This window comes from Sorex araneus, chromosome 11, assembly GCF_027595985.1.
Source record: "Sorex araneus isolate mSorAra2 chromosome 11, mSorAra2.pri, whole genome shotgun sequence".
NCBI classification, from domain to species: Eukaryota; Metazoa; Chordata; class Mammalia; order Eulipotyphla; family Soricidae; genus Sorex; species Sorex araneus.
Genome location: NC_073312.1, coordinates 5,692,307 through 5,830,804, shown reverse-complemented (window position 1 = coordinate 5,830,804; position 138,498 = coordinate 5,692,307). Strand labels below are relative to the sequence as shown.

Sequence of the window (138,498 nt, the reverse complement as noted above, 5' to 3'; positions counted from 1 at the left end):
GAGGCCAGAGCGGGTGCCCTGCTCCTGGCCACAGTGCTCATTTCGCTTCCTCTCCTGTCACTTCCCCACAGGGACACAGTTACCCTTGGCACTCGGTCTGGTTGTAAGGGTCCTCTCTGTGCTAGCCCAGGACGGCAGACCCTGACACAAGGCCCAGGCTCTGCAGAGGCTGACCCCAACTTTCAGAGCCCAGAGGGCCGGTGGGGCCGCCAGGGCTGTGGGGGTCTCTGGGGGGAACTCGCAGGCCACAGGGGGTTTTCAGAGCAGAATTCAGAGGGACGAGTGGGCAGCCACATTCAAGAGAGGGGCCGAGTCAGGAGGGCCAGGGCTGGACTCAGAGGAAGTGGGACCCCGGGACAGCAGGGCAGCGTAAGGAAGCAGGGGCGTCAGACCCCCAGGACAGCGGGGCAGTGTGAGGTAGCGGGGGCCCCAGGCCCGGGGTGGCAGGGCGGCGGGCATGTCGCCAGGGCTGTGCACTGTGTCTGCAGGTCTGGCGCTGCGGCTGGTGAACGGAGGCCGCCGGTGCCAGGGCCGCGTGGAGGTCCTGTACCAAGGCTTCTGGGGCACCGTGTGCGACGACAGCTGGGACATCAACGACGCCAACGTGGTGTGCAGGCAGCTGGGCTGCGGCCGGGCGCTGTCGGCGCCCGGCGGGGCCCACTTTGGCCGGGGCTCGGGGAACATTCTCTTGGGCGACGTGGACTGCCAGGGAGGGGAGGCCCAGCTGTCCAGCTGCCCCCACGGCGGGTGGTACAACCACGACTGCGGCCACAAGGAAGACGCCGGAGTCGTGTGCTCAGGTAGCGCAGGCGCCGGCCTTGGGGCCAGCGGCGCGCGGTGCATGACGCATGCGAGGACGGGGCTACGGGCACGGCTCACCACGCATGCGCTCCACGCTTGGCAGGGGGCTTGGCAGCCCCCCACGTGGCTGGCACGCCCCGGGCAGGGCACGGAGGGTCCACGCGGGCGGGTGGCTGCTGGCTGCCTGGGGGGAAGGTGCGTGGGGTGGGGGGGTCACAGTCTCATTGCCCCAGGCTTGCACTTTGTGGCCCCTCAGCGCCCCCGAAGCCCCCTCAGGGGCGCCCTCTCGGCCTGTAAGGGCCACAGCGGAGACCTGCGGACTCCAGGGTCTTCCAAGCTGGGGTCTCCAGCCAACTCAAAATCAGCAGTAAAGGGCCCGGACCCGTAGCACAGAGAGGGCGTCTCGGGAGGGCGCTTGCCTGGCACTCGACCACCCGGGTTCGATCCCCAGCATCCCATAGGGTCCCCCGAGCACCACCAGGAGTAATTTCTGAGTGCAGAGCCAGGAGTGACCCCTGAGCATCGCTGGGCATGGTGCCCAGAAGCAAAAACGCCAACCAACAAAAGACGTTTCCCATCTCTGAGACAAAGACCATCTTGGCTCCGCCCACAAGTCCCAGGACCCTCTGACTCGGTATCCCCCAAGGGGGAGGTTCTCGGTCCATGGCCCATCTTCAGGGCAGCGGGGGGCAGCTCCAAAGCCCAAGCACTGGGGGTGACCAGGAGAAACAGCTTCTGCCCTTGCCCAGTCCCCAAGAGCCCCTCGCCCCCCAAACTGGCACTTGGCAGCGGGCTTGTGGCCCCATTCTTCGGGAAGCCCTTTGGGAAAGCCTCGGGGGCCAGCTCAGCGCTGACAAGGGGTATCTCAGGGCGCGTTTGAGGCTTCACAAGAGGCCAGTGGGGCCGGAAGTCCCCTCCGGGGAGTGAGCCAAGGCTGCCGCACCCCACGGTGATTTGGGGGCCTGGAGCCGACACGGGGAAGGAGAAAAGAGTGTGTGTGGGGGATCAGCACTGCAGGGGGTCCGGCAAAGCGGCAGACCACGCCCTGACTCACAAGCAAGGCCCGGTCAGGCCCTTTCCTTGGACCCCGAGCCCAGGGAATGGGGGTGGGTGCTGCCTCGTGGTGAGGCCACGTGTGACCTCCGTCCTCTCCCCTCGAGATGGGTGTTGGGTGTGAACGGTCAGGGTTCACAGCGGAAGGTGACGCTGTTCCGCAGGGCCGTAGCTCTGCTGACGCAGGGGAGGTGTGGGCGGTACCAGGCGCTCAGCACCCGCAGTGGAGGCCGCTGGGGGACTCTGGAGCGAGGCCGGGACGGCGTCCCTCCCCGGAGCCCTTTCTGAGCCTGGAGAGGGACGGGTCCGAGTGTCCCAAGCTCCTTGTGTGTGCTCCTGCCTGGTTCCGGGGCCCACCCCTGGGCCACCATGTCCCACCCCGGCTCCCGGTCAGCTTCCGGGTTCGCAGAAGCCTCTGGGGACCACCCTGCCTGGGTTCCCTCGACAGAGACAGGCCTTGGTCCTTCCCTGCGGGGTCCAAGAACAATGGTTGAAAGAGGCGAAAGTTCTGGGTCCAGAAGTGGCAGGACGAGAGGCCGTGGCCACTATGAAGTCTGAGTCCAGCAAAGAGGAAGGACAAGTCCGCAGTCCCCAGGGCACCGTGGCCCCGCCTGTGCCCGAGGGACACGGCCCAGGAGGGGGCGGCCAGGGGCTTCCCAGGCCTGATGGGGGGACGCAGCCCCCCTCCGCCTCAGAGGGGCCGGGTCTGGCTCTCAGGCCTGGGAACCCTCCGCCCGCCCCCCGGCGCTGACAGACACCCCGTTTCCTCCTTTACTGCAGGCACAACCCAAACCTACGCAATGACCACAGGTGAGTCTCGGCCTCGCCCCACCCGTCCTGGGCAGCGGGAGGAGCAGCTGGTCCTGGGGAGACTCACGGGGACCCAACCTGGGGGGCCGCAGCATGGCCCCGGGGCTGACCACTCGCCCTGCCCGCCTGTAGCCTTCCCACATGGCTCAGAACGACGCCCGCCACTGAGGGTCCCGGAGTGACCCATGTGTCCCCATATTCTGCCCACAACGAGAGTGCTAAAGGGCCCCGGGCTCTGGCCTTCTCCCACCCGGGGAGAGCTCAGGGCCCGGCGTGAGGGTCCAGGGAGGACAGGGACAAACCTGAGCCCGATGACAAGGACAGTTCCCCGGGAGGCCCTAACCGTGTCCCCTTCTCCCCAGGCTGGTGGCAAACATCAACTCCCTCGGGTAAATGTCCTGCTGCCTGCCTGACCCTCGGCCCCTGTGTCCCCCCACACTGTCGTGTCCTCTGCAGAGGATGACCCACCCCAAAGTCCCTGGGCTCTCGGCTCTGCCTCTACACACACGGTTCCCCCTGCTCTCCAGCCTCACCCCTGCATACCATACTCACCCTGCAATGGAGCCTCACCCCTGCACAACAGCCTCTTCCCCTTGATACCCAGCTCTGCCTTGCACATCAAACTCACCAGTGGACACCTGCCTCACCCCTGCATTCCAGCTTACCCCTGCTAACCGCCTTACCCCTGTTCTCTTGACGAGGTTCAGGTTTGCGGCAGTATCCGGTGGGCCCCCCAAAAGCCGTTGATGTATGAACACTTAGGTTCATCCAGAATTCGGTCATTTATGGCTGGAGCAGGAGCACGGCGGGCTGAGCCTCGCTTGCACGAGCTCACCCGGTCCAGTCCCAGCATCAGTTCGGTTCCCGAGCACCAGGGGCGGGATTCCTTGAGCACAGATCAAGGGCCTGAGGCACAGTAACGGAGGCCGTGCTCACGGCAGCAGACAGCAGGGCTGGGGTGTGACGGGGGGGGGTCGGGGACCCCAGAGCTCCCACCGCTTCCTCTTGGGTCTCACCTCACCTCCTCTTGTTCTATCCAGACAGGTTACCACTGGGGGTCCCAGTGCGATTGTGGGGGTCTTCGGGTCTGGCCTAGTTTGGGGCACGGGGCGCCTTATGTCACCGGCCCCAAGAGGGCAGACGCGCCCCGTCCTTCCCCAGCGAGGAGGCGCCTGTAGGCAGGACGAGGGGACCCAGGAGGCCTCGGTCTCACCAGCATCCCGTAGGGACGGACTCAGGGTCAGCACTGAGGCGGGGCTGGGGGCTTCTCTGCCCTGTGTCCTCTCCCCCGCGCTGACCCTGGGCCACCTCCCGAGGGCGTCCCGAGAGCCGGGGCCTGCAAGGGCCTGTGTGACTCGAGGGCCGTCACGGACAGACTTTGAGAATGTGCCCAGCGCCCGCCGGGTTCCGATTCCTCTCAGCTCTCGTGCTCGGCTCCCGGCGCCCCCCAGCTGCAGAGGGGCCGGGTGGGACTCTCGGGGTCTGGCCCCCGGCCCCCCGGCCCCCCGGCGCTGACAGACACCCTGTTTCCTTCTCTACTGCAGAGACATCCACCACTGCTGAAACAACCACAGGTGAGTCTCGGCCTGGCCCCACCCACCCTGGGCAGCGGGAGGAGCAGCCGGTCCTGGGGAGACTCCCGGGGACCCCGACCTGGGGGGCCGCAGCATGGCCCCGGGGCCGTCTGCTCCCCCGCCCACCTGCAGCCCCTGCATGTGTCTCACACGAGGCCCCGACACTGAGGGGCTCGGAGTGACCCATGTGTCCACAGTCTCCGCCCTCCACTGAGGGTCCCGGGATCTGGGCTTGTCCTGTCTGAGAGAGCTCAGGGCCCGGCGTGAGGGTCCAGGGAGGACAGGGACAAACCTGAGCCTGGTGACCATGGACAGTTCCCTGGGAGACCCTAACAGTGTCCCCTTCTCCCCAGACTGGTGGCAAACATCAACTCCCTCGGGTAAATGTCCTGCGGCCTGCCTGACCCTCGGCCCCTGTGTCCCCCCACACTGTCATGTCCCCTGCAGAGGATGACCCACACCAAAGCCCCTGGGCTCCCCACTCTGCCCCTGCACACGCACTTGCCCCTGCTCTCCAGCCTCACCCCTGCACACCAACCTCACCCTGTAGGTCGCCTCACCCCTGCATAGTAGCATCACCTGATACCCAGCTCTGCCCTGCACAGCAAACTCACCACCGCACACCCACCTCACCCCTGCATGCCAGCCTCATCCCTGCTCACTGGCTGCACCCAGTTCTCTGGCTTGGTTCAGACTCAGGACCGTACCCTTGGTCCTCTAAGGCCGGGATGTAATGGACATTTAGGTCCATGCGTGCAGGAACAGGGGTGGGGGGACTTGCCTTGAATGCAATGACCACTCTCAAGGTTCAATCCCCGGCTTCAACACAGTTCCAGAGAAACACAGTGACTCCCGAGCACACACAGAGCCAGGCGTTGCCCTGAGCATCTCTAGCTGTGCCCCGCCCGCCTCCCCCACAAAAGTCTCTAAGCCCCCCTGCATGTGAGAGACTCACCCTGAGTTCCAGTTCCTTCTAGCTCTTGTCAAGCCCCAGAGAGCTTCCTGGTCCTTGGAGGGGCAAAAGCCAACACTGGGGTCCTGCGTGTCTGTCCCCTCCGTGCACTAAGGAAATCCTTCCCCTTTTGTGTGTTTTAGCTCCAACAAGCACTGCTGAGACCCCCTCCACTCCCTCGAGTGAGTCCAGCACTGTCCCTCCTTTTCAAGAGGGGCATCTCCCCTGGGGACCATTTCCCCAGGAGCTCGGTACTGTGGGGGGCAGCTGCAATGTCCCCAGGCCACAGCCTCACGGGGCGGGTCCGCAGAGTGTATGTGAGAATAAGGCAGAGACTCGAGCCCGGGTTCCGGAGGATCCATCCAGAACCACGGGCTGCAAGTGTGGGTGCGAGGGACCCAACCCACCGGCCCTCTGAGCTCCAGGCCCTGAGAGTGCCCCGTGCACAGATAGTGGCAGGACGTCCTGACGCGTGTCCCTCTCTCTCCAGCCACGGGGACGGAGACATCTGTAAGCACTGCAGGTGAGTTTCCTGTTTCCTACCCACCCGCTGCCAGGGGTCCCAGCCCAGCTCTGGCTGAGACTCTGCATCCGGGTGAGGTCCCCGTGCCCCCGTCCTGCTGGGAGGGGTCCCATTCTCAGGAAAGGGGGCTCTGTCCCCTCTGGAGAGAGTGACCGCCTCCCCACCCCACAGGCACCGACTCGGGGCTGGCGCTGCGGCTGGTGAACGGAGGGAACCGCTGCCAGGGCCGCGTGGAGGTCCTGTACCAAGGGTCCTGGGGCAGCGTGTGTGACGACAGCTGGGACACCCTGGACGCCAACGTGGTGTGCAGGCAGCTGGGCTGCGGCTGGGCGCTGTCGGCCCCCGGGAGCGCGCGCTTCGGCCAGAGCTCGGGCCCCATCCTGCTGGACGACGTGAGCTGCACCGGGCACGAGTCCTACCTGTGGTCCTGCCGCCACGGGGGCTGGAAGTCGCACAACTGCAACCACGGGGAGGACGCCGGCGTCATCTGCTCAGGTGGGCCCGGCTGACCACGGGGCCTCTCCTGGGCATGGTCCCTTGTCCCTACACCTCTGTCCCCCTCTCTGACTGGGCGTGTGCAGAGGCCGTGCTCACACGGGAGGGTCGCCTGACTCATGGAGTCTGCGGGCCCCTGAAATAAGGGGTTCAGGGGACAACACTGAGAGACTCTCACAGCCTCCCCACATACTCGGGGAGACACAAGCGCAAATTCCTGTCAGCTCTCAGCCTCCACACGCGAATCCCTCAGTCCCGGGGCTCAGGGGGCAGGACTGGGGTCTGTCGGGCTGGGGCCTGTCCCGACACCCCACACTGACAGGAATCCCCTCTCCTGTCTCCTGCAGATGCCCAGGGCAGCACCGTCACCCCAGGTGAGTCTCGGCCTTGGCCCGACCCGTCCTGGGCAGCGGGAGGAGCAGCTGGTCCTGGGGAGACTCACGGGGACCCCGACCTGGGGGGCCGCAGCATTGACCCGGGGCTGTCGCTCCCCCCGCCCGCCTGCAGTCCCTGCACGTGTCTCAGAACGAGGCCCCAAGGCTGAGGGCCCCGAGTGACCAGTGTGTCCTCGAATTCTGTCCAAAACTCAGGGTGAGGACGTGCCCGGGTCTCGGGGCCTGTGTAGCTCAGGGGAGCTCCGGGCCCGGCGTGAGGGTCCAGGGAGGACAGGGACTAACCTGGCCATGATGACCGTGGACAGTTCCCCGGGAGGCCCTAACAGTGCCCCTTCTCCCAGGCTGGTGGCAAACATCAACTCCCTCGGGTAAATGTCCTGCTGCCTGCCTGACCCTCGGCCCCTGTGTCCCCCCCACACACACCTGTCATGTCCTCTGCAGAGGATGAGCCACACCAAAGCCCCTGGGCTCCCGGCTCTGCCCCTGCACACACGGTTCCCCCTGCTCTCCAGCCTCACCCCTGCATACCAACCTCACCCTGCAATGTCGCCTCCCCCCTGCTCTCCAGCCTCACCCCTGCAATGTAGCCTCCCCCCTGCACTCCAGCCTCTCCCCTGATGCCCAGCTCTACCCTGCACGTCCACCTCACCACTGGACACCTGCCTCACCCCTGCATTCCAGCCTATCCCTGCTAGTTGCCTGACTCCTCTTCTCCTGACTAGGTCAGGCCTGCCGCATTGTCCTGTGGCCCCCCAAAAGCCGAGGGTGTGGGACATTTAGGCTCATCCAGAAATTCACTAATCTGTGGCTTGAGCAGGAGCACAGCGGGCTGAGCCTTGCTTGGACCAGCTCTCCCGGTTCAATCCCGGCATCTATCCAGTTCCAGAGCACCAGGAAAGGGGTTCCTGAGCACAGAGCCAGGAGTCACCTGAGCATCTCTCGGTGTAGCCTCCTGTCCCCTCCCCAAAATATCTCAGCCCGGTTCTCTGGAGAGGATTCACCCCGAATTCCACTTGCTTTTACCTCTTGTCAACACCCCAGAACCTTGCAAACGCCTAGCGGGGGCAGAGCTAATCCTGCAGGTCCTGCGTGTCCGTCCCTCATGGTCTGCAGTGTGGGTGCGAGGCCCTGGCCCACCCGCCCTCTGAGCTTCAGGCCCTGGGAGTGCCCTGTGCACAGATAGTGGACAGGACGTCCTGACGAGTGTCCCTCTCTCTCCAGCCTGGTGGCCTGAGAACTCTACAGGCATTACACGTGAGTTTCCTGTTTCCTACCCACCCGCTGCCAGGGGTCCCTGCCCAGCTCTGGCTGAGACTCTGCATCTGGGGTGAGGCCTCGTGCCCCCGTCCTGCTGAGAGGGGTCCCATTCTCGGGAAAGGGGGCTCTGTCCCCTACGGGATGGGACCCCTTGGCCAGGACTATGGTGGCCATGCAGGGACCCCGTGTCCCCGGTGAGCAAGCAGGGCCCCCGGGTGCTGGGTGTTGGCATGAGCCCAGGTGGAGCTTCAGGTAGGGCTGGATCCAGGCCCCTGCCTGTCCCTCCTGCCCTCTGACGTCCCTTCTCGCGGGTCAGCTTCTTCCTCCTCCTGCTCTGCACGTGGCTGCCGGCGTGTCCCCACCCCACGTCCTCTCCTTGCTCATGGGGACAGACCCGATTGTCTCAGCGTCTCCTTCTGAGCAGCCCTGGGAGGACACACTCGCCCAGTCCCACCTTGGCGGCTGAGACCATCTCCCTGTGTTCCGGGGAGCAGTCGGGGGGGGGGGTGCAGGGCCACGTTGACCTTCCCTGCCTTAGGGGGTGGTCACTGGGCCGTCACTCTCATTCGGGAGTGTCCACTCAGGAGCTTCCAGTTCCCTCAGCCCATCCCTCACTGGGCCCTCTTGGGGTCCCAGCGCCCCCTCACTGCGGCCCCACCTACCCCCGGATCCTGCAGTCACTCAGTCCCAAACAGAATTCAGATCCCCAGAGCTCTCCTGCCTGACCCCCGACAGTTACTGTCCATCCAGGGTCTCTGTCTCTGGGCTCTCCCTTCTCCTACGTCCCAACCAGGCCCATCTGTCCTCGGGATTCCACAGCAGCATGGCGTGTTGTGGGAGTGACTTTTTAAGGCATTCCTCTGATGGAACAGATCATTCATCATTGTGTGTGTGAGTGTGTGTGCGTGGGGGTGTGTATATGTGTGAGTGTGTATGAGTGCATGAATGTGTGAGCGTGTATGTGAGTGTGTGGATGTGTGTGATTGTGTGTGAGTGCATGAATGTGTGAGCGTGTCTGTGAGTGTGTGTGTGAGTGTATGCATGTTGTGTGTGTGTGTGTGTGTGTGCGCGCGCGTGTGCTCGGGCACACAATCACCTGCTGACCCCGCTGTTCTGCCGGGGGCTCGGGGATTGGTGCCTCACCAGATCACTCCGCAGCTGTCCTTGACCGAACCCTGGTTCATTCTGGTGCAGAGCCCTGGGTGCGAGTCCTGGGCATTTCGGGGGCAGATCCTGGTAGCAGAGCCAGCCCCGATGCACAAGAGTTCCAGAACATTCCTGGGGATGGGGGACGGCGGCAGGCGACAGTCCAGGTTTCACATTCACCCATTGTGAAAGGAGCAGCACACAGTGTTCAGGGCAGCACTGGGGCTGGGCTTGCCCTGCAATGACCAGCACCTGGTTCCATTACGGAGTGACACAGTTCCACAGCCGCTCCAGGAGGGACTCCGAGCACAGAGCCGGGGTCACCCCGAGTATCTCTAGGTGTGTCCCACTTGCCTCTTCCACGAAAATCTCAAGCCTACATTCACTCAAGAAGACACAACGCAAGTTCCACTTCCTTCCCACTCTTGTCAACGCCCAGAAAGCCCCCCAACTCCTGCAGGGCCAGAAGGCGAATTCTGGGGGTCCTGCGTGTCCGGCCCCTAAAGCACTAAGGCAAACTTCCCCCTTTTACCTCTTTTTAGATCTAACATCCGCTGCTCCCACGGAGTCCACTCCCACAGGTGAGTCCAGCCCGACTCCTGTGCAGCCGGAGGGGCAGTTTCTCTGGGGGCCATTTCTCCGGGACCCCGGGAGTGTCCCCAGGCCACAGCCTCGCCAGGTGTGTCCACAGCACGCATGTGAGAATAAGGCCTGGGACCCGAGCCCGGGTTCCAGACGACCCATCCCCGACCCCACGGCTGCAGTGTGGTGCGAGGTCCCGGCCCCACCTGCCCTCTGAGCTGCCCAGTGCCCTGCGCACAGATAGTGGCAGGACGTCCTGACTCGTGTCCCTCTCTCTCCAGCCACGGGGACGGAGACATCTGTAAGCACTACAGGTGAGTTTCCTGTTTCCTACCCCTCCCGCTGCCAGGGGTCCCAGCCCAGCTCTGGCTGAGACTCTGCATCTGGGGTGAGGCCTCCGTGTCCCCGTCCTGCTGAGAGGGGTCCCATTCTCAGGAAAGGGGGCTCTGTCCGCTCCGGAGAGAGTGACCCCCCCCCACACACACACACAGGCACCGACTCGGGGCTGGCGCTGCGGCTGGTGAACGGAGGGAACCGCTGCCAGGGCCGCGTGGAGGTCCTGTACCAAGGCTCCTGGGGCAGCGTGTGTGACGACAGCTGGGACACCCTGGACGCCAACGTGGTGTGCAGGCAGCTGGGCTGCGGCTGGGCGCTGTCGGCCCCCGGGAGCGCGCGCTTCGGCCAGAGCTCGGGCCCCATCCTGCTGGACGACGTGAGCTGCACCGGGCACGAGTCCTACCTGTGGTCCTGCCGCCACGGGGGCTGGAAGTCGCACAACTGCAACCACGGGGAGGACGCCGGCGTCATCTGCTCAGGTGTGCAGGCTGCCCTCGGGGCCTCTCCTGGGCGCGGTCCCTTGTCCCTGCACCTCTGTCCCCCTCTCTGACTGGCGGGTGCAGGGGGGGCAGGACTGGAGTCTCTCGGGCTGGGGCCTGTCCCGACACCCCACACTGACAGGAATCCCCTCTCCTGTCTCCTGCAGATGCCCAGGGCAGCACCGTCACCCCAGGTGAGTCTCGGCCTGGCCCCCACCCGTCCTGGGCAGCGGGAGGAACAGCTGGTCCTGGGGAGACTCAAGGGGACCCCGACCTGGGGGGCCGCAGCATGGTCCCAGGGCCGTCCGCTCCCCCTGCCCACTGTAGCTCCTGCACAAGGCACAGAAAGAGGTCCCGACACTGAGGGGCTCGGAGTGACCTGTGTGTCCCCAGCCTCCGCCCTCCGCTGAGGGTGCTGAGGGCCCCAGGCTCTGGGCCTGTCCCGCCCAGAGACGCTCAGGGCCCAGGCGTGAGGGTCCAGAGAGGACAGGGACTAACCTGCAGCACGATGGCGTGGACAGTTCCCCGGGAGACCCTAACAGTGTCCCCTCCTCTCCAGGTTGGTGGGAAACATCAACTCCAACCACCACGGGTAAGTGTCCTGCTCCGGCCTGTCCCTCAGGCCCTGTGTCCTCTCCCCACCTCTCAGGGCCTCTGCAGAGGAGGAGCCCTCAGCAAATCCCCTTGGGCTCCCAGCTTGCATCTGCATGCACACTTCCCCCCTGCTCACCACCCTCACCCCTGCACACCACCCTCACCCTGCATGTCGCCTCACCCCTCTCCCCTGAAACCCAGCTCTGCCCTGCACAGCAAACTCACCACCGCACACCCGCCTCACCCCTGCACGCCAGCCTCATCCCTGCTCACTGGCTGCACCCCTGTTCTCTGGCTTGGACAGGCTCAGGACCATGCCCTGATCCCCTAGGCCGGCATGTAATGGACATTTAGGTCCATGCAACAATTCACTCATTTGCAAATGGAGCGTGCAGGGCGGGGAACAGGGGTGGGGGGACTTGCCTTGAATGTAGTGACCACTCGCAAGGTTCAATCCCCGGCTTCAACACAGTTCCAGAGAAACACAGTGACTCCTGAGCACACACAGAGCCAGGCGTTGCCCTGAGCATCTCTAGCTGTGCCCGCCCGCCTCCCCCACAAAAGTCTCTAAGCCCCCCTGCATGTGAGAGACTCACCCTGAGTTCCAGTTCCTTCTAGCTCTTGTCAAGCCCCAGAGAGCTTCCCGGTCCCTGGAGGGGCAAAGGCCAACACTGGGGTCCTGCGTGTCTGTCCCCTGAGTGTACTAAGGAAATCCTTCCCCTTTTGTGTGTTTTAGCTCCAACAAGCACTGCTGAGACCCCCTCCACTCCCTCAAGTGAGTCCAGCACTGTCCCTCGTTCTCAAGAAGAGGGGCGTTTTCCCCTGGGGACCATTTCCCCAGGAGCTCGGTACTGTGGGGGGCAGCTGCAACGTCCCCAGGCCACAGCCTCACGGGGCGGGTCCGCAGAGTGTATGTGAGAATAAGGCAGAGACACAAGCCCGGGTTCCGGAGGATCCATCCAGAACCACGGGCTGCAAGTGTGGGTGCGAGGGACCCAACCCACCGGCCCTCTGAGCTCCAGGGCCTGAGAGTGCCCCGTGCACAGATAGTGGCAGGACGTCCTGACGCGTGTCCCTCTCTCTCCAGCCCCGTGGCCAGAGACATCTTTAAGCACTGCAGGTGAGTTTCCTGTTTCCTACCCACCTGCTGCCAGGGGTCCCTGCCCAGCTCTGGCTGAGACTCTGCATCTGGGGTGAGGCCTCCGTGCCCCCGTCCTGCTGAGAGGGAAGCTGGGTCCCAACAGCACCCAGATCCCCGGAGCTCTCCTGTCTTGCTCAGGACAGCCACATGGTCCAACCTGCGGTTTCTGTTCATCCAGGAACTGTCCAATATCCAGGGTCTCTATTTCTGGGCTCTCCCGCCTCCTGCGTCCCAATCCAGGACACCTGTCCTCGGGAGTTCCACAGAGGTGTGGCGTGTTGTGCAAGTGACTCTTGGGGGTATTCCTCTGAAGGAACAGATCGTTCATCGTTGTGTGTGTGCGTGTGAGTGTATGTCTGAGTGTGCATGTGAGTGTGTGTCTGTGTAAGTGTGAGTGTGAGTTTGTGTGAGTTTGTATGAGTTTGTGTGTGTGTGCGTGTGAGTGAGTTTGTGTGTGTCGGTGTGTGTCAGTGTGTGTCAATGTGTGCATGTTGTGTGTATATGTGTGCATGTGTGTGCTCGGGCACACAATCACCTGCTGACCCCGCTGTTTTGCTGGGGGCTCCGGGGATTGGTGCCTCACCAGATCACTCTGCAGTTGACCTTGACCCAACCCTGGTTCATTCTGGTGCAGGGCCCTGGGTGCGAGTCCTGGGCATTTCGGGGACAGATCCCGGTAGCCAGGCCCCATGCACAAGAGTTCCAGAACATTCCTGGGGATAGGGGACGGCAGCAGGCGACAGACCAGTCCCATAGGGAGCAGGACCCAACCCACAGAGACCCCTTGGTCCTGGGGGTTGTGGGTGTCGGAGAGAGTGACCGCCCTCCCCCAACACTCACAGGCACCGACTCGGGGCTGGCGCTGCGGCTGGTGAACGGAGGGAACCGCTGCCAGGGCCGCGTGGAGGTCCTGTACCAAGGGTCCTGGGGCAGCGTGTGTGACGACAGCTGGGACACCCTGGACGCCAACGTGGTGTGCAGGCAGCTGGGCTGCGGCTGGGCGCTGTCGGCCCCCGGGAGCGCACGCTTCGGCCAGAGCTCGGGCCCCATCCTGCTGGACGACGTGAGCTGCACCGGGCACGAGTCCTACCTGTGGTCCTGCCGCCACAGGGGCTGGGGGTCGCACAACTGCAAACACGGGGAGGACGCCGGCGTCATCTGCTCAGGTGTGCCGGCTGCCCTCGGGGCCTCTCCTGGGCATGGTCCCTTGTCCCTGCACCTCTGTCCCCCTCTCTGACTGGCGGGTGCGGGGGGGCAAGACTGGGGTCTGTCGGGCTGGGGCCTGTCCCGACACCCCACACTGACAGGAATCCCCTCTCCTGTCTCCTGCAGATGCCCAGGGCAGCACCGTCACCCCAAGTAAGTCTTGGCCTTGGCCCGACCCGTCCTGGAGGGGTAATTGGTCCTGGGGAGACCCACGGGGACCCTGACCTGGGGGGCCGCAGCATAGCCCTGGGGCTGTCCGCTCCCCCCACCACCTGCAGCCCCTGCACGTTTCTCAGAATGAGGCCCCGACACTGAGGGGCCCAGAGTGACTCGTGTGTCGCCATATTCTGCCCGCAGTGAGGGCGCTGAAGGGCCCCGAGCTCTGTGTCTGGCCTGTCCGAGAGCTCAGGTCCCGGCGTGAGGGTCCAGGGAGGACAGGGACTAACCTGGCCATGATGACTGTGGACAGTTCCCCGGGAGGCCCTAACAGTGCCCCTTCTCCCCAGGCTGGTGGCAAACATCAACTCCCTCGGGTAAATGTCCTGCTGCCTGCCTGACCCTTGGCCCCTATGTCCACTCCCACACACACCTGTCGTGTCCTCTGCAGAGGATGAGCCACACCAAAGCCCCTGGGCTCCCGGCTCTGCCCCTACACATGCACTTCCCCCTGCTCTCCAGCCTCACCCCTGCATACCATACTCACCCTGCAATGTCACCTCCCCCCTGCTCTCCAGCCTCACCCCTGCACACCAACCTCACCTGCAATGTCACCTCCCCCCTGCACTCCAGCCTCACCCCTGCATTCCATACTCACCCCTGCAATGTCGCTTCCCCCCTGCACACCAGCCTCTCCCCTGATGCCCAGCTCTACCCTGCACGTCCACCTCACCACTGGACACCTGCCTCACCCCTGCATTCCAGCCTATCCCTGCTAGTTGCCTGACTCCTCTTCTCCTGACTAGGTCAGGCCTGCCGCATTGTCCTGTGGCCCCCCAAAAGCCGAGGGTGTGGGACATTCAGGTTCATCCAGAAATTCACTAATCTGTGGCTGGAGCAGGAGCACAGCGGGCTGAGCCTTGCTTGGACCAGCCCACCCGGCTCAATCCTGGCATCTATCCAGTTCCAGAGCACCAGGAAAGGGGTTCCTGAGCACAGACCCAGGAGTCACCTGAGCATCTAGGTGTAGCCTCCTGTCTCCTCCCCAAAATACCTCAGCCCGGTTCTCTGGAGAGGATTCACCCCGAATTCCACTTGCTTTTACCTCTTGTCAACACCCAGAACCTTGCAAACGCCTAGCGGGGGCAGAGCTAGTCCTGCAGGTCCTGCGTGTCCGTCCCTCGATGCGTTAGACCCTCCCCCTCTTTTGTATTTTTTAGCTGGAACAGCCTCTACTCCACCCTACTTCCCTAGCTCAGGTGAGTCCAGCCCCGTCCCCCGCAACACAGCACTGGGAGGGACGGTCCTCCTGGTGATCATTTCCTCGGGGCCCCGGGAGTGTGGGGGGCAGCTGCCGTGTCCCAGGACACAGCCGCACCAGTGCATCGCGGTGCGTATGTGAGAATAAGGCCTGAGACTCGAGCCCGGGTTCCAGACGAGCCATCCCTGACCCACGGGCTGCGAGTGTGGGTGCGAGGCCCCGGCCCCGCCCGCCCTCTGAGCTCCAGGCCCTGAGAGTGCCCCGTGCACAGATAGTGGCAGGACGTCCTGACGCGTGTCCCTCTCTCTCCAGCCCCGGCGACACAGAGAACTACGTACATGACACGTGAGTTTCCTGTTTCCTACCCACCCGCTGCCAGGGGTCCCAGCCCAGCTCTGGCTGAGACTCTGCATCTGGGGTGAGGCCTCCGTGCCCCCGTCCTGCTGAGAGGGGTCCCATTCTCAGGAATGGGGGCTCTGTCCCCTACGGGACGGGACCCCTTGGCCAGGACTGTGGTGGCCATGCAGGGACCCCGTGTCCCCTGTGAGCAAGCAGGGCCCCCGGGTGCTGGGTGTTGGCATGAGCCCAGGTGGAGCTTCAGGTAGGGCTGGATCCAGGCTCCTGCCTGTCCCTCCTGCCCTCTGATGTCCCTTCTCGCGGGTCGGCTTCTTCCTCCTCCTGCTCTGCACGTGGCTGCCGGCGTGTCCCCACCCCATGTCCTCTCCTTGCTCGTGGGGACAGACCCGGTCGTCTCAGCGTCTCCTTCTGAGCAGCCCTGGGAGGACACACTATGCCCAGTCCCTTGGTGGCTGAGACCATCTCCCTGTGTTCCGGGGAGCAGTCGGGGGGGGGGGTTGCAGGGCTCATGTTGACCTTCCCCTGCCTTAGGAGGTGGTCGCTGGGCCATCACCCTCATTCAGGAGTGTCCACTCAGAATTCCCGGTTCCCTCAGCCCGTCCCTCACTGGGGCCTCTGGGGTCCCAGCGCCCCCTCACTGCAGCCCCACCTACCCCCGGATACTGAAGTCACTCAGTCCCAAAGAGCATCCAGATCCCTGGGCACATAGTGGCAGGACGTCCTGACGCGTGTCCCTCTCTCTCCAGCCCTGTGGACGGAGACAAGTACAGGCACTACAGGTGAGTTTCCTGTTTCCTACCCACCCGCTGCCAGGGGTCCCAGCCCAGCTCTGGCTGAGACTCTGCATCTGGGGTGAGGCCCCCGTCCTGCTGGGAGGGGTCCGTCCCATTACAGGAAAGGGGGCTCTGTCCGCTCCGGAGAGAGTGACCGCCCCCCCACCCTCGACAGGCACCGACTCGGGGCTGGCACTGCGGCTGGTGAACGGAGGGAACCGCTGCCAGGGCCGCGTGGAGGTCCTGTACCAAGGGTCCTGGGGCAGCGTGTGTGACGACGGCTGGGACACCCTGGACGCCAACGTGGTGTGCAGGCAGCTGGGCTGCGGCTGGGCGCTGTCAGCCCCCGGGAGCGCACGCTTCGGCCAGAGCTCGGGCCCCATCCTGCTGGACGACGTGAGCTGCACCGGGCACGAGTCCTACCTGTGGTCCTGCCGCCACAGGGGCTGGGGGTCGCACAACTGCAACCACGGGGAGGACGCCGGCGTCATCTGCTCAGGTGTGCCCGGCTGCCCTCGGGGCTTCTCCTGGGCGCGGTCCCTTCTCCCTGCACCTCTGTCCCCCTCTCTGACTGGCGGGTGCGGGGGGGCAGGACTGGGGTCTGTCGGGCTGGGGCCTGTCCCGACACCCCACACTGACAGGAATCCCCTCTCCTGTCTCCTGCAGATGCCCAGGGCAGCACCGTCACCCCAGGTGAGTCTCGGCCTGGCCCCCACCTGTCCTGGGCAGCGGGAGGAGCAGCTGGTCCTGGGGAGACTCACGGGGACCCCGAACTGGGGGCTGCAGCATTGACCCGGGGCTGTCCGCTCCCCCCGCCCGCCTGCAGCCCTGCACGTGTCTCAGAACGAGGCCCCAAGGCTGAGGGCCCCGAGTGACCAGTGTGTCCTCGAATTCTGTCCAAAACTGAGGGTGAGGACGTGCCCGGGTCTCGGGGCCCGTCTAGCTCAGGGGAGCTCTGGGCCCGAGTGAGGGCCCAGGGAGGACAGGGACTAACCTGGCCCTGATGACCGTGGACAGTTTGTGGGAGACCCTAACAGTGCCCCCTTCTCCCCAGATTGGTGGCAAACATCAAGTGCCAGATTATAGTACTGCTGCCTGCTTGACCCTCGGCCCCTGTGTCCCCCCGACACACACCTGTCGTGTCCTCTGCAGAGGATGAGCCACCCCAAAGCCCCTGGGCTCCCGGCTCTGCCCCTGCACACACAGTTCCTCCTGCACTCCAGCCTCACCCCTGCACACCAAACTTGCCCTGCAATGTCGCCCCACCCCTGCACACCTGCCTCTCCCCTGATGCCCGGCTCTACCCTGCACAGCTGCCTCACCCCTGCGTTCCAGCCTTATCCCTGCTAACTCCCTTACTCCAGTTCTCTTGGTGGGGTTCAGGTTCACGGCATTATCCTGTGGCCCCCCCAGAAGCCGAGGATGTTGGACATTTCGGCTCATCCAGAAATTCAGTACTTTGTGGCTGGAGCAAGAGCACAGCGGGCTGAGCCTTGCTTGCACGAGCTCACCCCATTCAGGCCCGGCATCAATACGTTCCAGGGCACCACGGGAGGGATTCCTGAGCACAGAGCCAGGAGTCATGCTGAGAATCTCTACGTGTAGCCTCCTGCCTCCTCCCCGAAACATCTTAGCCCTGTTCATTGGGGAGGATTCACCCGTGCTCCCATTCTTTTTAGCTCCTGTCAACACCCAAAAAACCTCCCAATGCCTAGAGGGGGCCAAAAGCTAATTCTTGGGGTCCTGTGTGTCTGCCCCTAAATGCACTAAGGAACCCCCCCTCCCCGCTTTGTATCCTTTAGGTACGACAGCCACTACTAGCTCCTACTCTACGCCTCTAGGTGAGTCCAGAGCCGTCCCCTCCAATGGGCAGCAGGAGGGGCTGCAAAAATTCACTCATTATTGCAAGGAGCAATGCAAGGGCGGGGGTGGGCAGGAGTAGTGTTGGGGGTTGGACTCGCCTCGCATTTAATGACCGCTCGCCCCGTTCGATCCCCGGCACCAAGACGGAGCCAGGGGTCGCCCTGAGCATCTCTAGCCGTCTCTAAGCCCCCCTGCATGTGAGAGACTCACCCTGAGTCCCAGTTCCTTCTAGCTCCTGTCAACCCCCAGAGAGCTTCCCGGTCCCTGGCGGGGGCAAAAGCCAACAGGGGGGTCCTGCGTGTCTGTCCCCTCAGTGCACCAAGGACAAACTGCCCTGTGTTTTCCTTTCCAGACACGACATCCTCATCCTCTCGCACAACAGACTTGGCTTTCACAAGTGAGTCCAGGCATGACCCCCCGTCACCCCCCTCGCCCCTGAGCAGGGGGAGGGACAGTTTCCCAGGGACCCCGGGGCTGGGGGGGGTGGGCAGCTGCAGTGTCCCCAGGCCACAGCCTCACCAGGAGCGTCCACGGCGTGTATGTGAGAATAAGGCCAAGACACGAGCCCCGGTTCCCAGAGGATCCATCCAGGACCCCACGGGTGCCAGTGTGGGTGGGAGGTCCCGGCCCCACCCGCCCCCTGAACTCCAGGCCCTGCCCAGTGCCCCGAGTGGGCAGGACGTCCTGACACGTGTCCCTCTCTCTCCAGCCTGGTGGCCTGAGAACTCTACAGTCACTACAGGTGAGTTTCCTGTTTCCTACCCACCGCTGCCAGGGGTCCCTGCCCAGCTCTGGCTGAGACTCTGCATCTGGGGTGAGGCCTCCGTGCCCCCGTCCTGCTGAGAGGGGTCCCATTCTCAGGAAAGGGGGCTCTGTCCCCTACGGGATGGGACCCCTTGGCCAGGACTGTGGTGGCCATGCAGGGACCCCGTGTCCCCTGTGAGCAAGCAGGGCCCCCGGATGCTGGGTGTTGGCATGAGCCCAGGTGGAGCTTCAGGTAGGGCTGGATCCAGGCCCCTGCCTGTCCCTCCTGCCCTCAACGTCCCTTCTCGCGGGTCGGCTTCTTCCTCTTCCTACTCTGCACGTGGCTGCCGGTGTGTCCCCACCCCACGTCCTCTCCTTGCTCGTGGGGACAGACCCGATTGTCTCAGAGTCTCCTTCTGAGCAGCCCTGGGAGGACACACTCGCCCAGTCCCCCCGTGGCGGGCTGAGACCGTCTCCCTGTGTTCCGGGGAGCAGTGGAAGGGAGTGTGCAGGGCCACGTTGACCTTCCCCTGCCCTGGGGGGAGGCCGCTGGGCCGTCACCCTCATGGGGACTGTGCGCCTTTGCTTGTCTCTCAGCCTCCTGCTCCCATCCAGCCAGAGCAGGGCTGCACCTGGCAGGGGGCATGGCGGTCTCCAGGGTGCCAGCCCTGGTTCCCCAGGCCCAGTGCTCACCGCCTGGGGCCGCCCCTTCCGGCAGAGCCCAGGTCCTCACTCTGAGGGTCCCGCCATCCTCAGGGCCGGGCCCTCGGGAGTGTCCACTCAGGAGCTTCCGGTTCCCTCCGCCCATGCCTCTGGGGGGCCTCTGGGGTCCCAGCACCCCCTCACTGCGGCCCCAGCCCACGCCCGGATCCCGCGTTCGCTGAGTCCCGAGGCGCAGGGCAGCTCCCCGGGGCTCTCCTGCCTGACCCGGACAGTTTCTGTCCACCCAGGAGCTGCACAAAGACCCAGGGGCTGTCTCTGGGCTCTCCCTTCTCCCTCGTCCCGCCCCCGCCCGTCTGTCCCCGGGAGTGCCACGGCCGCCTGGTGTGCCGTGAGAGTGACACAGGCGAGGACAGAGCCAGCGGGTCCCGCGGTGCCCGGGCTCTGGCCAGGCTTCCCGGGGTCCTCGCCGGGGCCCCGTGTTGTCGGGGGCAGTGCTGGGGGCAGGGTCTCTGGAGGGAGGTTCTGCGAGGGGAGCTGCTCCCCCTGGCTGCCCCACAGCCCTCCTGGTCAGCAGAGCAGTGACCACACGGCTTTGTTGGTTCCTGGGAGGCTTCACCTTCGGGTCCACTCCTGCCTGGAAGGTTCTAGGCCCGGGTGGAGGGGGGGGAATAGAGGCAGATCTACTGGGTGTGGCCGGGGACCCCCAGGACAGGGCGGGAGGGGAGTGGTGATGCGGGGGAGGGGGGTGCTCACCCAGAGGCCGCCCCTCTCTCCCGCCCTAGGCCCCTCGCACTGCGGCGGCCTCTTGACCTCTGCCAGCGGGAACTTCTCCAGCCCCAACTACCCTGGCTTCTACCCCAACAACGCCGAGTGTGTGTGGGAGATCCAAGTGAGCCCCAACTCTCGGGTCAACCTGGGCTTCAGCAGCCTGCGGTGAGTCGCCCGGGGCCTGGGCTCGAGGCTCTCACGACCCCCACGGGAGCAGCGTCCGGCGGGAATGAGGGGTGGGGTGGGGGGTGGAAGACGGACACCCGGGGCCACCCCAGGGTGCTGGGCTGTTTCCTAACCCCGCTCCCACACACACACACTCACACACAGGTTGGAGGTGAACGTAAACTGCACCCTGGACTACGTGGAGGTCTACGACGGCTGGGTGGGCAGCGGCCGGCTGCTGGGCCGGGTCTGCGACGCCACCCCGCGGGTCTTCACGTCCTCCGCCAACAGCCTCACTGTCCGCTTCCGGAGCGACCACAGTTTCCAGAACACAGGCTTCACGGCCTGGTACAACTCCTACCCGCGAGGTGAGTGTCCTCGGGCCCGGCCCCCCTGCCCCCCGGGGCTCTGCACGGCCGACTGTGGCCGCCGTGTCCCCACCTCACGGCTGCCCTGCTCAGCCACGGCCCTGCGCCCCGACCTTGACCCCCGCTTCCGGGAAGACCCCATCACTCCGCCCCGCCCAGCCTGAACCCAGGGCCCCGACGCTCTTGCTGCTTGCTCTGTGGGGGTCTCGGGCCTTGGGGTGGGCGCTGGGACCCACCCTCCTTCGCCCCTTGCCTTTCAGACGCCCGCCTGCGGCTGGTGAATTCCAACTCCTCCCACAGCCAGTGCGAGGGCCGCGTGGAGGTCTACCAGGGGGGCAGCTGGGGCACCGTGTGTGACGATGGCTGGAGCATGCAGGACGCCCAGGTGGTGTGCCGGCAGCTGGGCTGCGGCCAAGCCCTCTCGGCGCCCGGAAACGCCTACTACGGCTCGGGCTCGGGGCCCATCACGCTGGACAACGTGGAGTGCGGGGGCACCGAGTCCACCCTCTGGCAGTGCCGGCACAACGGCTGGTTCTCCCACAACTGTGGCCACCACGAGGACGCGGGCGTGCGGTGCTCAGGTGCGTGGGGCCAAGGCTGCGGGGGGCTGGGGTGGGGCGGGGCGGGGGGCAGGTGTATCGAGGCTCCATCCGGGGCCCGGCGGGGACTGTCTGCGAGGCCCTGGGCCAGGGTGCCCCGTGCCAGAACTCCCGGCCGTCCCACCTGCCTGTGACCCTGGCGAGGGCTGGCTCCCGAAGCTTCCTTCCCTTGCTGGCCGGGGGGGAGAGGGGGCTGCCCAGTCCCAGGGGCCTCGGGGGAGACGCAGGATAGTCAGGCCAGGAGGGGGTGCACCACGTGGGTAGGACTTCAGGAGCCCCAAGTGCGACTCAGGGCAGAGAATTGCCCCCCCCCAGGGGCCTCCTGTGCACAGCAGTGACCCCGTGAAGCAGGTGCGTGCCCCGGGGGGCTAGACTGAGCCCTGGCCCGTGGCCCCTCCGAGCCCTCCCTCCAGCCGCCCCCCAACCCCGCAGGCTCAGCTGTTTCCTGCTTCCTTTTCAGGCCACCTAACGACCACACCCGACTACGACCCGGTAACAACCACATCTGGTGAGTTCCCCGGCCCCTCGCACAGGCCTGCCTTCCCGCCCTGTCCCCATGCCCACGGCCGTCCCTGCCGCTGAGGTCCCCCTGGAGGAGGCGGGTTCCTCGAGGCCCCGGCAGGCGCGCACGGCCTCTCTGTCCCTCAGTGGCCTGGTCAGTCTCTGCGGGGACAGTGGCCTCACCCCCGGACCCTCCGCCCTGCACATTCTCCCGCGCGTGCCTGCGTCTTCCCGAGCTCCCTCTCGGGGGTCACCAGATGCGCCAGCTGGCGCCTGGCACGGGTCCCCGTGTCCCTGGAGTTTGGTCCCAGGACCCCCCAGCCCTGTCCTTCCCGCGAGTCCTTGGGGCTCCCCTCCCGTGTCTCAGGGCTGTGTCCCAGGCCCCGAGTCTCCGTCCCTCCTGTCAGCCTCCACGGGGCCGGCCCGAAGGTGCCAGGGGGTCTCCTGCGGGGGGGGGGGGTCTCGGCCACACTCTCCCTCCTCCTGGAACATCGATTTCGACCTTGGCCCTGCTGCACCCCCGTGACTTGTCCCTCCGCCCCGGTGTGAGATTCCTCCTTGTCCCTTCTGGGAGCACCCCAGGAGCCAGGCCCGGGCCCCAGTGGCTGCCCCCGAGGTGACAGGGAGCAAGAGCCCCCCACCCCCTCGTGCCGGATGCTGGAGGCCCCGGGCCCATCGCTGCCTTTTCTCTCCTCCGCAGCCCCCGTGAGCAATACCACCGCAGACTTCAACGGTAAGTCCCGACCGAGTCAGGGAGAGACCCCCGAGCTACGCGCCCCCAGGATGGGGGGGGCAGCGGGGGTGGGGGAGGGGGAGGGGTCCTCTCCGTTGTCGTGCAGTCTCCGGGGTGCCGCCGTGTGCTGGGGTGTCCTCAGTGATGCCGTTTGCCCCCCCACAGGCAGCCGTCCCTGTGGCGGCCTCTTGACCCAGTCCTCCGGGCAATTCTCCAGCCCCTCGTACCCCAACAACTACCCGAACCACGCCAACTGCGTGTGGGACATCGAGGTCGCCAACAACGACCTCGTCACCGTCGTCTTCAGTGACGTCCAGTGAGTGCGGGGCCTGTGGGGGGTGCCCAGACGCCCTGTGCCCAGGACTCGCTGTTTATTGCTGTTTGGGGGCCACGCCCCGCCATGCCCAGGGCGCACCCCTGGCCCTGCTCTCGGCCGCCTCCCCGAGGGGCTGGGCTCCTGGGGGTGGAGCTCGGGTCTGCTGTGTGCCAGGCAAATGCCCGGCCGTGCGCTGTTGCTCTGGCCCGTCTCTGCAGCCTTTTTCGGGGGTGGGGGGATGCCAGGGCCTCCCTCGCGCCCAGCCTGAGCTCTGCCCTGAGCTGCTCCCCGGGGGGTCCCGGCACCTTCTGGACGTGGGGTCAGCCCGGTGGAGCTGGCTTTGTCTGCCTTGGTGGGTTTTATGGTTTTGGGATTTTCGGTCTTGGGGCCACACCGGCGATGCCCGGCAGTTACTCCTGGCTCTGCACTCAGGAATTGCTTCTGGCGGTGCTCAGGGGGCCAGATGGGGTGCCGGGGATCGAACCAGGGTGCAAGGCGAGCGCCCTCCCCGCTGTGCTCTCCCCGCCCCTTAGAGAGGGAGAGGGAAGCCCCGCGGGGCCGAGAGCTCCCGGCGGTGAGGCCGGGCAGGCAGGACAGCGCCCCTTGCCTGGTGCAGTAACAACGCCGCCGTCAGATTCCCTGGCGCGAGCGGCCGGACGCCCAGAGCACCGTCTCCCTCTGCAGGCTCGAGAGCAACTGCAACTTCGACTACGTGGAGCTGTACGACGGCCCCTACCACAGCTCGCCCCTGCTGGCCCGCGTCTGCAGCGGGGACAAGGGCTCCTACACGTCCTCGTCCAACTTCATGTCTGTGCGCTTCGTGAGTGACGGCAGCGTCTCCCGCAGGGGCTTCCTGGCCACCTACTACTCCAGCCCCTCCAACAAGAGCACGGGTGCGTGGGCACACCCCGGGGTGCGGGCAGGGCCGTCCGGGTACAAGCCAAGAGCCACGGACCTAGGCCTCAGGCTGGGCAGCTACTGAGTGGCCGTGTGGGGGGTGAGGACAGGATCTGGGGTGGCCACCGGGCTTGAACCCAGTGGCCTCCTGCACCAGGACCAGGGCCTGAGGCCTGGCCACTCCTGGAGGACAGGCGGGGCGGTCACCAGCTCCCCCCCAGGGGCCGGGGGGCAGGGCAGGGCTCTCGGGGTTTAAGGCCTCATCTGCTCCAGGACATTATCTCAGTCCCCCCCACCCCGTCCCCTCCCACCCCGATTCCCCCCCCGGGAGGGACCCGAGTCCCGGGGGAAGAGCCAGGGCCCCGGGGCTGTGCCCGGCGACTGAGGGCCCGCCGTGTCCCGCAGAGCTGCTCTGCCGGCCGGACCACATGCAGGCCTCCGTGAGCAGGAAGCTCCTGGCGTCCGTGCGCTACGGCCCCTCGGACCTGGCCATCCCCGGCTGGGCCCACAACTCCCAGTGTCAGTCCCGGGTCACGCCGACCCACGTGGTCTTCACGATCCCCTACACGGGCTGCGGCACCACCAAGGAGGTAAGGGCCCTCGTCCTTCACGCCGTGCACTCTCCCCGCCCCCACCCTGCCACTCACTCGCCCTCTCTGGGGCGCACCCCTGCGCCTGCTCAGGGTGCAGGGTGGCCAGGGGCTGGCTGGGCTCTGATCCGAGAGGCGGGGCCGTGCTGGGGTGGGCCCTGGGGCCTTCCTTCCTTCCCGGGGGGCTGCTCCTGCCCTCCCGCCGGCTCCTGGATGCAGCCTGTCCTGCAGCCCCGGCGCCTCCGGAACCCGGCTCGGGTTCGGGTGTGAACAGGGGCCGTGTCCGACGCCCTACAGGTGGACAATGACACCATCACCTACACCAACTTCCTGAGAGCCACGGTCTCCAGGGGCGTCATCACCCGGAAGAAGGACCTGCACATCCACCTGCAGTGCAAGATGCTGCAGGACACGTGGGTGGACAACATCATGTTCGTCACCAACGACACCGTCGAGGTCCAGGAAGTGCAGTACCGAAACTTCGACGTGAACATCTCCTTCTACACCTCCGCGTCCTTCTCGAGGCCCGTCACCAGCAGCCCCTACTACGTGGACCTGGACCAGGCCTTGTTCGTGCAGGCGGAGATCCTCCACAACGACTCCGCGCTGGCCCTGTTCGTGGACACCTGCGTGGCCTCGCCTGACGCCCACGACTTCACCTCCGTCTCTTACGATCTGGTCCGGAACGGGTAAGGGGCGTCTGGCCGGGTGACAGCGGGCGAGCCGGGGGGTCTGGGCTCCCTCCGGCAGGCACCCCGCAGGTCGCTGGGCGTGGGGGCCTGGAGCCCGGGGATGGATTCCCGAGCCAGCCCAGGGTGGCCGAGGGGGGCAGGAAAGGTGCCTCTGTTTGACCATCAAGGCTGAGTTGCCACCTGCAGCGGCAGAGCGTGAACAGGGCTCACCTGGGGGGGGGGCAGGGCGAGGTGCCATCGCTGCCCAATGCCCACTTCCAGGGAGGGGGAGGGCCGGAGACATGAGCCGTGTGTTCATGGCCACGGTCTTCAAGGAAGGCCACGCGAGGCTCTTGGCCACCTCCCATGGGACGGGACCCCCTGACACGGTCCAGCCCCGCCGTGTGGCCGTTACTGCCGCTCAGCTCCCTGAGGGGTCCTGAGGCCTGGATGGACTCTAACTTGGGCCCTCGCAGCCGCCGCTCGCCCTGGTCTGGAGGGGGCATGTGGAGGGGCTTCGAGGCGGAGGGTGGGGCCGGATTCCCGGCCTCCCCGGGCTGCTCGGAGCAGCCTCGCGCTCAGGCCTCTGCGAGCCGTGTCCCCCCGAGCGCTGGTGTGGAGCTTCGTCTCCTCCCTCGGAGACTCCCAGACCCTCATAGCACAGAGGGTCCATCCACAGAAGCCCCCCAGCCCCGGGGAAGGGGGAGAAACTCTCCCCAGATCCTCATCCGACGGTGAATCCCCCAGACCATGGTAGAGACGGTGGCGTCGACACCTCAGCTTCCTGCCTGTGTGAGACGGTCACGGGCCGCTCTCCCACGGGGACGGGGAACATGTCCTGGCCGTCCCACTGTGCACGGCCACCCCAGATCCCTGCCCGGTGCCTGTCAGGACCACCAGGGCTTTCTGGAGCACCGAGGCCCAGGCCCAGCCATGCAGCTTTGAAACGTGTGGAACTTGGTCTCTGTCTGTAAAGAGACAGCGAGGGCACAGCTCTGGCAGGTGTCCCCATTGGTTTTCTGGGGCGTGTAGCTCCTTCCCCACCTGCCCTCTGCCCCGGGAGCCTCCAGAGAGCCAGGCTGAGGGGAGCCAGGCTGAGGGGAGCCAGGCTGAGGGGAGCCAGGCTGAGGGGAGCCAGGCTGAGGGGAGCCAGGCTGAGGGGAAGAACCCCAAGGCCAGCCAGTGCGGGTCAGACCACAGTCCTGCAGAGCAGCCGCGTGTCCCCTGCCCCGGGCGCTGACGCCTGGGAAGGGATAGGCGGGCTCCCCCGGGCCCGGGCTGGTGGCTCTGGCACCTCCCTGTGGCCCTGGGTTCCCGGGTGAGAGCGCGGCCGGGTCGCCTCCGCAGGTGCTGGAAGGACGAGACCTACAGGACGCTGGCCCAGCCGGCGCCCCGCATCGCCCGCTTCCAGTTCAGCTCCTTCCACTTCCTGAAGCGCTTCCCGTCCGTGTTCCTGCGCTGCAAGATGGTGGTGTGCAGGGCCAACGACTACTCCTCGCGCTGCTACCGGGGCTGCGTGGTGCGCTCCAAGCGCGACCTGAGCCCCGAGCTGGAGAAGGTGGACGTCGTCCTGGGGCCCATCCAGCTGCAGCCCCCCCACGCCGGGACCAGCAGCCCGGGTAGGTGGCAGCATCCCCCCCACTCGGCCGAGCTCCGCCCGCTGATGCCGTTGCCAGCTCTGCGCTGGGCTCTCCCCCCACCCTGCCTCAGTTTCCCTGACTGAACGCCCCCTTTTGTCTCCCCAGGTTCCTCCTAACCCCCCCCAACCCTCGCAGGGCCCATGCACAAGAGCGGCACCCAGGGGACCTCCCACGGCGCTGCCATCTCCGTGGGGGCCTCCCTGGTCATGGTCCCGAGGCCTCCCTCAGCCTGGGCAGGGGCAGCCGCATCCCCAGCGGCCACCTCAGGCCACCAGGACGTGACCCGGGGGGAGCACCCAGGGCTCCGGCTGAGGTGAGGGAGGCGGAAAGGGGCCCCGACACCCCCCACCCGCTCGGTGCCCTTGTCCCTGGCACGGATGTGGGTGTGGACAAGGGTTTGGGGAGGGGGACGGAGCCCCCCAGAAGCACAGGCTGGAGAGCAGTGGCAGTAGCTGAGCTGGGCCTCACAGCCGCTGGGGTCCCTGTCCCTGCTGACCGCTCAGTGTCCGTCCTCGCCCCGCCTACTCTGAAAAATAAAGAACTATTTTCACAGCACAGTCGGCTTGTTCTGTTTCTGGGGCTCCAGATGCCAGTTCCCCTCCAGCCAGGCGCACAAGCGGGGGCGGGGGGACACGAGGAAAGGGAAGGCCTGGGGCTCTTCTAGAACTTTCCAGAGGCAACACATGCTCCTGGGACCCTGACATGTTTTCGCTCAGCCTGCAGACAGGTGGAAAAGGGAACCCCCTCCCTCTCTAAGAATTTCCCCCAAGAACATCTTTTAGCAGGTCACCAGGTTGCCACCAATTTCTCCTGAGCAGCAACATTTGTGGGCGGCCTGCGAGGGGCTCGGACCAGTGTATTGGTCTGGAAAGATGGTGTGGCCCAATGGTCAGCTTTCATGTGGGAAACAGAATTTCTGTCCTCAGAGTCTGCCCTGCCCACGGTTCTCTGTCCCTTGGCTCCATTCCCGAGAGCATATGTCAGTGGGGGGTGGTCCGAGCAGAGCGGGGCTTTGTCTGGCGCCTGTGGGTCCCTGAGGCAGGAGCCCCCTCTCCAGGCTGGCTCCCGCTCCCACTCCCAGCCCGAGTCTCCCCCCAGGAAGAAAGTTGCGTGGTTTTGAGATGCAGCTTCTAACCCCTCTGACTCCGCGCTTCTCATAGGCTGGTGAGCCAGCCTCTCCTTACTTCTCCGAGAATGAGTGGCACCACGTACTCCATACAGGACCCTCCCCCGCCATGGGACGCTGAGAAGAATCCTTTGCTCCTATTGGTCCATTGTAAGGCACAGGAATAACTTCTCGGTCCTTTGAGCATCCTAGTCCAGCAGCCGCGTTACCGGCAGCTCAGAGGACCCTAGAGTAGTGATGGCCAAAGTCCCACCTCCGCTCAGCCCCTGCCCGCCCTGAGTCGCTGCACCCTAGCCCAGGCAGCAGCTTCCGCGTGCAGTTGCCCCGGCAGATGGCAGACCCCCTTGGCCCTGGAACTCCTGAAATTTCCAGGGGGAGATTCTGGGGGATTGGGTGCCGGGCAGCAGGGCTGCACCGGTACCCACCAGCAGGGGGCGCGCAGGAGCACATGTTGGAGCAGGGTGGACCCAGCTCTCAGGAGGCGGTGGCTGGACCAGTCCTTCAAGGACGTCCTTTATCCTTCCCAGCACCTGTGCCATCTGCCTGGCCTGCACTGGGTCCCACCAGCCGTGCCCCCTCTCCAGCTTGCTGTTGCTTCTCTGAGCGGAGGCACGACTGGGAGGTCACACACCTCAGTGGTGATGCTCCACACAGCTGGTTGGGAGACACCAGCGATCAGACACTTGGTCATGGCTCTGGGGATGCCAGATGGCAGCAGACACACACACACACACACACACACACACACACACACACACACACACACACACACACACACACACACCAGGCAGCAAGTACAGGAGGAAGAACAGAGGGCTAGGGCATTTCACCAACCAATCAGCAGAGACTGGGGCATTTTATCAGCCAATCAGCAGAGGCCGGGACATTCTACCACCCAATCAGCAGTGGCTGAGGCATTCTACGAGCCAATCAGCAGGAGCTAGGGCATTCTATCAGCCAATCAGCAAGAGCTAGGGCATTCTACCAGCCAATCAGCAGGAGCTAGGGCATTCTACCAGCCAATCAGCAGGCACCTTACAGGGTAAAGTCCTGAGTTTCCTATTCTATTTATGCCTGTTGCCCTCTACATCTAGAAGACCCCAAATTGTTTTATTCTATACTTCCCTTGGCACCTGCTTGCATATATTTCTCATCTACTCAACTCCTTCTTGGATGTACATTCGTAACCCTTTATATTCAAAGACCGAAAACATTTTTCCCAGCGGACTGTCCCAACTCAGGGGGACGATTTCACGTGGCCAGTGGCAGGATCCAACTCCAGACTATCCCACAGGACCAGGGCGCCCCAGGGAGCCCCCCTGGCCCTGCCGTCTTGCTCTGGAACTTGCTCTCTAGCTTCCGGATGTCCCGTGGGTCTGTCCAGCAGACCGTGGCAGGGGCGAGGAGGCAGAAAGTGATAAACTGAAAAAGCCCCTGAAAAAGTCTGACCAGACTGGCCCGAGGCACTGCCTCGGGAGGCTGTGGGCCAAGCCAGAGTAACTATGTTGCTGCTCCTCCCGCGGTGGGGCCCGGGGAGGGGCAGGGGGCCGCGTCCTGTCTGTCCACTCAGCTCCGGAGGGGCAGAGAGACCTGCAGGCCCAGCTCAGGGAGGGCGGGCAGTGCCGAGGCCTTCGGGTTGTCTTTTCTCTCTCCCCTTTTCTTTCCCTCCCCTCTCCTGCCCTCACTCCTCCACTTCCCCTCCTCCCCCCTTCCTTCCCCTCCACCCCCCTTCCTTCCCCTCCACTCCCCTTCCTTCCCCTCCTCCCCCCTTCCTTCCCCTCCTCCCCCCTTCCTTCCCCTTCTCTTCCCTCCCTCCCCTTCCCTTTTTTGGAATTTGGAGCCACATCCAGCAGTGCTCAGGGCTTGCTCCTGGTTCTGTGCTCCTTCCTGGCAGGGCTCGGGAACTGTGTGGGGTTCCCATGGTTCCCATGGAAAAGGGAGACACCCATTTCCATGGGAACCATGGAGAGGGTGGAAACGGGTGTCTCCCAGCCAGAGACCTAAGTCCCAAGTGGGGGCATCGTCGGAACCCTGATTCCTGACAGATCCTGGGAGAGCACTAAGAAATGAGAAAATGAAGCTATTGGGGTCGGCCAGGATCCAGCTGGACCCCCTCCAACACGGAAGACTGGGTCTGTGCAGAGCCACGCCCAGCCTCCGCACGCCTTGCACACGTGGGCCACTCAGCCCAGCCTGCTGGCGCGTGACCGTGTGCACAGATGCGTGTGTCTGAACACATGACATATATCAGGTTGTGTATGTGCGTGTGTGTGTGCATGTGTGGGTTTGTGTGAGTGCGGACAGCACCTGTGTGGAGTGCAGGTGTGTAACGTGCAGACACGCCCTCCCCGCTCTGACCCCACCCTGAGATGCTGGTGGTTCCGGCTGCACTGGCCGCCTGAGCAGTGGACTCGGACATCTACCCCCCCACACCCCGGAGAGGAAGCCCTGGGCCCGCAGCCCCGCCTGCCTGAACTGGCCTCGTAGCCTGCTGTGTGCTCTGGCCACGGACACAGTGACCTGGGCGGAGGGGGAGAGGGAGGCCGGCGAGGGAGGCCGGCGAGGGAGAGGGAGGCCGGGTGAGGTGAGGGAGGCCGGGTGAGGTGAGGGAGGCCAGCAAGGGAGAGGCCGGGGGAGGGAGATGGAGGGTGAGGGAGAGGGAGGTCGGCGAGGGAGGAAGGCTGGCGAGGGAGAGGGCGGCTGGCGAGGGAGAGGGCGGCTGGCGAGGGAGAGGGAGGCCGGGTGAGGGACAGGGAGGCTGGGCAAGGGAGAGGGAGGCCGGGTGAGGTGAGGGAGGCCGGGCAAGGGAGAAGGAGGCAGGGGGAGGGGGAGGGAGGCCGGGGGAGGGAGATGGAGGCCAGCAAGGGAGAGGGAGGCCAGTGAGGGAGGCCGGGCAAGGGAGGAGGAGGCAGGGGGAGGGGGAGGGAGGCCGGCCGAGGGTGAAGGAGGCCGGTGAGGGAGGCCGGGTTGCGCGCGTGACCGTGGGGAGCCACGTCTGGCCTTCAGTCTGGACACGGAGTCTTTCTGGGCCCCCGGCAGCCTGAGGGGGGCGGCGGCCCGACCTGCGCCCGCGGGGTGAGCACTTTAATAGCCGCCCGGCGGCCGCGGGCACCCGGGGTCCTGCAGGCGGCGCGCGCGCGCGCGGGTCCCCGACGTGCATGCCCCAGGCCGTGAAGCTGCGCGCCATCAGCAGCAGGTCCCCGGGGAAGGCGGCGGCCGCCAGGCGGTTCCGGTGCGCCAGGCCGGGCGCGCGCGGGGGGCAGCGGCCCTGGGCGCCGTCGGGCCGGGGCCGCGGCGGCTCGGGCCCTTCCTCCCCGCCCCGGCGCGGGGCCAGCGAGCTCAGGCTGTCCTCCGAGGGCGGCCCCCCGGGCCGCTCGGCGCCCGCCCCCCGGGCCTGGGCCCCCGCCGGCAGCCCCCGCGCCAGCCGCGTGCGCGCCACGTGCCGGGCCACCGTGTCGCGCTCGCGCGGCGGCAGCTGCAGCCGCCCGCAGGGCACGCGCACGCGCGCCGTCCAGGCCCCGGGCAGGCGCGCGCAGGGCACCGACGTCATGCCCGGGCACCGCAGCTCCTGCGCGGGGGCCCACGACGGCGGCGGCAGCCCCCGGAGCTCCTCCTGCTCCTCCCTGTGCCTCTGCGTCAGGAACCGCCGCGCCGCCGCGCTGCGGACGCCCCCTAGACGCTGGGACACGGGTGGGGGCCGTCACGTTCCCGCCACGGGGGGCGGCACGCGGGGGGCGGGCCCTGCCGGGGCTGGGACCGAGGGTGGACCAGAACCTCCCCCGGACCAGAACCGGAAGGTCCCTGGTGCCGGGAGGGCGTCACTGCGGGCCTCTGGGACCAGCCCCCCCACCCGGGACCAGCCCCCCACGTTCCCGAGCCCAGCCTGAGTAAGGCCCAAGTGGCCCCGGTGTGACCCCCAGACTGCAGCCCCTCTCCCGAGAGGCAAGGGCCCTGTGGCCCCTTGGGTTCACTTTGATTCCCCACGGCAACTCGGAAATCGGAGGGGTTTGCCCCGCCCCCTGGGGTGCGCCCACCCTGGGCTCCTCCCGGGGTCCCAGTGCCCACCAGGATCTCCTTCTCCAGGGGCGAGTGTTTCCCGAGAGCGATGCGAGGGTCTTGTCTGAAGAACTGCGGCCAGAGCCTGGGGGACAGAAGGCGGGAGAGGGGGTCTCGGGGAGGCCGGGGGTCTGGCGGGGGGTGGGGGGGGTGGGGGGGCCGGGCGCTCACCCCAGTGTCCGCGAGGTCGCGGGGTCCGCCCAGGAGCACAGGCTGTTCTGCCGCAGGTAAGTGTGTGCGTCAAAGACCTTGACGGGCATCACGTTCTGCTCCGCCCTGGCCTGGCTCGGACCCCCGCCCGGGCGCTGGCGTCCGGCCGCCCCTGACCCCCGCTCTCCCGGCGGCCCTTCCTTCATCCTCTGCTCCCGGCCCGGGCGGGCGTGCACGGGGTCTCCTTCCCCGGGCGGGGGCTGGGCGGCCAGACCCCCCACACTTCCTGAGTCATAGGCGGTGACCAGGAGCGATTGTGAGGTTGGTCTGCAAGGTGTCAGGCGGCCCCCAGGGGAGGGAGGGAGACGCCCCCGGGGTAGCCAGGTGGATTGGGGGTCCTGAGGAGTGGGAAGGGGGGGCAGGCAGTGTGGCCAGGGAGACGGTCTGGCCACGGCTGGCCGCTCTGGGGGGAGCTTGCCGGGAGCCATTCCTGGGTGCAGAGCCAGGAGTGCCCCCGGGCATCGCCGGGTGTGACCCAAACAGCAAAGGAAAAAGGGAGAGGAGCAGATTCCTTTGCATTTCCAGGAAGAAATCCTGCGGGAACACGAGAAAGACCCGGAGGCCACGGCCTCGGGTGGGGCCTGCCTCCCTGCTGTCCCACGGCCTCGGGTGGGGCCTGCCTCCCTGCTGTCCCGCAGTGTCCGGGCCGGGGACAGTGGAGCTTCCCCGTCCCGCCCGTCCCCTCACTCACAGCCCCGCCCCTGGCGTCACCTCTGCCACCCAGTGAGGTGGCCTGGCACCAGCTTCCACCACCTGCTCTGGTCCACAGGGGAGCCCACGGCACCGTTCCCGCCCCTTGGAGCCTGCCGGGGCGGAGGGTCTCTCAGGCTCTGTCCACCCCCACCCCGCCCCTGCCCGCTCACCCCTCGCCTCTACTTCCCCCTGAGGTGCAGGACTCCTCCCACTTTAGACGGTTGGGACCCTCTGCTCACACGCTTCCAGCACCCCCGTCACGTGTACGCGCCCCCCCCGCCCAGCACCCCCCTCTCAACCCCCCACCCATGGGGAGGGCTCCTGGGGGGTTCCTCAGAAGCGCTTCACACCTGCTACGTGATCCTGCCTGCTGCCCCCCCCCCCCGCGCCCCACAGCCACGAGCCCCCTGCAGAAGCCGTTTCTCTCCCCGGCGTTCCCTGGCAGGGTGGGTCATTGGGGGGGGGCCTGTGTCTCCCTCTCCGAGTCTCGTCATTCGAACTTCCTGCATTTCCTTCCCGTGGTCTTTTGACTAACAGTCATTTTGCATCTCCTTTATGTGCATGTGAGTACATGAGTGTGTGTGTGTCTATGTATGTGAACATGACAGTGAGTGCATGAATGTATCATAATGTACGTGTGAGTATGAGTGTGTGTGATTGTGTATGTGTGTGAGTATAGGAGTATGTAAGCATGTGTATGTGTGTGTCTATGTATGTGCTTAAGTGTATGACTGTATGCGTGTATGTGTGTAAGTGTGCGTAAATGTATGTGTTTACACGTATGTGTGTAAGAGTGGCTGACTGTGCGTGCATGTGTGTTCATGTGTGTGCAGGTATACATGTTGCGCGTATGTTACTCTGAGAGCATAGACGCGCCTAATCCCCCCCCCCCCCCCCACTGCAGCCACGTCCTGGGCTCTGGCTCCCTCTGGTGGCCATTGCATGCACTGCAGTCGCCCTCCTTTCGCGGGGGCGGGCGCGGGAAGCCCACCCCTTCTAACTGCCTGATCCTAGAAGTTAGTCCCCTCTGCAAAATCACGGATTGCGATGCCCATGCTCCACTAGGAATTCGCATGCCTATGTTCCAGAAACTACATAAATGCACAGGCTGAGCCCGTCAGTTTAGGGGGGACTTAATGTCTGGCCCCTTTTCCGGTTGGGGGCCACACCCGACAGTGCTCAAGCTTACTCCTGTCCTGTCTCTGCTCGGGAGACCATACAGGGCGCTGGGGGTCAAACCCGGGTCAGCTGAATCCTCTCCAGCCCAGGTCCAGCCCCCCCGTGAGGCTCCCAGGGGGCCAGTGCGGCAGGAACAAGGGGAACCGAGTTGCTGCTGGTGGGCGGTGGTGGGGCCCCTCTCGGGGTCTGCCTGAGGACCCGCAGGTCTGTGCCACTGCGGAGACGTCCAGGCGTGGGTCACCTGCCCAGGAAAGCCCCTCGGCCAGCTCCGAGGAGCTGAGGGTGCCCGAACTCTGCTCAGTGCCAGGGCACGTGGGGCGCCTCTGTGCTCAGCACCCGCCCTTCTCTGGGCACCGTCCCGTGCTCCTCCCGCTTCCATATCTGATGCCGGGTGGGGGGTCCCTGCCCTGGGAGAAGCCGGGCTCTCTCTAGGGCACGTTGCTCTCTCTCACCTTCCCTCCTTCCTCCCCCTGCCTGAAAGCCTCCAAATAAAATCTATTTCACTTCACTACTCGCCAACTCCTAAAATCCTTTTCTGCGAGACGAGACAAGAACCCGGTTGGTCACCCTGATCCCCGGGGGCGGTGGCCAACCGGGAGAAAGTGACCGTCTCTCTCCTGCCCGCCTCACGTAAGCCACCGCGGGGGCCAGCGACTTCACCTCAAGATCCTGGGGGTAAAGCGCCTAGATTTCTGGTTGATGCTTCTGTTGGGTTTTGATGAAATGTGGCCACAAACTAGAGTGGCCAAGAGGCTGCACGGGGCATCAGACTGGACATGCTGGTCGGCCAGCCAGCCGTGGGCCCCTGGGGTGATGGACTCAGAAACAAATCTGGCGGCCCAGAGAGCCGGTGTCCGCCACGTCCCTCCCTGAAGACGGGCATGGCCTCTGAGCCTCGCCCCTGAGCAGGTTTAGCCAGTGGAAACACAGGATGCCCCGGGAAGTTGGAATCCCGGAGAGGCCCCATCGACTTGTGCTAGCGGATTTTTTCGACTTGAACATTCAACGGCACTGGGTGTCTCTTCTATTCCTGGGCAGCTCCATGCTGGGAATGAAAATGACTATTGGAGCTGGAGCGATAGCACCGCAGGGAGGGTGTTTGCCTTGCACGTGGCCGACCCGGGTTCGATTCTCAGCATCACACCATCCCATATGGTCCCCTGAGCACCGCCAGGAGTAATTCCTGAGTGCAGAGCCAGGAGTAACCCCTGAGCATCGCTGGGTGTGACCCCAAAAAACAAAAAAAAAGGGGGGGAGGGGGGAGTACTGATGTAGTTTCTGCCACTGTGCTCGGTGGCAAGACTCGGGGTGCTGTCCTCTGGGAGGAAGGGGGCAGGGGAGGGAGTCCCCCCCCATCAGCCCAGCTCTGAGAGGGCTGCACTCTCCCAGGCCCGACGCTGCTGATGTCACCCACCCTGTCTCAGGGGACGAGGGACATTAGGTGACCAACCCCCCGACTCGTGGGTGGGAGGGTGAAGATCGGTCAGCCTGGTTCCTGCCCTCGGTCCAGCCCTCGGGAACAGACGCAGCGGCCCAGAAAGCCGGTGTCCAGCACGTTCCTCGCTGAGGAAGAGAATGGCCGCTGAGTCTCGTCTCCCAAGAGGGGCCGGGGCTGCGGAAAGGAAGAAACGGGGTCCAAGAGGAGAGTTAGGCTGGAACGGGGTTCATGGAAGGAGCACTCCCAGGTGGAGCCCACGAGCTGGGGGTGGGTCTATGCAGGTGGTTGGTTGTGGGTTCCAGGGATGCGGGGGTGGTATGCAGGCCTCAGAGTGTGTCCCTGGGCCCACCCAGCGGCCCCTTCCTCAGAACAATTTTACAGAGGCGGGAGAGATGGGGCAGCAGGGGCGGCCCAGGCCTGGCGCGCGGGACACCCGCGGGACACCCGAGCTAGTTTGACCCCGGGCACCCAGTCCTGCCAGGAGTGAGCCCTGAGCACTGTGCCAGGAGTAACCCTGGAGCACCGGCAGGTGTGATCCGAAAAGCAAAACAAGAGCAGCAGCAGAAACTCTTTTCTTTGCCAACCACACAACTCACCTGCTTGACGCTCAGTTTGTCCGTGTGTGTGTGTGTGTGTATGTGTGTGTGTGTGTGTGTGTGTGTGTGTGTGTGTGTGTGTGTGTGTGTGTGTGTGTGTGTCTGTCCCTGCGTGATTTGAAAGGAGGCGACGAGGTTGGGCCTCACCTGGCCATACTGACGGCCTCTTCCTGAGTCTGGCTCAGGAGTGACCCCTGGTGGTGCCGGGGATGGACCCAGGTCAGCCCCGTCCGTCCGTCTCTCCAGCCCAGCCTGCGGCCTTCCTTTCTGTTTCCTGCTCTCTCTGCATCACAGCCCGGGCCTTTCTACAAAGCGCTAAGCGGAAGGATCCTTCCCAACCTTGGAGACAAAGCATTCAGCGTTTTGCCTTTTTTTGTTTTTTTTTGAAGCGCGAACTTCCTTTTGTGATACACAGGTGTTGGATTTTGAGAAACGTTCTTTTCTCTGACTCCTAAGGCGCTCAGGTATCCCTTCTCCCAAACTGTGAACGTGATGGATCACACGGATTGATTTTCAAATGTGACACTCACCTTGCATTCCTGGAATGATTTGCGTCTGGTGATGGTAAACTATCTTTTTCTTTTTTGACGTGGATCTGCTGTTTTCTCCATTGACGACTGCCCGTGACGAGAGTTTAGTTTCCAAGGAAGTAAGAGTCGCTTTTCTTGCACAAGTTTTTACCATTCAAGGTAAGCTATTGAGTACTCTCCCCTCAGGTGGGTTATTCAACACCTCGGACGTGCAACCCACTGTTTTGTGTCTCCACATTCAGGGGTGGCTAGGTCTGTGCTTCAGTTGGACAGGTTGAAGTGGTGGGTTTGGGAGTTTGTTTTTCTTGTTCTATTTTTCGGCCACCCCCAGCTCTGCGGGGGTCTTACTCTTGGCTCTGTGCTCAGGGATTCCCTCCTGAAGAGGCTCAGTGGGGGTGGGGGAGGGGCACTCTGTGGTGCAGGGGGTGGGACCCGGCCGGCTGTGTGCAAGGCAAGGGCCTTCCCTTCTCTCTCTCCGGCCCTAGATTGAAGTTTTTGTTCTATGGCTGTGTAGTTTACAATCTCTTCCTTTCTCTCCACTTTTTCTCTTGAAGGTGTGTTAAATTTGCTTCACCAAGCCTGCCTCATGAGCGGAGGGGAGAAGGCAGATGGAATAGAGAAGGGATCACTAAGAAAATGATGGCTGGGGGCTGGAGCGATAGCGCAGCGGGTAGGGTGTTTGCCTTGCACACGGCTGACCCAGGTTCGATTACCAGCATCCCATATGGTCCCCTGAGCACTGCCAGGAGTAATTCCTGAGTGCAAAGCCAGGAGTGACCCCTGTGCATCGCCGGATGTGACCCAAAAAGAAAAAAAAAAAAAGATGGCTGGAGGAACCAGTCAGGATGGGAGATGCATGCTGAAAGTAGATAATGGCCCAAACAGGATGACCTCTCAGTGTCTGTGTTGCAAGCCATGATGCCCCAAAGTAGAGAGAGAGTATGGGGAATATTGTCTGCCATGGAGGCAGGGGGAGGGTGGGAAAGGGGGGCATACCGGGGATATTGGTGGTGGGGAATGTGCACTGGTGGAGGGATGGGTGTTTGATCGCTGTGAGATTGTAACCCAAACATGAAAGCTTGTAACTATCTCATGGTGATTCAATAAATTTTTTTTTTAAACAATTGCTTCGCCATCCTTCTGTCTGGAGCTGAGGGCGCCCGACAAAGACTCTCCCCGTGGGCCATGGTCTCTGTTCATTGTTAAATATGCCACTGGTCGTTCCACCCTTTCTCTCCCCAGAAACCGTTCAGGGCTGTGACCTCTCACTGCGACTCACCATCCAGTTGAGGCTTGCTTGGGAGAAGGGAAAATAGAGTTTAGAGAAGTCCTGTTGGGGGAAAAAATAATAACGGTGCTCATTAGTCTAGAATGTTAATTTAAGATTCTCTAAACCTAGGCAGCTAGTGTAATAAAACCAAGGGAAGGAAGGCAGGAAGCAGGAAGGAAGGAAGGAAGGAAGGAAGGAAGGAAGGAAGGAAGGAAGGAAGGAAGAAAGGAAGGAAGGAAGGAAGGAAGGAAGGAAGGAAGGAAGGAAGGAAGGAAAGAAGGAAGGAAGGAAGGAAGGAAGGAAGGAAGGAAGGAAGGAAGGAAGGAAGGAAGGAAAGAAGGAAGGAAGGAAGGAAGGAAGGAAGGAAGGAAGGAAGGAAGGAAGGAAGGAAGGAAGGGAGGGAGGGAGGGAGGGAGGGAGGGAGGGAAGGAGAGAGGGAGGGAGGGAGGGAAGGAGAGAGGGAGGGAGGGAGGGAGGGAGGGAGGGAGGAAGGAAGGAGGGAGGGAGGAAGGAAGGAAGGAAGGAAGGAAGGAAGGAAGGAAGGAAGGAAGGAAGGAAGGAAGGAAGGAAGGAAGGGAGGGAGGGAGGGAGGGAGGGAGGGAGAAAGAGGAAGGGAGGGAGGGGGAGGGAGAGAGGGAAGTCTAGCTTAGGTATCTGGAGTGAATTACAGTGGGTAGGGGCACTTGCCTCACATATGGCTGACCCTGGTTAAACCCCATGTGGCCCCCCACCCCCCCCAGAGTGATCCCTGAGGACCACTAGGTGTGACCCCAAAACAACAACAACAAATTAATTTCGACGTGAAAACCACTAAAATGCTATAAGGACCTTGGTACACTGAGTACATGCGTGTTCTGACCCCAGCCCAGGTACCCTGAGTGCATGCGTGTTCTGAACCCAGGCCAGGTACGCCGAGTGCATGCGTGTTCCGACCCCAAGCTGTGCCTCTCTGTGCCTCCAGCTCAGCCCCTGCTCGGCCTGTGGGCTGTGGACGGAGACCCCCGTGGGCCTCTCTAACTCGCCTCTGCTGAGCGGGTCTGTCTGGGCTGGTGCCGGGCAGCTGAGGTCGGCCGTGCTATCAGCAAGCGCAGCCACCGCTGCTATGGAGCGTGACAGACGGGCTCTTGGTGTCCGTTCTCCTCAGAAGCCCTCAGCCACCGCCCGGTCACTCCCCGCAGGCGTGCCCAGGTCACGGGGCGCAGACTCCTGCCTCCTGGGCTCTGGGCGGGCTGAGCTGGCCGAGCCGCCGAGCCATGGCTCCCAGCTCCTACTGCTGCCGCTCCGTGTTCTGGTCCCGGCCCTGGTGTCCGGAGAACTCGCTGCATCGGAAGCCACTGACCCTTCGGGGGTCTTCCCAGGGCCACAGACTCAGGAAGTGGCTCCTTTGCCGCTTCAGTGGCTCCGAGTCTGCTAAGGCTTCGGAAAGAATTTCTGCATCTCTTATTTGTCTTTTTTTAATTCTTGATACTTGGGCGAAACTTAAAACACCAATATCCCAGGGGCTGGAGCGATAGCACAGTGGGTAGGGCGTTTGCCTTGCACCCGGCCGACCCGGGTTCGATTCCCAGCATCCCATATGGTCCCCTGAGCACCGCCAGGGGTAATTCCTGAGTGCACAGCCAGGAGTAACCTCTGTTCATCGCCAGGTGTGACCCACAAAGCAAAAAAAAAAAAAAAAAAAACCAATATCCCAAATTTGATACAGTGCCTATCGCCCAAGCCCAGTGGGGGCAGGAAGCTGGAAACCGGCTGATGGGAAACCGGCCTAAGTTGCCACAGACGCTCCTGAGATAGCAGAGCTGCCCCGTTCTGCCAAGTCTGGACGCCCTATTGTGCAGAACCAACCGCCCTTCCCGTACGGCCTCGCCGCTCACACGCCACCGTGTAATTAAGGTATAATATTCCAGGAAGTAAGCGTGACTGGCTACCTGTTTCACAGACCCAACAAAGACATAAACTTGCTTTTTTAAAGTTGATCAACCTTAAGCGCAAATCAGGGGGAAAAAAAAGTCACTATTGCCCTCCCAGGAGGCGCCAGGCCCAGGAGGAGCCCAGGGCACCCAGGGGTGGGGATGGGACCAAGGGCACGTACCGGCCTACGCGGGGGCCTGGTCCCACTCACGGTGACCCACACAGTGGGACACAACAAGGAAGGAGGAAGGGACTGGCTTCTTCCAGGCTCTTTCCCTGTGACATCTGCATCCTCCGGTTCTTGAAGCGCCGTTTGGGTTGTGAGATTTTAGAGGGGGCAGAGGGGCGGTGTGGAGGGATGGGTGGAAGGACGGGTGGGGCGGCCATGCTGGGAAGGAACAAGGAGAGAACATTCCAGAAACAATGCAGAGGGAAGTCACACATCAGTATGACCTAGCCTTTCCCCAGGCCTTTGCTTCCAGAAGGTTCCGGAAGGTGTGGATCTGTAAGAGCAGGAGGTGGGGGAGGACCCTCCGAGGAGGTCTCTCCCCGGGCCACCCTTGTAAAGGTCACACTCGAGCTGGACTGTCCCCCACCCCGTCCTCCCCACCTCGCTGTCTCTCTGGACTCCCCGGACGGAGCCTGGCAGACAAAGACGCCAGTGTAGGGAGGGCAAATCTCTGTGATTCGCCCAAGGTCACACTATCTAAAATTAGAAAAAGCAAAACAAAACCCAAAACCACCAATCTCCGTGTAATCTGGGGTTCGGTTCCCCCCGGATACGGGGCAGCGACTGGAGGCTGCAAATCACTCCGATAAGGAGATTGAAACGGAATACGGAGCTGAGGAGAAGCAAAGCCCCCGGGGCGAGTCCTTAGCCGTCCTGCGGTTCCACGGCAGACGGGGTCTGAAACCAGAGACACCCACAGCGGACAACACCCGCGGCTCTGTTCCCGGGCCCGGGACCCCCGGAGATGCCGAGACACCTCTGACTATCTCAGACAACCGAGAGAAAGCTCTAGAAGGCGTCTAAAGGGAACAGAGCAGGGGGGAGGCGGGGGAGGGAGAGCCGTACTCGTGCGCCGAAGTACTGACACCCTCTGGGAATCTGAAGTACTGACACCCTCTGGGAATCTGAAGTACTGACACCCTCTGGGAATCTGAAGTACTGACACCCTCTGGGAATCTGAAGTACTGACACCCTCTTCCCCCGTGCCCGGGTGCGACCCTCTGATCTCCGTGCTCCCGCCTCGTGCCGGCCGGGCGTGGGGTCTGGATTCGGGAGTGGCAGCGGGTCTGTGGGTTGTTTTGGAGGGACCCTGGGCCCGGGAGCCCCCAGTCAGGGCCACCTGCAGACCCGAGACAAGGGCTCGGCTAGAGGGGCCGGTGTCGGTCAATGCCGGCCCGATGGCATCTCGCAGGCCGGACTTCCCTTCCTGGCTCAGCGTTTCTCAGCTTCCGCCTGTCTGATCTCCCCTAGTTTTCCTTCCTGCCCGCAAAGGGAAATGTGTTATGCAAAGGTCCTGCTGCTTTGATGGGTCCAGAAAGGTCTGTGTGTGGAGACTCTGGTCTTTTCCACAAAGGAGGTCAAGCTCAATGGGAACCTTTAAAAAATATATTCGTTTTCGGGGCTGGTGCAATAGCACAGCGGGGAGGGCATTTGCCTCGCACGCCACCAACCCGGGTTTGATTCCCAGTATCCCATGTGGTCCTCCGAGCACCGCCAGGAGTAATTCCTGAGTAGCAGCGTCAGGAATAACCCCTGTGCATCACCAGGTGTGACCTCCAAAGCAAATAAATAAATAAATAAATAAAAATAAATTAAAAATATATTTATTTTCATTTTTTTACTTTGGTTGGGAAGGGGCCACAGCCAGCTCTTCTCGGGGGTTACTCCGGGCTCTAGACTCAGGAATTACTCCTGGCATACTCAAAGGACCATGTGTGGCGCCAGGAATCAAACCCAGGTCAGCTGCGTGCGGGCCAGGGCCCTCCCCACTCTACTGTCACTCCAGTCCCTCAGCAACCTGGCCTTTTCTCTCTGTGTCGGGAGACACGGCACCGTTGGTCTCTGCCCTCCACCCCGCCTTGCCCAGGGGAGCAGCCGTGTTCTTTGGAGAAGCCGGGCCCAGCTGAGCATGCATAAGAAGATTGTGTGGGTCACGGTATATAAACACGAAACCGTCTTATCTTAAAACCTCAGCTGGCAACACCTCCCCCGAACACGCTGGCACCCGGGGGGCGAGGAGGCGGGAGTTCCAGTCTATCTCGCCCGAGATCTAAGCCCAGGAAGCGCCACTTCCATCCACCTGCCCGCTGCGTGCCGACAGCCGGATCCCGGGACGCGCCCGCGTGGCGGGGCGGGGTCCCGGGGGGCTTGTGCGGTGCTGGGCGTCTTTTTCACCCAAGGGGTAGCCGGTTCCATACACGGGGGTCTCTCTACCTCCCTCTCATCACAGACGCCAGCGCCCAGGACTGGGCCTGGCCGTCACCTCAGCATCCTGGGGGTCACCGGCAGCAGCTGCGGCCCCAGCCCTCAGCGGGGTCTTCCCCCTCGCCTCCCCCCGGCCTCCCGCGCCAGCCCTGTTGGTGAGCCATCCTGGTGCCCGACGCCCTTCCCGCTGGAGGGCGGGCGTTGAAGAAGCCAAAGGCCTTCCACCAGGGAGGCCGAGGAGGCCGCGTGGAGCACTGGCGCTGGGAGAAACGGGTCTGTGCTGAGGCCGTTGATTGCACTCGTGCTCTGATGAACTGAGCAGGCCGGATGATGCAGAAGAGGGTTGGGGGTGATGCAGCAAAAATGGGGAGACGACGGAGCAGGGGTGGAGGCTCTCCATCCCCCACCCGGAGGGCTCTGGGGCTCTCGCGGAGGGCCGGGGGTGGGACCAGGTGTGCTGACTTAGTTGACTAAGATAAAGACGTCAGCCTCGCCTGAAGATGCCTGAGCATGTCGTGAGCACTTTGGACGATGGGCTGGCTGGCTCAGCCTCTCTGGTGAAATCCTAATCTCTCCCAGGACGGCCAAACAGGGCCTGGATTGGACAGAGTCTTTCTAGGATGATCGCGTTAAAAGTGGGTCCTGGTCCTTGATGACGGGGCTCCAACAGAGGACATCCAGAGACACACAGGGAGAGCAGAAAGGGGTGATGAAAAGGCAGGGACGGGGGGGGGTAAGGCCAGCAAGCCATCAACATCTAAAGGATGGGCTTCTGGAAGATTCTTCCTTACAACCTGCAGAAACTGCAACATTGCTGGCAACGGAATCTCAGCGATCGGGCCCCTGGGCTTGTGAGATGGGAAATGTCTGTTGTTTAAGCCTCTCACCCTGTGGGACTTTGTAACGGCAGCCGGAACCAAGCAACGCATCAACACCCTGTAGGGGGTAATATTCATCCCGGGAGGAATGGGTGGAGCTGGTATCGATCGACCTGTGCTAGATAAGAGTTATACAACCACTGTTGTACTCGAAGACTGACTGACGAATCCAAAGGAGACAAGATCTGGAGAACAGAACACGTGGAGAGCTAGTGATCTCTGAGGGGTCACTTCCGGCCCCAGAGTCTGCCCCGGCCTGCAGGGTTTATCCCTAAGCCCTCCTCCCCTCCCAGGGTGGAAGCTGCTCAGGAACCAGTGAGAGATTCAGGGGGCCACCCTCGGAGAGCAGGGGGGCTTCCACCAACACCCTCATCTACCGGCCTCTTCCAGAGACTTTTCAACTGGCCTCAAAAATTTATCAGCCAGGTATCCCATCCCAGGTGAGTCTCCAGGGCGATCTCGGAGGGGACCGGGCCACGTTCTCGCCCCACCAAGGTCCCGGCCGAGGCACTCACATGCCAGCAGCTGCGGCCTTGCCTCTGGCCGGCCTCCCAGCTCAATATTCCGGATTTTCTGGAGCAACATGTCCAAACTCTACAGTACCAACATCCCAGCAGGAGCCACCGGATTAAATACAACCAAGAGCTCGCTGGTCTGGACTCACAGACACATGACCCCAGCACGCTCAGCTAGCAACATCAGCACAATAAACCCTCGGACAAGGATTTAATGAGATACAACCATTTTCACAAATTTTCTTTTACTGGTTTTTTTTTTTTTTTATGATTCCATTAGCCGTTCGGTGGTAACAAGCAATATAAAATAAACTATTGGGAGCCTGCTACCAGGGCGGGCTTGAGGGGCAGTTGGGGAAATGGGGACAGAGGTGGAGGGATGGGGACAGTGGGGGGGGGTTGGGGGTTAGAATACTGAAGGCCTGTAACAAGTCATCAGGAGCAACTCTGTAAGCCACGGTGTAAAGTGGGGGATGCAGAGAAGAAGGGGGCTCTGGTCTCCGAGGAAAAGCAAGGAAGAGTTTTGTCTGGAACACTCAAGGTGAACGGGACGCAGCCTCGTCTGATCCCGGAAGGACCCTCCTGCTTCCAGCTTCGAGAGCCTGGGAGAGTAGGCCTGGGCTGTTCTCGGGGATGCCGGGTCAGGAGGCTGCTCGGGGGCTGCGTCTCCCCCCCCCCCACCCCCGGTCCTCTGAGTCACGGGCTCCTGCAGAGACAGAGGGAGAAGAAGCAGGAAGTTGGGCCACAGAGTTGGTTCAAAGGACCCAGTTCAGGCTTTGTATGCAGCAAGAGGCCCAGTTGGTTTTTTTTCTTTTTCTTTTTGGGTCACACCCGGCGATGCTCAGGGGTTACTTCTGGCTCATGCACTCAGGATTCACTCCTGGCGGTGCTCAGGGGACCATATGGGATGCTGGGAATTGAACCCGGGTCGGCGGCATGCAAGGCAAACTCCCTCCCCGCTGTGCTATCGCTCCAGCCCCAAGAGGCTCAGTTTGGATTATGAGCACCACAGGATTCCCCCGAGCACAGCAGGGGCCACGGCCAAGCACGGTGCCCTGGGTAGACTCAGCACCACTGGGAGTGGCCCCAGCGCAAACGAAAGAATAGGGTGGAAGGTCGGTGCAGGGTGACGGTCGGACCCAGGGCCCGGGGCCAAACCATACAAGGACGGTGGGTCTTAAGCTAACTGCCCGAGTTTAAGTGTGTCTCTTGGCCCAGAGTTGGAGCAATGCAGGACGCCCGCGGCAGAGGGCGGGGAGAGCGAGTCACAGGCACCGTCAGAGTGAAAGCCGTGTGCTCCTCACGCTCGTGCTTCCAGAGCATTCCAGCTGGGAGTGTCACGGGTGGTGGGGAGGGTCTCAGCAGCCGTTTAGCCTTCGCAGGCTGTGACCCAAACTTGGCAGTGAGCAAATGCACGGCCACAGCGTTAAAGGAAGGTAACCGACCTGCCGACAGAGAAATGCGGGGTGCGGACCGATTTTTTTTTTGTTGCTTTTTGGGTCACACCTGGCGATGCACAGGGGTTACTCCTGGCTCTGCACTCAGGAATTACCCCTGGCCGTGCTCAGGGGACCATATGGGATGCTGGGATTTGAACCCGGGTCGGCCGCGTGCAAGGCAAACGCCCTACCCGCTGTGCTATCTCTCCAGCCCCCAAGCGGACCGATTTTTTTTCTGCACGGTTTCATGCATTTTGTCTCCTTCTTTTCTTTTTTTTCCTTTTTTCCTATTTGCACACTTTGATGATTCCTGACAAGGCTGCCCAGTGGTAGTGAGTGACTAGGTGATGCCAAGGATCAACCTCAACACACACACACACACACACACACACACACACACACACACACACACAGAGGCCACTGTGCTCTCAAGTCCCTGAACATTTGAAGCTTTAGCGCTGGCTCTTGATTGAATTCTTCCTCCACTGGATATGGTCAATGGAAATTGCTGGACCCAGAGTCAGGCGACAAAGTCCAGTCCACCTCAAGGCCCTTCTTGGCCCTTCTGGGGCATCCAGCAGCCAGGATTGACCCTCTACAGAGAGGAACTCTTGGGGACGAACAGGGCTGGGGCTGCCTGAGGCCAGCGGGGCCACCTGTAGCAGAGAGGGAGAACCCAAGTTCTGTTATGAGAAGCCCATCAGGAGAGGCCTCCCCACTTGGTAGAATGAAGACGTGTCTCCTTCCTGGGCACCCCAAAGGGGGAAGCAGGAAGCCATTCAGGTGCCATTGCAACCGGCATTTCGACATCCCTCTGGCCACCCCAGTATTACAAGAAGAATCCCCCTTTCCGGGCCGGGGGGAGCCCGGGGTGGTGTTTCTCTGAGTTTCACGGGGGTCCCTGGTCCTTGAGCGGGGGCGAGCTCAGCCGACTAACCCGGCCCTGTGGTGCAGCTAGAACTCAGGGGTCGGGGGCTCCACACAGACCCTCCCGTGGGATCCTCTGAGTGCCCTGAGTGCGAAGGCGCCGTCGCCTTGGCCCCAAGGTTGCCTGCCAGCATCCACCTCCAGCGGCTGCCCCGTCCCCAGTCCCCCAAGGGCTGCCCCCCCCCTGTGTCCACACTTCACTGGGTCTGGACCACCCGCTTGGACGCTAGCACTCTGCGAAGACCGGGTCTGTCCCCTGTGGGTCTGCGTCTGTCCTCTGTGTCTGTACCTATGACCGGGTCTGGGTCCCTCCTCTGGGGCCTGAGGGGGACCGGTCAGCTCTCCCAGCAGAGGCCAGGGGACAAAACGTTTCTACACCAGGAGCCTCCCGCTCGTGAGCACGAGGGGACGCGAGGCTCCGGGGACGGGGGACGGCGGGGAAGGCCCACGCTGGCTGGCAGCAGAGGGAGACGGGTAGAGTTTGTGCACACGTCCCTGAGCCCATTTCTGCTTTCTCCCCTCTGCAGGGACAGGCTGAGCCCTCAGAACAGGGACGTGGCTTCACGCTGGGCCTGTGAATTACTGGCCAGTGACGCAGACTTTTGGGTTCCTCTCCCCTCTCTACCCCCTGGGCCGGCTCCGCCCCATCCCACCCCACCCCCGGGGCTACATTAGCTGGCATTAGTCTATATTTTCATGGCACAGAGACTGTCAGAAAAATTCAAAGTCTCTATCACTCGCGTTTCTCTGGAGAAACAAGCACTGGAGCACTGGAGCACTCTGACCCCATTGCTTATTGAGTTGCTTGAGCGGGCACCAGTAACGTCTCCATGGTGAGACTTGTTGTGACTGTTTTTGGCATATCGAATACGCCACGGGTAGCTTGCCAGGCTCTGCCGTGTGGGCGGGATACTCTCGGTAGCTTGCCAGGCTCTCCGAGAAGGGCGGAGGAATCGAACCCGGGTCGGCCATGTGCAAGGCAAACGCCCTACCCGCTGTGCTATTGCTCCAGGAGAAACAATAATCTTGTCAAATTTGCAAATCTCACAGAGGCATAACTGTGTTGGTTCCTCCCTCACCCCCCGCCAATAACCTTGTAATGTAAACCGGACAGAGCATCTCACAAAGACAAACTCCACGGCTGCGGCCAGGCAAACAGGCCAGCCCGGCTTCACAGATTCACAGCTGATCTCAGACGCCAGCCAACTGCTAAGATTCACAGATACGCCCGTCTTCCGGCTGGAAACCCTGGGGCACCCTCGGGAGGGGAGCAGGCCAACTGTCCACCCTGCTGGAGCCCAGGAGGCCACACCCACAGCCTCCACCAGGCGACGGCCCACCTCCACTCTTCCTGGCCAGTCCCTGGCGGACACCCACCCGGCAAGTCCCGGTGAACCAGGTTGCAGGCTGTAAACTCTGGGCTGTTTGGGGGGCGGGCAGCTCCCCTCCCCCCCACCTCCACCCACTGTCGGGAGGCCCAGAAGCCACACTCACAGCCATGAACACGCCTCCCTCAGTCCTACAGGGCCTGGGGTTCCTGGCGTGAGCAACCACATAGGTGGCCGCCTGACACCTCCGAGTTGCACGGTACTGACAGCCCAGTAGGAGCACACGGAATTGGACAGGAAGGTAACAGAGAGGCCAACTGAGCCAATAAGCTACAACCCAGAAGGCTCAGCTGGCGATGGGCAGCTTAGTCAAACCCCAGACCAGGCGTGCATGACCCCATCATGAGAAATGACCATTTTCGCAGATTTTCTTTTATGAAGTATTTTTAGGTAATTTAGTTGTTAGCTGTTTAGTTGAAATAAGAAATATCAAATCAACCTGCGCGGGGAGGGAGATGCGTGCTGAAAGTAGACTAGAGACCGAACAGGATGACTACTCAATACCCCTACTGCAAACCACAACACCCAAAAGGAGGGAGAGATATCAAATTGGAATGCCCCACCACAGAGGCGGGGTGGGGTGGGGGGGTGGGATTGGGGGGGTGGGAGGGATACTGGGTTCATGGGTGGTGGAGAATAGACACTGGTGGAGGGATGGGCTCTCAAACATTGCATGAGGGAAAAACAAGCACAAAAATGTGTGAATCTGTAACTGTACCCTCACTGTGACTCACTAATTGAAAAATAAATGAATTTAAATAATTAAAAAAAAGAAATATCAAATCAATTATTTTGTGGGGGCCAGAGTGATAGCACAGCGGATAGAGTGTTTACCTTGCACACAGCTGACCTGGGTTCAATCCCCGGCATCCCATATGGTCCCCCGAGCACTGCCAGGAGTAATTCCTGTATGGAGAGCTAAGTCATTATAAACTGACTTACTCCTGAGAAGTAGGCCCTGAGCATCGCTGGTTGTGACCCCAAAAGCCCCCCAAATTATTTTGTGCCTGTCAGAGGCTTAGAGAGTGGGTGGAAAACTGGGGTCAAAGGTGGAGGGACAAATAGAACTTAGTGTCCCCCTGATCCAATGCAACACTTTTCACTAATCTTCTTCTTAGAAAATATTTTGACCATTCCATTAGCCATTCAATGGCAACAAGTGATACCAAATAAATAATCATGGGCAGGCTCGAGGGGAGGTTGGGGAAATGGAGACAGGGGTGGGGGAAGGGGGCAGTGGTGGTGGGGTTGGGGTTGGAATATTGAATGCCTGTAACAAATCACCATGTACAGCTTTTTTTTTTTCTTTCTTTTATTAGTTCACCATGTGGAAAGTTACAAAGCTTTCAGGTTTAAGTCTCAGTTATACAATGCTCAAACACCCGTCCCTTCACCAGTGCACATATTCTACCACCAAGAATCATAATATACCTCCCCCCTTCCCCCCACCTCCCCAGCCCCCCGCCCCGCATGTGTCACTGGTAAATTTCACTTTACTTTGATTACATTCAATATTTCAATAAAAAAATTCACTATTATTGATTTGGAGTTTCTCCCCCCTAAAGTCGATCTGCTGAAAAGAAAGCATTTGGTAATTTGTTTTCCATTGCTGAGAATGAAGAGATATGAGGTCAGGAGGCCGCACTAGCAGCAGCATAGTTTTGGATTTCTGTATTTTAGTAACTAAGTCTAGTGAAATGTCTGCCAGGAATCACAACATTGTAAGCTTGTACCTTTCAGCTACTTTATATTCCACATATGAGTGCGATCTTTCTATGTCTGTCTCTTTCTTTCTGACTCATTTCACTCAGCATGATACTTTCCATGTTGATCCACTTATATGCAAATTTCATGACTTCATGTTTCCTGACAGCTACATAGTATTCCATTGTGTAAATATACCAGAGTTTCTTTAGCCAATCATCTGTTTTCGGGCACTCCATGTACAGCTTTGTAAGCCACAGTGTTTAAATGAGATGGGGAGACAGTGGCGGGCAGGTTAGCCACGGTGTTTAAATGAGATGGGGAGACAGTGGTGGGCAGGTTAGCCATGGTGTTTAAATGAGATGGGAGACAGTGGTGGGCCGGTTAGCCACGGTGTTTAAATGAGATGGGGAGACAGTGGCGGGCAGGTTACACTGGTGGTGGGATTGATGTTGGAACGTTGAATGCTCCTAACAACAGTATTACGAACATCTTTGTAAAGCACAGCGTTTAAATAACGTTTTAAAAACAGTCCTCACGAAGACAGCGGGAGGCGTGTTAGACGAGGAGACCCAGGTTCAGTGACGCTCATTCCATGACCCAAAACCGCGGTGGAGGGCGGAACTCAGCCCTCTGAGGCCTCTGAACTCTGACCCGGCCCCCACCCACCTCCACCCGCATGAGCAGGTCGAGCGTGGCCCATCGCTGGAGTTTCAGTTTTGTGTTATTCTGTATGTGGGGCCACACCTGGCTGTGCTTGGGGCTCACTCCTGGCTCTGCTCTCAGGGATCACTCGGGGGGGGGGGGGACTTAGGGGACCATACGAGGTGCCAGGGATCAAATCAGGGCCGACGGTGTTCGTGGGAAGTGTGTCACCTCCCCCCATCTTTGGATCTCTTTACTAGGGGGGCTATTCCTGTGGCCCGGATGACTAATGCGTTAGGCCAAGAGCTCTTGCGACCCAGATTTGCAGTCTCCAAAGTGTCCCCGTGGACACCCTCTCCCCCCGGGATGGGGAGCTGGAGACAGGCAGGGCATCGGCATTCTCTCTCAGAAAGAAAATTGCTCTCTACCATGGGGCCGGAACAATAGGGAAGCGGGGGGGTGGGGCTTGCCTTGCACACAGCCGAGCCAGGATCAATCCCCGGCACACGCCAAGTCATCCAAGAGTGACCCCCGAGTACAGAACCAGGAGTTAGTGCTGAGCTCCTGAACCAGGAGCTTCCCCGGTGCCCAAAACAGAGAAACAAAACAAAACAAAACAAAACAACTCTCCTCCCCAGGGCTCCGAGCAGAGAACTCTGGAATCCTGGGTATGTGTTTCTGTAAGCCAGTCAGGGCAAGGAGAACTCCACTGTGAAATCCAGCCACACAGATATCTCAGAGTCGGCCCTCACAGGTCGGAGTGTAGACGATACAGCGCCGGTCCGGAGAGATAGGACAGCGGGGAGGGCGCTTGCCTTGCAGCTGACCCCGGTTCCACCCCCGGAACCCCGTAGGCTCCCCTGAGCACCGCCAGGAGTAAGTCCTGAGTGTGGAGCCACGAGTAACCCTTGCGCATTGCCAGGTGTGGCCCCAAAACTCATAGTAGTCGGGGCTGGAGCGATAGCACAGCAGGTAGGGCGTTTGCCTTGCACACGGCCGACCCGGGTTCAAATCCCAGCATCCCATATGGTCCCCTGAGCACCGCCAGGGATAATTCCTGAGTGCAGAGCCAGGAGTAACCCCTGTGCATTGCCAGGTGTGACCCAAAAAGGGAAAAAAAACAAAAAACCTCATAGTAGTAATAATAAATAAATAAAGTAGAGCAAAGTCCTGACCTCAAAGGGTTTTCACGCTAGTGGGGAAAGGTTAAAACACGAGTGAGTGAAGTGAAGGCAGAGGATCAGGTAAGACGAGAGAGGCACCCAGAGGGCACCGCTGGAAACTCAAGCACGTCAAGAACGGAGGCTGGCGTGGGCACTGACGGGGGTGGATTCAGTGGTGACTCCCACCAGGAATTGCCACCCGCCGGGCAAAGTGGCTTCTCTCCTCTCCTGAGGGACTGGAGGGTCCCACCCGCTAGCCAAGTGTCAGCCCACCCTTGGTCCCTGCCTGGAACCCCCTATTCCCACAGCAGAGCTGACCCCAGACGCCCGCCCGAGCCAGCCCTGGTCCCTTGCTCGAGGACCTGAGCCAACCCTGGGCTGAAGGGAGCATCAGGTTGCAGGAGCCGCCCCCCCGGGAGCCTGGAGAGCATATAAGGGCGGAACCGTCTTTCCCAGCCGTTGGACGCCTTCCCAACATGGGCGGCAGAGCCCTGCTCCTCTGGCTGACGCTCTCCCACACGGCTATTCTCCATGAAGCAGGTATGGCTGCTGAGACCCCAGGGCCGTTTGGCTCACTGCTGCGAGCCTGAGGAGGCGGGCATGCTGCCTGCAAAGGGAGTTTAAAGCTTGGCCTTTCAGAACACCACACTAAAAAAAAAAATATTTTCCCTGCATTTAATAGGGTGCAACCACTGGCCTTGTGTTACTCTGACAACCGTCGGATGCATAAACCAATACGGACTGGGGGAAGGCTGGGTCCAGTGTTTTGAGTGAGCGTGGATTGAGCCAATTTGCTGCTTTTTGTTTGGTTTCCTTTTGAGAGCCGTATCTCAAGTGTTCAGCGTTTACGCCTGGTTCTATGCGCAGGGATCACGCCCAGCAGTGCTCAGGAGCCTATTTGTAATGCCAGAGGTCAAAGAAGGCTTGACCTCTTACAAGACAAGTGCCTTAATCCCTGTATTATCTTTCGGACCCTAATATATAGCTTTCTTACAACATGGTTCTGTGTTTAGGATTTTAGAGAGAGGTGGATAAAGAAAGATTAGTTGGCTATGGGTTAAGCAAGAGCTTGAAAATGTTCTCTCTGGGTTATATATTGCCACTGAACACTAAAGGTATTCAAATATTATCATGATTTCTTGGTTTGGATCTTTGTTTGACTTTTGTTTTGGGGTTACACCCGGCAGTACTCAGGGGTTATTCCTGACTCTGCTCTGGTATCACACCTGGCAGTGACGGGGTGACCTTATGAGGTGCCAGGTATCAAACCAGGGTCAGCTTCACGCCATACACCCTGTACTCTCTCTCTCCAGCCCTAGTTCGAGTCTTTATTCCTTCTTGTTAGGGTTTTAAAGTACACAGAAAAATGCAGACCTTGGTCTGAATTATTTGACATGACATAAAACTATCTGGGTTGGGTTCATGAAGTTGTCTAACCTGACAATGTGGACGTGTCTGTAAAAAGAGATTTGTTTGGTCTTGGTCTGAATCTGTATTCCACATCTAGTCTTCTTAAAGAAATGGCAATTTAAATGGTCACTAAAGAAATTTGAAGCATCTGTATCATGCCGGTGGTTTTCTGAACACGTTGAGGGAAACATTCAAATCCTTTGTCACTGGGTTCCCACTAATATCAGGAGAGGAAAACTTGGAAATACTCTTGGCCAACAAAGAGCTTGAATGTGATCTTCGCAGCCGACTCAAGAAAAACATCAGCCGTCAATCTTGGGGCAACGTTTGGTTGTAACTTTCACTCAAGCTTTTTCATATTCTGGAAGTGATCATATAGGTGTGGTTATGTCAGCTTCTTAGACATAGTTATTAAGGTAGATGGTTAAGGATTGGAAAGATTTCTTGAGTCCTTTGTGAGTCTTGTGTGTGAAGGTCCAAGGCCAGCAAAATGTGGCTTTAGGGCCACAAAACATCGGGTGACTCAGCCAGTCCTACCTGTCCTTGTGGCTGGCTTTTGTCGCTCAGTGACATCTCCCCTCATGTCAAAGGGGGTGATTTGTTGGGTTATTGGGGGGATCTAGTGACGTCATATTTGCAATTTTCTTGGAAGAGGGCACAGTCAAGGTCAACTCAACGTAGAAACTGTACATTCCGGGTTTGATGGTGTACAATGCCGTTTCTATTATGTAGATAGAAGAGGCAAATCACAGATAGTGTTTTAGTGATGGCTAGCCTTGGGGGAGGGTGGGGTGCACGGGTTCAGAGCTGATCATTTTGCATCATGCCCAGTGGTGCTCAGAGGATACTCCTGACCTGGTGCTTGGGGGTCACTCCCGGTGATGCCTAGGGATCAAATCCAGCCTTCCCCCTGCAACGTATATTCTCCATCCCATTGAGCTATTTCTCTGGACCCTGGTTTTCTTCGAGGGGTGATAAAAACATAAAACTGAAAGTGACAATAGTTAAACCCCTTAAATTGTGTCATTTAAATTGATGAAGTTGCACAGCATGTGACTGATCTCCGTGAAACTACTACTGATAAAACTCACAAGAACTGGACACTCTAAACCAAGAAAGAGATGGAAGGGATTACATATGATGCGATTCAGATGATCAGATTTGATCAGAATCTTCCCGATCCTCTGGAAACCCAGTTATTTCCCTCCCTCCCAGTCCAGGCAAAGGTGTCAAGCACTGGATTCCATATTTGCGACGTCTGTGGCAGGAATGGGGTTCCTTCCTAACGATGCCATGCAGCTGTGTTCCCTGCCTCTCTGTGAGCTCTACCAAGTCGGCTGGGAAGCGCATGGCATTTGTAACTAGTTCTGGAAACTTCTGAGAGAGTTAGGATTCCAATTCACCGTATTTGTCCCAATTGTGGCAAAGGAGGTGCCAGCTTTGTGAGTGCCGAAAGCGTCCAAGTCCAGGCTCTGGGGGTGTCGTCGGGGGCACAGTGGTGACACGGGAATCATCCGGAAAGCACGTCGCTACTCGGAAATGTCCTGTGGGTTAGTCTGTCTGGAGTCGATGTGCAGAGAAGAGTGAGGATGGTTGGGAGGGAGGGAGGGAAAGCAAAGACGAACCCAACGCTGGCGTAAGTGAGTTCGAGATTTGGGGAAGCTGGAAAAGCACCTCCGGGAAGTACAATGATCTTCCTGGAGACTTCTCTTGCTAAAGCTGGCTTGGTGCTGGGGGTGACAGGGCCTGGTCGCCAGGAAGAGACCAGCCGTCCTGGATCAGCACCTCCTCTCCCCGCCCCTGAGAAAAGTCCCAGTGGGAAAGCAGGGACAAGCAGAGCGTCCGCACCGAGCGGGCCATTTGGACGGTTGTGGCCATTTTCCGCTATTTGTCCCCTGCTCTAGCCTATATTCCTTAAGTTTGCAAATCCCCCACCACATCCCCGTTTCCTGTGCCAGCCCAGGGCTCTCAGGGCTACCTCTGGACCCATCTCAGCTCCAACTGCTCCTGGTACCCAGGGCCCATCAATGGTCTGAATAAATGATGGAGAAACAACCCAATGGGCAAGGGGCCCGCCCACAGCCAGCTGTCTACTCAAGGACCCTCTTCTTAAAGACCCGGGACCCCGGACAGCTCCTGGGGCAGCGGCACGCCCAGGGCACGTGAGAGGCCCTGAGGAGCCGTGCGCCCCGCGGGTGCAAATGCCAGTTCCACAGGGCTGTTCGCTCAGGGAGTGGCGGGCTCCTCCTTCACCCCAGCTCTCAGCCCTTCACCCCAGCTCTCAGCCCTTCACCCCAGCTCCCAGCCCTTTCCTACACCTCTCAGCCCTTCCCTCCACCTCTCAGCCCTTCACCCCAGCTCTCAGCCCTTCACCCCAGCTCTCAGCCCTTCACCCCAGCTCTCAGCCCTTCCCTCCACCTCTCAGCCCTCCCCTCCACCTCTCAGCCCTTACCCCACCTCTCAGCCCTTCACCCCACCTCTCAGCCCTTCACTCCCCCTCTCAGCCCTTCCCTCCACCTCTCAGCCCTTCACCCCAGCTCTCAGCCCTTCACCCCAGCTCTCAGCCCTTCCCTCCACCTCTCAGCCCTTCCTTCCCCCTCTCAGCCCTTCCCTCCACCTCTCAGCCCTTCCCTCCCCCTCTTAGCCCTTCCCTCCACACTTCCCTGTGTGTGTCCCCCCCATTAGCCGCCAGTTACGTGGGGATTAGGGACGCATCAGCCATGGAGGCGCTTCTAGCTCTGTGCTCAAGAACCTCCCAGACGAGGAGGCCAGTGAGACCTGGGAACCCCGACCCAGAGTACAGCCTCAACCCTGCACACCTCGCTGACCCCCAGGGGTGGGGGAGCCTGCGGGGACCGGGGACAAAGGGCGGTTGTGCCCATGGAGAAAGCTGTTTCTGAGGCTGGGGTTGCTTCCTGCTGCAACCTTATCTCGCCATAATCCCAGTTAAACAGCGGGAAGATCCCGGCGACAAGGATCCGTTGCGGGGGTCAGTGCCCCTGTGGGCTCTGCCCCTCTCCTGCCCTCCGTCCCCCAGGCCCTGCTCTACCCTTCCTAGGCCCAGGCCTGGGCCAGAGCACAGCTGGGCCCACTTGCTGGACAACTTCCCTGTCCGTGTTCGCGCGGGGACCCTCAGCAGCCACCGCCCGTGGCCCTGCAGGCTATGCTGAGAGCAGCCGACCCCCACGGACACACACACTCACACACTCACTCCCACTCTCACACCCACCCGGTTCTCTCCCCACTTCCTCCACCTTCCCCCCGGGCCCCGGGCCAGGCCTGCACGAGGCTCTCTCCTTCCCCACCACCCGCCTGCCTCCTCCTCCAGGCCCTCGAAGTCAACCTACTGACTCTCCTTTTAACCCACTGCCCCCTCTGGGAGAAGACCCCTCCCCTCCTTCCCAGGTGTCTCTGCAGCAGGGATGGGGTCTGGGGGCCTAAGAGAAGTTATGGGCCCTGGGAAGGACTGGCGGGGTGGGGGGGGGGACAGGGGCAAAATCAGGGGAGAGAGGTGAGGAGGGGTCTCAGTGCAGGGGAGAGGGGTGGAGGGTTTCAGTACAGGGAAGAAGGGTGGAGGGTCTCTGTGCAGGGGACAGGGGTGGGGAGCTCAGTGAAGGGGAGGGGGTGGAGGTCTCAGTGCAGGAGAGAGGGGTGAGGAGTCTTAGTGCGGGGAGGTGTCAGTGCAGGAGAGAGGGGTGGGGAGTCTTAGTGCGGGGAGGTCTCAGTGCAGGAGAGAGGGGTGGGGAGTCTTAGTGAGGGGGGCATTCAGTGCAGGGGAGAGGGGTGGGGAGTCTCAGTGCAGGGGAGAGGGGTGGAGGTCTCAGTGCAGGGGAGAGGGGTGGGGAGTCTTAGTAAGGGGGGCATTCAGTGCAGGGGAGAGGGGTGGGGAGTCTCAGTGCAGGGGAGGGGGCTCAATGCAGGGGAGAGGGGTGTGGGGTCTCAGCGCATGGGATGGGGTCTTAGTGCTGTGTCTGCGTCACTCTTGCTCTCCGAGCAGGGTTGAGGAGAACAGGGCTGTTTGTAAGGCCCAGCTGAAAGCTGCTCCCGGCAGAGCCTGCCAGGCGGGCACCCAGGATGCCCCCTAGTGGCCAGCCCGGGCCTTGGTGATCTGGAGGGGCCCCCAGCAGGCCTCAGGGGCGGGACGCAGCCCCCTCTCCGCTGGGGGGGGGTTGAGGGCGGGGTGCGGGTACCCAGCAGAGGCTGAGTCTGATGGTGGCGGCCGACACTTGGGCCTGTACCCCCAGACCATGGAAGCGCAGGTTGCAGAGACTGCAGAAAGGGTTCAAGGCCCCAGGCCAAGGTGGGGTGAGGGGTTGGAGAGCCCAGGAAGGGTCTGCTTTGTGCCCCGCCCCCCCAGGGCAGACAGGCTGGTGGCCCTGCGTCAGAATCTCAGGATGGGCCTCAGCCCCAAGGCTGGCCCCGTCTGGGAGGGTGAGGTGGGGGGGGTGGGGGGGGAGTCCGCCGGGTTTCTGAGGACGCGCCCGAGACCAGCCCCGGCCAGGCACCCCAAGGCGAAGACGTTAGAGGAGAGGCCAGTCACCGAGCCACCCGCACCCGCAGGAGAACCTTCAACAACAAGAAAAAGACATAAAACCCCCAAAGAGGAAAATGAACAAACACAAACCCAGGAGATTACGGAAAACATCCAGTTTTCTAAAAGCTGGGCGTGTTTCTCAAGGGGGAGAACGTCAGCCCGGCATGTGTGAAGCACTGGGCCGGGTCTCCGGGCAGGGTCTCTGGGCTGGGTCTCTGGGCAGGGTCTCTGGGCAGGGTCTCTGGGCCGGGTCTCTGGGTCTCTGGGCCATGTCTCCGGGCCGGGTCTCTGGGCTGGATCTCTGGGTCTCTGGGCCGGGTCTCTGGGTTGGTCTCTGGGCCGTGTCCCTGGGCCATGTCTCTGGGCCGTGTCTCCGGGCCGTGTCTCTGGGTCTCTGGGCCGTGTCTCCGGGCCGTGTCTCTGGGCCATGTCTCTGGGCCGTGTCTCCGGGCCGTGTCTCTGGGCATGTCTCCGGGCGTGTCTCCGGGCCGGGTCTCTGTGCCGTGTCTCTGGACCGCGTCTCCGGGCCGTGTCTCCGGGCCGTGTCTCCGGGCGTGTCTCCGGGCCGGGTCCCTGTCACGAGCACCTGCTCCCAGCCCGCGTGAATGGCTCCCCACACTCCGTCTTGCAAGGCTGTTGGACTTGTGTGCAAACTGCAGCTCCGTTAAGGAAAACCCTTTAAGATCCTCCCAACCCGCCCGAAGCTGCGTCGTGGGGACAGAGGCAGGGCTCGGGCCCCCACATCCCCAGGCAGGGGCGGAGGGCGACGGTGACCACCGGGCCGCAGGACCTTTGAAGATCCCACATTCAGGCTCCGGCCTCCTTCGCCGAGTCGGGGAAGCTGCGCTCAGGAGCTGGGCCGAGTGCCGGGGCGTGTCCGGGAGGGCGTCCCTCTGCCCTGGCTCCGAGCCCCCCTGCTAATGGCCGGTGCACCCCAGGTTGCTCCAGGAGGCACGGCAAGGAGAGGCCTCAGAAGGGGCCCCCTCAGCTCTTCATGAAGTCCGCCGTCGACCCAGCCCTGGAGCAGCGAGAAGGTAAGTCGGGGCCAGGCGCGTGCTGGGCCTGGCAGGGTGGGAGGAGCTGGGCGGGGGCGTGGGGCATGGGCAGGGTTGGGGAAGGCAGAGGCGGAGCCCTGGGGAGGGGCCCCACCAGCAGGCAAGCTCCCCATCGCTTGCTCCTTCCCCTCCCGACGTCTCGGTCCCCCCATGCTAGTGACCCAGCGAGGGCCTCCTGAGGGCGTTCTCAAGTGCAGTCGCCCAGGGGAGCCGCTGCACAGCCCCTGCGCCCTCGGGACGCGGGTCAGGGGTCTGCCCTGGCTGCGCAGGAGAGCCGTCTGAGGCCTGAGCAGGGGAGGGGCGAGGGGGGGGGCCAGCCATGCCAGGGGTCTCCAGGCGGGCGGGCGGACGGGAGCCACTCCGCCTCCTGCGGGCCACCGGGATTGGGTGAAGAGCTGGCAGGGGCGGCCCAGGCCAGGCCCCCGGGGCCCTGGACCCGGTGAGTGTCTGGGGCAGGGGCCCGCTTGACGCGTGCAGGGATGGAGGGCTCCAGCTGGCAGCTGTGCCACGGAGCTCAGGAGCGAGCAGAGCCGATAAGCCAGCCGGGAGCCGCCCCGTGGCTGAGCTCTGAGCCCCCGTCCCCAAGACGGTTGGGGCCAGCCTGGGGGGTTGCTGGGACGGTGGAAGCATGAGGTGGGGGCGGTGGTGGGGGGCACCATGGGAGGAGAATCCGGAAGCCGATGGGTCGTCCGGCTGCGACACTCACAGGCCACCCGAGCGCCCTGCCCGGGGGTCTTAAGGACGAGCCCCTGGCCTGGGCTCTGGGGCGCAGCGACCCCCACCACCCCCTGGTGACGGTGGCGGGGGGAGGACGGCCCCGAGCGCTCACACCCTGGTGGGGGGGCGCTGGGGGCTGCCTTTCTCTCGAAGACTGGCTGCCTGTGAAGCTGCTGGAAGGTTCCGGAAGGTGCTCTGGCCGCGTGGAGGTGTACTTCGAGGGCGAGTGGTGCACGGTGTGTGACGACCTGTGGGACGAGACGGAGGCGCAGGTGGTGTGCCGGCAGCTGGGCTGCGGGGCGGCCCTGTCCGCGCCGGGGGAGGCCCACTTCGGCCCGGGCAGCGGCCCCATCCTCCTGGACAACGTGCAGTGCTCGGGCACCGAGGCCTACCTGGGCCAGTGCGCCCACGCCGGCTGGTTCTCCCACAACTGCGGGCACACCGAGGACGCGGGCGTCATCTGCTCGGGTAAATGCCGCCTTCTCGGGCCCCTCCTCCCAGCGCTGCCTCAGTTTCTCCTGACCCGGCTGGGCCCCCTCAACCTCCTGCACTGCTCTTGTTAGGGAAACTGAGGCAGCCACGTGGGAAAGTTCCAGGTTTGCCAGAAAGGACCGAGGCAGCTGGATGTCAGTGTGGCCCCAGTGCAAAATGAGCCTGAGCCCCCCCCCTCGTTGTCCAAAAATTCTTAGCACTGTCACTGTTGTCCTGTTGTTCATCGATTTGCTCGGACGGGCACCAGTAACGTCTCCATCATGAGACTTGTTGTGACTGTTTTTGGCATATCGAAGACGTCACAGGGAGTTTGCCAGGCTCTGCTGTGCGGGAGGGATACTCTCGGTAGCTTGCCGGGCTCTCCGAGAGTGATGGAGGAATCGAACCCGGGTCAGCCGCATGCAAGACAAACGCCCAACCCGCTGTGCTCTCACTGGAGTCCCAATAATTCGTAAGGCTAATAAATAATTTGTTAAGGATTATCACTTCAAGGCATAGAGGTGTGGCCGGAGCAGCAGCACAGGGGCCCAGGGGTTTGCCTTGCACACGGCCGGCCTGGGTTCGATCCCTGACCTCCTCTATGGTCTCCCCTATCCTTGCCAAGAGTGGGCCCTGAGCACAGAGACAGGAGTAAGCCCTGAGCATCGCTGGGTGGGGCCCCAAAACAAAACCCAAAGAAACAAGCAGACAAGAACGTAAGGGTGCAGCCTCAAAGCAAGGGCCTGGGGTCGCTCAGCACGCCCCCAGCATCGTCGCCCCAGAAGCCCCCCGCCTGCCCTGCCCAAGCCTGGCTCAGGCCACCAGAGACGCGACACCCACCAACCTGCTTTGGAGCAAAGGTGCCCCCAGAGGCGAGGCAGCCCCGTCTCTGACACGCTGGCTTGGTGGGGACCAGGCAGAGGGCACAGGTGTGGAGAAGCACCCAGCACCCAGCACCCAGCACCGCACTCACTCCCCCTGTGGCACACCCTCCCTCGACAGGTGTCCCTGCGGAAGGCGGGGTCCAGCTTGAGCTCCACCTCCTTGTCCCATCTGGGGATTGGCTTCCAGAATTTTCCAGATGCCAGTGGCCCCCGTGCAGCATTTTGGTGTCTCTTGGTGAGGGCAGGAACCAGACCTTGCCCGGGAGGCGCCTTCCCCGAGGTAGAGTCTGTCTGAGAGCAGCCTGAGGGGGTCGAGGAAAGTTCTGGAATGTTTTCTCCTAGTGTCCCTCGGGTCCACAGGGCACACATTGGCCTCTGAGACTCCAGCGCTGGGTGCCTGGGGCCAGACTCCTGGTCTCACCCGCTGTCCAAACCCCTCCTGGGGTCCTCAGGCTGGGTGGGACTGGGCGGAAGTCCCCTCCGCCTCACCCGGGCTCTCGGGCTGCTGTGGAGGCTGACGGAACCGTCCCCGAGGCAGAGACCTGGACCCAGAGGCAGACCCCGAAGAGGGAGGGCGGGGGGCACGCTACGGTCTGGTTAGCATGTCCCGACAAGCATGTCACTCTGGGGACATTGGAAAATGCCTTAAAGCCGCCTTTTTTTTTTTTCTTTTTGGGTCACACCCGGCGATGCACAGGGGTTACTCCTGGCTCTGCACACAGGAATCACTCCCGGCAGTGCTCAGGGGACCATATGGGATGCTGGGATTTGAACCTGGGTCAGTTGCGTGCAAGACAAACGCCCTCCCCGCTGTGCTATCGCTCCAGCCCCTTAAAGCCATCTTTTGGGCGATTGTCTCAGCCGGGATTTTGTCCCCCCAAGGGATCACTGAGGGTGTCTGGAAACACTTGACCGTCACAACTTGGGGGCTCCCAGCCTTGTAGGGTAAAACCCAGGGTCCCTCCAGATCACGCACCTGGGATAGGCCCCACCATCAGGAATTCTCCGGCCCTTGGGGTCAGAGCACTGGGACGGCAGGGAGGGGGCTTGCCTTGAACACAACAGACCTGGGTTCCATCCCTGACCCGCTAGGAGTGACCTCTGAGACAGCCAGGAATAAGTGCTGAGCACTGCCAGGTGTTACCAAATGAAAAAAAACAAAAGTTTTCATTTCCAGCCCCAAGTGCTGCAAAGAATTGTGCAGGGTTAAGAAAGCCTGATTCAGAATCTGTTCCTTCTAATAAGTACTTATTAGCGACTAACATTAGTTTCTAATAAAACTTCATAGTTCGTCTCAGGTTAGCTAATTCGGAACTGACTCATGAATGGGGACGTTGTCTCAAGCTCCTCTCTCCACCTCAACCCTGTTTTCTCTGGAACCTTCCTCGGACTGGCCCCTCGCCGCCTCATTTTGATGACTCCAACTCTTTCAACTCTGCTTGCTCTCAAATACGGGCTTCTGACTAATTGACTGACTCTATTGTCCCCCGAGAATGTCCTGTTTTCCAGGCCCGGGATATGGACTCTCTGGAAAGCTTTGGCCGGAGAGTTGGCCTCAAAGCAGACCCAAGGAGTTGTCCAGCTCTTGACCCTCCCCCTGTGTCCATCCGCCCACCTGCTGTTTGCTTTCACACACGTGCAGGCGTGTCGCAGGACCCTGTTTCACAACCAAGGACTCCAGTGCAGGTGCAGGAAGTCACAGGCTGCCAGGCTCTGGGTCTCCTCCCTGATGCTCAGTGCCCTGAGGCTCCCGGCACCTGGGAGTGACCACCTGGGTCCAGGGAAACTCTGCCGCTGTCCGGAGCTCAGCCCTTCTCAAAGCCCCGCTCCTCTCCGCCACTCTGGGACCCCCAAGGTGCCCCGAGAAGGCCCTATATAGCTGCCCTGATTCACTGAGACGGAAATTGCAGACCCATCCTCCAAACTCACATGACCTCATTCTAGTGCCTTCCACACTCCCGCCCCTCGCCTCCGTATTGGTAGAAGGTTCAGGAATGTTCATTGGAAAGGTGAATAATGGACAGGATGCCTGAGAGAGACTGTTAATGGCACCATCAGCTCTGGACTCTGTCAGATACTCCAGCCAGCAGGGTCCAGAGTTTCCCGATGTAAAACCCCCCCTCTACTGAAATGCTTCCGTCTGAAATATAAGAAATCACGCAGAGTTTTCCTTCCCATTATAATAAGGTGATATTTATTTCAATATAAGAAATTTTTATTTATTTATTTATTTATTTATTTTTTTGGTTTTAGGGTCACACCTGCCGATGCACAGGGGTTACTCCTGGCTCATGCACTCAGGAGTTACTCCTGGCGGGGCTCGGGGGGACCATATGGGATGCTGGGAATCGAACCCGGGTCGGCTGCGTGCAAGGCAAACGCCCTACCCGCTGTGCTATTGCTCCAGCCCCAAGAAAATTTTTTAAATAAAATTCAGTTTATTTTTAAAATCCTGCTTTATGTTCACTACACATTTTCATTTTCATATGAGGCACCAAAGTTTACAACACTGTTTTCTTGTTTAACGGTTTTCTTGTTTAAGCAACAATGTGGGTTTATCAGAAACACAGTCTGTGCTTAGTGTTGACGGATTGAAGTGACATAAGGAAGTGACTGACGCCCATAATTGACGGAAGGAAGTGACATAAATATAAAATAACATTTTTAAGATACTACACATTGGTCCCTTGGTGGATGTATGGGTTGCACCCTACGTGATCCATAACCCCCACTTTTAGAGAAACAAACCTCAGATCAGTGCTCTGGGTTCTGGCTAGTCAGAATTCAGACTGAGATGTCTGTCTTTGAATAAATACTGAAAAGCATCCGGCTATCTTTCCTTCCTTGAGGCCTTTGGGAATAACCTCATTTAAGACTAACTATAGGGGGCTGGAGCAATAGCACAGTGGGTAGGGCATTTGCCTTGCACGCGGCCAACCCGGGTTTGATTCCCAGCATTCCATATGGTCCCCTGAGCACCACCAGGGGTTGTTCCTGAGTGCAGAACCAGGAGTAACCCCTGAGCATCGCCGGGTGTGACCCAAAAAGCAAAAAAAAAAAAAAAAAAAAAAACCTAAGACCAACACTAATACATCTTTATCACAGAGGACCAATTGTTGGCCCTTCTAGCCAGGACAAGATCCTCTGGAGACTTCCTCAACTCTAACAGACTCTAGTTACATTCGACTCTCTCTTCTTTCTCGTAGAATCTGAGTATGAAACTACAGGCGGTCTGGGTAAGTATCAGAGCATGGACAAATGCTTCCAGTCTGAGGACACCCGCCAGCACAGCCTTTGGGGGCAGGCGGGAAGGGGCCAAAGGGTTTAACCCAAAGCATTTGCGGGGGGAAGGAAGAAGCAGACGCCCACCTTGCTTCCCTGTCTTTTAACCAAACAAGCGGCGTGCAAGGCAAACACCCTACCCACAGTGCTATCACTCCAGCCCAAGATACAATCTTTGAATCAATTCTCCAAACCATGTTCCACGCTGCCTCAACCCCCACCCATCCACGCACCGCGCCCCTACGCTGCAGGGGCTAGGGGGGGGTACTTTCCCTTTGCAATAAAGCTTCATTTCTTTTCTCTTTGCTCTTAGATGCTGAAGCCCTGACACCATTTCCCGGGGGTAAGTCTAGACTTTGTACCTCTCACTGGATGTGGTCTGGGGGACCACGTGCTTCTCAGTGGCAGAGAGGGCCTCCCGCCGCAAATGCTACTAACACTGACTTTTCTGGGGATCGCCAGGCCTTCGTCTGCCTCATAAGCCAGTGCAGTGCACCCCAGAAGGCACTGCCCTTGCCCCATCCCTCTTTGTCTACTTTCTCCTACTTTTCCCAGCCTCTGGCGTGTCCTCGCGTCTTTAACAGATGTTCTGAAACTCCCCCCTCCGTGTTCCAGTCTCCAAATATGCTGGGGGCCTCCCGCTGTGCTCCTCAGCTCTGGGAATAACTGTAAATCTAGACTCGATGTTGCTCTATGGGGTGACCCCCTCGCTCCCCGCCACCCCCAGTCCCCTCCGCCCAGACTCTGGGCTCGGTCAGCACAGATTGGTCTTTCTCTGAACCACAGTGTCCGCCGCACTGTCCGCCCTCACCCAGGCTCCAAGGCTCTTGCAGGTGGCTGGCCCAAAGGCCCCGGGTGTCCCTTCTCCTCACACGCCATGTTTTTGTGTCTTTGAAAGACTGGCCCCAACTGCAGCTAGTGAACGGGTCAGGCCGGTGCTCTGGACGCGTGGAAGTTTTCTACCAAGGCCAGTGGGGCAGGGTTTGTGATGACCACTGGGACATGAACGAAGCCGACGTGGTATGCCGGCAGCTGAACTGCGGGCGGGCTCTGGCCGCCCCCGGTGAGGCCAGGTTTGGTGAAGGAGAAGGCGAGTTTCTGCTGGATGACGTGGACTGCACGGGAAGAGAGAGCTTCCTGGGCCAGTGTCCACACACGGACTGGGCCGTGCACAACTGTGGTACGGGAGAAGACGCCAGTGTCATCTGCTCAGGTAACAGCCACCTCCACCACCGCCGAGGTGACATCTTCTTATCCAAAGACCTGGGCACCGAGCCCCTGGGCAGTGGCACGGTCCGTGGCCAGTTCTGGGCACTTGGGCAGGTGCAGAGCAGAGCTCGGGGGTTAACGAGAGCACACCCACTGCGGGCGTTCAGGGTGGGCGACTCGTCTGGTGGCAGGGAGCCCCCTCCCCATCAGAGGAACAGGAGACTCACGCGTGGATGGTCAGAATGGCCCGTTTCACGCAGAGCTGTTGGCGTACGGACAGCACGTCCGAGGGGCTTGAGCACTGCCCATAGGTGTGATTGTTCATATAGAGAGGTAAAGCGTTTCGGCGGACGCAACTCTTTTTGGTGGGGGGGTTAACTCAAGGAGACCCTCTGTCTCCCAGGACATCTACATTGCTTTTGTCTTTCCCTTTAGTTGTACATATTAAACAATTAAGTTTCCTTCTTATTAATACTGGCAGTTATTTGGACAAACACAGTAAGAGACACAGGCTCCAAGCTGTAGGTCTCTGGGCTCTGATGAGCAAGGCTTTTACCGCAAATCCCGGACTAAGTCCTCAGGACCGCTTAGTTTTTCCTTCCCCGTGGGGATCCCATCTCTTAAGTCATAATGGCTTACATCAAGACTGTGATTTTAGGTGCTGGGGCGGTAGCACAGCGGGTAGGGCGTTTGCCTTGCACGCGGCCGACCCGGGTTCGATTCCCAGCATCCCATAGGGTCCCCTGAGCACCGCCAGGAGTAATTCCTGAGTGTAGAGCCAGGAGTAATCCTGTGCATCGCTGGGTGTGACCGAAAAAAAAAAGACTGTGATTTTATGCTTTCTAGACCGTCCCATTTTGACACGGGGGTGGCTTTGCCACTAGCTACGGATCTACTCAAGTCCCACAGCGAGCACCTCCCCTTTGGGGGTGTTAGGAACTACAGCAGCCAACGTCTGAGTCACGTAATTATGACGAATGCCCAGGAGTCGATGGATTTCAGAGTCAATAAACTCCCAAATATTAGGAGCATTGCATTGACGATCTTTCTGTGTTTAAGCAAAGAGCGTTGCTCTGGAGTAAAATAGGAAACGTCACAGGGGAAAGAGGAAAGCAAGTCATTCAGTACTAATACGAGGTCCAGAATCCCCAGACGTTTTCCTTTATAAGTAACCCAGCCTGACTTGGGGAACTGTGACAACAAGAGGGCAAGCAGAAAGGAACGGTTCAAAATCAACTCAGGGGCCCAGGGGTGCTCAGAAGAGCACTGTAAGCTTCTCTGAGGGAGGAAAAGGCAATGGCATGAACAGCAAACAGTTTATAAATTAAAATAGTTCCGAGTTTGGGCTGCTGACCACTCATTTGGGACCAACTAGTCATCGTCAGGGACTCTGCCGCCTCAGCACCACTCACAGTTCGGGCCACAGAACTCTTTGTGGTTCTTTGTGGTGGGCTCTTTGCAGGCTGCTGGGCCGTACCCCCTACCTCGACCCTCTCTCCACAACCGAAATATTCTCAGGCACTGACAAGCCTCATCTCAGGGAGGGGCAGGCTGACCATTGGTGGGAACAGGTAGTCCGGACATCTCTTCTCACCTGTCTCCTACCAGGCCTCCTCCCAGGGTCCCCGACTCTGCTGGTCACCCCCTTGTCTGGCAGCTGCCCTGCTGCCGTTCGCACGGCTTTCACTCTGGTGGAGAAACGCTGGTATGGGAGACTGTAGACGAGTCAAGGCATTGCCATCAGGTCCATGGTGCTGACCAGTGACTCCCTGTGCTGCTAATGTAAATGTGTGAGCGGGAGGAAGCAGGAAACCCTGGCGCAGACCAGAGTGGTGCTTCCCTAAGTAGAGAGCACTGCCCCTGGGGGCCACCAGCTGCTCGGAGACAGCTGGGGGGGGACCTGCTGTTTGCAAGGGAACCGAGTGTCTTTGGGCTGGTTTGTCTGTTTCTAAAACAGGGGACAGCAGGAAGTCAAATAATTCTGGAGGGGCTGAAGCAATAGCACAGCAGGGAGGGCATTTGTCTTGCACATGGCAGACCCGGGTTCGATTCCCAGCATCCCATAGGGTCCCCCAAGCACCGCCAGGAATAATTCCTGAGTGCATGAACCAGAAATAACCCCTGTGCATCGCCGGGTGTGACCCAAAAAGAAAATATAATTCTGGAAACCTCTAATCTGGAGAAAGGCACTTGGTTTCCTGTTAAACATTCCAGCTGCTTTCAACCAAAAGGATTGCCTCCACATGACATTATTGCAATCAATGAAATTTTGTCACTTTAAACAGATCAGATATTGGTGTGGGATATTTTCATTAATTTTTTTTGCCTTTACTTTTTTTCCATTACTTTTTAAATTTTGCTTCATTTTATTTGCGTTTGTAACGCTTGTGATCTAAAGGGATCTAAACTAGGACAAGGGCAATTAGCATTTCTAGTTCCAGAATTATTCCTTCATCTTCAGGTAATCTTGAATAGACGCACCTCTAGAACAATTGCTCTTCTCTTAAACAGACCTTTTCTTTTCCCACATATTGACAGAGAATAAGTATCTGAAGCCAGAACTGGGTAAGTTCATGTTTTTGCTTTATCCACCTGACATTTTCCATTGTCTGGGAAGGTAGTCGCTCGGTCACCACGGGGAGGAATGGGATAAATGGTGGGAGGGAACAGATGCTACATTTGGATTGTGTGTGTGTGTGTGTGGTTTATGTGTGTGTGTGGTGTGTATATGTGTGGCATAGTGTTGTGGATTGTGTGTATGTGTGGCAAGTATATGTGTGGTGTAGCATATGTGGTGTGTGTATGTATGTGTGGTGCATATATGTGTGGTGTAGTGTGTGTGGTGTGTGTATGTGTGTGTGGTATGTGTATGTGGTGTGTGTATATGTGTGGCATAGTGGTCTGGTGTGTGTGTGGTATATATATATATATATATATGTGATGTGTAGTGTGTCTGGTGTGTGTGTGTATGTGTGGTGTAGTGTGTGTGGTATCTGTACGTATGTGTGTGGTGTGTGTACGTATATGTGTGGTGTAGTTGGTGTCAGTGGGCTCTCCAGGTGACGCATGTGAAGCGGGGAGGAGAGAGACGGTCACTTTCTCCCCATCCACCTCTGCCACCCGAGACCCAGGGTTCCCGGGTTCTTGTCTCGCCCCACAGAGAATTTCAGGGGTAGACGCACAGTGACATTACAGCTTTCATTCGGAGGTTTTGCAGGGAAGGAGGGAGAGAGAGTGGGGGCGAGTGGAGAGTAACGTGCTCGAGAGAGCCCGGCTCCTCCAAGGGCGGAGAGACCCCAGCCCAGCGTTAGACAGGAAGGCAGGAAAGTCCGCATCTCAAGAGGGGGGACGCAGGCGACACAAGTGCTCGGGCGCCAGAGGGGCTCGGCCTCCATCAGCTCGCCAGCATATGCGCCCGGGTGCTATGTCTTGATAGCCTCTGACGGTATTGAGTCACCGTTTCTGCCTTCCCAGGGTGCTACGTTGGTCTTAGGACCAAGTCTAATCCGGTGTTGGCCGTCCCTTCCAGAGGGGTTGGCTGTATTTTCCCTTCAGTCCTGAGCATTGCCAATTATTCCCTGGCGCTGATATTTCTATCTTTTGAATGGAACTGCTGTTCAGGCAGTATTTCGAGTCCCGTTAAGGGGAAAGTTTGGCCAGGTGTTTGTCTAACTGTGCACCATCAGTGGAGGCCCTCCCCGCGTCTCGGGCCGGGATGGCGGGTGGTGGGACTGTATTACTCTCACGGTCAGCCTCACGCTCACTGGACTCCCAACCCTCTCCTGCAGAGAGCGCCGAAGGGTCGCCGGCCTTGCCCCAAGGTAGGTGGTGTTCGCTGGCTGCAGAAACAACCCTCACTCGGAGAAAATTCTCCTTTCGGTTTAAGCCAAAATGTTGTTGTCGTTGTTGCTGTTGCTGCTGGAATTATGGCGCTAAATCTGGAGGGAGGAATCTGTTTTGTTCATGAGGGATCCGCTGACTCACAGACTTGGGTTGAGTTCTTTAACTAGCCATGCTATGAATTTCTCGGCTCTTCTCTGGCCACATAAACACCGCCGGGCCTGCCCTGTTCCCATAACTTTTTGCCTACAACAGGCACGGGACTGGGTTCGAACTCGAAGCCTCGATTTTCTGCTTGCTCTAGTGAATGGATCAGTCTAAGCACTTCACACACAGACATTTCCTCTCTGGGTCAGCCGTATGAACGATGTGCCAAGCGGTGATGATGTCAGTGCACTGATGACGATGTCCAGATGCGGAAATGTTATCAAGCTGCCCGGAAATTAGCCAGAGGCACAGCTGCCAGTGTGTTGGGTATCAGGAGACCCTCGCCCGGCCCCTGTGGATAGACGGTGTTACAAACAGACATCGTCTTCCCACTGAGTTTGCTTCTTTCGAACCAGAAATTGATGGGGTCTCCCCATTTCTCCCCATTTCTCTCTCTCCTTCATGCCACACAGCCAGTGCACCCGGGAACCCTCTGGCTTTATTTCCAAACACACTTACTCACGTCTCGCAACTCCGGCATTGCTCCTGTTAGCCAAAGCCCCGCATCTTCCATCCTGTTCCTGTCATTTGGTCTGGTTTGGTCTGTTTTTTTGCTTTTTGGATCACACCAGGCGATGCTTAGGGGTCACTCCTGGCTCTGCACTCAGGCATCAATCCTGGTGGTACTCAGGAGACCAGATAGGATGCTCGGGATTGAACCCACCCGGGTTGGCCACATGCAAGGCAAACGCCCTCCCCGCTGTACTCTCGCTCTGGCCCCTCATGTCACTTTCTCAGCAGGTCCTGTACCAGCTCTTTCCTTGTCCAACATGTGCACCAGCTACTATTGTCCCAGAATCTAGAGAGGGCTGGTCAAGGACAAACCAGAGCCCTTCCCCTCACACACACCCCTTCAGAGACTCTCTTGGACTTGAACTTACACCCCAGTCTCACATTGTGCCCAGTGATTCCAGCTGCCCTGATCCTCACCTAAGTATCTGATCGTGGAGAAAACGCGGCCTTTGTGTAGGCTCTCCTCCCATCTGGAATGTTCTTCTCTCAGTTTTCCTCAGCTGACTCTTTGTGATCAGCTTAATGTCACTCCTTCAGAGAGGGTTCCCCTGATGGCAACATAAAATTCAGTCCCTTTCGGTCACTTACATTCTGAGAAGTACGGTAACATGTACGCAGGAGGAAAACATAAACCCCGCTGGGATGGTAGGGACTGCATGACCAATAGGTGAATGCAAGAGAGTATTTCTTCAGATATTATCCCACATGAATAGTTTTCTATTTTTCTTCCATGTACCTGTTATTCTGTGCCCTCCTCACCCCACTTCTCAGATTGTTAAGTGTTGGAAGAGCAGGAATTTTGACCATCCTGTTTATTAAAGAACCAGGACAGTTCCAGGAACATACTGGTTCCACACAAACATCTATGTATGGGAGAAAAAAGAGAGAAACCTAAATAGTAAGCTGAGGGGGCTGGAGAGATAGCACAGCAGGTAGGGCGTTTGCCTTGCACGCGGCCGACCCGGGTTCGATTCCCAGCATCCCATATGGTCCCCTGAGCACGGCCAGGGGTAATTCCTGAGTGCAAAGCCAGGAGTAACCCCTGTGCATCGCCGGGTGTGACCCAAAAAGCAAAGCAAAAAAAAAAAAAAACAGTAAGCTGCCTTTCCTGCAACATTTAAGATGTCATATTAGTCATCAAAATGCCCAGTGGTCCTCAAATCAAGGCATTAACATCCCACAGGAAGATGTCACTGGCTGGGCAATGAAAGGTGCACCATGTACCATGACACCCTCTCCCTTCAAATTCCAGGAATTTCAGAACTTAATGAGTCATCAGTTCTGCAGACTGACCCGGGGGATTTCTGGGTCCTTGACTGGCCGGTTGGCTTTCTGCTTATTTCTCTTCCAGCAATCTCGCCATTAACCTTGCATTTGTTTTGGTGGAGGGTGAGGGGCTTGTAATGCTGATCAAGGCATTTTGCTGCCAGCATCACGAATCACGAAATCCCCATTAATCGTCGATTTCTCAGGCGGGCTCAGTAACCTCTCCATGCGTCCTTTCCCTGAGATCTTAGAAGTCTCTCTCGACTCGGCCCTCCCAAGGATGTTGCACTGGAGGCTCTTTCAGGGTCAAGGGAATGAGACCCAGCTTGTTACTGGATTTAGCATATGAATACACCATGGGAAGCTTGCAAGGCTGTCCCATGTGGGCAGGAAACTCCCAGAAGATCACCAGTTTCTCCCAGAGGGAGAAGTAGGCTAAAGATATCGCTTCTGGGAGCTTGCTTTTAAGTCTCTGGGTGCTGATCGTTGATGGGATTACACACACCTGGGTTCCTCTGCCGGTACCTTCATGCGTGAGGCCTGTCCGAACTCTTGGAGAGGGGCTCGAGCATGGCTGTAGCTAGGTTCCGGTGGTCTTCGGCTGCCGGGAGCTCTGCTCGGGGTGGGGGGGGGGAAGCTGGAGCCCATCTCCTCCGGGGTCCCCGGAGAAGACAGCCAGGTGTGCGGGCAAGAGACTCTCTGCCACTGCCAGCATATGTCTGTGCAAATAGAAGATCAGATTAATAGGAGTGTCCACTGAGGATGCCGGGCAGGGGGCCATGTCGGCCACTGGCCTCTGTGGGAGGCATAGCTAAGGATGCTGAAGCACAGGTCTGCCCTGGTCTGCCAGCTCTGGTTCCAGTCTGGACCCACTGCACCCAGTGGCTGGCTAGAACAGGCTTGCTCGCCACGCGTGACATTCTGTAGTGCCAGAATCCCACGTCAAAGCCTTTATCCCTACAAATGCTTCCGGTCAAATCGGTTAGCACAGCTCAGACCCGATTGTGTTCAATTCTGTCTCTGGCCAGAGCTTCTTCCTACTGTACCCATCTTATAGAAGATTTGTTGAAGGCCAATTAATACATGGGGAAAACGTAATCGATTTCCTTGAATAAGAGATACTTTCCTTTATTTCTTCCAATAGGTAATAGAAATCCTGAAACCCTAGTATTAGGTAAGAGAAAGTCATTGCACTATTTTCCCTTGAACATTTCTTCACCCATCCCTCCGCCCAGGGATGACTCCTGACAACCTGCCCCTTACGGCTAAGTTTGTGGAAGGCGGATTTCTTTTGAATTTCTCTTAAAAATGAGAGTGGGGTATTGTAGCTTTTGAAAAACTACTGAAAACCATTTTGGATATTCGGGGCTTGTACTTGTTTTTGAATTTCGCTTTGGCTAGCTTCTCTGAGAGTATGTAAACTCAAGTTATTATTTAAGTGATATGTTTCCTTTCTCTTTTTTTTTGAACACATGTAATATTTGCTTTCTGCCTGTGTTCTCTATTGCTGCCGTAAGAAACTGCCACGAACTTAGTGGCTCACTCGGTGCACGTTTTACTCTTTTGCAATTGCAGAGGCAGAAGAGGGTCTCTCTTCCTTCTTTGAGACTCGGGAGGGGATTCATTGCCTCGCCGGGTCCAGCCTCTGGCCCTGCCGCGGCCCCCTGCCTCCTTCTTTCTCTTCATGGCCCCTGCGGTGTCTGCAGATTTCCTCCTGCCCCTCTTCTTCTGCTTTCCACTTGCCCCTTTCAGGAACTCTTGTGACTGCATTTACCTGTTTCTTTTTACTGTTTTGGAAGCTGAGTGCCAGAACAATTTACCTAGCCTCTAAAGGTCACAATTCACTTCCTCTGGAAAGCGTTGCTGCAGGGTGCTAATCCCTCCGTGGACTATCTAACGTGGATTTTCTTATCTAATCCGCCCAACAGCCGGATGAAGAAACATCCATGACCCCTCGTTTCTGAATGGGGAAACTCAGGTTCAAATCGGCTCAATATTGTCCCAAAGTCGATGGAACGATAATCTAAACACGCTGACTCCAGAGAGCCTGAGCTTAATCTCGCCACTGTTTTGACTCTCTGCAACACGTTCAAATCCTATTAACTGCGGGAGGAGGAGCTGGGCGCGCTGCCCGTTCAAACCTCGGGGTTCTCTAGGGCTGGGCGAACCCGGGTGGACTTATGTGAGTGAGAGCCATGGAACCGCGATTTATCGTTGTCACACTCCCTTCTCCACTGCCCATAGGGTGGGCCCACAGCACGGCCTCCCCATCACAAGCCCACACCTCCAGTCCCCTCGTCTCCACTCCCGGTGGCTCTCCGTCCTCCCTCCCCATCCTCCCTCTCTGTCTTCCCTTCCTCTCTGCCCACTGTGGGTTCACCTTCAAGGACCTTGTCATTGTCAGTTTCTTGGTGCCAAACCCTCATTTCTCAGACTGGACATTGTTTTCCACCACATGTACACATGTGCTTACACACACGTGTGTAAGCACATACATGCACCTGTACGCAGTCTTGAGAACAATGCCCGCGGGGCATCAATACTTGTTAAAGAAGCAAAAAAAGTAAATGCTGGACTAATTGACTTCCGCCCGGCTCCCCCGAGTCTGCCCGTTGGTGTTAGTTTGCAAATAGCAATAAAGGTGAGAACAATCTCAGCAAGTTCTTAAGCTCACATCTGAGTGACCAGGGTTCTTTTGACCCCTGAGTGATATGTGGCCTTTGCTTGGCAGTCCCATGCTCTTGGGGGGCTCTCCCCAAGCCCCCTTACCTGCTGTGTTGCCGTGTTCTTATGTGAAGCAGGGGGACTAACTCTCTCCAGGGTTAGGGAGCCCGGCCGTGCCTGGCCGCTCAGGGCGAGGGCTGGCTCCGTCACGGTGGCTGGGTGACGAGCCCGTGCTCGTGCTCTTGACTCACCCCAGAGCATCCCTCCCGCTGGCCACCACGCCCCAACCTCTTTCCTGTTCTGTGGCTGAGTCTGTCTGGCCCGTCCACAGAAACGGCACGAGAAGGCACAGACTTGCCTGCGTCTGTATCGTGGACTCAAGGTGCTGCTTCCATCTCTCTTAGAGGGAACTAGCAGGGGCTCGTTGCCTGGAAACATGAAGCCCAGGGACAAGAAAGCCCCCCTGTCCGTGTCAGACAGCAGGAAGCATTTTCTGCAATGCTTTGTGCTTTTCCCTACAGCTCATGCGACTTCCCCCATCCCAGAAGTTGTGAACCGCCCGACCACACCGTCAGGTAGGCCACGGGCAGTGAATGGGAAACGGGCTGAAGCTTTCAGACTTCACCGTAGCATGAAAGTCCTTGGGAAGAATGAAATGAAGTTCAGGACCTGGGGGATTACACAGAATCTAGGGAACTGGTTCAAGGTCTCCGTCAGCACCCAGGAGGGCCTGGATTTTCTCAGTCCTGTTCATCATACTTCCTTAGCATCTCTCAGTGCTGGGCTTGATAAACACGGACAACGGTTACTGGACAGTTACTGCACGAGTAAATGGAGGCGCAGGCAGCACACCTAGGGACAGACTCTAGACCTTCCTGCAGAACCCTGGTGTCAGCTGAGAGCAATCCCTCTGCACCAAGACAGACACCACACAGGGAAACAGCAGAAGCCCCTCGTGGTGCGACTTTCCCGCCTCGTAGGAGTTCTCACTACGGAAGCCACATCATCCTAACACGCTCTTATTTTTCAGGACCAGGAAGCAAGGGAGAGCTCCCAGTTCTCACGTCAGGTAAAGCAACGTTCCCGCAACTCACCTCTCCACTCACGGCCTCACTAGCATGTGGCTTGTCTCGCTGCCTCTAGGGGGCGCTCCAAGACAGCTGCATCCTAGACACGCGATGCTCACCCAGGTCTTCCATGACCCATTGGACCCCTGCTAAGCATTCTTATGTGGAACCTGGAGCTGAAGTGGGGTCCAAGTGGCAAAGCATTGGGGGGCACAGAAGTCACGTCTAAGAGCTTTCTAGCTGCCGCTGGACCTTGGCCTGAATCTCAATAGGAAATGGGCCACCCCCTGAAAGTGTGGCCAGCCCAGAGGCGTGTGGCCGGGACAGCTGTTTTGGTAAGGCGTGGAAAGGCTGATCGGTGCCTCTGGGCCAGCTGATCCCTGGCTGAGCTGACCTGGATCCATCTCGGGGCAGGGGGGCTTGGTCCTAACCACGATTTCCATGTTCTAGTTCCCCCCAAGGTTCGCTCGGCAGCCTCTGGACTCAGATCGTTTGAGGCCCAGCTTGGACCTCCCGGCCAGAAAGCCTCTTCCCAGGAGGCATCAGCAGGTACTCGGGGACCGACTGGAAGGAGGCCGGGGAGAGGCGTGGTGCAAGGGCTCGCTTGCTAACCTTATCACATAGCGACAGGAAGGAAGAGGCAGCCCCTAGGAACAGCCCACAAGGCGGGTTGGCACTGATCATGCATCGCCCTCCTCTCTTGCAGAAACGTTGGAAAGCTCAGGAAATGCAAAGCACTGGGGGCTGGAGCGATAGCACAGCGGGGAGGGAGTTTGCCTTGCACGCGGCCGACCTGGGTTCAATTCCCAGCATCTCATATGGTCCCCTGAGCACCACCAGGGGTAATTTCTGAGTGCAGAGCCAGGAGTAACCCCTGTGCATTGCTGGGTGTGACCCAAGAAGGAAAAAAAAAAAAAGAAAATGCAGGGGCCGGAGCGATAGCACAGCGGGTAGGGCGTTTGCCTTGCACGCGGCCGACCCGGGTTCGATCCCCGGCATCCCATATGGTCCCCCAAGCACCGCCAGGGGGTAATTCCTGAGTGCAAAGCCAGGAGTAACCCCTGAGCATCGTTGGGTGTGACCCAAAAAAGCAAAAAATAAAAAAAAACACTTGTTATTCAGAGGTCATGAAAATATATTGTGAAAAGAAAAAGAAAGAAAATATTTAAAATAAAAAAGAAAATGCAAAGCATTAGAAAGCAAATAGCTTGCTTTTACATGCACGCGCGCACACACACACACACACACACACTCCTTAGGACTGATGTTTGAATGTTTTCTTTCTTAGTTTTCTTGTTTTATTGCAAAGCAAAGCATTACTGACAAGTCCAAAGGTCCCCAAATCCCCTGGTCTGTATTCTTCTAGACACCCTCCTTGAATTTGGTCAGTATGTATAGTTATCTGTCTATATCTATATTTACTCTATCAGAATTTGTTTTGTGATTAATGGTACAAATACAGATGGCATAGTCACCATAAGATTGCCCCCTAACAGCTCCAGAGAGAGAAGTGCTCTGCTCCTGGGCTATCAAAAATCATTTTAAGGAGCCGGAGCAGTAGTATAATGGGTATAATGGCCACTTGCCATGCATGTGGCCAACCCAGGTTCAATTCCCAGAACCTTAGTATCTGAGCACCACCAGGAGTGACTTCTGAGTGCAGAGCCAGGAGTAACCCCTGAGCATCGACAAAAAAAAATTTTTAATTATTTTAACTTTCAAATCTCCCAAACACCTACATTCATCCCTTGGCACCCTCCAGGGGGTTGTCTTGACACCCCAATACCAAATCTGGGGATGCTCATGTCCCTGTGGTTTCCGCATCCCAACCAATCAATGCCTGTGATATTGGACGTGTGATCGAGGGACCCTGAGAAAGAAGAGAATCTGCTTGTCCGTAGATCTTCCCCACTCAAATCCATGTTGCCAGAGGTGCACGTGTTTTTCTTTCAGTAAAATTGTCGGTCCCTGTATATTACTAGGTGCCTTGGGTGCTTATTCAACATGACTTTACCCATACCAATAGGCATATATTGGTACCTTTTTTCTGCTTTTCTTCTTTAGTTTGGGGGTCACGTCCAGTGGTGCCCAGCAGCTACTCTCTGTTCGGGGGTTGCTCCTTGTAGTACACAGTGTCGTTCGGGGTAATGAACACAGGTGTCCCCACGATTATACCCCGCCCATTAGGCCGTCTCCCCACCCTGCTCTCTGCTTTGTATCACTGTGGTGTAACCCTTTCATTCGTGCATGCACTTCCCACCCTGGTGGTGGAAACACATTTTCATTTTGCAACATCATTTTCATTTTGCATACCTGCCCTGGGGGCCGAGTCCTCAAGTGCAAGACTCCCAGTGCAGGGAAAACATACACTCTTTCATCCAGTCTGCATTGATTGACTCGAAAGAGCTCACCAGCGGGGCAAGACTAGTAGACGCTGTTCTCCAAGCACGCTCATGCACATGGGCCTCACTGAAGGAGCCCCGCCCTGCAGGGGCGGTGAGCTCAGTGGTCAGGCTCCCTCCCAAGGCCTGGGTTTTTCTTCCTGCAGAACCCTGGCCCAGGCTGAGGCTGGCTGACGGCCCCGGGAGGTGTGCGGGGCGAGTGGAAGTTTTCTACCAGGGTGTCTGGGGCTCAGTGTGTGACGACGGCTGGACCCTGGCCGAGGCACAGGTGGTGTGCCGGCAGCTCGGCTGTGGCCAGGCAGTAGCGGCCCCCCTGGACGCCCACTTTGGCCCCGGCCTTGGGACCATTCTGCTGGACAACGTACACTGCAGCGGTGAGGAAGGCGACCTGGCGCTCTGTGCCCACGACCCCTGGTTCTCCCACAACTGCGGCCACATGGAGGATGCCGGGGCCACCTGCTCAGGTGAGAGGCCTGCGTCCGAGACTGCTGGGGCGAAGGGGCTGTGACAGACTTCCACTTCCCGGGGAGGGCTGACGCTCTCCTCTCCAGTGACAGGTCCCTCCTCTCTGACGGGGGCTGGCGTGCACTCACTCCTTCCACTCTTCCCATCTCCTCTCCCTCTGTCTCGCTAGCAGATATTCTCTGCCATCGCCACGCAAAACAAGAGGACTTTGTTGAGTCAAACTTTTTATTATTATTATTATTATTTTTAATTTATTTATTTTTAATTAGTGAATCATCGTGAGGGTACAGTTACAGATTTATACATTTTTGTGCTCATGTCTTCCTCATACAAAGTTCGAGAACCCATCCCTTCACCAGTGCCCATTCTCCACCACCAGTAAATCCAGCATCCCTCCCATCCCCTCAATCCCATCTCCCCCCACCCAACCTTGCCACTGTGGCAGGGTATTCCCTTTTGTTCTCTCTCTCTAATTAGGTGTTGTGGTTTGCAATAAAGGTGTTGAGTGGCCACTGTGTTCAGTCTCTAGTCTACATTCAGCCCGCATCACCCTTCCCCCGCGTGGCCTCCAACCACATTTTACTTGGTGTTCCTTTCTCTATCTGAGTTGCCCTCTCCCCAGAATGTGAGGCCAGCCTCCAAGCCATGGAGTCAACCTCCTGGTACTTATTTCTACTATTCTTGGGTGTTAGTCTCCTACTCTGTTATTCTATATTCCACAGATGAGTGCAATCTTTCTATGTCTGTCTCTCTGTTGAGTCAAACTTTTAACTGTTTGCAGAAGCTGGTCTGGCTGATTTGCGTTGCTTGAGTCTAACGGGTCTTTCCCGTGTAGCTCCAAAACAAACACAACAGACGGAACTCAAAGCACAAATGTGCACCGAGGACCTCTAGGCTTCACTTCTCCAGGAAATCTCCAAACCCTGGCCCAAATGGTCCCTCTAAAGAGCCGTTTCCCCGGTGTAGACTGTGTCTCGTGAGGCTTGGCAGGCGGCTCGGCCACAAAGAGCGGACCAGGAGCTACCGTGCTACTTAGCACCCAGGAGCCAGAGGCTTCTCCATTCAGAACTAACTCACCAGGCCGCTGCAGGCAACATGGGACTCACCTCGGACCACTGGCGGCTGTGATGAACAGTCATTGGCTGTAGGCTACAGCTTTCCATGACTGTATATAAATAATCACACATTACTCATTGGAGAGGGGAAAAATTATTTTTCGTTTTCTAGAGTGATTAGATGAGAAAATCACCCCTCTGGAACCTGAGAGGCCTGATCCCTTCTAACTAGTGAAGAAAGGATGTCAGTGGAAAATTGCATATGAAAGTCAATCATTTATTTTTATCCCAAAGCAGTGGGTGTTGCAGATTTTGCATTAAAGCGGTGTTTTTTGCACTTCTATCCTAAAGCAGCAGTCTATACACGGGGCTTCCAAGTGATGTCGGGGGCTTATTAAAGCCCAGACTACTAGACACTTCCCCTGAGTTCTACTCACTAGACTCAGATGTGAAATTTGTATTTCTAAGAAGTCCAGGATGCTTCTTTCTGATCTGGGACCAGTTTATGTCTTAAAATAATGATCAATCTTCCTTTTCTGAATAGAGGAAGAATCGCTAACATCTGCATCATCATCACCTTCCATTTCAACTTTGTTATCTTCATCTGCAGCATCTCAGCCATTGTCATCACTGCCGCAACCATCATCATCTTCGTGGTCACCACTGGCACCACCACCGCCACTATCACCATCGTCGTCCCCACCGCCACGGTCAGCAGCCGAGTCACCGTCACCCGCGCCACCATTGTTACCAGCACCGCCAACACCTCTACCAGCCAAATCTAGTAAGCTGAACTTTGCCTCTGGCTCACTTTCTGGTTATTTTCAGTTTCTAATTTCATAGTTATGTGTATACAGAGTTAAAAATAAAAACAAGAATATTTAAGTTTGGGGGGGCTGGAGCGATAGCACAGCGGGTAGGGCGTTTGCCTTGCACGCGGCCGACCCGGGTTTGATTCCCAGCATCCCATAGGGTCCCCTGAGCACCGCCAGGAGTGATTCCTGAGTGCATGAGCCAGGAGTAACCCCTGAGCATCGCCGGGTGTGACCCAAAAAGCCAAAAAAAAAAAAGAATATTTAAGTTTTTAATTAGTTTTGTTTAAAATTTGAGGGCCATAGCTGACAGTGTTCGGGGTCTACTCAAGGGTCTGTGCTCAGGGACACTCCTGGCTGTGCGTGGGGAACCACATGTGAGGTGGCCGGGGTTGAAGCCAGGGTGAGCTACGTGCAGAGCAGGCGTCTCAGCCTCTGCACTGACATTCCCAGCCCTTACTTATGTCAAGTATCATTAATCTATTTATAAACACTTAGAGGCTTAGTACTAAGCAAAATTATCTCTGTGGATGATTAATTCACCATTCATCGAGGCTTTGGTTCCAGCCTCCTCTTTGTCTGTCGGCCCTTGTCCTGGTCCAGGTCTCACCTCTTCCTTCTGGGTCACTACAGGCCTTTGAGTGGCCCCTGACTGTCAGCATTAATATGTTGTCTACATGATCAGTCTGACCGAGATATATTTACCTCGGTAAAAATCACCATATAAGTCAAAATTCTTTGATAAGCTATTTCACAAACATAACTATCACACCATCAAAAGTTAGAACTGGGGCTGGAGTGATAGCACAGAGGGTAGGACGTTTGCCTTGCACTCGGCCGACCCGGGTTCAATTCCCAACATCTCTTATGGTCCCCTGAGCACCGCCAGGGGTAATTCCTGAGATACAGAACCAGGAGTAACCCCTGAGCATCGCCGGTGTGACCCAAAAAGAAAAAAAATGTTAGAACATTACCATTACCCTAAAAGTCCGCTTGCTTTTCTCCCAGTGTTTTCTTAGGCAATATGTCACCTTTGGTGCTGGGGCTTGTACCTAGCACAGGGCATTTGAGACTCAGCTGTGCAGTCCCTTGTAGGGGATCACCTCTTCATCAAACTTTCCATCTCTCTTCCTTCTCTTGTTGACTGTTAGAGAATCTCTACCAGTGATTCAGTGATATCTCTGCAATCTTAATTCATGTCTTCCTGAAGACTGATGATTTTGAGCGTATTGTGTGTGCATGTGTGTGTGTCTGTGCACACACATGCCTGTGTGTTCCTGAGCACAGGATACCAAGATTCAAACCCAGGGCCTCAAACATGCAGACGTGTGCTCTACCCCTGAGCCCCAGCCCCCCGCCCCTTATTGGAATCTCTTTCTTGGTGAATTATCTGTTTTATCATTCATCCTTCTTAAAAAATGGGCTATGTGTCTTCTATTATTATGTTGTAAGCTAATCCCTTATACATTCTGGATACAAGTGTTTTCTCAGATAATAGCACTGTCTTCCCGTTGTTCCTTGATTTGCTTGAGCGGGCACCAGTAACGTCTCCATTGTGAGACTTGTTGTTACTATTTTTGGCATATCGAATACACCATGGGTAGTTTGCCAGGCTCTGCCATGCGGGCGGGATACTCTCAGTAGCTTGCCGGGCTCTCTGAGAGGGACGGAGGAATTGAACCCAGGTCAGCCACATGCAAGCAAATGCCCTACCCACTGTGCTAATTGCTCCAGTCCTTCTCAGATAATATGTAACTGAAAATTTTTTCCATTTGTTCTGTTTTGATGGCCAAGTGCTGGGGTGGGGGAGTGGGGAATTAGTGAGTCAGTGTGATCTGCTGTTGCTTGCTTTGCTTTGTGGTGTGGGGGATCTCATGTATGTGCTGTCCTCTGAGCTTCATCCACGGCCCTTTTTACTGTTTCTTTAAAACAGAATTTTAAGTTTTGCTTTGCTTTGCTTTGCTTTGGTGGGGGAGCACGCACAGCAGTGTTCGTGTTCAGGGTCACTCCTGGCTCTGCACTCGGGAATTACTCCTGGCAGTGCTGGGGCGACCGTATGGGATGCCGGGGATTGAACCCGGGCTGGTCACATGCAAGGCAAATGCCCTGCCTGCTTTACCATTGCTCCAGCCCTGAAATGTTAGACATTTTTAATTTAGTATTTCTCTTTGTTTCCATCCATCTGAACCTATGGACCTTTTTATTTTTCTTCACTTGAAGCACCGTGCTTTACAATACTGTGAATGGCAGGGTTTCCCGACATACAAAGTCCTAATACCTCTTCTTCTACCAGAGTATCTACTTCCCTCCACCACTGTCTCGGGGGCCCCTACCCCTACCCCGGCTCCCCTCCCTCCGTGAGCTCATGTCTGTAGACCAGGTTCTGTTGCCTTTGGCCATGTGTGATTCCCTTACTGTGTTTCTTTATAACCCACCCTTGAGAGCATCTCTCCCCCTCTGACTAATGTCACTCACAGACACACATGTGCACATACAGACACATATGCACACACGGATCACACAGAGACACACATGCACACACAAAGATACACATATGCACACACAGAGACACATGTGCATACACAGACACACATGCACACACAGACACATATGTACACACAGACACATATGCACACACAGACCACACAGAGACACACAGGCACACACAAAGACACACATACGCACACACAGAGACACATGTGCGTACACAGACACACATGCACATACACAGAGACACACACATGCACACAGACATACACAGAGACATACACACAGACACACGTGCACACACAGACACACACAGGTGCCGTGGTCCTTCAGGGTCCTAGGTCAATACTGCTTAGGAAGCATCGTATTGAGCGAACTAAAGCAGTAGCTTTCCTGCCGGCCCCCAGGGCGCCTCAGGCCATACTTAGGCGATAAATCCCACTAGCATCATGAGGAACGAGCTTCTGAGACACTGACAAAGCCCCTTTCCCCACACCCCACCTCTGGGGACGCTTCTATCTGCTAAGGTACGGGAGCTATGGGTGTCTGCACCACCCAGGGATTCCAGCAGAATCGGGACGCACAGACCCTCCCGTTCCCGGGCTCCGAGCTGGAGACTGGCCCCTCTGACGCCCTCGCTGCCTGGGGGAGCCCCTCCTCCCATGGGGAAGGTCCCCCTGGCCAACGCACCTGCGCTCCGGGTGGCCCCCTCTACTGCACGTTCTCTCTGCTGGCTTCCTTCACTCCCCCGCAGCCTCACTCCTGAGGGCTCATTTCCCCCCCCCCACCTTATCATCGGCCTCGGAAGGCAGTCCCCTGTCTTCCCTGGAAGTCAATAACATTGGACTGGGGGGCTCCCAAGCAGTGCTTAGGGGGACCCAGGGGCCACTCCCAAGGATTCTCGACCCACGAGACTGCACGGCTCAAAATGCGGGTCCTGCCACGGGGTGCTGCTCAGGCCCAGCAGTTCAGGGCCCCCTGGGGCCACCCTGGAAATGACCAGGGCTGCCCAGGGAGACCCTGGTGATGCGTGGGGGCCTGTGGACACACACGGCTTGCATATCACCCTCAGAGCCTCTCCCTGGCTTCCCCGACCTTCAGTTTTGTGAGACTGACACCTTCCGAGGCGAACGGGTTTGGGAACGACCCTGCTACCCCTGTCCCGGGTTTGGGAAGGACCCTGTTACCCCTGTCAGGTAGCGTCTTCCCACGGCGAGGACGTGGCTTCCTTAGGCACCTCACCCCCAGCCCTTCCTGCAGGGCTGCTGGCCACAGTGACCAGCTGTGTTGTTCCTTCCAGCTGACCACATCTGGGAGCCTTCACAGCCCACAGCCCCCGCTGCGTCCCCGGCCAGGAAGGGCCTTCCCAGGCTGGGGGAGTCTCTCCATGGGGAGGAAGGTGGGAGTCCTCCCTCCCTTCCAGCCGCAGGTGAAGAGCCTCCGTTCCTTTCTCCATGTTTTAAAAAAACCTGTTTTAAAGTCAAGTCACTGTGACTTACAATCCTTTCCCCAGCACCCACCCATCTCCACCAGTTTCCTCAGTTTCCCTCCCGCCCCCAGCCTGCCTGGATGGCAGCACCTTCCCCCTCCCCCACTGTCCTAGTGCTCCTGTCCCTAACTCATCCCCTCACCAAGCTTCCTACCGAAGACCAGTTCTCCTGCTCTTCATTTCTCCTGCTGTTGGGTATGTGCTATGCCCCCACGAGGTTTCTTTATGTCCCACATCTGAGGGAGATGATTCTGAGTCTGACACCACTCAGCCTGACACTCTCCAGATCCGTCCGAGTTGCAGCAAATCGCTTGATTCTATCTTTTTGTAAGGCTGCGTAGTCTTCCGCTGTGTTTAAGTACCACCGTTTCTTTGTCCCGTCATCTGTTCGTGGGCATCTGGGTTGCTTCCCTGTTGGGTTCCTCGCCTATAGTGCTGCAGTGAACACAGGAGTGCAGACCCCTCTTCTGGACCATGTTTGGGACCCTTGGCATTCTCCCGTCATCTCTTGGGGGGGTGGGGCGAGTCAGACCCAGCTCCAGGGTGCCCGTGCCACCCAATGCAGTTCCGGATGGCAAGTCCCTCGGGGAGCTGGCCTGGCTCTTCCTCCGCCCTGCTTCCTAGGGCCCGTGTGTCCTTGTCGGTCGACCCCAGGGCCGGGCCTGGCAGCGCGGACCAACGGCTGTGTTGGCAGAAGCTGGTCACAGCTGCCACTGTCGAAAGACCATGTAACAGAAGGGGGTGGAGGAGGGTCTCACGGGAGATCAGCCAGCTCTGACGCGGGGCCCGGGGACGCCGTGGTAGGCCCCTGGCCACAGAGGCGTGGGAAGCGTGGAGGAGCCTGCCAGGCCCAGGAGGGACGGGCACCAAGTCCCCCTCCTGTGTCTCTCGGGAGCCCAGGTGGACGGGAGGCACGTCAATGGCTCAGGCCGGCGCTTGGGCCAGTGGAGGTGCTCGTCCAGGGCACCCGGGGGACCGTGTGTGATGACCTCTGGGCCCTGCTGCCAGCTGCAGTGTGGCCAGGCAGTGGACGCCCCCCCCCGAGGGCCCACTTTGGGCCCGGCTCTGGCAAGATCCTGCTGGGTGACGTGCAGTGTGAGAGTAGCAAGGGCCACCTGGCAGTGCCCACTGCTGGTGGGCACCATTGTGGGCACCCGGAAGGACCCCCCTCCCCCCCAGCTGTCTGCAGAGGTTAGAACTGCCCCTGGACAGACTCAGCCCCTGGGGCTGCCACAGCGCCCCCTGGCTGCTCCCCTGGGGACTGCGCACCCTCTGCTTCTTTGGCCTGTGTGTGACCTCTGTCCCCAGGTGCGAAAGTCTCACTGCACCCCACTCCCAGCCCAGAGCCGGAAGCCACCACCCCAGGGTCCACTCTGGCAGGTCACACCATCTTTCGCTCAGATCCTGTGTTTTGGAGCTGTCCTGTCCTTTCTTAAGCCATGATGCCTTTATCAGCCTGTTTATCTTTCCTTCCTTCCTCCACCCGATTTCCGATCGAAGCTTGATGTGTGTGTGCCCTAAAATACCCACTGCAGGTCCAGTCTCGGTACTGTGGGGGATGGGATATAGCTGTCGGGGTTGGGGACGGCTTCCTCCCCTCAAGGCCATCCCGAGCCCTGTCCTCCGACCACACCTGTGCCCAAAGCCTCCTCCCTCAGCTTATACTCCGTGGCTATTACTGAAGCGGCCGTGTGTCCGTCGCCTCTGTGTGTCCGTCACCTCCCGGCAGGCACGCCCACGGTCACTCACATGCCGCCCCACGGTCCCCAGGGCCGTTGCAGCTTCTCAGACCTCTGAGCTCTCCCTTCCGCTGTGGCCTCTGCAATACCCCACAGCCCAGAGAGCAGCCCCCGGTGCCGGCCGTGGGTCAGGAAGAAGCAGGGCCGCAGCCCGGGGCCATGGTGTGAGGAAGAGGAGGACGCCCCGGCTCTGAGGCGCGAGCCCTGGGGTCAGGGCAGAGGGGGCCCGAGCATAGCCCAGCGGGGGGGAGGGCGTTTGCCTTTCACGCCACAGAGCGGGTTCGATCCCCGGCATCCCACATGGTCTCCTCAGCCCCGCCAGGAGTGAGCCCTGGGTTCAGAGCCAGGAGGAAGCCCCGAGCACCACCAGGTGTGGCCCCCCATAAATTCGGGGGTGGGGGGTGTAAGGGGCATATCTCGGGCATCCAGAGCAGGCACGCCCACGCCGGGCAGCGGGCAGATGTGGGTGCAAACATCGGGAAGATGAGGACGGCTAAGAGGGTGGCCACCGGCCGACGCAGCGACCGCCCCACCCCTGTGCTCCCCCAGGCGCTGGGCCCCCCGCGAGGCTGGTCGGGGGCCCCGGGAGCTGCGCGGGCCGCGTGGAGCTGTTCTACGAGGGCGTCTGGGGCACGGTCTGCGATGACCTCTGGGACCTGCCCGGAGCCGCCGTCGTCTGCAGGCAGCTGGGCTGCGGCCGGGCCGTGTCCGCCCCGGGGGAGGCCTACTTTGGAGAAGGTTCCGGAAAGATCCTCCTGGACAACGTGCACTGTGAGGGCTCGGAGCGGCACCTGGGGGAGTGCTCGCACGTCGGCTGGTTCTCGCACAACTGCGCGCACGCGGAAGACGCCGGCGCCGTCTGCTCAGGTGAGGCCGGCCCGGCCCTGCCCGCGGCCCTCGGGGAAGGCGTGTCCCACAGGCGCCTGGGACAGGGGTCCCTGGGCTCATGGCGATGCTTCTGTCTCCATGGCTACAGATGCTGAGGACGCCGCGGCCACGGGCACAGGTAGGCCCTGAGACGCCAGCTCAGGATAAGTCCCGCCAAAGGCTGTGCGTCTGTGCTAGTTTTGTTGTTTTTATATTTTTAGTGAGTCACTGTGGGTTACAGTTGCAGACTGACAAACGTTGGTGATTACGTTTCAGTCATGCAATGATCAAGTCCCCATCCCTCCACCAGTGCCCATTCCCCACCGCCAATGATCCCGGTTTCCCTCTCGCCACCCCCACCCCATCCCCCACCCCCGCCTCTGTGGGGCTGTGTGTATCTGACCCCCCACCCCCGCCTACCCCCCAGCCGGTGGGCAGGGTTGAGGGCTGTGGATTTGCCTGAACCCCCGGTGGGAGACTGTGAGGGGCTCAGACCCCCTCTGGGCCAGCCTCCTCCTACGCCCGCAGGAAGTACTAAATTCTCACCGTCCTGCATGGCACCTTGTCGGGAGGTGGGGGGAGTGGCAAGGGGCCATGGGCAGGGAGTGGTCTAAGGCAGCATTTCTCAGCCGGGGGCCAAATCACCCTCGAAGCCCCCCCCCCATACTCCAGAGAGGCCGCGAGTGAAATCTGTGTGACTGGGAACCCCAGTGTGAGCCGGACTAGGGGCCCCCGGCAGATCCGGGCGGGGACAGGCAGGAAACGGGGCCAGAGGAGCTGAATGATGCTGGTCTGTGGCCCGGGGAGCAGTGAAGGGCATTCCCTGCCCTCGCAGGTGGCTGGCTGGGGGCCCCGTCGGGCCAGCTGGTTCCGTTCTCACCTTGTCTCCACCATCTGGCGGGCACAGCCCCACCCCACCACCTGCTCCTGCTCCGCTCCAACACCCAGGCTTCCCCTGGCCAGCATCCTCTTGCCTGCCTTGTCCCAGGACCCTGGAAACTGTCCTTAGCCAGTTCTTGTTCTGTCCAATGAGTCTCAACAAAGCTGAGGACGAGGTCTGGAAGGTTCCACAGCATTCATCCCACTTCCCAGGACAGACTCCGACAGGATGGGCCGCCAGGGGGGAGGGAAGGAGAGAGGTGGGGTGGGGGATTTCCGCCCTTCTGGTGTTTCCTTCACCCCCTCCCTCCCGCCCCGTACTCCGTGCTTGACTCTGTTATGTGTTGGACAAGCGAACAAGGCGTGGGGAGGGGCCGGGCGCTGAGACCTTCCTCCCTCCTGCCCCCGGGTTGACAGTGGCCTTGCCCGGGACCGACATTGGTTCCCCGGTTCCGGGGGTCTCCGCTGATGGCGCACATGTCCTGTGTGTGTCTGACAGGTCGCCCCCTGGCTGTCCAGGCAGGGACGACGGCTGCAGGTAAGACTCGGCATGGGGGTGGCCCTGCTGGTCGCGCTCAAGCCGGGAAGTGATTCCTCCAGCACACTGGACAAACACTGGCCCCCTGCGTGGGTCTCCCCAGCCCAGTGCCCCGAGGGGTGTCCAGCACAAGGCCACTGGGTCTGTGGGTCAAACCCACTGCCGTTTAGTCCTGGAAGGAAGCCCAGACAACCAGGCGAGGCCAACTTCCCGGGTGCCCTGGTGGGAGGGGCAGCTGGAGGTCAGGGAGACAGAGGCGGGCCGGGGGGAGTCACTCGAGTGCTCCCACCAAGACGGGCACGTGCGCCTCACCCTGCTCCTTCCTGAGAGCCTCAGGCCTCCTCCAGCCTGTCTTTGTCATCTTTCTCCCCGCCCCTCTGTCACCGCTATGGTGTTTGCTCCCTAGGGTTCCCCGGAGCTTGTCATAGCTCCACTTGGGGTCCAAGGACTAGGACAATCCTGAAACCTGGAGTCAGGTGACAGTCAGGGCCAGGGCAGGCCCAGAGCCCTGGGCCTTGCCTCTCGCTGTAGATGAACTGCTGGACAGACAGACATGCAGCGCACAGGAGACAAACCGATGAGAAAACAAACATGTGGGGGGCGGGGGGCGAAGGGGCCAAGCGGAGCCAGTAAATGTCCTCAGCACCAGAGGGCGGGTGTCTGTAGGGCGACCTCCCTCCACTCCGCCGTGGGCTTGGGAGAGTGTCAGCTTAATCAGTCACTAAGGAAGGTGGAGGCAGCCTGGCCGAGCACAGAGGGGCCCAGACTCAGCCTTGACTGGGCAGCTGGAGCCACTCATCAACCGTGATCTAAAGCACAAAGCTGGGGCCGGAGCGATAGCACAGCGGGTAGGGCGTTTGCCTTGCATGCGGCCGACCCGGGTTCGATCCCCGGCATCCCATATGGTCCCCCAAGCACCGCCAGGAGTAATTCCTGAGTGTATGAGCCAGGAGTAACCCCTGAGCATTGCTGGGTGTGACCCAAAAAGCAAAAAAAAAAAAAAAAAAAAAAGCACAAAGCTCCACGCCACGGAACCCGCAACTCGGGGGCCAGCAGGGGGACTGGCTGTCCAGTGGCGCTTGCCCAGGCCATTGTAGCTTTCCCAGGGGGACTTAGAGGCGCCTCCAACCGCAGAGGCCTGGAGGCCTTGATTTCCCCTGTGGACAAGACTTGTCTTGGCGACTCTGGCTCTGACTCATCCCTCACGATGCCCGTAAGGCAATAAACCGTGAGGGCGAGGACAGAGGAAAGCGAAGTGTGCGTCGCAGAAGGAGCGAGTCAGGCCTTGAAACCCTGGGCTTTCCCTGGCCCTCCCCCGAGCAGGGAAGTTTCCGTGTGGCGGCGTCATTACGAACTCATCGGGCTCCATCAGGAACCCCCCCAAGAACGAAATGCACGACAACGTGACCTGCGTGTGGCAGATCAAGGCCAACGCGTCCGACCATATCTTGCTGGCGTTTCCATACCTCAAGTAAGTGCGCGGTTTGCTGGCGAGGCGTGTCACACAGTCACATGCCGGACAGCGAGGCCCACGCGTGATGCTTCACGGAGGGCGTGGGTCCTCCGTGCCTCCTGAAATGCTGAGTTTGAGATTTTGGTTCTAAGCACAGAGGTAGTTACAGAGATAACGCAAAGAAGTCCAGGTTCCCCCAGCGGGGGCCGCTTCCTTAACAATAAAATCAGACTCACGCCAGAGGCTGACACAGTGGCCCCATTCATCAGCCCCCAGGCCCCTTCCGTGTCTATAGTTTCCACGTACACGTGTGTGTGTTCACTTACACACACCGTGCATACACTCAGGTCACCCACAATTGAGACCCAAAACACTTCCAAGAAACACTTTTTCTTCTCAAAAAATGGTTATCATTGTAGCAGTGTCTGGGGGTGCCCACACGGGGTTACACTGTGCCAAGGGTCATGCAGTGGTGCTGGACAAAGGGCCTCCCCATGCCAGCCTCCTGGGTCCCAGCTGAGTCATCTCCACACCCTTAAACCATGCTTCACTCTTTGTACCTGCCACCACTCCTCCTGGTTCTGCCCTGGCCCCAACAATCTCTCCTCTGTATTTTCCGTCAATTTTTTGAGACTAGTATATCAGTGAAATCTTACTGTATGTTTCCTTTTCAACCAGATTTTCCCCATCCACCATAAAGCCCGTGAGACAATAGTCTGCCCCTTTTTCACTGCTGGGAATTCTCCCATTTGTGGGGGTCAGAGTTAGCTTTCCTCCCTCTGCTACGCAGCTGAGTTTCTTCCGGGCTTTCGCCGTTAAAGGAAGGGGCCTCCGGACATGTGTAGGCAGGACTTTGCATGGACTGTCCTTCTCTTCCCTCTGCTCTAAGTGTCTCTGGCGTGAGTCGTAAATGTACAATGGCTGGACCTTGGAGCTGACCACTGAGCCTCCAGGCAAGGGCCTTGGTTTCCCTGGCCCTGCCCTGGCCGTCCCTCCGGTTTGCCAGGCTGCCCAGACCTCGGCACAAGGACACCCAGGGCCTCGTCGCCTCTCTCCTCTCCCTGCTGCACCGGCTCTGAGAGAGAAACAGCAGGATTAAAGGAATCCACGTGGCGGGTGCCGGGACAGCTGACAGACACTCCTCTCTCCCACCTCCTCACAGCACGCAGGGAGGGCTGGATCTCACCTCTAAGATCTTCCTGGGGGCCGAGCCATCGCACAGTGGGGAGGGCGCTTGCCTTGCACGCGGCTGACCCAGGTTCCATGCCCGGCATCCCATCTGGTCCCCTGAGCACCACCAGGAGTGACCCTCAAAGGCAGAAACAGGAGTAACCCCTGAACATCACCAGATGTGACCCCAAAAGCCCAAATAAATATATAAGTAGCACTGTAGTCCTGTTGTTCATCGATTTGCTCCAGCGGGCACCAGTAACATCTCCATTGTGAGACTTGTTGTTACTGTGTTTGGCATACGGAATACACCATATGTATTTTTGTCCCCAGATGAGAAAGTTTCACTGTGTCCCCCTCCCAGCCCAGAGCTGGAAGCTACCACCCCACGGTCCACACCTGCTGGTCACATCATCTTTTGCTCAGATTCTGTTTTGCAGCTTTTCCATCCATTTCAAAAAACAAAGACACACATGTACACGCACACACAGATACACATGCACACACAGACACACACATGCACACACACACAGGTGCCATGGTCCTTCAGGTTTCCTAAATCAATACTGCTTAGGAAACATTGTATTGAGCAAACTAAACCAGTTGCTTTTCTGCCAGCCCCCAAGGCGCCTTAGCTCCATACTTCATCATCATCATCATCATCATCATCTTCCCGTTGATCGTCGATTTTCTTGAGCAGTCTCAGTAATGTCTCCATTCGTCCTAACCCTGAGATTTTGGCAGCCTCTCTTTACTCGTCCTTCCCAACGGTGCCGCATTGGAGGCTCTTTCAGGGCCAGGGGAATGAGACCCATCATTGTTACTGGTTTTGGCATATGAATACACCCAGGGAGCTTGCTAGGCTCTCCCATGCGGGCAGGAAACTCTCGGTAGCTTGCCAGGTTCTCCGAGAGGGAGAACTAGGCTATAAGATGTCTTCCAGGAGCTTGGTTTTATAGCCTCTGGATGTTGGCCGTTGATGGGGTTACACGCTTAGCCTGACAAATCCCTGCTAGCCTCCATGCCTGGGCTCAGAGCATCCCTGTGTTGCTCTCCAGCCTCGACTGCACCAATGAGTACTTCGAAATCCTGGACGGGCCGCCCTCCTCCACCAAGTCCATCGCGAAGACCTGCGCCGGCTCCTACCTCAAATACGCCTCGACCTCCAACATCATGACCCTCATCTACTTCCGGAGCTTCAACAACATCGGGAAGAACTTCGTCGCTTACTACTATTCCGCGGCCAAAGGTGAGACGGGGCCGAGAGGAGGGCCCGGGAGGAGGTGTGTCCGCCGTGGGCCGGTTTTCCCGGGCACCAGATGACCTGTGCCTCCACCCGTTCCCGCGGACTGGGGGAAGCTGACCTCTCTGCTGGGTTGTGGGCGTTAGCTGAGACAGAGCAAGCTCTCGGGAGGCAGAGGACGGCCCCAAGTGCCTGCCGTCTCACATAAGTGTTTCTGGATTGTCCCGGCTCTAGTCCTGTGTGGGGATTGGTGCCTGTGGAGCGTAGACCCAGGGTCCCAGCCAAGAGGGCCTCAACTGTCCTCTCATCCCGTTGCTCATCGATTTGCTTGAGCGGGCGCCAGTAATGTCTCCATTGTGAGACTTGCCGTTACTATTTTTGGCATATCGAATATGCCACGGGGAGCTTGCCAGGCTCTGCCGTGTGGGTGGGATATTCTCAGTAGCTTTCCGGGCTCTCCGAGAGGGGCGGAGGAATCGAACCCGGGTCAGCTGCATGCAAGGCAAACACCCTACAGCTGTGCTATCGCTCCACGAGCCATAAAACTGGAGGCTGTCACACACCTGACCCGGGTTCGATCCCTGGCCTCCCATATGGTCCCCCGAGCACTGCCAGGAATAATTCCTGAGTGCAGAGCCAGGAGTAACCCCTGAGCACTGCCAGGTGTCACTGTCACCACCAGCAGCACCCTCCTCCCACAAATAAAAACTGTAGTCCACGTGGAATATACTAGAACGGGGCAGAGAGAACGAGCAGGGTAAACTGCACTGGCACCGACGGTGCTAGGAGAGAGACTCTAGGCTCAAGCTCGTGAGGGTCACGGAGGGGCAGAGGTTGACACTTGCCCACAGGTGTCAACTTGGGAAAGGACTGGCTCTTGGGTCCGCGGGGACCCAGGGAGAGGGTGCCGCTGGGGTGAGAACTGGGCGGGCAGAGGTGAGGGGCGTGTGCATCTCTTGAACAGGGTGGGCAGCAAAGCGGCAACCCAAGTTGAGCCTCTGGCTACGTGCCAGTGCTCCCAGTGAGGTGCCCACGAGACCTCACCCAATGCCTCGCCTGTACCGGGCAGCGTTTGGAGCCCTTAACCTTTGACCCTCATGAGAACTCCCTTCTCCCTCCGTCCCTGAAAGGAACATACAAGGAGGCTTGAGGGGTCCAGTTACTGTCTCAGGGTCGCCCCGGGTCCAGCCCCACCCACGGAGCCCTGCACCTCATACCCTGTTCCCACCCCTTCAGTGAGCTCCGAGCGACTTGCTGAGCTCAGTGGCTCAGCCATCAGGCCGCGGCCCTGTCCCTGTCCCAGGCGGTGGGGGCGGGGGAGGTACGGGGGAGGGGGAGGCTGGCCGGTGATGGACAGAGGCAGTTACTGACCAAGGCGCCCTTCTCTTTTGCAGCGGCCACTTCCCAGATGCCCCGTCTAATCAGTGAGTCCCGCTTGGTGCCGTCACCCCATCCTCGCTCCTGGCCCCGCCCCCGGCTGGCGTCTCCCGTGTCCCCTCACTTCCGGGGGCCTCGAGGTCGGCCGTGGAGCCCAGAGTCAGATGGGCCGGCCACCCACATGCATCCTCCCTGGCTTGACTTCCTGCTCCCTGTTTCCAGCAGACGGCAGCACGCCCCTCGCCAGCGCCCGCCACGCGGGGCACGTTAGGCACCAGAGGAAGCGCCCAGTTCCCCCCCCCCCACAGCCCCCAAAGGACCCTGATTACACACCAACTCAGCCCGCACAATTCCAGTAGCGTGCTCCAAGGACCTGGGCACAGGGGGACATGTCATGACTGCTGGTTCCTGCCCACCCAAGAAGCCCCCAAAGCCCCATGCAGAGAGCCGGGTGTTGGGGGGTCGGGGGGGGTCACTTACTAGGAAGCTGGCAAGGGCCGGAGCACCGGCCAGAGTCTGCCAGCCGGGGGACCGGATCTCAGCCGCCCTGGCCTGCCCACATTCTCCCGGCTTTCTAAGATCCCTCTTGTCCCCACAGCCATCCCGACGGACACCCCCATGCTGGTGACAGCGAGGCCAGGTAAGCGACCTCTCCCTCTGGCACTGTGCTCCCGTCGGCATCTGTGTCCGCAGTTGCCCCGCTATTCTCAAGGGGGCTGCGGGTGCGGTGAACTCCCTGGGGGGGGGGGGAAGGGGTGTTTCTGGCGGCCTCTGAGGGCCTCTGCGTTCTCCCTTCTCCGTACGGCCAGCGCAGGTCAGAGGGGATGCCTGGGCCAGAGAGATCACACAGGGCGTAAGGTCCACGCCTGGCTTGTGGCCAGACCTGAATGGGGCTGCAGCACCACGTGACCCCCACCCCAAACTTTGCCAGGCGTGGCCCTCAAGCATCGCTCTGGTGGTCCTGGGGGTCCCACGTCCTCAGGACTCACACTGAACCCTGACCCAGCTGAGAACCACCGGGAGTGACCACAGGGCCCTTGAGCCACAAGTGGAGGCTCTCCTGCCTCTCACAGCCCTTTCCAGACGAGAATGTTCCACCCCAGAGGAGGCGGCAGCGGAGCAGAGAGAAAACAGGGGCCCGGAGGCCTGAGGGGACTCGATGGCCCCCTCTCCCCCTCTCTCAGCTCTCCCACCGTGAGAACCAAGCCCTGACCCTCTGCGCATGTCCCTGAGTCAGCAGGAGGGTGACAGGGAGCACAGACATTCACTCAAAACACGGGGGCCGGAGCCATAGTCCCCCGGGGAGGGCACTGGCCTTGTATGTGGCTGGCCCAGGCTCGACCCCCCTCCTGGCATCGCATCAGGTCCGCTGAGCACCGCCAGGAGTGAGCCCTGAGCACAGAGCCAGGAGTCAGCCCTGAGCACCGCCAGCTGTGGCCCAGCAACAAGCAAACCCAAGCAAACCCACAGACACGCAGGAGAGCACTTTGCAGGGCGACAGGCCCCGTGCCAGGGCCGTCCCGCATCAGGCAGAGCCAGGCTGGCGCGCGGGGCTGGAGAGACAGTGCAGCAGGAGGGTGTTTGTCTTGCACACTCTGGGCCCGGGTTCGATCCCTGGCACCCCAGATGGTCCCTGGAGTCTGCCAGGAGTGTTCCCCGGGTGCAGAGCCAGGAGGAAGCCCTGAGCACCGCCGGGTGCCCCTCCCCACCCCATGTGCCCAGGGTGGCACCAAGGCCTGGGCAAAGAGAAACCCAAGGGGGGTCTCGGGCTGTGCGTTCTCGGACAACACCGTGTCTCGCGAGGAAGTCCATCGGTCGCATGAACTTTGACCTAACAGGGATTGCGGGGGCGGGGAGGGTGCCAAGCAGCTCTTGGCACATGCCCGGGACCCCCAGAGCCCAGACCACCACGTCTCTGTCTGCAGGCAACTGGCCGGAGCTGCGGCTGGTGGGCGGCTCGGGCCGGTGCTCCGGGCGCGTGGAGGTGCTGCACCAGGGGGCCTGGGGCACCGTGTGTGACGACCTGTGGGACCTGAACGAGGCCGAGGTGGTGTGCCGGCAGCTGGGCTGCGGCCGGGCCGTGTCCGCCCTGGGCAAGGCCCACTTCGGCCCGGGCTCCGGGGACATCTTCCTGGACAACCTGCAGTGCGCCGGCGTGGAGCGCTCCCTGGACCAGTGCGCCCACTCGGGCTGGTCTGAGCACAACTGCGGGCACCACGAGGACGCCGGCGTCATCTGCTCGGGTGAGCGCCCTCCCCCGCGGCCCTGGGTGGCCCCGCACGCCCAGAATTCCAAGCCTGCCAGGGACAAACATGGTCCCCAAACACGTGCTTGGTTCCACCCGCGCTCCGTGTCAGGGGGACACGGCCAGACCCCCGGGGTGGAAGCGAATCCCTTGCTAACACAGGAGTGACAGTCACGAAAGGCTGGTGCAGTGCCCTGAGCACTGCGGAAAGAGCCTGTCGGCTAGAAGGTGGGGGTGTGCAGGAAGGTCTGGGGTGCAGTGATAAGGGTTCCAAACCCATGGGGTCTGGCCCCGGCACAGGACTGGGCGGGCGGGCACTGCAGCCCCTGGCGGTATTGGGCACTAGATGGGCTCCCCGGCTCTGCGGTGCTAGTCCAGGGAGCTGGGCAGGAGCAGAGCTGGACAGGCCTGAGTGGGGGTGACAGAACCCTGGGGAACCCCCAGTTTCCTCGTCTGTCACCCTGGGCACAAGAGCGGGATCACTGAGCAGTGCTGACGTGTCGGGGCTGGAGCGATAGCACAGTGGGGAGGGCGTTTTCCTTGCACCGCCAGGAGTAATTCCTGAGTGCAGAGCCAGGAGTAACCCCTGAGCATTGCTGGGTGTGACCCAAAAATGAAAAAAAAAAAAGCCGACGTGTTGTTTCTCTCCACTCACAGACGCCGAGGAGTCGTTTATCGTCAACCCAGGTGGGTGACTGAGGGCCGTCCTTACGTTCCCTCGAGCAGCTCACCCTCTGGGCCCCACCGTGTGGGTTGCAGGGCCTGGGGGTGGTGGAAAGGCCCGTTGGGGGTCCGGCCTGTGGTGCTGCCGCACAGGAGAGCCTTGTGTGGGGGCTCAGAGGCCGACGGGGGTGCACGGGGGTGAGGCCGCGCTCTGAGAGCATGTGAGAGCCGGGAGATGACATGTACTTTGTGCAAGCGACCTGTCCGTGGCCCCACTCGGTGCCCAAGTGTCAACAAGAGCAGCCCAGTACCCCAGGCGCAGCCCCCAAACCAAAGACCCTGTGAGGCAGCCAATACATACAATTGCAATGAAGCTAAGTTGGCTGAGGAGCCCACCCTCATCTCAGGAAACGTGCCCCAGGAGGAGGACAGGGCGTCCACCCACCCCCGAGGGGCTCACACACCGTATCTCTGTCTGCAGGGGACTGGCCGGCGCTGCGGCTGGCGGGAAGCTCAGGCCGGTGCTCCGGGCGCGTGGAGATCCTCTACGAAGGGGCCTGGGGCACCGTGTGTGACGACCTGTGGGACCTGAACGAGGCCGAGGTGGTGTGCCGGCAGCTGGGCTGCGGCCGGGCCATCTCGGCCCTGGGCAGGGCCCACTTCGGCCAGGGCTCTGGGAACATCTTCCTGGACAACCTGCAGTGCTCTGGGCTGGAGCACTTCCTGGGCCAGTGCGCCCACTCGGGCTGGTCTGAGCACAACTGCGGGCACCACGAGGACGCCGGCGTCATCTGCTCAGGTGGCCTGTCCCCTCTGCTGCAGCCCTCCCGGTGTGGGGGGGGGGAGGGCACGCTAAAGGGACGCCTCCCAGCTGGGACTCTTGTCCATCCATCCGCCTGAGCGCCCAGTCGTGCCCATCACTGATCTTGCCAGCCATCCATCTGCACACCCACCTCTCCGTCCACTGCCCATCAGCCCAGCCATCCGTCCATCTGCCCACCCATCTCTCCCTCCGTTCATCTGCCCATCCCTTCAGGTCATCTGCGCATCCATAACTCATCTGCCCATTCACCCACCTGCCCAAACATCCATGCACCTGCCCATTCATCCAGCTAGCCAGCCATGTGTCCATCCTGCCATCCATCCACTTGTCCATCCAGCCAACCAGCCAGCCATCTGTCCATCCTGCCATCCATCCACTTGTCCATCCATCCAACCAGCCAGCCAGCCATCTGTCTGTCCCGTCATCCATCCCACCCACCACCTCCTTCCCTCTACCCTTCCATCCATCCGTCTGTTTGTCCATCCATTCATCCATCCATCGAGCTGTCCAGCTACCAACCATCCATCTACCCAGGGCCAGTCTAGCCTGGCGGAGGGGTAGAGGGTAGAGCTGACCCCGGTGGCTCCCGCACGCCCTCCCCCAGGTCTTGGGCCCCGGAGCCCGGGAATGCCGTGATGCTCCGGGTGCCCTGTGACCCCACTCCCCCATGCCCAACAGAAAGAGCGTGACCTCTGGCCTTTCTCTCACTTTCAGACGCAGAAGGCCTGGCCCCTCCCACGCCTTCAGGTATGTCCATGCTTTGGTGGAGTCTGGGTGTCGCGGAGGGGTGCTCGGAGCTTACTATTGGCTCTGCAGGGCTCAGGGTACTACCGAAGGGGGTGCTGGGAATCGAGCCCTGGCCAGCCACGTACAAGGCAAGCACCCTACCTGCTGTACTATTGTCACGGCCCCATCCATGTTTTTCTAATTGAGCACAAACAGCAGCAACAACAATAACAACAACAACAACAACAATAATAATAATAATAATAGTATCAAATACTGATGAGAGCTAAGAACCAGACATGTTCTAAGCCTTCTTGCACATAACTCATTAGAGTGCATCATCGCCCCTTCAGGAAGGGACTTGTATCATTCCCACTTCTCAGAGAGGTAAACTGAGGCATACGCACAGTGCCATGTGGGAGCCCCAGGACCAGCTGGGGAAACCTGACCCCAAGTTGCTGGTGTTCTTGGACTGACATCACTGGCCACACCACACTGTCCCCGAGACCCAGAGCTGACTGTGAAGACAGGGAGGTGTCCGGCCCCCTGCTGACCTTGCAGAGAGGGGCTTCGTGGACCCTCGCGTTGGACAGACTGAGGCAGGTGGCAAAGTCATCTTCTGGGGAGGCGGCTGACCCGCTCAGCCTGTCTCCAGGTCCTTTACCCACCGAGTGGCGCAAACGTCAGCGCTGAATAGGGTTGTGGGTGACAGCTGTCTCCTTCCCGGCGACACGCGTGTCTGAGGCCCGTTCTGAGAGGTGGCCCCGAGGGCAGCCGCCTCTGCTGCTCTCTCCCGCCTCTTAGTGGACGGGGGTTCTGAAGGGCCACCCCAAGAGGCCTCCCAGCCTGGCCCCGCGGCCTCCGACCGAGCATCTCAGTGCTGAGGGGAGTGACCGCGGGCGGCCGTCGCGTCTGCTTGCCGCTGCTGTTCCCGTCGGCTGCTGCTCGTCCCGCCGGCCTGAGCTGCCAGTCACACTTAGCCAGGGCCGTGCCCCCTGGGGAAGACCGAGCGCGCCCGGGGAAGGACGTGGCACAGCTCCGGCCGTCACGGGGCCCTGGGCACGTGCCCCGAGCTGGGGCGGGGGGCGGGGGGCAGGGGGCTCCCTCACGGGACCCCCGCCCGGGCTCCCTCCACTCAAAGCACATCTCAGGGGATGCAGCTGAGTCTGACTCTGTCTCCCCCCGGTGTCCCTCTTCTCTCCCCTTCTAGGTCTTTCCACGGTTTCTCCGGATCACGTAACAGGTAGAGACACTAGTCACGGGGGCCGGAAACTCCCAGACTGGGGAATCCTTAGAGGCTGGGGGTGCCCTGGGCGTGGCCCGGCCTGAGCAGGGGGCGGGGCCAGGGGTCGACTCCCCTGCTGCAGGCAGGCCGCGCGATGAGAGGGCGGAAGGCCATGGTGGGGGGGGGGGGTGTGTCCCATGGCCCTCGTCTCCCACGGGGGGACGAGGCACTGGGATTTCAGGGCCTGAGCATGCAGGCGCTGCTCGCCTCCAGCCTCCTTCCTGGTCAGAACAGGCGGGGGCAGGGCCAGCTGAAGCTCTGACGGCTGGCCACCCCGACTCTGGCCAGTCCTGAGGGCCTCCTGCCCCGGCACCCTGCCGTCCCTCGCCGTGAGGGGAAACTCTGGGAAACCCGGGCCCCTGGGGTTCCAGAGTCAGCCTGTGCGTGACCCCCCACACCCCACGACAAGGACTGGGGGCCCTCGTCACCCCTTGTCCCGGGAAAGCCCAGGAGTGGTGGCGGAAGGTTCTGGAGCGCTAAGTGAGAGGAGAGAGTAAGAGGTGAAGTGGCTTCCTGGCGAGGGCCCCGCCGACGAGGCAGGGGTGTCCCCGGTTCCGTGGGTCCGGGGGGAGGTGCCGCCTCTCTGCCTTGCTAAGTGCAGCGTGAACGGACATCTGCATGGTGCTACGACGAATCTAACGTGGGCATGGGTGGGCCTTGGACACGGGCCGGCTGTCACCTCCACAAACACGCCACAGTGTCCCCTTCCTTTTCCCCTGCTTCCTCGGACCCCAATTTTTAGGCCCTCTTGCTCCCCAGACCCTGCAGTGCACACACCCCACCTCTGGTCTCCCGTTTCGGAGTTCCCGGGTCCCTCCCACCCCGCAGAAGCCCCTTCTCCCGTTAGGAAAGGGGGCGCTGACCTCAGATAGCGCTTTCCTTACTGGGCGGGGGGAGGCGGGCGTCTCCTACGAATTCCCCGGGGCCCGGCAATCACTCAAGCTCTGTCTGGTCACCTTTGCCCCTCTGTCCCCTGGGGAGGGGGGCTGCGGCTGACCCTCTCAGTCACGGTGTGGGCCTGTCTTCCTGGGCCGCTCGGGTAACGCCTTCTCCCTCTCGCTCCAGGAAGCAATAACTCCTGCGGTGGGGTCATTTCCAGCTCCTCGGGCTCGTTTTCCAGCCCTCGGTACCCAGAAAGCTACCCGACCGACGTGCAGTGCGTGTGGGAGATCCACGTGGATAAGAACTTCCGCATCGAGCTCATGATTCCCAACCTGAAGTAAGGGCACCTCTCTCAGAGAAAAGTCTGGAAGCACGGGTTGGCAAGACCATACTTAAGGGATTTCTTTTCTTTTTCTTTTTCTTTTTTTTTTTCTTTTTGGGTCACACCCGGCGATGCACAGGGGTCACTCCTGGCTCATGCACTCAGGAATCACCCCTGGCGGTGCTCAGGGGACCATATGGGATGCTGGGATTCGAACCCGGGTCGGCCGGGTGCAAGGCAAACGCCCTACCAGCTGTGCTACCGCTCCAGCCCCAAGGGATTTCTTTCAGTGGGTAACATTCAGAGGTAGAACAAAAGAAGATGAAAAGTCCTTTGCTAGGGGCTGGAGCGATAGCACAGCAGGGAGGGCATTTGCCTTACATGCGGCCAACCCAGGTTCGATTCCCAGTATTCCATATGGTCCCCCGAGCACTGCCAGGAGAAATTCCTGAGTGCAGAGCCAGGAATGACCCCTGTGCATTGCCAGGTGTGACCCAAAAAGAAAAAAAGAAAGGAAAAGTTCTTTGCCAGTGAAGTCTGGGGAGGTTTTCTGTGCCGGCCTCCCATGAGTTACCTGCGGCTTGAGAAGAACCAAGGGTGGCTCATTAGCATACTTGCTTTAAGCTTCTTGTCATGTTTTATTTTTCCTAAAAGTGTCACCATTTTCAGATGTGTCCTTGGGGTCCCCGAGGTCCCAACATCGATGCTCTTCAACTCTCCTTTTGCCCTTTCCTGAATTTTAAGCGGACAGTGAGAGGTTTTTCACCGGAACCCAGGAGCCCCCACTCCAGTCCCGAGCTCTGCATTTTTGCTCGTTTTGCTTGTGCCATACTGGGATCGAACCCAGGGCCTCTCAGCCACGGAGCCATTTTTCTAGCCCCTCCACATCTTCTAAATGTTCCCGAGCACAGAGCCAGGAGTGACCCCTGAGCAATGCGGGGCGTGCTTCCCGCAAATGCCTTTTCAGGGCCGGGGGCAAGCACAAAGGGTTGGAGCACATGGTCTACGTGTGTGAAGCCCCAAATTCAATCCCCGGCATTCCATGCCTTAAGCATCTTCGGGTCTGGCCCTGGTGGCCCCCGATCACCAGGGGCCCAACCAACACCACCTCAAGGGGCCCACCACCAAACCCTCAGCCCGAGGGGGTGGGGGTGGGGGTGGGGCTAAACACAGCTGGAGCTTCCTGGGGGGCCCATAAGTAAGAAAGAATTTGCTGTGTCCCTTCATTTCCTATTGTTTGTGATTGGCCAAACCTGACAACTTGAAACTTAGTTACTAAACTGTAGCCAGAGCCTGATACATGCTCAGAGGAAACGGGAATCCGGAAGCCGGGCGCTGGGAAAGTTCCTCGCAGGTTCCCGGGGGACTGAGCCCTGCCAGCGCCTGATGTCCTGTTCCTTTCACCTTCACGGGCGCTCTAACCGGCCGCCCTGTTCCGTGTGGACTCCCCAGGCTGGAGGACATCCTGGGCTGCCCCTACGACTCGGTTGAAATCTTCGACGGCCCGAGGATCGCCGCGCTGTCCATGGGCAGGTTCTGTGCCTCCGTGGCCATGATGTTCTTCTCCTCCTCAGAGATGATGACCGTGGTGTTCCGGAGCGACTCCATGATCACCAACACAGGCTTCTACGCGCTGTTCAACGCCATCCCCCAGGGCGACAGAGAGCCGGGTAGGCGGCGCCCGTGGCGTGCAGACTTTAAAGGACAGAACGTTTTCTAATCACTACTCCCCTGTTAGCAGAGGCCTGGACTCTGTTTTGAAAACACCCACACTGGGGGGCTGGAGCGATAGCACACAGGAGAGGGTGTTTGCCTTGCACACGGCCAACCCGGGTTTGATTCCCAGCATCCCATAGGGTCCCCCAAGCACCTCCGGGAGTAATTCCTGAGTGCATGAGCCAGGAGTAATCCCTGTGCAATGCCGGGTGTGACCCCCCCCCAAAAAAAAGACAAAAAGAAAAAACACCCACACTGGGGCCAGGGATGTGGCTCAGTGGTAAGCGCATGGCTAGATTGCAGGAGACCTGGGACTTATTCCAGTATCACGCCCCCTCCTGCATGCATCCCTACACACCCCCTACACACTCCTACACAGGCACCCGTACACACGCACTCCTACACATGCACGTACAGACACACACCTGCATACCTACGTACACACACCCCTACACACTCACCTATGCACACACCTACACTTGCACGTGCACACACACACACAATGGTGCACCTTTGTGCAACAGAACAGCTCTATAAATGGGCAAGGACGGGCAAGCTGCTCCTTTGATTTTTGGTCTTTGTTTAATTTTGGGCTATACCCAACAGTGCTCAGGGCTTCCTCCTAGTTGTGCTTGGGGGACCCTATGGGGTGCCGGGGATCGAACCCAGGTCAACAGCAGTCAAGGCAAATGCCCTCCCCACGGTCCCGTCGCTCAGGTCCAAGCTAGCGTCTCTCCTTTTCTGGGGAGAAACCCTGTGTGCTAAGAAGGGTCCGGTGGCAGCATCCGGTACTGCAGCCCCGGGAACTGGCCAGGGTGCTGAACCCTCCAGGCCGCCCTCCCTCTGCCAGCCCGGCTGTCCCTGCCTCGAGAGTGACCCTGCACTAGCTTGACCGTGAGGCCGGGTGGGGGTGGGGGTGCCCGTCCAGGCTCAGGGGCCAGCGCGCTGTCCTGACGTCAGCGGGGCCTCGCGTGCTCAGGGGCTCCGTCAGCCAGGTTCCGAGAAGCCAGGCGGGGCCCGTCCTGTGAAGGAAGCCCCTCGTGCCTGATCCCCCCCGGCAGGGCAGGCTGCTAGCCCTGGGGCGCCTCAGTCAGGTGCAGGATTTGAACCCCAGCTCATTCCTTGGTTCCGAGTCACATGCCCCCACACGAGGCCCTGCCATTGTACGTGTTCCAAACATTGTGTGTGTGGGGGGGGGGGGTATGTGGAATTTCCGGTAGGTGCATGGGGCGGGGGGTGATGGGAACAAGGAAATTGATCACGTTTGGGGGCTTCCACGGGAACTGGGAATGAAGAGGCAGGGGCTGAGAGAGAGCTGGGCGAGGGGGCTGGGTGGGCTGGCAGAGGTGAGGGGGTGGGTGTGGCCGAGAGGGGCCCAGCGCCGTGGAGAGGAGAGAGGTCAGACCCTTGGCCAGTGAGGGAAGGAAGGCTGGCCCCAGCGCCCCCAGGACAAGGGGTCATGTCATCGGGTCACGCTCAGGCATTCCAAGGAGTGATTCCCATTTGGATCACAGATGCCCCTGCAACCCGGGTCCCACGGGGGAGTCCATCTACCTTGGTAATGGGGGGGGGACAGAGCAATAGTACAGCGGGCGGGACGCTTGCCAGGCCTGTGGCCTGCGGGTTGGCCCCTCGGCACCGCAAGCCCCACCAGAAGTGGCCCCTCAGCACCCCACAGAGCCAGGAGGAATCCGTGAGCACCCGGGTGTGGCCCCAAACCCAAAATACAAATCCACAAATCCACGTTTCTTCAAGAACTGGCCGGGATCCAGGCACCATAGCAGCTGGAGCCCGTTTCCGGGGCCCCGGGCGTGGCAGTGCCCAGCCACAGCCTGCTGAGCACCCACCGGGCACACTGACCCATCACCCCAGCCCGCGGAGACACAGCCACTTGGTGCCCCCCATTTTACAGTCCAGGACACTGTGGCCCTGCAGCTCCGACGTCCACAGCCCGGGGCGAGGGGGCAGAGAGCCAGCCCGCTCCGCTCTCCGGCCCGAATTCCCGCGTGCGTGCGGGGGTCAGACAGCCCCGGACTCGGCCTTAGCCACGAGCAGGCCTCCCAGGACCCCTTCCCAACGCGGACCCCCACCTTGCTCTGTTTAGATAATGGCCCGGAGCTGCGGCTGGTGGACGGCTCGGGCCGGTGCTCTGGACGCCTAGAGGTGCTGCATGACGGGGCCTGGGGCACCGTGTGTGACGACCTGTGGGACCTGAACGAGGCCAAAGTGGTGTGCCGGCAGCTGGGCTGCGGGTGGGCCATCGCCGCCCCCGGGAAGGCCCACTTCGGCCCTGGTTCCGGCGACATCGTCCTGGACAACATTCAGTGCTCCGGGAGCGAGTCCCATCTGGGCCAGTGCCCCAGCTCGGGCTGGTCCGACCACAACTGCGGCCACCACGAGGACGCTGGTGTCATCTGCTCAGGTCGAGGCTCTGTCTGAAGGGCGGGCGGGGGAGGGGCCGGGAGCGGGACCGTCCCCGCAGGCAGAGGGACGCGCTGGGCCCACACCCCGTCCTGCGTCCTGAGCCCGGCCCCAGCCTGGCCAAGCTCGTGGCTCGCGAGGGACCTGCCGCCACGCTGTCTTCCCCTGAGCTCTACCTCCTTTCCCTGAACTCAGCTCCCCTTCCTGCCCACAGACGCCGGGGAGTGGGCTCCAGAGCTGGCCTCCGCGCCCCCAGGTAGGACCGACGCCCACCTCCCCAAACCCCGCAGAGCGAGGAGGTCAGTCTCGGGGGCAGGGACCCAGGCCCTAGGAACATGGGGGAGCGTTGACCGTTTCCTGCTGCCAGGGGGCGGCCTGGAACCGCTAGGGCCACGTCCAGGCATCAGCAATGGCCCACGCTCCCCGGAGGCTCCAAAACGAGGCCAGCGGGGGCCGAGTGGGTTGGGCAAGGCGGAAGGGCCACATTTCCCCGGGGAAGTGGTACCCAAACTCTGCCGAGCAGAGAGCAAAGGGCAGGGGGGATGAGAAGCTTCCACCACATTAGCCAGAAAGAGGCAAGGCGGGAGGGGGGGGGAAGGGGAGGGAGGGGAGGGAGGGGAAGGGAGGGGAGGGAAGGGAGGGAGTGGAGGAGGAGGGAGGGAAGTTGGGAGAAGGGCAGGGAAGGGGGAAGGAGGGAGGGAAGTTGGGAGAAGGGCAGGAAGGGGGAAGGAGGGGGTTGTGCCAGCTTCCCTGTGTCTGCTGCCCCCCACGACTGTGACTGCTCCCCCGAGTGTGTCTGCTCCTCCGGCTGCGTCTACTTCCCCCCGACTGTCCTCCCAACCGTGTCAGCTTTCCCGACTGTACTTTCCTTTTCACAGTGGTCCTTCCGTCGGCCCCTCCACCTCAAGGTAACTGCAGGGGACAGGCACACGGTTGGGAGGGAGGCCTGGGGGGGGACCTGTAAAGGCTGGGTGGCCTCCTCCTGTCCTGGTGGCCTGCAGGGAAGGAACTGGTGCAAGGGTCCCTCTCCCTGGGAGCACTGTCAACTTCTGATAGGGCTGATTTGTAGGGTAGGAAGTGGGGAGAGCACAGAGGAAACACACACACACACACACACGCGCGCGCGCGCGCACACACACACACATGCACACACATACACACATTCATATGAACATGTACGTATGAACATGCATGCACATGCACACATTCACAGATATGTACACGCATGCAGATATACACATACATGCACACATGCACACACATGCACACATGCACACACATGCACACATGCACACACATGCATGCACTCACTCATACCCAATCAGTGCAGGGTCCCCCCTGGCTGCCCCTTAGGGGCACCTGCCCTGACGGAACCCGGTCCCTCTCCACCAGCACCATCTTCCCCCTCGGGGGCTCCTCTGCTGCCCTTGGTGGAATTCTAGATTTTTCCGCAGGAAAGCCCTGGCGCCGAGGGCTGCTGAGGCCAAGCACCGCTGTCTGCTCTGACAGGAGGAAGCAACTCTTGTGGCGGCATCATGTCCAGCCTCTCGGGCTCCTTCTCCAGCCCATGGTACCCCGCGAACTACCCCACCAGCGTGGAGTGTGTCTGGGTGATCCACGTGGCGGAGAAGTTCCACATCGAACTGAAGATCCCGAGTCTGAAGTAAGCGTCACCCCTGGCCACCCTGGTCACCCTGCATCCTGCCCTCGGCCGCTCACACACTGGCAGCTTCGGAAATGATGGGGTTGGGATCCTTGGGGTTCTGGAAGGTCCAAGATCAAAACTGCAGCAGGGGCCACGGCTGGGAAGCCGGCCTCGCGTGCTGGGGGAAAAGGCAGCTGAGATGGGGAAGGGACCACCAAGTAGGAAAGGGCGCCTGGAGGGCCCCCTCGGGATGGGAGACACAAGATGGAAGTAGGCTATGGACCAAACATGATGGCTGCTTAGTAGCTGTGTTACAAACCACAACACCCAAAAGGAGAGAGAGTGAGAGGGACTGTGCCTGCCACAGAGGCGGGGTGGGGTGACGGGGTGGTGGTGGGAGGGACACTGGAACATTGGGGGTGGACACTGGGCTCTGGCGGAGGGACGGGCACTCGATCATTGCGCCACTGAAACGTAATCATGAAAGTGTCTAAGTCTGTGAGAACAACAGCACTACAGCAGGGGGCTAGAGCGATGGTGCAGCAGAGCGGGCACTCGCCTGGCACGAGGCAGACCCAGGTTAAACCCCCAGCACCTCATTAGGTCCTCTGAGCACTCCAGGAGTGATTCCTGAGTGCAGAGCCAGGAGGAACCTGAGCATCGCCAAGCGTGACCTCCAAAACATAAAGTGGAATTAAAAAGCCTCATAGGGTCCTGCCGATAGCGCACAAAGGTGCGGGGGATTTCTCTGCCTGGAGGGGGGGAGGGCACAGTGCTCAGGAGCTACTCCTGCCTTTGTGCTCAAGCGTGACCCCAGGATGTGATTAGGGGGCCCTGTGCAGTGTCAGGGATCCAACCGGGGTGAGCCAGCCCCCCTCAGTCTCTCTCTGGGGGCACCGATGCCACCCCCAAGGGCTCGACCTCCCACCTTCCCACCTCGTGCTCCAGGGGGGTGGGGGCTCTCCATGTGATGGGGGGCTACGGGCATTCAGCAGAAAGCTGTGGGACCAGCAAGTCCTTTGACATTTTGGGTAAAACTTGATCTGATTATCTGAGCTTAAGGATCCTTCCATTATCAGCGGGGAGGGCGCTTGCCTTGCACACGGCTGAGCCAGGTTCGATCCCCGGCATCCCACATGGTCCCCCGAGCACCACCAGGAGTGATCCCTGAATACGGAAACCCAGTCACCCCTGAGCATCGCCAGGTGTGGCCCAAAAACAGAAAAGAGACTCTTCCCACCATCGGGCTCCTCCCCCTCCCCCAGGCCCACACGGAACGGCCCCACCCAGACGGGCCCAGCTCGAGGCCAGCGAATGCCCACACCCGTTTGCTCGCTCCCCTGCAAGAGCTTATGCTCCTTCCCCACGAGGACTTTCCTGGGTCCAGGGGCTCACCTGTGCCTCTCCTCATGCGTGTTCTAGTCCCTTCTGTCCCCAGCCGTCACCCACTTCTGAAGCTTCATCCATATCGCTGCACCATGAAAAGCATGTTCTCCTACATGTGTCTGTCCCTATGAACACACGTGTGCCCATATGGACCTGAGAACCTGAGCAACTTTGGGGCGGGGCACATGCAGCTGTCCTCAGGGACCGCTCCTGGTGGGCTTGGGGGACCATGTACGTGTGGTGCCTGAGACCCGGCCTGGGCTGGCAGCATGCAAGGCAATCACCCTACCCACTGGGCTACCTCTCCAGCCCTCTGAGATCCTTTTTCATGACACTATTACACGCAACCCTGTTTCATCTTGGGATGTCTGGGTCATTGTCTCTTCCCAGCTTTGTCCACGGTCTGTCCCTTGGTTTTGCAGCCATTTTCATTGGACCCGTTGACCATAGCGACTGGGGGTCTGAACAGCTAAAGGCAACCAAAACTTTAACACGTAAAGAGTAGAAAGTGTGGGGCTGGAGCAATAGCACAGTGTGTAGGGTGTTTGCCTTGCACGCGGCCAACCCGGGTTCGAATCCCAACATCCCATAGGGTCCCCTGAGCACTGCCAAGGGTAATTCTTGAGTGCAGAGCTAGGAGTGACCTCTGTGCATTGCTGGGTGTGACCCAAAAAGAAAAAAAAAGAGCAGAAAGTGTGTGCCTAGCGGATGACAGGGAAGCGGAGACTTCCTTAGCAGGGGGAGGGCGTGAGTGACATCAGGGAGCACCGTCCGGCCTGGATATGTGCCCCGTTCCTCCGACAGTCATCCCACGTGTCTGTGGCTAAGAACGAAGGAACCGTAGTCACTGCTCCGATCAGTGAGACTCTTTCCATCACCCTGGAAAGTGCTTATTCCCAGCAGCTCTGCGCTGTCCCGTCAGAGCCCGCACGGCCAGGCTGGCCAGCGTCTCTCAGCCCTGCTCCTCCCGTGCCCCCGTCCTATGGCTGCCCCCCTAGTCCCATGTCCTGGTCTCACCCCTCCCCACTAGAGGTTTTCCACTGTGACTCCCTTGGAATACCCTGGGGGCCCACGAGGGACCAGAGGGTCCTCAGGTAAAAAACACTGGCCTGGGCCGGAGTGAGAGCACAGCAGGGAGGGCATCTGCCTTGCACGCAGCTGGCCTGAGTTCAGTCCCCGGCATCCCATGTGTCCCCTGAGCACCACCAGGAGTAATTCTGAGTGCAGAGCCAGGAGGAACCCCTGAGCATCGCCGGGTGACCCAAAAACAAACAAACAAACAAACAAACAAAACGACTGGCTTAAACCAGAGCTTACTGCCTTGTTTCTGGGGATTCTGACATTTATATTTACTCTAGATGTGACACAAACAACTCAACATTTACTGATATTTGAGATTTTAGGACCTTATTATTTGCTCCAGTGATTCTCAACTGACAATAATTTAAAACCTCCCACTAAACACACACACACAGTACACACACATGTGTGTACACACACATGTGTTTGTATGTGCTCATGGCTGTGTGCACATACCCATCCTGCACACATACACATGTGTGTACACACACACAGTGCACACCCCCACAGAGCACATTAGTCTTTGCCCTGCAACTTCTTTTCGATTGTGCCCCATCGGGGCACCCCTGCCCACTAGCGGGGTCACAGCTGGGGGTCAGCTCAATGTGCCTCAGTTCATCCACCTCCCCTGAGCCCCAGAGCCCGGTGCTGAGACAGAGATAGCCCAGCTGCCCGTGGCTCCATCTCGTCACATTTCAGCTTCTCCTGAGCTTCAGCTTCTCCACGGTGCGTTTGGAGAATCCACGTCGTGTTTTAAATGAGCCGTTTCACTCCCAGTGAAACATTTCTTTCTTTCTTTTTTTTTTTTTTTTTGCTTTTTGGATCACACCTGGCGATGCACAGGGGTCACTCCTGGCTATGCACTCAGGAATCACTCCTGGCGGTGCTTGGGGGACCATATGGGATGCTGGGAATCGAACCCGGGTCGGCCGTGTGCAAGGCAAACGCCCTGCCCGCTGTGCTATCGCTCCATCCCCCCAGTGAAACATTTCTTGTTTTCTCGTGAAACTATCCCGCACCCGTCCCTGCCAGCCCGGGTCACCTCGGCACCTGGCCCGTGAGTTCTGCACTTGGGCCCCCGAATACGGTGCTGCTCGGGTCCCGCTGACCTGGGGAGCAAGCCGGGGTCCCGCACGGGCGAGCGGCTCAGCCCCGAGCCACCTCCTTGTCCCCGCCAGGCTGGAGGACATCTACGGGTGCCCTTACGACTTCATCGAGGTGTTCGACGGGCGGGAGATGGCGCCGCTGTCCATGGGCAGGTACTGCGCGGGCACGGAGCTCACCTTCTACTCCTCCTCCAACCTCGTCACCGCCGTCTTCAGGAGCGACGCCATGGTCACCAACAAGGGCTTCTACGCGCTCTACAACACCCTGAAGCAAGACGAGAGGGAGAGCGGTGGGTGCGCGGTGCCCTCCGGGGGGGGCAGAAGGGACCCCCAGGTCACCCTCCTTGGTGACCCCCCCAGTCCCGAGGCAACAGCCTCCTCTCCCCCCACTCCCTCCGCCACTCTGCCGGTGCCCCCAGAACCGTCCCAGTGAGGAAGTGAGGAAGTGGTCAGGGCGCGGCCTTGCCTGTGCCCCCTCATCCCCACCCCAGGCCCCCAGGGTTCCCGAGCACCGTGGGGTGGTCCAGAGAACCCCCACGATATAGGGCTCACACCGCACCACATTTGGCCTCACATTTGGCCAAGAATCCCCCGGGGCGGGGGCGCGGCTGGAGTGATAGCACAGCGGGTAGGGCGTTTGCCTTGCATGCGGCCCACCAGGGTTCGATTCCCAGCATCCCATAGGGTCCCCCGAGCACTGCCAGGAGTGATTCCTGAGTGCAGAGCCAGGAGTGACCCCTGAGCATCGCCGGGTGTGACCCCAAAACAAACAAACAAAAAAGAATCCCCCGGGGGTGCCCTGGGGCCTCCTGGACACTGCCTGGGAGACCCCCCCTACCCACCCCAAAAAAGAAACTGAGGCCGAGTGTCCGTCTTCTGCTGACGGGGAGGGAAGGGGCGTCCCTGCTGGAGCACGGCTGTCCCCACCCGCCCTCCTGCAGTCTCAGCTCTGTGTCTCAGGGCCCCTGAGCTTCCTTCCTGGGCTCCCTGCGGCTGACGGTCGGGGGTGGGGGGGGCACGAAGCTTGTCCACCCAGAGCCCTTCAGGGGCCTTGCTGCATCCGCCCTCCCCTGGATTCCGACCACGCCAGGCCCACCCGGTCGCGTGGGGCACTGCGAGAGGGTCTGGCGGCCTCGCCCCGCTCAGAGCCCGGTGCTCCCTCCCCCCCCCCCCCCCGCAGGCCTGGCCCTTCGGCTGGTGAACGGCAGCCACCGCTGCGAGGGCCGCGTGGAGGTGTCCTACAATGGCACGTGGGGCACCGTGTGTGACGACAGCTGGGACCTGGCCGACGCCAGGGTGGTGTGCCAGCAGCTGGGCTGCGGCGAGGCCCTGTCGGCGCCCGTGCAGAGCTACTTCGACGGCGGCACCGGCCACATCCTGCTGGACGACGTGCAGTGCCTGGGGCGCGAGGCCAAGGTGTGGCAGTGTCTGCACAACGGCTGGTTCTCCCACAACTGCGGGCACCACGAGGACGCCAGCGCCATCTGCTCGGGTGAGTCCAGGGGGCCCCGTGAGCGCCCCCCACCCGCCCCAGCAGGCTTTGAACCAACGTTCCGGAATCTTCTGCAAAGGAGACTGTTTTCTGGCTCCTCCTGCATGGCCAGGGCTGAGAGTCCCGGGGCACGTGACAGCTGTGGTGATTGGGGGGGGGGGTGATGTCTGACATCCAGTCAGGGGCCCCAGGGAGGCTGGGACCAAGCCCTCCACAGAATGGGCCCAGAATGGGCTAAACACAGGCCGCGTCTAGGCCCAAACCAGCACGTGCGCGGCCTCCTGGGGCCTCCCGGCTCTGACCACGTCCCATGGGAGCATCTTCCTGTGGGGTTTGTTTTTTTCCCCGACGGCACCAGCCAGGCCCGTGCCAGGCCCGCCCAGTCGCGTGGGGCTCTGTGAGAGGAGGGGCTTCTTTTGGGTCTCACTGGCAATGCTCAGGGGCTACTCCTGGCTCTGCACTCAGGTATTACTCCCGGCAGTGCTCGGGGGACCCTATGGGATGCTGGGGATCAAACCCGGGTGGGCCGCGTGCCAGGCTAATGCCCTCCCCGCTGTGCTGTTGCTCCAGCCCCTTCCTGCCACTGATAATGCAGCAGAGCCATGCCCCGGGTGTCCCCGAGGTTCGGCTCCCTACATGTCGCCTTTGAGGTGTGGAGGGCCGACGGCAGCTTTGTCAGCCCATCATGGACCCAAAGCAGAGAAAGACCAGCTGTCGCCTGGCTGGGAAGCCCAGTGGTCAGGGGGTGCCGTGTGGGGGCTGCCAAGTGCTGTCCGGGGTGGCCGGGCCCAGCGTTCCACTCCCGACTTCCCGGCGGAGCTTGTCCCGAGTTCCTCCCCCCCCAAGTCCCTGAGTTTGATTGTGACCGTGTGTGTGTGTCTAACTCTGGCCCTGTCTGTCTGTCTGTCCGTCTGTCCGTCTCTCTCCGCTTCCTGCCTGAGCAGGCATTGACGCCAGTTCAAACCCGGGATCCACAGGTACGCCCCCCCCCACCCTGCCATTCCTCTGGCATCTGGGACTTGCCAATGTGCCTCCCTCCTGCCAAGCAGCTGCTCCCAGGGCGGGAAGGGGAGAAACAGGGAGAGCGGCAGGGGGAGGCAGGGAGGGAGCGAAGCAGCCTCAGGCCCGGGAGACCCAGAGTGCGCGGGGCCGAGGCTGGGCACAGTCCCTGCTCGGGACCCACCGGGGTACAGGGACGCATTCGGGATCGAAATCCTTCTCACGGCGTCACCGTCCCCTGGTTTCTCCACAGAGCTGAGCGGCGACGGCCCCCCCCACAGGTACCTGGCCCCGTCTCAGCCCTGCCGGCTGCCCTGCCCTCCTCAAGGGGGCCCTGTAACTGGTGGGACCCACCCCCATCCCCCACCCCCGGGCCAGGATGCTTCGGGCCACGCTGCCTGGGCCGCAGAGAGTCGGGCTGCTGTGCAGTGCGGGCACGTGGGTGCCACTGTCACCCGCGCCGGCTCCTCCAGCCTGTCTGCTGGACAGGGCACAGCTGCCGAAGCCGCCCTGTGGGCGCCCGGCCCCGAAGGTCCCCCCAGTCCTGCTGTCCTTCCGTCCCACGTGCCCCCCGGGGACCACAGCAGGGGCCACGGTGCCTCCGCAGGCAGCTGCATCTCCCTCTGGCAGATGAGAACTTCCAGTGCGGCGGCCTGCTCACAAACAGCTCGGGCACCTTCTCCAGCCCCTGGTACCCCAAGAAGTACCCGACCAACGTGGTGTGTGCCTGGGACATCCTCGTGGACAGCAGGGCTCACATCAAACTCACGTTTGACGTGGTGAAGTGAGTGGACGCGCCTCCGTCGCCGTGGCCAGAGTCCCCCGCATGCCGCCCTCTCCGCCCCCCCCACTCCCAGCGAACCCCCAAACCCGCTTCTCACTGTGAGGAAAGTCCTACTTGCAGAAAGCTCCAACTCAGAATACCGAGCAAGGGGCCAGAGCCATCACACAGCGGGGAGGGCGCTCGCCGTGCTCGCCGCTGACCCAGGTTCAATTCCCGGCATCCCACATGGTCCCCCGAGCACTGCCAGGAACGACCACTGAGCATCGCTGAGTGGGGCCTCAGAACCAGGGTTAAAGAAAGAATACTGACCAAAAACAAATGTTGTTGGTAGGCGTGTCAGCTTTCTTCCACTAAAGAGAGACGCTCCCTGTTCCCGGAAAAGGGCCTTGGAAAACCCCGGGCTGGGCCCATGGAGCTCAGAGGTGAGCGTCTGCCCAGCAGGTGTGAGGACCTGAGCTCGAACCCCAGCTCCACCAGGCCCCTCAACTCTGCCCGGTGTGAAGCACACCCCCCCACCCCCCTGAAAGGAGAAGGGGCCAGGGAGAGAGCACAGAGGGGAGGTGTTTGCCTTGCAAACGTCCCACCCAGATTCGGTCCCTGGTACCCCAGATGAACACGCTCTGAGCCCGCCAGGGGTGCTCCCTGGGCACAGAGCCAGGAGTAAGGCCCGGGCACTGCAGGGTGTAGCCCAAACTGAGAGAGAGAGAGAGAGAGAGAGAGAGAGAGAGAGAGAGAGAGAGAGAGAGAGAGAGGAGGGGCTTCTGAAATGACACTCCCAGTCATGGCTCGGTTTACTCTTTTACAATATCAGCTTCCAAAACGTATCAGTGGCCGAAGCTGTCCCCAAAGTATTCAAAACTGTCCTTCACGCTGGCTTCTCTCCCGGCCCAAGGCAAGGCGTGTCTCGCCACAGGCCAGGGGCTCTGGGGGCCTCTCCACAGCCACACGGCCTCTGCTGCAGGGTCACACCCCCCACTCCACCAGCTGCCCCCCTGCTGGAAGGGGCCTGGGGCTTACGGCAGGGCTGTGTCCTTCCAGCCAGAGACTGCAGGTCCGAGAGTTTGGTCTGCTGGGCACCGAGGAAGGTGCTGACGGCTGCCACTCGGGGCCCACCTCGGGGACAATCCCAGGGCACCACGCGGCTCCAGGAGCTGCCCTCGCGGTGGAGGGGTGCCGCTAGGGAGTGGTCCCGGAGGACGGCGTGCCCAGCTGCCGTCTCTGCAGAGGGCGTCGGGAAGCAGAGGGGCGTAGGGGCAGAGGAAAGGGTCCTTCTCACCCAGGTGGGGCTCAGGGCTTCTTTTTCCCTTTTTATTTTTGGTTTGTGTTGAGGCCTCAGTACTCAGTGCTCTCTTCCTCCTGGTGGCGCTCAGAGTACTACACAGGGGACGGGGATCGAACCCAGGCCAGGTGCACGCCAGGCAAATGCCTACCACGGAACTGGGGCTCTGGCCACCCTCGACCCCTCAGGGCATCTAAAACTGCTCCCTTACGGTATAACTGAGACATAAACCTGAGAACTCTGTAACTTTCCACATGGTGATAAAATTTAAAAAAAAAAATAAATAAAAATAAATAAATAAATAAATAAATAAATAAAGTGCATCAATGCTTCAAAAAAAATAATAAAAAAAAAAATAAAATAAAACTGCTCCCTGTCATGGCCCCTCTCAGCCTGAGGGCTTTTCACACAACCCAGCTTTAATGGCACATACAATTAGGATTCAAATCTAACGTCCATGGGTAATAAATTGTAAAAAAGAGAAAAATGTATTTCAAAACCAGTTTTTAAGATTTTTTTGTGAGCCCCGGGTTCAGTGACAGCCTGATGGAGACCAGGCCCCCCGGTTAGAAGCGGGTGTTGGAGCCTCCACTTACATCCTCTCTCGTGTTTGGGGCACCCCAGGGTGGGAGATGAGGCGTCTGCACCCAGGAGGACATGCACCGTCTCCAGCCACGAGACACTCGTTCCCTCCAGTCGGCCGGTGGAGGTTCTGGTTCCAAGAGCTTTTCCAGAACCTTCCTTGCTCTGGAAAGTGCTTGCTGGGAAGGAGTCCAGGGCCTGAGTCTGTTTGGGGCCTTTGGGGGTTGGGGGGATGCTCCTGGCTGTGTGCTCGCTCGGGGAACCACGCAGGGCCCCGGGGAATCGCTGAGTCTGAGCCGCTTCTCACAGGATGGAAAACTTCTATGGCTGCCCCTACGACTTCATCGAGATCTTCGACGGCCCGCAGAGCGAGTCTTTCTCCCTGGGGAGGTTCTGCTCGGGGACCACCCCCATCTTCACCTCGTCCTCCAACCGCCTGACTGTGGTCTTCCACAGCGACGCCATCGTCACCAACGTCGGCTTCTACGCCTCCTACACGTCACTTGTGCAAGACGAGAATGACACGGGTAGGCCCGCGGCCTCCCCTCCCCTGGCCAGCCGTGGCCGGGCTGGGTGCACGCGCCGGGCTCCCCCCACGCTTCCCAGTGTCCCCCCGAGGCCCGACCGCAGAAAGAGGTGGAGACCCACCAACTCTGTGCTGGCAAACGGGGGCCAAGCCCCCCGGCCCCAATGCTGTCACTTTTTAAGTGTCTGACCCAAACCAGGCATGTGGCTTCCTTCCAGTTGCCTGCAGGGGGGAAAGGCTCTGCCTGTCGGGGGCCGGTGCCTTCCCCTTCTTCGTAGCTTCTGGGGGTCAACTTTGACCTCACTCAGGGACGAGCCCATGTGAGCTGGGCTGGGGGGGGGTTATCTCGGTGGTCAGGAACTTATGCTTTGCCGAGTTCGAATCCCGGTCGTGGATCGCGCCCCAGAAAGCACTAGTCAAACCCTCGCCATGGCTAATACCTCGCACCACAGGCACTGCTGGGAGTAGCCACAAGCACCCCCAAGCACGATCCTGGCCCGACAGGGCATGGGGGCCCGGTGTGGCCGACACAGTACCAGTAGGGGTGGCCTCGGTGCTCCCAGCTCCACTTAAGAAGCGCCCAGAGGGGCCGGAGCGATAGCACAGCGGGGAGGGCGTTTGCCTTGCACGCGGCCGACCCGGGTTCGATCCCCGGCATCCCATATGGTCCCCCAAGCACCGCCAGGAGTAACTCCTGAGTGCAGAGCCAGGAGTAACCCCTGAGCATCGCTAGGGTGTGACCCAAAAAGCAAAAAAAAAAAAAAAAAAAAAAGAAGCGCCCAGAGTAAGAAAAACCCAGGGCCGGAGAGATAGCACAGCGGAGAGGGCGTTTGCCTTGCACACGGCCGACCCGGGTTCAATCCCCGGCATCCCATAGGGTCCCCCGAGCACCGCCAGGAGTCATTCCCGAGTGCAGAGCCAGGAGTGACCCCTGAGCATCGCCGGGTGTGACCCAAAAAGCAGAAAGGAAAAAAGGGAAGCCCCAAATCACTTTGACATGAGATCAGACCCAAGCCCCTTTGCCCCCCACCCCCGTAGCGTCCCCCGCCCCCGTAAGTGCCCCCCCCCGCCCCTGTAAGCGCCCCCCGCCACCAGTAGGGGGCGCCCCGGAGAGCCGGTCAGCGCAGAGGAAGTGCCCAGCACCCGCGTGGTGACCCGCGTGTCCCCGGCAGATGTGGCCCTGCGCCTGGCGGACGGCGGCCACCGCTGCGAGGGCCGCGTGGAGCTGCGGTACAACGGCTCCTGGGGCAGCGTGTGCGACGACGGCTGGGACCTGCGCGAGGCCCACGTGGTGTGCGCGCAGCTGGGCTGCGGCCGGGCCGTGGCGGCCCCCGGGCGCGCGCGCTTCCACCGGGGCCAGGGGCCCATCGCGCTGGACGACGTGGAGTGCGCGGGCACCGAGGCGCGCCTGTGGCAGTGTCTGCACAGCGGCTGGTTCGCGCACAACTGCGGGCACCACGAGGACGCCGGGGTCATCTGCGCAGGTGGGTCCCGGGGCGGGGGCGGGCCTGGCCACACCGTCCCCCGCCACCTCTCCAGGCCCCCGCGCCCCACGCTCCTGTCTCAGCCCTCTCCTCTGCGGCCAGGCTAGGGGAACCTTCCGTCTAGGGCACTGTCCCTGGCGCCACCCGGCCGGGCTAACTCGGACCACACAGCACAACTAAGCAGGGGTCGGTGATTCCACGTGCCAGTGTGCAGGTCAAAGCCAACGGTGGCCTTGGGACCAGAGAGAGAGCACGGGGGGAGGGCGCTGGCCTTGTGCACCTGGCGACCCAGCTCGTCACCAGCATCCCAAATGGTCCCCTGAGCGCCACCAGGGTGACTCCTGAGTGCAGAGCCAGGAGTAAGTCCTGAGTGTCGCCAGATGTGGGCCCAAAAATAACCAAAACGAAACCCAAAAAAGAGCAAATCTCAATTGGAAGAAAGGAATAAAGGAAGGAGGGAGGAAAGGAGGGAGGAAGGAAGGGAGGAGGGAGGGAGGGAAGGAGGGATAGAGGGAGGAAGGAAAAGAGGGAGGGCAAAGAAGGAAGGAGGGAGTGGGGGAATGAGGGAGGGATGGAGAGAGGAAGGAAGGAAGGAAGGAAGGAAGGAAGGAAGGAAGGAAGGAAGGAAGGAAGGAAGGAAGGAAGGAAGAGAGGGAGGAAGGGAAGGAAAAGAGGGAGGGAAGGAGGAAGGGATGGAAGGAGGAGGGGAAGGGAGGGAGGGAGGGAAGGAGGGAGGGAGGGAGGGAAGGAAGGGAGGGGAGGGAGGGAAGGAAGGGAAGGGAGGGAGGGAAGGGAGGGAAGGAAGGAAGGAAGGAAGGGTGGGAGGGAGGGAGGGAGGGAGGGAAGGAAGGAAGGAAGGAAGGAAGGAAGGAAGGAAGGAAGGGAGGGAGGGAGGGAGGGAGGGAGGGAGGGAAGGGAGGGAAGGAATAAGGGAAGGGAGGGAGGGAGGGAAGGGAGGAAGGAAAGAAGGAGGGAGGGAGGGAGGGAGGAAGGAAGGAAGGAAGGGAGGGAGGGAGGGAGGGAGGGAGGGAGGGAGGGAGGGAAGGGAGGGAAGGGAGGAAGGAAGGAAAGAAGGAGGGAGGGAGGGAGGGAGGGAGGAAGGAAGGAAGGAAGGAAGGAAGGAAGGAAGGAAGGAAGGAAGGAAGGAAGGAAGAAAGGAAGGAAGGAAGGAAGGAAGGAGAGAGGAGGGGAGGAGAAAGGGAGGAAGGAGAGAGACAGAGAGAAAGTTAGCCTCCCTGGGGCCTAGGATGATGGGGGGTGACACCACCTCTCCCCCCTGCCCCCTGCTTGGCTCTGCCCGCAGATGCCTTGCCAGACCCCCAGTCGTCGGCTGTTGTGAGCGCCCCAACAGGTAATGCCTGAGGCTCGATCAGGTCACTGTGTGGTTGTGGGGAGGGGGGGCGCAGGGGCCAGATTTGTTATTCTGGGTTCAACATTGACTGCCTGGAAATGCCGAGCCAGTCCAGAACTGCTTCATGCCTGGAGACAAGGGGGGAAGAGGAGGAGGAGGGGGAGAACAAGGAGAAGGAGGAGGGGAGGGAGAAGGAGGAGGAGGGAGGAGGAGGAGGGAGGAGGGGGGAGCAGAGGGGGAGGTTCCATGGAGCCCTGGCGGCCGTGGGAGGGACACGCGGAACCCCAAGCTGGATGGGCCGCCCGGTAGCGAGCCTCCGGGCCGGCCTCAGCTCCAGGGCGTGACCCTCGTGGACCTCGTGTGACTCCCCACACGTCTCTCTCTGTCCCCAGGGTCCCTCCCCAGGCCCACGGAGACGCCCACCGCCACAGGTGACCTTCACCTCCCTCCCCCTCCTCCTCCCTCTCGTGGCGTTTTAGCTCAGAGGAGCCCCAGGGACACCCGCGGACAGTCCCTGCAGGAACCCCCCCCCCCGTCTGCTGCAGGAGGGAGGGGGCTCGGAAGGGCCTGGACCCCCCCCCATGAAAGCTGCCATGGAAGGGGGGAGCTGGAGGATGGCCAGGGTGGGGCCCGAGCGATAGAACAGTGGGGAGGGCCCCACTGTTTGCCCCGCCCCCCGCTGACCCGGGCCCTGGGTGGGTGCAGAGCCAGGAGTCAGCCCTGAGCACGGCCTGGGGGTAGGAGAGAGGCTGCCTTGAAAGCCAGCACCTCGGAGGGCGGGGGGCAGAGATGCCCCCAGAGCCCACCCCGTCCCACGGTGCTGTGTTCTGAGTTCTCTTCCTCGGGTACCTTCACCTGAGATCCAGGACCCCGTGGCCTGGGGCCACTCCCTGGGCTCCGGCTCAACACACACACACACACACACACACACACGCACACACGCACACACACGCACACACACGCACACACGCACATGCACACACACGCACGCACACACGCACACACACACGCACACACACGCACACACGCACACACACCCGCACACACCCACGCACACACGCATGCACACACACACGCATGCACACACACACGCACACACGTGTCCAAGTCAGTCTGAAAAGCCAGCTCAGCCCCCGAACATCCGAACCAGGGTCCCGCCCCCCCAGGGAAGGGGGTGCCCCAGTGCCAGGCCCATGCCTGCTGGCTGCAAAGCAGTGCCGTGAACACACTGAACACACACCCAGGCTCCCCAAAGCCAGAGCAAGCGGAAACGGGGCGTGCGTGTAGCTGGCCCCCCGTGTGCTGGTCCCCGCACGCAACCTGACAGCTGTCGCTCGCCCTGTCCAAGGTCTGGGCCTGCGGCTGGTGGACGGGCAGAGCCGGTGCCAGGGCCGCGTGGAGGTGCTCCACGCCGACACCTGGGGCACCGTGTGTGACGACCACTGGTCCATCGAGGATGCCCATGTGGTCTGCAGACAGCTGGGCTGCGGCCCGGCCGTGTCCGCCCTGCTGGGCGCCAGCTTCAGCCCCGGCGCGGGCAGCATCGTCCTCGACGACGTCAACTGCACGGGCAGCGAGTCCGCGCTGGACCAGTGTCCCCACGGGGAGTGGTTTGCCCACAACTGCGGCCACCAGGAAGACGCCGGTGTCATCTGCGCAGGTGAGCGGGGACGGCAGGGCCGGGGCAGGGAGCCCCTCGGTCAGGGCTGCAGATTTCCGCTCCGACTCCAGGAAATGTTCCAGCCACGCCCTGCGGACGAGGGGGCTGGGCCTGCGTCTCCAGAGAAGGGGGTCACCTAGGACATGAGGCGCGCGGCAGCCAGGCTGGCCGAGGTCAAGGTACCTCCCCAGTGCCACATGCGGCCCCCAGAGCGCTGCCGGGGTCTCTTGTAGGACAGCGGCATATCCCAGGAAGGACAGGAGCCCCGCCCATGCACACGCTGGTGGGCTCCACGTCTGGGCTGCTGTGAAGAACGCGGGAGTGCCCACGTCCTTTCCTGTCCAGTGCCGTCCCCCTCCCCCCCTTTTTTTTTTTTGCTTTTTGGGTCACACCGGGTGATGCTCAGGGCCTACTCCTGGCTCTGCACTCAGGAATCACCCCAGCAGTGCTCAGGAGCCCACATGGGATGCCGGTGATCCAACCAGGCGGGCCGTGTGCCAGGCAGGCGCCCTCCCCGCAGGGCTGCCGTCCTGGCCCCTCCCTCCGTCTAGTGTCTTCGCAGCCTTCAAATCGGTGCCTGGGGTGCTCTGCTGGGCCCCACGGCACCGCCATGACCTTCAGGGAGCAGATGTCCTAGCCTGCACGCCCCGGGCCCCGTCTGCAGCCCCTGTCCGCACCACTGTCCACACGCCTTCTGCACAGGGGCTGCCCCCCCCCGGCCCGTGTGGCTGGACACGCGTACCCTCCCCCCACCCCGCCCCCGACGGAGGAGGCTGGCGAGCTTCTTCCTGCGACCCGATGTCCCTCACCCTGCCCGGGGCTGGGACTAACCCGCCGTGTCGCTCTTCTCTCTCTGCAGATTCTGCTGCCGCCGGAATGCCAGGTATCCGCGCTCACTTCCGTCCCACCAGCCGGTGGGCAACTGGCCACGTGCTGCCCGCTCCCACTGCCCCGCCCTCTGACCTTCCCCCCCACTGTCCTCCCGCTGCGCCCAGCGGAAAGAGGCTTCTGGGAGGATGGCCACTGTCCCCCAGCCCCGGCACACACAGGTCTGACCTCGGCCTCCGAGGGGCTCGGGCACTGCCCAGAGAGGTCCGGGGGCCCAGAGCCGGGGGGCAGCCGGCGGGTCCATTTCGTCATCCCAACCCCATCTCCCTTCCCTTATCGTCTCCGTCTTTCGGTTTTGATTTTTGTGCGTTTGGTTTGGAGCCACACCTGGCGATCCTCAGGGCTTTCTCCTGGCTGTGCTCGGGGATTACTCCCGGAGGTGCTTGGAGGACCCTGTGGGATGCCGGGGATCGCACCTGGGTCAGCGGCGTGCAAGGCCACTGCTCTACACGCTGTCCCATCGCTCCAGCCCCTCCATCTTTCTTCTAAGACCACTTCCCACCTCGGGGTGCACGGGGGGTTGGGAGGGGGAGGCCTCCGGGGCCACACCTGTTCCTGCAGGTTCTTGGGCCTGGTGATGCTCGGGGACCACCATGCCCCCCACCCCGGCAGAGTCTGGGCCGCTCAATGTGGGGTCACGCTCAGGGTCTCGTGCTCTGCCCGTTGGGCACTTCCCAGCCGGGGTGTGTGGTGTGTGAGTCCCGCAGCCCCTTCGGTGGGTGAGTGAGGCTGACTCGGAGGGGCCTGGAGCCACCACGACGCACTCAGAGCACACAGGGATGGGGACTCACCGGGCTCTGACGCGACGCCCAGTGACGGCTCTCTCTCCCTACGTGTACAGCTCCGCCTGCGCCTGACGACCCACCGCGCGCTTTCCACCCAATAGGTACTGCTTCCTGTGCGCCCGCTCACAGCCCCTGCTCGAGGGCCGGGTCCCCTCGTCTGTACCCCCACAGCATGCCAGTGTTACTTCTGCAGCCCGGTGCTGTAGTTACACGGGGGAGGGGACCCTGGGCTGGGGGGAGCTTTCCGAGGGGAGCCCCTGCAGACTCGGGAGCACCATCCCAGGCCGACAAGACGCCCCCCAGCCCTAAGCACTGAGCCACGTAGGGTCTGAGTCCCTGGGGCGCAGAACCAGAGCTTCGCCGTGGCCGTCTTGGGTTCGGGGCTGCTTCTCTCACCAACCCCTCCTTCCCCGCCTCCCAAGAGCGGGTCCCCCGTCACCCCATCACATGCATGGTAGTCTTTTTTTTTTTTTGCTTTTTGGGTCACACCCGGCGATGCACAGGGGTCACTCCTGGCTCATGCACTCAGGAATCACCCCTGGCAGTGCTCAGGGGACCCTATGGGATGCTGGGATTCGAACCCGGGTCAGCCGCGTGCAAGGCAAACGCCCTACCCGCTGTGCTATCGCTCCAGCCCCACACGCATGGTAGTCTTAAGACTCACGTTGAGTAAAATCGATCTCGAGAATGGGAGGCCAGTTTGGCTGAGACCAGAGGCAGAACACACAGACTGAGCCCGGGCACGTGCCTGAGTCTGGCTGAAGGCGTGAGCAGGTTCCCAAGGTGGGTGACATCAGCGTCACCCGCCTCCCAGGGCTGCTGGTAGCCCCGGGTGTCCTTTGGGGAGCTTTTCTATGGTTCACGTAAAGAAGATTGGGGGGTGGGGCTGGAGTGATAGCACAGCAGGGAGGGCGTTTGCTTTGCACACGGCAGACCCGGGTTCAAATCCCAGCATCCCATAGGGTCCCCTGAGCACCGCCAGGAGTAATTCCTGAGTGCAGAGCCAGGAGGAACCCCTGAACATCGCTGGGTGAGACCCAAAAAGCAAAAAAAAAAAAAAAAGAAGATTGGGGGGACAATGTGATTGCTTTGGAAAGGGGACAGGGCAGGTTTGGGGGTCTCTCACGTGGGGGAGCATGAGAAACTGCTCCCCAGGAAGGAAGGGGCGTGGCCGCCCTCAGTACCCCGCAGGAAGGTAGGGGCGTGGCCGCCCTCAGTACCCCGCAGGAAGGAAGGGGCGTGGCCGCCCTCCGTACCCCTGTCTTCGGGGGCGTGGCCGCCCTCTACCCCGTAGGAAGGAAGGGGCGTGGCCGCCCTCAGTACCCCGTAGGAAGGAAGGGGCGTGGCCGCCCTCAGTACCCCGTAGGAAGGAAGGGGCGTGGCCGCCCTCCGTACCCCTGTCTTCGGGGGCGTGGCCGCCCTCTACCCCGTAGGAAGGAAGGGGCGTGGCCGCCCTCGGTACCCCTGTCTCAGTGGCGTGCTGGGGCGGGGGCGCGGGTGTCCCTCTTCTGGGAGCCTGGGCCGGGGGCAGCACACTGGGCCTGTCCGGGCGTGGTGGGAGACCGGGGGGCTCCCGCCACCCCCGCCCGCTCTCCCGCAGACCTGCCCGAGGTGCGTCTGGCCGACGGCGGCGGCAGGTGCGAGGGCCGCGTGGAGGTGCGCCACGACGGCACGTGGGGGACGGTGTGTGACGACCTGTGGGACCTGCCCGCCGCCCAGGTGGTGTGCCGGCAGCTGGGCTGCGGCCCGGCCCTGGCGGCCCCCCACGGCAGCCTGTTCGGGGACGGCGTGGGGCCCATCCTCCTGGACAACGTGCAGTGCTCGGGCCGCGAGGCCAGCCTGGGCCAGTGCCACCACCTGGGCCTGTCCGTGCACAACTGCGGGCACCACGAGGACGCCGGCGCCGTGTGCTCAGGTAGCGGCAGGGGCAGCCCCGGAGCGCACGCTTTAAGGACTCGGATTTGGGGGACTCGGGTCTCCCCAGATGCGGGGGGGTCACCAGGACTATGCCTGGGGGTGCTGAGGAGGGCCCGCTCCTCCCTGGAAAGGCTGGGGGAGGGGGAGAGAGACAGAGACACAGAGAGAGAGAGAGGAGAGAGACGAGAGAGGAGCAAGAGAGAGGAGAGGGAGGGAGAGAGGAGAGTGGAGAGAGAGGAGAGAGAGGAGAGTGGAGAGAGAGAGGAGAGAGAGGGAGAGAGAGAAGAGAGGAGAGTGGAGAGAGAGGGGAGAGAGAGGGAGAGAGAGAAGAGAGGAGAGTGGAGAGAGAGGGGAGAGAGAGGGAGAGAGAGAAGAGAGGAGAGTGGAGAGAGAGGGGAGAGAGAGGGAGAGAGGAGAGAGGACAGTGGAGAGAGAGGAGAGGAGAGAGAGAGAGAGAGAGAGAGAGAGAGAGGAGAGAGAGAGAGAGAGAGAGAAGCTTCCCAAGGCTCCAGGATCCAGGTGCTCTCCCAGACCCCTCCCTAGGCTAAAGTCTAAAACATTCTGCATTTACCAGAATGTTCTAAACCATCCCACTGACACAAAAGCCAGTTGGGTGCCCGTGTCCCGGAGCGTTTCGTCCGTGCCCCCGCCAGTAACCCGGGCCCTTCGGTGCGGGTCTCTTTCAGCCACGGACGGTGCCCGGGGAGCAGCGGAACCCTCGCTGGCCGTCGGTAATCTCCTCTTCTCGCTCGCCACTTCCTGCTCTGGGGCTCGCCCGGGGCCTCACCTCGGGCCCAGTGGGAATGTCAGCGCCCCCCCCCCAGACCCCCTCCTCCCCCACGGCTGAGAGGGAGGGGGGAGCAGGAGCAGGGCTGTCCCTGCCCAGCGTCTTCAATTCCACTCCCCGGGCCGGCCAGTGGATACGTTTGGCCCAGAAGGCCTCAGCGGGAAGTTGAGTGAGGCCCCGGCGGGTGCTTTTGCGTCCGACTTACCCAAGAGCTCAGCCTTGGGGGCTGGAGCGATAGCACAGCGGGGAGGGCGTTTGCCTTGCACGCGGCCGACCCGGGTTCAAATCCCAGCATCCCATATGGTCCCCTGAGCACTGCCAGGAGTAATTCCTGAGTGCAGAGCCAGGAGTAACCCCTGTGCATCACCAGGTGTGACCCAAAAACAAACAAACAAACAAACAAAAAAAAAGAGCTCAGCCTTCCCAGCCTTGGAAGCGCAGCGCTCACCCCCCAGCCGGGAAGGGCGGGCGGGAATGTGCTCTTGGGGACAGGAGCAGCCAGGACGGCCGTCCCAGCCGCCAGCCGGGAGCAGGGGACCCCGGGGAAAGTCGATGTTTCAGGAATCTGGGGTCTGACCGTGACATCTGGAGTCTAGAACAAGAAGCCTCGCTCTCTCCCCCTGAACTTTCCCAGGGAGGAGCCGGGCGTACCCCTGGCGGCCCCACACATTGGGGGAGACCCCACCCCCAAAGATGCAGACATCCTGCGGCCACTGAGCCACACCCCGGGACCCTCTCCGGGCTCAGGTGCTGGTGGCCCTCCCTGGTCCGAATCCACACCGTGAGCCCCGGGGCACGGAGCAGAGCAGCCCCCAGGACTGCTGGGTGCCCGCACCCTCCCCCCAGAAAAAGGCCCTTCCTTGCTTTGCTCGTCCCCACTCACATTCTGCTCCTCGTGTCTGGAGCACGCAGTTGTGTGTTTCCTCGTCACGGCCAGGGTGGCGTGTTCACGACGGCCCGGAACCCCAGGGGTGGGGGCTAGGCTGGCTGCTCCCCCCACTGACCCCGCGTCCTCCGCAGACTTGCCCACGGTGCGGCTGGCGGACGGGCAGAACCGCTGCCAGGGGCGTGTGGAGGTGTACCACAACGGCACGTGGGGGACGGTGTGTGACGACCTCTGGGGCCTCCCCGCGGCCCACGTGGTGTGTCGGCAGCTGGGCTGCGGGCAGGGCCTGGGCGCCCTGGGCAGCGGCCACTTCGGAGAGGGCGCGGGGACCATCCTCCTGGACGACGTGCAGTGCCGGGGCCACGAGACCAGCCTGGGCCAGTGCCGGCACCTGGGCTTGTCCACCCACAACTGCGGCCACCACGAGGACGCCGGCGTGGTCTGCTCAGGTACCCCGACGTTCTCCGGGGGCCGGGGGGAGGGTGGCCCCAAGCTCAGGAGCGAGGTCCAGGATCATGGCTGGTCCCAGGGGGCTTCTGGGTGGGCTTTCAGCCGCCTGCACCAGCTCCCCTGACCCCCAGCCCCGAGTCCACGGGGGAGGGGCTCCACCCCCACCCCCGCCGCCACCACCGTGGTCTCTCGGAGCTTCGTGGTGTGGCTTTAGGGAACCCCACGGGTGAAGCGTCTTTCTCTCCCCCCCACCCTCAGCTCTTAGATATTTCGCCTCCAGAAAGTCTCTTCAAAGGCCTTTGGGATCCCTCTGCTCTGGGGGGGAGAGCTGGCATGTCCCCCGAAGGATGTCCTGGCCACTCAGTCACACCCCGGAAACCTCCCAGGGCGAAGGTGCTCATGGCTCACCTGTCTGGCCCTGCACCCCGAGCCCGGAGCACGGAACGGAGCAGCCCCCGGGGACGGCTGGGGGTGCCCAAGCCCTCCCCACAAAGGAAAGACCCCTTCCTTGCTTTTCTCCATTCACATTCTGTTTCTCATGCCCGGAGTGTACAGCCGTACGTTTCATTTATTACCTTGGCATATACAGAGGCTTCCCCTCGCCATCCCCAAAGTGCCCTCGAGAGCCACATAATTTTAAATAAGACCGTGTCTCCTGGGGCTGGAAAGGTAGTACAGTGGGGAGGGCATGTGCCTTGCTTGCAGCCAACCTGGGTTTGACCCCCGACACCCCCAGGTGGTTCCCCCAGCCCTGCCAGGAGTGATCCCTAAACGCAGAGCTAGGAGCAAGCCCTAAGCACCGCTGGGTGTGGCCCCCCAAACAAAAGCAACAAACAACGACACCCGGGAGTTTTGTTTCGATTTCATCTTACCTGGTTTCCTTTTTTTTTTTTTTTAACCATTTCAGCATCAGTCACCAAAATGACACCAGCGGGTAATTTCCTTCGTTTTCCTGCTTTCTACAAATCACGTAGCTATAGACGGCTCCGCCTGGGGATGGGTCGGGCGTTTATACTTCCCCTGAACCTGAGTGCCAAGCTCATAAACTACAGAAGGTGCACGCCTGGTCGTTGAATGAAATAGTAAGTTGAATAGACACCGGCAGCTCGCATTCCTGTCTTACCCAGTTTGAGCCCCTGCTCGGTGTCCCTGGAGCTTAGTGTCAGGGTGATCCCTGCTTCCCTCTTCCCTGAGCCAGTGAGCTCGGCTGCTCGCTCTGTCCGGCTTGTGTCCGCCAAGCTGTCCCTCTGCTCTGCGTTTGCAGAAAATAATCACGTGGCTCCGCCCACATGCACTTCACAGGATGGTCCAGCCTCAAGCAAATTTTTTTTTTTTGCTTTTTTGGGTCACACCTGGCGATGCACAGGGGTCACTCCTGGCTCAGGCACTCAGTAATTACTCCTGGCGGTGCTTGGGGGACCATAGGGATGCTGGGAATTGAACCCGGGTCGGCTGCGTGCAAGGCAAACGCCCTCCCCGCTATGCTATCGATCCAGCCCCTCAGGCATATCTTAAACCCACCCAGCTCCATCGCCTGGCAGCTGAGTAGCCGTGTGAGAGTGGCTCGCAGCCTTGCACACCCGCGGGCCGTCTGTCCAGATGTGCTCGCCGGGGGGCCTCTGGCGAATGCACCCCCGCCCCCAGCTGGCTCCCGTGTTGATCCCCCACTGGCACCGTGAAATACAGTGTCAGGACTCGGTGCTGGAGAATCTGGGACTCTGCTCTGAATCCAACTGTCACCACACGGTGGCCCTTGGGCAAGCCCATTTCTTGGAGCCTCGGTTTCCCCACCTGGGTAGGAGGGTGGAGCTTGTCCTGGACAGCAGGGTGCACACTCACGCCAGGGCAAACACCAGCACCAACTGTGTGAGCACAAACGCCACTCACGCCACGGAGCGACCCTCCGAGCCCGCAGCAGACCCCTGCAGAGGGGCTCGTTCAAGCCTCGCACCCGGGACAAAGGAGCAGAGACTAGGGCCCAGGTCCCTGAGCCAGAGCCAAGTGCCGCCTCCGTATTACTGATGTCCCTGCACCTCGTGACAGGGAGAGCAGAAGGCAGCAGGAAGCGGACGGCCACGCGTGAGCGTGGTGGGGCCGTGGTTGGCAGGCCGGGCGATAGAGAGCGTTTGATTGGCCGGGGTGGGGGGTTTGCCAGCATTGTCTCAACTTGTGCTCGTTCGGACAGCTCCGACCCCGACCTCTGTCGCAGACGTGGCCCTCACGGCAGGTAATGTAAAACGGTTCTCCTGCTGCCTGTTTCTGGGCACTGCCGGGACGAAACGCTGCCCAGGTAGTGCCGTTCTACACTCTGTGTGCTGGGGTCCCCGGCTGGGTCAGCCCCTCGGAACAACAGCCACAGAGGGCCTTGCGGGGGGGCAGTGGGAGGGCCAGCGCTCAAGCTCCAGAGCCTCATCACACACAGGTGCCCGTGTTCCTCCGCAGCCCCCAGGCCAGGCCCCTGGACCCCAGCACCGGGTAAGCATGGCCTGAAGCCCCGTGAGTGCCCCTGCCTGGACCCCACCCCCCCAGGGGCTGGGCCCGGGGGCGGCTCACACCGCCCCCCCCCCAGTCCAGCTGCGGCTTCTCTTTACAGATCTCCCTGCAGCCTCCCCCGCGGCAGCCGCGCGGCCAGGTAACGGCTCTCTCCCGCCCTTCCCGCTCACCACACCTCTTCTTACCCTGTGAAACGCCGTAGTGTGGCGGGAGGGCACTTGCCTTGCACGCCGCCCACCTACCTACCTGGGGCTCTCCCTCTGGCATCCCACTTGGTCCCCTGAGCACCGCCGGGAGTGAGCCCTGCGTGCAGAGGCAGGAGTCACCCACCCCTGAGCATCTCCAGGTGTGGCCCCCAAACCAAGACAATAAAAAATTAGGGGCCGGAGTGATAGCACAGCAGGTAGGGCGTTTGCCTTGCATGCGGCCGACCCGGGTTCGATCCCCAGCATCCCATAGGGTCCCCCAAGCACCGCCAGGAGTAATTCCTGAGTGCAAAGCCAGGAGTAACCCCTGAGCATCACTGGGTGTGACCCAAAAAACAAACAAACAAAAAACAATAAAAAATTAAACGTGGCCCTTTGACTACACAGCAGAAGCCACATGGCTGGCTCCTGGCCCCACATCTGAGGGTCCCGTTTGTTCTTCGTTCCCCACGCAGGTGTGACAGCCACCTCAGCGGAAGCGGCCACGCCCCCCGGTGAGTTTTCCTCCCAACCTGCATTTTCATTCAACTTGGCCAACACTCCCACTTTTTTTTTTTTGCTTTTTGGGTCACACCCGGCGATGCACAGGGGTCACTCCTGGCTCTGCACTCAGGAATCACTCCTCGAGGTGCTCGGGGGACCCTATGGGATGCTGGGAATCGAACCCAGGTCAGCCGCATACAAGCCAAACACCTTCCCCACTCCAGCCCCAACACTCCCACATTTCGTTCGACCAATGCACATGCAGGTGCTGGAATCTCCAAGGGGGTGGAATTGAAGCACCGGCCGAGCCTTCACGCTTTCGCAGACACGGGGCTGCCAGTGCTCCGGGCCCTCTGCGGTGTCCCTCCAGCTTCCGGCTCATGGTCTTTGCTGCTGTTCTGCGGGAGGCGAGGGCGGCGTCCCCACTGCCCACTGCCCGGTGGGGGGAGTGTCCGGGGGATTTCTCAAGCCGTCCTGACTCCCCACACACAGAACCCGGGGCCCTGGGCCAGACAGGACTGCGGCCACTTCTGGCTTCTACCACAGTCCACACCAGGAAGCTCTATTCTCTCTTCACTCGTGTTTGAACTGGCCTCCCTCGGTTTGCAGGTGTGTCCCCCACTGCAGCCGATGGCAAAGGAGAAATATCTTCCTCTGAAGAGGATGAAGATGCGTCTCCCACTGCAGCGGAAGAAGGAAAAAGAAGAGGAGGAGGAGGAGGAGAAGGAGAAGGAAAAGGAGAAGGAGGAGAAGGAGAAGAAGGTGAAGGAGGGGAAGAGAAAGAGGAAGAAGAAGAGGAAGAAGAAGGAGGAGAAGAAGGAGAAGGAGAAGGAGGAGAAGAATCTCCCACTGCAGTGAACAAAGAAAAAGTGTCTCCTACTGCAACAGACAAAAAAGGAGGAGAAGAAGGAGGAGGAGAAGGTGAAGAAGGGGAAGAGGAAGAGGAAGAAGAAGGAGAAGAAGGAAAAGGAGAAGAAGAAGGAGAAGGAGAAGAAGAAGGAGAAGAAGATGAAGAAGAAGGAAAAGAAGGAGAATCCCCCACTGCGGTGAATGAAGAAAAAGTGTCTCCTACTGCAGCAGACAAAAAGGGAGAAGGAGAAGAAGGAGGAGGAGAAGGTGAAGGAGAGGGAGAGGAAGAGGAAGAAGAAGGAGAAGGAGAAGAAGAAGAAGGAGAAGAAGATGAAGAAGAAGAAGGAGAAGGAGAATCCCCCACTGCAGTGAATGAAGAAAAAGTGTCTCCTACTGCAGCAGACAAAAAGGGAGAAGAAGGAGGAGGAGAAGGTGAAGGAGAGGGAGAGGAAGAGGAAGAAGAAGGAGAAGAAGAAGAAGAAGGAGAAGAAGAAGAAGGAGAAGGAGAAGGAGAAGAAGGAGAATCCCCCACTGCAGTGAATGAAGAAAAAGTGTCTCCTACTGCAGCAGACAAAAAAGAAGGAGGAGGAGGAGGAGGAGGAGAAGGTGAAGGAGAGGGAGAGGAAGAGGAAGAGGAGGAGGAAGAAGAAGGAGAAGAAGAAGAAGGAGAAGGAGGAGGAGGAGAGTCTCCCAGTGCAGCGAACAATGAAGAAGGAAAAGTGCCTGCCGGTGCAGGGGGTAAAGCAGAATCTTCCCCAGGTACGTTTCTGCTCCCGGCAGCGCCTGGAGACCTTCTGTGAGCCCTGAGACTTGCACACCCAGAGCCGACCCTCGGGTGTCCCAGAGGGAACAGAACAGAGAGGCCAGGAGGTCGGGGAGTCCCGGGCAAACCACCACCCCCTCAACCCCCATCAGTGGCTTGGGTTCCAGACACAAGGCAGAGGGGCGCAGAGACAGCGTGAAGAGAATAACAGCCCCTGGGGGCCCCCCCGACAGGGCCCTGAGACAGGATTCACACCCGTGACTCCCCCACGCTGACGTCCCAGTGAATGGCCAGGAGAACGTGTTAAGGCGTGTTTCTCACAGACGGGGTAATTCTCACACAACTGGACTCAGAACACACTTGAGGATGGGGGCGGGAAAACCACCACCACCACCCGCAACCAGCCCATGTGTGGCGAGAAGGAAGGTGGTGGTCTTAGTCACGAGGCGGCCATATCTCACCACCACAGGCTCTGGCATAGACACAGATGGTCATTTGCTCGAAGCTGTGGAGTCTCGAAGGCCCAGATGGAGGTGGCGGCCAGGGAGGTGTGTGGTCAGGGCGCTTCCCTTGGGCCTCTCCTCGAGTGACGAGACAGAGGGCTGTGGGGGAGAGAAAGCTCCATGTGTCATCTTAGGACACGGGTGCCGGTGGGACCAGGCCACCGGTGCGTGGACTCGTTCCATCTCAGCCACTCCCCTAGAGTTGCTGTGAGGCTGAGGGCTTGAACACAGGGATGCTGAGGGGACACGGGCCGTCGTGCTCACAAGTCCTGCTTCTTCCTCCAGTTGGGTTTATTTTCTTTCTCTTCAAGTCCTTTGAAGGCATTGAGAGATAACACTCGATAAAGTCAAGTTTCAGGGTGTCCTGCTCACCAGAGCTAAGTGTTACTGTGCCATCTAAGGCCGTCTCCTCCATCTCTCACTGACTCGGCTTGGGCGGGAGCTTCCTGCTCTGGTGCCTCTCCCTGGCGATTCTCCTGACCTCTGTGCAGTTTTCCTTGGTGGACCTGGGAAGCGATAACAGGCTGAGGTGGCTCCCACACGTTTCCCTCCTCTGAGCACACGACAGTCAACGTCCCTTCCCAGTTCCCCAGGAAGTGCCTCTGGGCGGGTGAGAAGGGGTGAGCTTCCTGGCCCTCAGTCCCGGTCCGTCCCCACTGATGCTGAGAAAACAGTGCCTCCCGCCTCTTGGGCTCTGGATAAGCATCACGTGTTAGACGGGTGTTTGCTCAGGAGCCGGAGGAGACCAGGGCCAGCCGGGAACTCCCTCAGCCTCTTCATCGCTCATCTCGGCCGTCGTGGTGCTGCTGACCAGCACTGCTGCCTCGGGATGAGAGATGTCAGTGAGACAGTCACGGGGCCGAGGCTCGAACAGGGACTGCGGTCAGTCTGCCTTGGAAAACGCCTTGTGACATGCTCCTAGCCCTGCAGTGGGCAGACCCCCGGGGAAGTTAGCAGGGCAGTTTCTATTGCAGAGAGTCCACACAGCAGGTTATGTTCATTCCCGGCGTCTGCAATCCAAATGATAATGCTTCGCAATTGTTTTTGGCAGCCCCAGGTGGGACCTCAGTGGCAGTGACGTCACCACCAGGTAATGGTTTACCCCTTTTGCTAGACGATCCTGGCTTAAGTCACTCTTAGAACCGTGACTTTCCCTAGAGCCTGTTGTGTTTTTGACTACCCTGCACACTTTGTACATTGTCATATAGGACAAACCTGTCAGATCTGATTTTCTCTTACTTAAAATAGTTGCACTGATTTCCGCCCCACCCACACTCCATTTTCAGCGCGGCTCTGCCATGCGGGTGGGTACTCTCGGTAGCTTGCCAGGGTCTCCGAGAGGGATGGAGAAATCGAACCCAGGTCCACCGCTTGCAAGGCAAACACCCTACATGGGCTGGAGCAACAGCACAACAGGTAGGGCATTTGCCTTGCACGTGGCTGACCCGGGTTTGATTCCTCCGCCCCTCTCAGAGAGCCCGGCAAGCTACCAAGACTATCTCACCTGCATGGCAGAGCCTGGCAAGCTCCCCATGTTATATTCGATATGCCAAAAACAGTAACAAGTCTCACAATGGAGACGTTACTGGTGCCCGCTCGAGCATATCGATGAACAATGCGGGGTCAGTGCTACAGTGCCATTTTCAGCCCACAAAAAGCTTGTTCTAGGGACCAGTGATGAGCACAGAGGGCTGGAGCGATGCTTCGAAAGCAGAAGCTCCCAGTCTGAGCCTGGCACTGCTGCCGCCCCACCCCCACCCAGTACTAGGTGGCGTGTGATCCCCAACACCCTCGGGTCTGCCCACTGAAGATGGGGTCCACACAGCGAGGCCAAGCACTGTCAAGGGTGACCCAAAGGTACCCCAGCCACCAGCCAAGAAAATCTTTTCCTATAAAATCTTTTTTTTTCTTTTCCCGGGCTACATTCAGTGATGCTCAGGGGTTCCTCCTATCTCTGCGCTCAGGGATCACCCCTGGCGGTTACGGGGTACTGGGGGTGAAACTCAGCCGTGTGAGAGGCAAGCTCCCTGCCCACAATGCAGCAGCTCTGGCCCTTCCTATAAATCTAGTGCTTTGGGTCTCTTTCGTTTAAAAAGCATATTTATAAAGCTAGTTTTTGGGGGAAATCAGTTCATAAATGTTTTGATCTTTTTGAGAATGAAAGGTTGCAAAATCGGGCCGGAGCAATAGTACAGCGGGTAGGGTGTTTGCCTTGCATGTAGCCGACACAGGTTCGATTTCTGGCATCCCCTACGGTCCCCCAAGTACTTCCAGGAGTAATTCCTGAGTGCAGAGCCAGGAGTAACACCTGAGCATTGCTGGGTGTGACCCAAAAAGAATTAAGAAAGTTACAAAATCACTTTTTTTTTTGGCTTTTTGGGTCACACCCGACGATGCACAGGGGTTACTCTTGGCTCATGCGCTCAGGAATTAACTCCTAGCATTGCTCAGGGAACCATATGGGATGCTGGGAATCAAACTCGGGTCGGCCGCGTGCAAGGCAAACGCCCTACCCACCGTGCTATCACTCCAGCCCTGAAAATCACTTATTTTTTGATGCCAAGAAAACCCAAAAGAATATTTCTACTCCTGAACCAAAGCAGAAACTCAAACAAAAGTCTTAGCATCTAAATTAAGAGAAAACATTTAGTTTTTTTTTCAGCTTTGAATATAAATGTGTGCCTTTGAGTTGATACACTCTCAACTTACCTTTCCTTTTTTACAGTTATTATTTCAGTTGGTGAAGAAATGAACCCTTCGCCTAGTAAGTGTTGGGTCTTTCTAAGCACTTAAAGTATTTCTTTATTATTAATGATTTTAAGAATGTCTTTCTTTCTTTCTTCCTTTCTTTCTTTCTTTCTTTCTTTCTTTCTTTCTTTCTTTCTTTCTTTCTTTCTTTCTTTCTTTCTTTCTTCCTTTCTTTCTTTTTCTTTTTTGGCTTTTTGGGTCACACCTGGGAATGCTCAGGGGTCGATCATGGCTCTGCACTCAGAAATTACTCCTGGCGGTGCTCAGGGGACCATATGGGATGCTGGAGATTGAACCCAGGTTGGCCACGTGCAAGGCGAGCGCCCTACCTACTGTAATACCGCTCTGGCCCCAGGAATGTATTTCTTATTTGTGCAAACACATAAACGCACACACACACACACACACCCTCCTGTGGGCTGGAAGCCCCTAATTCACTAATGGAGGCCTCAGGAAATGTGTCCTTATAGTTTTCACAAGCATCATTGTCTTGGCTCCAACATCACAGCAAGGGAAGGAGACAAGGAGAGGAGCCTGCAACCACTGAGAGGCGGGGCCTGTGGCCAAAGGGGGCGGAGCCTGTAGTCACTGAGGGGTGGAGCCTGCAACCAGAGGGGCGGGGCCATATCCATGTTACACACCACCCCTCTTAGCAAGCTGGAAATGGAAAAATACACCACTAGCAATAAGTTTTCTTTTTAATTGAATCACCATGAGATACAGGTACAAAGATGTTTATGATTGGGTTTCAGTCATACAATGTACCAACACCTGTCCCTCCATCAGTGCACATCTCCCACCACCAGTGTCCCCAGTTTTCTGTTTTCTGCCCACCTATGTCCCACCCCAGCCCAAGCCTGCCTCTCTTTCTCTCTCTTCCCCCCCTTCTCTCTCCCCCTCCCTCTCTCTCTCTTTCTCTCGCTCGCTCTCTTTCTCTCGCTCCCTCTCTCTCTCCCTCCTTTTGGGCATTATGGTTATTAGCAACAAGTTTATAGAAAAGGATTCTATACACAACCCCCCTCAAAAATAATACAACTTTTGAAAATTACTTTTACAAGCACCTTTTTTTAATTGTTATTCTGGACAATAAATTACACACATCTGCAAGAATTATTAAATGCATGCAACTATGTTATCACACCACTTCAGACTGAGCCATTTCTATCACCCGGAAAGTCATGTTAGGTCTGATCACAGCTGCCCTGCCCCCTGCCCCAGCAGCTTGCTGGGTTTGCTGTCTGTCACTGTGGTTTAGCCTTCTAGAATGGCCTATAAATGGGATGAAATGTGAGGTGCCCATTTAGGGTCTGACTTCTTGGTCTAACAAACCATTTTTGAGACTCATCCATGTGGTTCCTTATGTGAGTCGGGGTTTTTTCCCTGTTTATTGCTCAGTAATGTTCCGTTGTAGATTCCATGTTCATTCCATGGATATGAACTTCCTAGTCTTCTCTCCTGTGCCTTGGTATTTGCATTGTTTTCCGGCTTTGTCCGTGTGGAGGATTCCGCCCTGTGCACATCTCTCCTCTGACAAGCTTTCTTGAGAAACTCCGAGGACCCAGTAGGTTATCTCGGCCACATCATAGAAATTTTATAGCCAAAATGTCAGTTGATTCATCAGGCAAACAAACAAAAAAGGATATTCCACTGAGGATTTGACTGAGTCTTTTGTTCTAACTGTTCTTCTAAGAGTTGCATTCCTGGGCCTGGAGCCATACGGCCCAGGTTCGATCCCCAGCATCCCATACGGTCCCCCGAGCACTGCCAGGAGTAATTCCTGAGTGTAAAGCCAGGAGTAACCCCTGTGAATCTCTGGGTGTGACCCAAAAAGGAAAAAAAAAGAGCTGTATTCCCAGGAACTGTGTGCTGGCTGGCCATTCACTTTGTTTTGCTTTGGTTTTCATTGAAAAGTTAAGTGCTCGGGAATCAGGGAACCTTATTAAAAACCGGCCATTCCCAGAGGTCCTCAGTTCCTCAAGGTCTTGCTTTGTTCTGAAAGAATGAGAGTGACAGGGGCTAGGAGACGGGTCTAAGGACTGAAGAACAGGTTCTGCGCGTAGGAATCTGGGGTTCGATTCCCGGCACCGTAAGGTCCTGGCGCGCCACGCGGGGGTGGGTGGGGCCACCCCAGAACTGGGAGCGGTCCCTAAACAAGCTACCAAAGAGGGAGTGTAACAGAGGAAGTGGGTGGGCTGGGGGCCTTGGAGAGAGAGACTGGAGAGGGAGGGAGGGGGAGAGGAAGAACCACAAAGCCAGCCTGGCCCTGGCCCAGGGCGGGCGTCCCGGAGCTGCCGCTAGCGACGCCCCCGCGCCCCTCTCCCCGCAGACCTGCCGCTGCGCCTGGTGGGCGGGCGCAGCCGCTGCCGGGGCCGCGTGGAGGTGCGGCACCAGGGCGCGTGGGGCACCGTGTGCGACGACCACTGGGGCATCAGGAACGCGGCCGTCGTGTGTCGCCAGCTGGGCTGCGGCCGCGCGCTCGGCGCCCCGGGACACGGCCGCTTCGGGCCGGGCCGCGGCCCCATCCTGCTGGACAACGTGCGCTGCGCGGGCACCGAGCACGCCCTGGAGCGCTGCGCGCACGCCGGCTGGACTCAGCACAACTGCCAGCACCGCGAGGACGCGGGCGTGGTGTGCGCAGGTACCGCCCCGCCGGGGTCCCCGGTCCCCCCCCCCGCCCCCGCACCACACTCCAGGGTCACTGGGGCGGGGGATGGGGGGGTGGGGGGAGCGTCCCGCTCCTTCCTATTAATACCCTTCAGGATTTCCCCCCCCCCCCGTTTTAGCGCATCTTCGTGGGGTGGTTGGGACTCTGGAGGCGCCCTGGAGAGCGCAGAGCACAAAGGGCACCGGGCGCTGGCCCCGAGGACGCCTCATCCAGGCGTGGGCCTTGTATTCACTCGCCTAATTCCAGTTTAGCCGCGTTTGCCCCCAAATAGAACAACAGTGAGAAGCAAGGAAGGGGCGACAAGGGACTGCACTCAGCAGCGACACAATTCTTGTGTCTTTCTGCCCTGCAAGGGCAGCCAGACTGGGTGCTCGGTCCCCTCCCTGCCCTCCACCCGAACCCTACAGTCGCCTGGTGCCCCTTCCCCCAGGCTCGAGCCCCTTCCGAGAGCGAGCACTTCCATATTGGACCTCCCACCCCACCCCCGACTCACCCCAGGTGAATCTCGAGGGCTGAGGAATGGCAACGGCAGAACTGATGAGCAAGTCCAGACTCCAGGGTAGCCGAGCGCACGCAGGGCTAAGATGATTGGCCTGGACCGGCAAGCTCGGTTTGCTCTCGGGCACCGGGTGGTACTCTGGGCACCAGCCAGGAGCTACCCTGAGCACAGAGCTGGAAGCAGCAATGAGTACCGCCAGGTGTGACCCAACAACAATCCCCTAATTAAAAAAAACCCCAAGAGTCCAGAGGAGGCGTGATAGAACAGCCGGTAGGGTGTTACCTTGCCCACGGCCAACTAGGGTACAATCCCCAGCATCCCATAGGGCCCCCCCAAGCCCCACCAGAAATGATCCCTAGGTGCAGAGCCAGGAGGAAGCCCTGAGCACTGCCAGGCGTGGCCCCAAAACAAAAGCAAAAAAGAAGAAAAGCAAAAAATAAACAAAAAACAAAAACAGGGCAGAGCAAATAGGACAGTGGGTAGAGGGTTTTGCCTTGCACATGACCGAGTCAGGTTAGATCCCCGGCATCCCCGATGGTCCCCCGAGCACCGCCAGGCGTGCTCCCTGAGCTCTGTCAGAGCCAGAGGTAAGCCCTGAGCACAGCCGGGTGTCGCCCAAAAACATGAGCAGACAAGCACAGGACTCACCTGTCCGCTGCAGGCCTGGTTTGACAGGTGAACGGAAGCACTTTCCTGCGCCTTGGCCTCCTTGGAGGTCTGGTCCCACTGCAAAAGCCTTGCGGGTCCCTTGAGGACGAGTAACCGCAGAGCCCTGCTGGGGTGGAGGGGCCCTGGCTCGCCCTCACTCTCACTGTTGTCCACAGAGCCCGCCTTTCCCTACAGCGGGGGGAAGCCCGGCCTGAAAGGTACGTAACTGCCGTAAGTGCGTGCGGATCGCCCAGCTGGGTCTTTCCCGTCCCCACAATGTCCAGAGGAGCAGGCAGAGGGGGCGAGGGGCAGCGGGGGCCGTTGTGTGACTGGCTGCACGGGCTTCCTGGCCCTGGTCTGGCCCGTGTTCCTGCCCTGTTTCTAGGTGCGGGGACTCTGAGAACCCCCAACCGTGTCCCCAGCATTCGGGACCAAGCGTGACGCGCCCGAAGGAAGGAGCAGTGGCCAGGGGTCGCGTGCATGGGGGTGTTCACTTCCATAGCCGGTGTGCCCTGCTGCTTCTGCAGAATTGCCAGAAATGCCCCCAGACGCCATACGCCCCTCCCCACCTCCCCGTATCCGGGCAGGGGGCCCTGCGCCCCGCTTTCAGTGGCAGGGCCCTGGGGGTCCTCTGCCAGGCCTGCCAGCTGTAGAGACTAAAGCAAGAGTCCGTCTCCTCCCCGGCTGTGTCGGTGTCTCCCGCACGGTCATGCCGTTGACCTGGCCTCCTCCTCTCTCCCTCCCCAGGCCCTGTGGAGTCTTTTGTGCCCAAGGACAATGGTAAACTCGCCCCCTCCTTGGCCCTGAAGCTGCAGAAACGGGGAGCTGGGGAGGAGCGGAGAGAAGAAAGAGAAGTCTGTGGGGTGGGGCCGAGTCTGTGCAGGGGGCCTCCCTGGGGGAGAAGACACTCTGCCCATGTGTGTTTGGTTTCCATTCCCGTCCCGACCTCCCATTCTTACAGGGTCAGGTCCTCGGGAGAGCATCAACGCTCTGGGCGCAGAGTAGCTTTTAGGGGGAAATAGGTCCAGGCTGATAGTATGACGGGGAGGGTGCTTGCCTTGCATGCGGCCCACCCGGGTTCGATCCCCAGCATCCCCTATAGTGCCCCGAGCACTGTTAGGAGTGAGTCCTGAGTGCAGAGCCAGGAGCAGTCCCCCAGCAACGCCAGGTGTGGCCCCAAAACAAAAAATAATTGGGGCGATATAAATAGAGTTAATGAAAATGAAGGGAAGGCTGGGTGTGTTCTGTGGTAGGTAGTTGAGTAAGTGCGCCTACGCAGACCACACAGGGTCCATCTTGTGAGCCCTCCTATCCTCTTCCTTCCGCAGCTCAAGTCTCCTGCTCGCCTCACCTGTTCCAAGTCGTCATTGACCGAGGCTATCTCCGGAGGCTGGGCTACTCCTCCTGGGACGTCCACCTAAACGATGCACTGTGCCACCCCCACGTCACGGGGCGCTACCTGATCTTCAACATTCCCTACGGTCGCTGTGGCACGGTCAGTCAGGTAAGAAGCTGCCATCCCTCTGGGAGGAGGCAAGGAGAGGGGCTGAGAAAGTCAACAACGCTGGAAATTGGGTATAGACCAAGGAGAGACAGAAGAGGTGGCTCCGTCTCTGGGTTTGCTGAGCAACCTGGACCATCTCAGTAATGTGTCTGAAACTTGCCTTCCTTTGGGAAATGTGGATTCCACACTGAGTTAATGTGGATTCCACACTGAGTTGAGAACGGACTTTAGCAACTGCTCAGAGCAGATGGATGGATGTGTAAATTGGAAGGATGGATGGAGGGAGGGATGATATATGAAGGGACAGATGATGGAAGGCTGGATAGATGGATGGAGTGATGGATGATGGGAAGATAGACACATGGGTAGATATGTGAAATGCTTGAGGGGTGGATGATGGAAGGGTGAACTGGTGGAGATACAAATGGACAGTTGGGTACATGGATAAACAGAAGAATGGATGGGTGCAGGGGCTGGAGCGATAGCACAGTGGGTAGGGCATTTGCCTTGCATACGGCCGACCCGAGTTCGATTCCCAGCATCCCATATGGTCCCCTGAGCACTTCCAGGGGTAATTCCTGAGTGAAGAGCCAGGAGTGACCCCTGTGCATCGCCGGGTGTGACCCAAAAAGCAAAAAAAAAAAAAGAATGGATGGGTGCATGGACAAATGAATACATAGATAGGTGGGTGAATGGATGGGTGAGTCAGTGGGTGAATGGATGGATGGATGGATGGATGGATGGATGGATGGATGGATGGGGTAAATGGATGAGTGGGTGGGTGGATATATGGATGAGTGGATGGATGGGTGGATGAATGAATGAATGAATGAATGGGTAGATGTTTGGGTTGATGGATGGATAGATGGGTGGGTGGGTGAATGGATGGATGATGGATGGATGGGTGAGTGGGTGAGTGGGTGAATGTATGGGTGGGTAAGTGGATAAATAGGTGGGTAGGTGGTTGAATGAATGGGTGGGTGGGGATGATGAATGAACAGATATGTGGGTTAATGGATGGATGATGGATGGATGGATGGTTGGATGGATGGGTGAGGTGAGTTGATGGATAGGTGGGTGGGTGGTAGGTGAATAGATGGGTGGGTGGGTGGGTGAGTGGGTAAATGGATGATGGTTGGATGGGTGGGTGGATGGATCAACTCACAGAGGTCAGGCCTTAGTCACAGGCCATCCCCGAGATAGGAGCATGAAGCAGTGTTCTCTCCTCCTCCCAGGAAAACCTCGGCTCCCACAGCTACTCCAACTCCATCAGAGGCCGAGTCCGGGGCCGCCCTGGGCACGTCATCGTGAGACACAAGATGCCTCAGCTCCAGTTCACCTGCCAGGTGAACGCCCCGTCC

The 138,498-nt window shown here is 59.9% G+C and overlaps 3 protein-coding genes across 3 annotated transcripts; all 3 read left to right on the top strand.

The window, feature by feature from the left end:
• The first annotated feature begins 457 nt into the window (after positions 1–457).
• On the top strand, positions 458–26,964 carry LOC101552603 (deleted in malignant brain tumors 1 protein-like). The gene is made up of 30 exons (XM_055119136.1): positions 458–800; positions 5,885–6,208; positions 6,556–6,582; positions 7,825–7,857; positions 9,549–9,587; positions 9,870–9,902; positions 10,080–10,403; positions 10,571–10,597; positions 10,963–10,995; positions 12,085–12,117; positions 12,981–13,304; positions 13,471–13,497; positions 14,721–14,759; positions 15,074–15,106; positions 15,865–15,897; positions 16,067–16,390; positions 16,558–16,584; positions 17,694–17,732; positions 18,107–18,151; positions 19,944–20,094; positions 20,260–20,462; positions 20,723–21,043; positions 21,522–21,569; positions 22,263–22,295; positions 22,461–22,611; positions 23,296–23,504; positions 23,914–24,098; positions 24,396–24,787; positions 26,117–26,388; positions 26,515–26,964. Exons 1-30 carry the CDS (start codon positions 458–460, stop codon positions 26,523–26,525), a joined length of 4,083 nt encoding a protein of 1,360 aa, XP_054975111.1. The 3' UTR covers positions 26,526–26,964.
• Positions 26,965–50,987: 24,023 nt separating this feature from the next.
• Positions 50,988–116,414, top strand: LOC101555148 (deleted in malignant brain tumors 1 protein). The gene is made up of 28 exons (XM_055119135.1): positions 50,988–51,051; positions 57,394–57,489; positions 58,381–58,695; positions 63,763–64,044; positions 67,862–67,894; positions 76,266–76,496; positions 78,099–78,336; positions 84,176–84,288; positions 84,629–84,946; positions 85,056–85,085; positions 87,687–87,834; positions 90,045–90,235; positions 92,205–92,246; positions 93,532–93,849; positions 93,903–93,935; positions 94,552–94,555; positions 94,967–95,313; positions 102,373–102,690; positions 102,904–102,945; positions 104,199–104,352; positions 107,979–108,200; positions 108,326–108,335; positions 109,053–109,398; positions 110,651–110,678; positions 111,005–111,181; positions 113,352–113,569; positions 114,648–115,052; positions 116,356–116,414. The coding sequence occupies exons 1-28, from the start codon at positions 50,988–50,990 to the stop codon at positions 116,412–116,414; spliced, it is 4,782 nt and encodes a 1,593-aa protein (XP_054975110.1).
• Positions 116,415–117,192: 778 nt separating this feature from the next.
• On the top strand, positions 117,193–136,074 carry LOC129399350 (scavenger receptor cysteine-rich domain-containing group B protein-like). The gene is made up of 15 exons (XM_055119134.1): positions 117,193–117,220; positions 117,752–118,063; positions 121,337–121,651; positions 123,461–123,775; positions 124,684–124,710; positions 125,962–126,003; positions 126,199–126,251; positions 126,346–126,408; positions 128,455–128,566; positions 130,125–130,163; positions 131,799–131,837; positions 134,148–134,482; positions 134,605–134,701; positions 135,810–135,851; positions 136,019–136,074. The coding sequence occupies exons 1-15, from the start codon at positions 117,193–117,195 to the stop codon at positions 136,072–136,074; spliced, it is 1,875 nt and encodes a 624-aa protein (XP_054975109.1).
• The last annotated feature ends 2,424 nt before the right edge of the window (positions 136,075–138,498 follow it).

Excerpts from the sequence above, each read along its gene's own strand:
- LOC101552603 (XM_055119136.1), top strand. The coding sequence starts at position 458 with ATGTCGCCAGGGCTGTGCACTGTGTCTGCAGGTCTGGCGCTGCGGCTG. Across the intron at positions 6,583-7,824 it reads GGGCAGCACCGTCACCCCAG|CCTGGTGGCCTGAGAACTCT; the intron begins GTGAGTCTCGGC and ends CTCTCTCTCCAG. Across the intron at positions 10,404-10,570 it reads CGCCGGCGTCATCTGCTCAG|ATGCCCAGGGCAGCACCGTC; the intron begins GTGTGCAGGCTG and ends TGTCTCCTGCAG.
- LOC101555148 (XM_055119135.1), top strand. The coding sequence starts at position 50,988 with ATGGGCGGCAGAGCCCTGCTCCTCTGGCTGACGCTCTCCCACACGGCT. Across the intron at positions 64,045-67,861 it reads CTGGGCCGTGCACAACTGTG|AGAGCGCCGAAGGGTCGCCG; the intron begins GTACGGGAGAAG and ends CCTCTCCTGCAG. Across the intron at positions 90,236-92,204 it reads CTACTATTCCGCGGCCAAAG|CCATCCCGACGGACACCCCC; the intron begins GTGAGACGGGGC and ends TTGTCCCCACAG.
- LOC129399350 (XM_055119134.1), top strand. The coding sequence starts at position 117,193 with ATGCCCCCAGAGCCCACCCCGTCCCACG. Across the intron at positions 134,483-134,604 it reads CCGCCCCGCCGGGGTCCCCG|CGCATCTTCGTGGGGTGGTT; the intron begins GTCCCCCCCCCC and ends CCCCCGTTTTAG. Across the intron at positions 135,852-136,018 it reads GGGGAAGCCCGGCCTGAAAG|GTGCGGGGACTCTGAGAACC; the intron begins GTACGTAACTGC and ends CCCTGTTTCTAG.